Source organism: Barbus barbus, assembly GCF_936440315.1.
Source record: "Barbus barbus genome assembly, chromosome: 6".
NCBI classification, from domain to species: Eukaryota; Metazoa; Chordata; class Actinopteri; order Cypriniformes; family Cyprinidae; genus Barbus; species Barbus barbus.
The window spans coordinates 30,548,002-30,669,259 of record NC_136734.1 but is presented as its reverse complement, the minus strand read 5'-3'; the positions used below and the strand labels follow the sequence as shown (position 1 = coordinate 30,669,259).

At 38.6% G+C, this 121,258-nt stretch overlaps 4 protein-coding genes across 6 annotated transcripts; 3 read left to right on the top strand and 1 right to left on the bottom strand.

Annotated features, from left to right (window-relative positions):
* The first annotated feature begins 6,775 nt into the window (after nt 1–6,775).
* Nucleotides 6,776–76,399, top strand: emid1 (EMI domain containing 1). Of its 2 annotated transcripts, none has more exons than XM_079419600.1 (16): nt 6,776–7,463; nt 22,125–22,238; nt 22,608–22,711; nt 55,567–55,656; nt 56,115–56,176; nt 56,402–56,528; nt 59,927–59,971; nt 60,407–60,505; nt 65,268–65,360; nt 67,864–67,965; nt 69,201–69,253; nt 69,334–69,396; nt 69,481–69,525; nt 69,650–69,694; nt 72,952–73,036; nt 74,673–76,399. In XM_079419600.1, exons 1-16 carry the CDS (start codon nt 7,297–7,299, stop codon nt 74,807–74,809), a joined length of 1,431 nt encoding a protein of 476 aa, XP_079275726.1. In that variant the 5' UTR covers nt 6,776–7,296; the 3' UTR covers nt 74,810–76,399. The 2 variants fall into 2 exon arrangements, with proteins under 2 accessions (XP_079275726.1, XP_079275725.1); XM_079419599.1 differs by lacking the exon at nt 72,952–73,036 and adding an exon at nt 73,245–73,335 and having other exon boundaries at nt 6,837–7,463; nt 74,673–76,122.
* Nucleotides 75,149–79,674, bottom strand: rhbdd3 (rhomboid domain containing 3). Its single transcript, XM_079419601.1, has 5 exons — nt 78,609–79,674; nt 78,154–78,537; nt 77,735–77,864; nt 77,439–77,651; nt 75,149–77,356 (listed from the first exon to the last, which is right to left on the bottom strand). The coding sequence occupies exons 1-5, from the start codon at nt 78,769–78,771 to the stop codon at nt 77,188–77,190; spliced, it is 1,059 nt and encodes a 352-aa protein (XP_079275727.1). The 5' UTR covers nt 78,772–79,674; the 3' UTR covers nt 75,149–77,187.
* LOC306871559 (RNA-binding protein EWS-like) lies at nt 79,312–90,799 on the top strand. 2 transcript variants are annotated; one of them, XM_079419598.1, is made up of 16 exons: nt 79,312–79,348; nt 80,213–80,249; nt 80,358–80,409; nt 82,233–82,401; nt 84,010–84,193; nt 84,603–84,868; nt 84,968–85,103; nt 86,828–86,865; nt 87,295–87,324; nt 88,042–88,154; nt 88,272–88,401; nt 88,526–88,639; nt 88,724–88,850; nt 89,937–90,034; nt 90,152–90,368; nt 90,464–90,799. In XM_079419598.1, the coding sequence occupies exons 1-16, from the start codon at nt 79,333–79,335 to the stop codon at nt 90,498–90,500; spliced, it is 1,764 nt and encodes a 587-aa protein (XP_079275724.1). In that variant the 5' UTR covers nt 79,312–79,332; the 3' UTR covers nt 90,501–90,799. The 2 variants fall into 2 exon arrangements, with proteins under 2 accessions (XP_079275724.1, XP_079275723.1); XM_079419597.1 differs by having other exon boundaries at nt 87,292–87,324.
* Nucleotides 90,800–94,160: 3,361 nt separating this feature from the next.
* Nucleotides 94,161–120,757, top strand: gas2l1 (growth arrest-specific 2 like 1; the record flags this gene model as incomplete). The annotated part of the gene is made up of 5 exons (XM_079418028.1): nt 94,161–94,847; nt 107,726–107,833; nt 111,363–111,459; nt 112,132–112,441; nt 115,945–120,757. 5 exons carry the CDS (start codon nt 94,161–94,163, stop codon nt 117,968–117,970), a joined length of 3,228 nt encoding a protein of 1,075 aa, XP_079274154.1. The 3' UTR covers nt 117,971–120,757.
* Nucleotides 120,758–121,258: the final 501 nt, after the last annotated feature.

Below are 121,258 nucleotides of genomic sequence, written 5' to 3'. Positions count from 1 at the left end.
GAACTGCTGAAGACCTTATGACAAAGGTCAGTGTTTTCAAACTTTATTCTGTTTGGCATGAGTGACTGGTTCTTTATTGATCTGGCACTCGATGAGATCTCTGAAATTTGCTTCCTACCAAGGGTTTGATTTGATGGATGAATGAGCGGATTGATATTGCCTTTTTTATTGGGGAAGTCGTGGCCTAATGGTTAGAGAGTCGGACACATAATCCAAAGGTTGCGGGTTCGAGCCTCGGGCCGGCAGGGATCGTAGGTGGGGGGGAGTGAATGTCCAGCGCTCTCTCCACCCTCAATACCACGACTGAGGTGCCCTTGAGCAAGGCACCGAACCCCCAACTGCTCCCTGAGTGCCGCAGCATAAATGGCTGCCCACTGCTCCGGGTGTATGTTCACGGTGTGTGTGTGTTCACTGCTGTGTGTGTGTGCACGTTGGATGGGTTAAATGCAGAGCACGAATTCCGAGTATGGGTCACCATACTTGGCAGTATGTCACTTCACTTTTCACTTCACCTGTCACCTTTCACTTCCAGTGATTTTTCAGAATTAACTGACAGCATGACGAGACCAAATGTGCTGCAAACAGTGAGAAGAGAATCTGAATAAATTTCAGACATAATCAAGGTTTCAGCCACCTCTAATTGCAAGCAAGCTGTGTAGACGTGCAAAGGTTTGAAAGGCAAGCAAATATGTTGTTGTTCATAAGCTGTTAATGCCCTTTGTTGGAGGAAACCGCACAAAATTGTAGAAATTTAAAAATAGCTGACCTCAATGGGTTGGGATCAGTACAGTACAGTTTTTTTTTTTTTTTTGAAAGAAGCTATTAATGCTCACAAAGGCTGCATTTATTAGATTTAAAAAATACAAAACAGTAATACTGTGAAATATTATTACAATTTAAAACCGCTATTTCCTATTTTAATATATATTAAAATGTAGTTAATTCCAGTGATGCAAAGCTAAATTTAGCCATTACTCCAGCCTTCAGTGTGACATGATCATTCAGAAATCATTCTAATATACTGATTTAGTGCTCAAGGAACATTTCTTAATATAATCAGTGTTAAAAACAATGTTGAATAATGGCTTAATATTTTTGTGGAAAATGCTACTTTTTTAATTCTTTGATGAAAAGACAGTTCAAAAGAGCAACATTTAATAAAACCTGAATAAAGTTTTTAATTTCATTTTCAAAAAATAAACAAATACATTTAAAAATGTACTGACAGCAAGCATTTAAATGGTAGAGTATACATATCGAATGTGCTTAAACGTACGCCCAATGTTTGAACAACTTAACTCATTCATAGAAATTAATGGTGGATTTGTCAGTATTTTTAATGAATATATAACTCATTATACTTTTTATCTGACAATGTCGACCCAAACTGCATGTTAGTAAATGCACATTTTGAGAAAGTGGAAGGAGGTTTCACCAAAACTTGATGAATACTTCTCAACTTGTTAGTGAAAATGAAAGACCTGGAGGAATCACTGGAAATAATCAGTAAACCTCACACAGACTTCCTTCTGTGGCTCACTGCTCCATTCATTAAAGACTTCCTCAACACACTTAACTGCTTTAGACCTGCATGGAAGTAAAATTAAAGTGACACTCCTCTGATTTACATTTATTTAAGGGATTTAGGTTTTTTACTTCTGTGTTATATACTGTAATGTGCATCTCCTCATCTCCTTGCCTTTCAATTGTAAGAGACTCTCCAGTTGGGCAGAAGCTGAGCATAAAGGAAACACATTTTACGATCTGTAATGATAAACTGATGTTCTTATCCAGCCTTCCGGAGTCTTTATATGCTCCTGTAAAATTTAGTTCTGCAAGAGGAGCTAGAGACAGTCTAGACACAAGCTGGCCAGTCTGATCTGTTTGCTTACTGCAGTCAGATCTTTTCTCTACACACTGACCCTTCTATAAACCACTGTTCATTTAATACACGGCATAAACTTCTGTAGCACAATGAAATTAAGAGTGTCTGTCATTGCTCTATATCTGTCTTTTCATCAATGATAAGTTTTGATTATTTTCAGTCAGGAGATCTTTAAGCTCTGCAGTTTGTATGAGTCAAAGGATTGTGAGGCTGACCTTTTTACTGCCAAACACATCATATTAGGTGCTTAAAGAAAATCCGTCTGGGTAGTTAAAAAATATTGTATGTCTATGAACTTTTATTTTTCAGAATCAAGATTTTAAGATTAAAATACAGTGGAGCCAGAAGGTTTAAGCTCACTAGTCAAAGCTACACTTATATTGCATCTAATTTACAGTAATATGTTGTGTTTGCCATTGCAAATTATCGACCTGCATAACCATCTAAGTGAAAAATGAATGGATGAATTTCTTACTTTACAAATTTACTTGTTTGTTAGTTACACTTATGTACTTAATTTCTAGGTTTAAATTTTTGTGGTCTTACGAAGCTCATTTGGCTCCCACTCTATATAGAAAATGTATGATATATTATTCATTTTTATATACACTACTGAGCAAAAGTTTAATATAATTCAGATTTTTAAATTGTGTGTCTCTTATGCTCATCAACACTGCATTTATGTGTAAAACAGTTATTTGAAAAAATGTGCATATGACTAATGTGTGTGTGTGTGTGCGCGCATGTTTATGTGGTTTATAAGGACACAAATTTGTATAATGACATGGGTATGACAGAGGTATTACAATATGAAGGTGGTTTATGAGGACACTGCCTATGTCCCGTAATTCAAAAGGCTTAAAAAACATATTAAATGGTGTTTTTTTGAAAAAATGCACAAAGTCTCCTGTGAGGGCTAAGTTTAGGTGTAGGGCAATAGCACACACAGTTTGTTCAGCATAAAAACCATTACGCCTATGGAGAGTCCCCATAAACCACAAAAACCAACGTGTGTGTGTGTGTGTGTGTGTGTGTGTATACCACTAGGAGGCAGCACACTCCAAACTAGTGTCTTGTGGTACCATTGAGCCACAAGAAGAAGCAGAAGGCAACTACTTTCTTGTCTCTGTTTGTCTGAAGTCTGGACTCCTGCCAGCACAGCTCATGCACCTCATCTCACCTCAATCTCCTGATCCCTCTCCAGACCCTGATATATGTAATCTCTGAGGATAGATCTCTTTATTAAGTCTTCTGTCTATATGATTCCGCATGACATTTCTGACGCCCATGGGCCTTCAAAATCATGGGGGATGGTACTAGTGGGAGAAAGAGGGGTTGCTTTGTGTTCACTTAATTACAGTCCTAACATTTCTTTCTCTAGATTATGTTTCACCCAGGCATCCGTACCAGCTCCCATCTGAGGGTTCCCCCACACCCTTCACTCATGGTCCTGTTCAACGGTACATTCTCCAACAAAACCTCAAAGAAAAAAAGCATATCAGTCAGGTTGAGGGCGGACATATTCTAGCTTATGTGCCGTATATACGTATAGGATATAGGTATGAGAGCATAAATTTAAGAGGCTTGTCTTTTCATGCCTGATCTGCATATGTTTATGCTTCGGTTTGGCATATATCACATTTTTCATACATAACCTGTGGGTCACCAGAGGAATTCGACCCATTCTTATAGAACTTGATATATGTTTCCTGCTTCTGAAAGCTCAAAGTTTGCCCAAGAAAAAGCAACCGTCTGTGGAAAAAAAATGTATCTGTATCAAATAGAGCAGAAAGGAACTTTTCCACCTCTTTTTATTCTTCCTCTCCTCTTTTTTGTCTGAGTCTGGCTGATTCTTTGTTCTCCTTGATAAAAATAGATGAATTATGGCCAGGTGAGCCGATTCTTTATAATTAAGTGGGACAAAGTCTTTCCAACACAGCGTAGAGAAATTACAGGCAGCTTTGCCAACACTAAGTTTAGAAAGAAGTACCCTCTTCTCAACAAATCGTTGTTTCCAGAATGTTTAAAGTGCCAACAAGTGCTCAGTGTTTGCACCAGGAACTCCGTTAACAATAGAGATGACCACAAGGAATGCTCATAGGGGCACTTTTAAAAGTTTACACAATCAATTCAAAGCTATAAAGAGTGTATTTAACAACTCTGATGAAATGAAGCAGGAAACAGAGGATTTTTTAGCAGAGGAAACAATAAAGTGGCTTCATTTATAGAAATATTTCAGGTTCAGTACAAGTTAAGCTCAATTTTCAGCATTTGAAGCGTAATGAAAGGAAACACTACAGTATTGCGGTGAAGCACTTAGTGTAGAAGTGAATGGGACTCATTTTTAATGGATTTCAAAGCAGAAACGTTTTGTCTGCATAAACTACAAACCCTTTCTTACAATTGACCAAGTGAAACCTTTTCAGATAATCTGTTTATATAAAAGATCTGTCACTATTTCTATAACATTGCAGCTTCGATGTTGTTACTGTAAAGTTGGTAATTTTAGATATTACTTTGTTTTGGCAACAATGCTGTAAAATTAGATAAACCTTTCACATAAATAATTAGCAAATAATTTGTGTTTTTCACACTTTGTTTACATCTCATGGCTGTGCTTTTGTATTTTTTTTGTTATAAGTGTCTAACTATAACCCAAGTTGAAATTGCTGTAAAATTTTGTCAAGTCGAAAATAAGCCAAATTTGTTTGTATAGCACAAAGCAGCTTTGCAGAAAATCACAATGTTAATGATTGTAATATCTTAATATCTTCATTTTTTATAGTCACAGTTTAGCAGATTAGAGCTGGGCGATAATTTACATTTTACATTTTGTTTCCAACATTATTATGCCACAACAAGCTTTAATTTCTCAGTGGAGCGATGAAGACAGAAAATCAAGTAGCAAAACAAGAGAGTTTGTTAATTCAAAGACTCCTGCCACTACCGGCCTACCTTTTTATTTCTTTTGAAGCCCAGATTATTTTCAGCTGTCTTCCACAGCAGGGGTTTATATTAACCCTGAAATGCTTCAGTGCCTGGTTGGCGTGGCTGCTTTTTAAAATGCCACGGACGCACCAAACTTAAAGTGCTGAAATGTTGCACACCCCCTCATCGTAACTTTCCTACTTGCTTCTTTTTGACCAAATCTGGCAGCAGGAATAAAGCCTGTTTAATCAAACACAGGATATGATGCACTAATTTTACTTTCCATTGTCAGTACCTCACATTCAGTTAGTTCATTTTTGCCCTTTATTTTAGTCAAACTGTAGTCAAACATGTCAAACTATGACAAGTGGCATCCCCTCAACACCTGCAGATCTTGGCGGCCCGTGTGATTGATGCCCCTGCTCCGTGCTTTGCTTATTTCTCTGGCTGTCAGGGGGTAAGTCACCTCAACCTCAGATATAGATGAGTGGGCTGGAGTCCATCCTGCCTGCTGAGCCAGGTGTTTAGCTTGGACGTGGACCACAGTTTTGTGGTTTTCAGAAACCCTTTAGTTCCCCTTTTTCACTGGGCATAGGAGAGGTTAGAGTAAACCGTGTTCCCGAGGTTCTCGTTCTGTTTTGCTCTCTTCCCTTTCCCTGTTCTGGATGCTATCCAGACGTTAGACTGTGCTTTGTCTTCTGGAGGAGGTTTTCATGTTATGGCAGTCATATGACTCATTAAGCCATCTGAACTGTAAGCATATGAAGAGGCGAGACCGATGCTGAAAAGAATGCTTTAGCAGTTCTTTTGTGTATTTATCATTTATAATGGTTGTCAACCAAATAACTGAGAAGGAAATTTATTTATTTTTTTTTATAAAATGCATTGTCAAGATTAAGTGTGAAACACATTTGAAATGATCTTTAGTATGCATTATATAGTCTTAAAAATAAGAAAAAAAATTACTTTTAGCGGTACAAGAGCTTGTCACTGAGGCAGTACCCTTAACATGTACCTTATTTACAGTACACCTAAAAGATTCAAAGTAGTACCTTAAGAACTACTCTAAGGTACTAATATGCAACTTTTAGGGGTGGATAAGGGTCAAGTTGCCACTTTAACGCTTAGTGACAAGCTGTTGTGCAAATTACCTTTAGGGGTACATTTTTTGACATTGTGGATCCACAAGGAACCTTTAACATTGCAAAAAAAGGTTCTTTATAATGGAAAAAGTTTATTTTGATTAATAAAATATTTTCACTCAAAGAAAAAATTGTTCTATTGAACTGTTTACTAAAAGGTTCTATGGGGAACCCAAAATGGTTCTAAATATGACATTGCTGTGAAAACGTTTGGAAACTTTATTTTGTTGTTAATAAATAAATATAAATGGGAAATGTTTCTACCATTACTTCATTAGTGAATAGAAAAGGAAACACTGTCAACTTAAAATAAATGTTTTCCTGATTTTTTTTTCTTTCCTTTTTTTTTTAATAATTAGCTCTGGCATCAGTGCAGTAACAATGAAACAAATAGCCTATTCCTAAAGCATTAACGTTGTCTTAGATGTTTCACCTAATATTTCTTGGGAGATATAAAAACATGCAAATGAAACAAGTGATGAAAGAGAGTTTTTTACTTTTTTTATATTTTTTAAATATTGACAGCATGTGTCATGGAAGAACATACTGAGGAGATTATTTGATAGAGATCATGTTGACTTTTGGTTGTAAATTTGGGTATCTTGGATATTTTGAGCATATGTGAGACATTGCTCAAGTCGCCTCTGAACCTCAAGAGACAGGTGAGGTGAGATTGCTGGAGAAAAGACTCCAATTAAGTATTGCTTGGAGAAACAATTGTCATTTCTGTGAGTAGCGATGTGCTTATTAGCCTCTCTGGCTCTTTTTTTTTTTATTTATTTTTTTGTTTGTTTGTTTTAAATATGAGACCAGCATCTGTGCATAATTTAATGTGTAAACTGTTCTCTGGAAGAGCAGGGAAGGGGGAGTGCTGCATGTGTGAGAGGGCAGAGGGAGAGGGAACTGGGCTGGGTGAAAAAAAAAAACTGCACGGGCCGTGGGACTCAAGGCGACTATAAAACAGCTTTCTTGCCCATTGTGTTGATGTGGTCAAGAAATATACCGTAACGTACAGACATAGACAGAGAGGGAGATGGAGGAGTGAGGCGGGACCGGTTTGGGTGGCTGCTAGAAACGTTTGTCTTGCGGTTTGCTTGCAAACTTTGTGAGGAGATTTATTTGTGGCTGGGTCTGCCGATGACAAGCCTCTGAAACTTTAACTCTCGTGTTTGAGACGTAACAGTGCACATAAACAAAACTTTTATTATTTTAATACTCGTGAGAGAAACAGCAGTTCAGAAATTAGTTTTGCGACTCGTATATCTGTCCTCTAGTCACAGTTCGAACATAAACGGGACAGTATTAGGAGAGGTATTTTGCTGACTAGGGTCTCCGGCTGAAATGGGAGCGGGTGACGGGCGCTCGGTGTCTGCGGTTCACCGGAGCTCTTTCCTCCGGAGGACGCTGCTGCTGCTGATACTGTGGCTGACATGCGTTCAGGGGACGTGGGGACCCGGAGTTTACAAATACCAGACCGGGACAGCACTCCACAAAGATCAGTCGAAGAGGTAAGGTTTATGACAGAAGTAACCTGTTGGACAGAAGTTGTCAGTTGAAGTTTTACATTGTTTCGACTAATGTTTGCCATTTATGTACTTCAACTACTTTTTATCAATTGTTTGCAGTCAGTTAAAATTCTTTTTCAAACAAAAATATTTCATCAAGAGGCAACCCGTTCGTGAATAAAGATGACAAATATTTTCCCAGTTGGAAAATTCAGCTGTGTGAAAACCTAGTAGGTTCTAGTTGGTCTAAGCTGGTCAGTAACTAATGGGCAAGAAATTTAAGCTGGTTTCTATAGCCTAGCTAATTACCAGCTAGAAACCAGCATGTTCCAAAACAGATACATGTTTTAAGATGGATTTTCCAGAAGAGCACACAGCAGAATTGAATGACAGCTGGTAACTTGCTATATTAACTGTGGCATTTTGTAGATGAATAAAGACTGATATATTGTGAGAATAAACAATGAATCCGTTTTATTTTACTCTGTACTTTTATTTCCCTGCTCTCCACCTAATGCTCCTGTTGTGGGTCTGACTGTCTGTTTCCTCTTTCCTGAGACGGGGGAACACCCATCTCTCCTGTCTGTACCTTTGTCCATGGTTTATTCCAGTTAAAACACACGTAAAATATATTGGTATCACTGTCCAGACTTATTCAAACTCATCAGGACAGAGAGCTTTAGAATATTTGCATATTTATGCAGTCTTGCTTTCAGGTTTATATTTAGGCAAGCTTTTTTTGGTAATGCTAAATAAGACGTAATCAACAGTGTTTTCTTTTATCAGTATATCATCTTTTTCATTTCCCTCCTTGATTAGGCTTTTTTGAGACATAACAAGGCAAGAAATTAGGCAAAACATCATCCAACATGTGAGCCCTCCACTTCTGTCCAGACCTCATCACCTTGACTGACCTGTGACCACAGCTTATGGCCTTGATCTGACCCTCATATCTTCATGTAAATATTTACTCTGTTTGGGTAAATGGCTTAGAGTTGTTGTGGGGTGTTTCTGAAGTACGCAGGTGTTGAGTCGTCTTCGCTCTCTGTGCTGATGGTTTGATCTCTCACCCCCTCCTCCCGTCAATCACATACTGATGAAACAGACGGTGTTTACTAAACACATGCAGCTGCATCGTCTACATGCTGTGAGAGGGAAGTTTATTACACTGGTGTCTGATGATGCAGTGAAGAGAGGTCACAGACATCTTTGAGATGCCTTGGATAGACAGCACTGTTTACTGAGAGGTGCAATATAACTTTTGATATAAAGAACAAAGTCTGTGTTTATACTTTAGGCCGGTTGAAATACTCAAGATGCAGCTGCTTTGAGTTTACTTGTTTATATAGTAAATCATGTTCAGCCTTTCTTTTTTACATTTAAGCAGTGATTTATTCCTAACCTCATTTATAAAAATGACTTGTTTTTGTAACCTAGTCATTTAGGTTACCTGGCAAAACATATTTCATTGTGTGTTAGGGCTGATTGATCGTGTAAATAAATAAATATGATTATTTTGGTCATTACTAAGATCTTGATTATTTGTCTTTGGAAACATTCATTTATTAAATATAAAAAAAACTTATGGATTAAATTGAAAAAACTAATAAAAATGCATGTAAATATTGACAAATATAACAAATATATCTAGGGGTGAGAACCAGTAAGTGACATTTTTGGTGAAATGGAGATATATACATCAAATGAAAGCTCTTAATGAGCTCTTTCTACTAGCAAAAGTGCTGTCATCTATGAGTGTACAAATTTGTATTATAAACAATTGAATTCAGTACACAAAGTCAGATCAAACTATGGTGAAATTTTAGTTTTGGCTCTCCTGTAAAGTTAGTGAAATGTCACTTACGCCCTCCTGGTTCTCACCCCTCGATATGTAAAGTAGATTATAATAAATAATATCAAATATGTTATAGATAGTGCATGTATATATTTATATAGTAGTTTAGTGTGACTAAAATATTCATTTATCTTTTTAATAATGTTGTTTAAATGCTTTAGTTAATTTTAGACTAAAATTGAGAAACCTGACTAACAGACCTACATAATGTATTTGTAGCTTTTGTCCAGCATTTATACTCATTAATCAGACTACAACTGGTCTTAGTATTGTGCACTTGTTTTGAAAGATGCACAACATGCTTTTAATCCTTTAAATATTCAATTACACATTATGTTGTGAATAATTTATACTGTAGTTCAGCTACACAGAATCTCACTGTATGTCAGTTAGAACTGCATGGCAATGTACTGTATAGATACCTGCATAATTTAGTTTCCCACGCTAGAGCACAGAGAAACAGTTTATTCTTCTTTCTAAAGCATCACTGAGAGAGGCTGAACAGGCATATGAACTTCTGCCATAAATCACAATTAACCCCGATCCACATCCTAACCTTTAACCTAATCCATTTTGCACATAGCCAAGACAATGCTTGAAATGTAAATATTCTGAGAAAAGCCTCTTAATAATATCTGTCTAATTAGGGGCCGGGGAAGCCGAGCACAGTTGGGGGTTAAGTCAGCAGCTATTTCCTGTTCTGCTCAGCTTCACTGCCCTGGAGAGCAGCGCTCAGGGTGGGTAGTGTGAGACTTGGGCCCCAGAGGGACCTTTAACTGCTGACCCATCAGTACCAACCAACATACCTCCACCTCTACCTTATTCTGCCTCCACGAAAGCAGGGACTCTTTGATGCTTCCGTGGGTTAGACACATTTTGTTTGCTGTATGTGTTTTTCTCTTCTGCATTGTGAGTACACTGCAAATTGTAAAATAGGAGGAGGAAATATTTATGTATGGCTATAATTTTCATTACTTTCATTCATGTTTTAATGGACGCATTTAATTGAATTGTTCTGTGGATTCACAAAAATCTTCTTAAGAAAGAAGTTAAAAAATTTGTTAAGATAAATTATATCAAGTTTGTGTATGTCATTCTTGCAAAAAAAATCATTTTTTTTGTTTTGTCTTCAGAATAATATTGAGAAAAAATAAACTTCTTAAGAAATGTTTGTGAATTACAAAATACTCTTGATTTTATTCCAAAGTTAGAAAATGGGAAGAAAATGAAGTTAACAAGTTTATTCTTAAAATTGTTTCATGAATTTAGTCCCTGTTCTGGAAAATAAGGTCAGCACTCTCATTTGGTGTCAGATATAAATCAAGATTGCCATGTGGAGTGAAGAGCATGAAACTCAGATCAATCAATCAGGGAATCGGTTTCAAAGTGAGGATGGAGATACTTAGGGAAATATGCACTGGTCATCTTCATGATCTATGGGTGTTTATGTGTGTGCACTCACTCATCCATATCATCCGCTTCAGGGCTGTTTATCCTGTGAGGCCGGCCCTTAAATCAGACTCTGGAGAAGGACTGTCTCCCACCATGGCCTTTGACCTGTCCTTTGAACCGTTCTTGAGCAAATCGCAGGAACAGAAAAGGGGTCCCTGCTCATTTCTGCTTTGCTTTGTTGTTCTTTCTTTCTTTTTTCTCTTTTAGTAATTTTTGATGCTTTCTTTCACCAGCCCATTAATCTTATCCATCCCTCACTGTTTTGCCTAGCATTGGACGTCATGAACGCGGCCTAATTGGGTTATCTTTCCCCCCTAGTGCATCCCAGGAGGGCTTCATTACTGACCCGATGATGAAATGCACTCTTTCCTCCAATTCTGTCCAGCTGCCACAGCTTTCCATTGTCTTCTTGTTCAAACTTAATTTATTTGCCTCCAGAGTCAATAATCTTTGTAGTCTGTGCTACATTGCGGGAGTCAACATTTGCATCTCAGTGTTGTCTCACGCGTTGTGTGTTGAAAGCTAGCATTCATGCTTTAAATGAGGCGCACTGCTTTTCCTTTTGTCTAAAACGAGACAGTTTCATGATCTTTCTTCTGGTTTGTATGCATGTGTGCGTTGTTCTGCTTTTATTTAATGGCCTTGGCTTGCTTGCCGCTCACTGTGTGCTGAGTTGCGCTCAGTCCAGCTCTGTGTGATTCCTGCCATCCCTTTCTGATTTGAGTTATCTCCCTCTAACAGTCTGTGCTGTGCTCTGCGTGCATTGCAGAGTTATTTATTACGTTTCTGGTCCCATGTGTGTATGTGAGGAAGAGAGTCATTCTTTCGATTTGTTGGCCAAGTACATGTTGACGCCAGTGAAATGTAGCATTGCTGGGCTGTTGAAAGCTTTCACACCTTTTAACTTGCATTACCTACCGCATATCTGAGACACAATGAAGCTAGAAGCAGTATTGAAGTCAATGAAGCTTTTAGTGCAATGTGTTTTGAAAAGGCCAATAAATATGATGCTGTAATCGCTTGTGCTTCAATTGCCTTCATTTAGAAAGAAAAGTATGCAAGTACTCATTTAGCAGATGCTGATTTCGGAGTACACTCTTTACAGAGATTGTACAGGGGCTCAGTGGTGATTTCCAGTGCATAATCTTTTCAAGGGTTTAAGGGCCAGTTTTACTAAACAGGGCAATTCCAAAACAGCGCCGATGGGAGGGGAAATTTCTGTGGGTGATTTACTAACAATGCGACAATTAAGGAACACAGACGCAACATTTTATTTACATATCGACCAACACAATATACCAAACTCAGCACAAATTAGCATAGTCACAAATAAAGAAATAAAGACGCCACAGTAGGGCTGCATGATTAATCGAAAAAAACCACGATCTCGATTCATACATAAATGCGATCTCATTTCTAAATGACGGCAATTCACTTCCGTGTATTTCCCTGCATTCAGATCATGCTGCATTCACGCGTTATTGGTCACTCACACAATAACAAAACACTATTAATTCCAAGTAGGGATAACGAGACGGGGGTAGCTGCAGACTGGAGCAATGGGCGTGCTGAAATGAGGCGTTCCGAAAGGTGAATCAGTACAACAAAATCTACCCCTAACCCTACCCCCACACCCTGACAGACAGCTTTGTCGACCAATCATTAAGACCTTTCTCCACGCCCCTACCTTTTGGCACGCCCTAACCTTTCGCCACGCCCATTGCTCAAGCCTGCAGGTATCCCTACTTGCAGTTATCCCTACTTGGGGATAACTGCAGGCTTGAGCAAGGGGTAGATTTTGTTGTACTGATTCACCTTTCGGATCGCCTCATTTCAGCACGCCCATTGCTCCAGGCTGCAGCTACCCCCGTCTCATTAATTCACCAATCAATCATAAATCGCTATCACTTTTCTCCTCTCCCTCATTGGCCACGTTCCGCTGTCACTCACGTGACGTGTAAAAAGGCGGCAGACCTAAACGGAGTCGCGTTCGCAGAATGATCACCGTATGACATCAAAGTACCACGAGAGCGGTAAGAAAGCAATCGGATCCTATGCATTCAAATCGCTCTTGCGGTACTTTAATGTCATAGACTGTAGTTTAATATCATACGGTGATCATTCTGCGCAGCGCTCCTTCAACTGGGTGTCAGCATCAACGAGATTGAGGTCTCTGCAGAGCAAAAGTGGGCGTTTCTGAATTTCTGGGCGTTTTCAAACGGCTGGGTGTTTCTAAATCATGCAATCAAAATGATCCCCTGACCTAACCCCACCCGTAAACCTACCATTACTATGATGCCAGCCAATCAGGTAACATGGTCGAAAAACGCCCCGATCTGGTAACTCCCATTACTTTGCTGCAGAGACCTATACTTGGCATCAACGCTTGACGGAGGGCGTGTCTGAAGCTTGGGGCTGACCAGGGGTGCGTTTCCCAAAAGCATCGTTAGCCAACTATGGTCGCAAGTTCCGTCGTTATCAGCATAGTTCAACGATTTGGTGTTTCCCGAAACCATCGTTCCAACGAACGTTCGCAAACAGCATCGCAAACTTGTGTGGTTGGAACGACCACTCTCGAGCTGTGGTTAGAAGCATAGTTTCTAGTTTACATGAGATGTAGACTGAATAAATCCTTATCTTTAGCAAAATAAGCAAGCTGACATTCAGTACAACCTGTGTTATTTATTTAGAATACATACAAATGTAATTTACGTCTTTTAGTTTGTCAAGAGATTTAAAGCACCGTTTTTGAAGACTGCGCATGTGCGAACGTGCTCTACTATGTAAGAATGAGCCAAATATTGAGTCTGGTAATAAAGCAAAATAACTGAGAAAAATTAGAAATGGTCTTCAGATGCCATGTCTGTAACTTATATGACAAAATCTAGCGTTAATTCGATCTCAAACAGATTAATTAAAATAAGTTATTAGTCCACCATGTGCGAGACGTCATAAACCAACGTGGTTGAACGATACTTTGCGACATACGGTTTCGGGAAACAGTCGTGACTAGCTAGTTGATTTCTCCAACGATGCATCGTACTATGGTAGTTAAGCAGCGAGCTATATAGTTGTACGGGAAACGCACCCCTGAGCCGCTGAGAAACAGAGTTGCGACACGCTTTGATCTCGCGCCGCGCGGTCACGTGGTTCATGGAGCTCTCCGAGCTGTCCATAGGTTTGAATGGGATTAATCGGGTCAGACAACAACAGCGGGTGTACTTGCAGCATTTTCCGGCAAATATTAACACAAAATGTCCATTGATTAATTCGTTTAATACACTGATAGTAGCATTTTCTCTGTGGAGTTTAATGGAAATAATATTAATGGGTTTTTCTTGTTTAACTATGGAGTAAAAACATAGTACAATGCAACAAAGGATAAGGCGGTTACATTTCTTTGTTTGCAAAGTATAATGTAAACTGCTTAATAAAGATTGGAGACTTGAGGCATGACTTTGTGTGTTTGTGTTACACTTATTCCTGTGGATGTGTAGACCAATGAGGAAATAAATTATGCTTATTTAAAGAGTATAAGAAATCTCATTAGTATGTAAAATGTGTTATTGTATTAATATATATTTCTTCATCTATTATTCACATTTTAATACAATATTATGTTAAAATATAAGATACAGTATGCATACACAAGTGAATATCAATGAATGCTAGAAAAATGCTAGAAATGGTTTTAGCCATTTTCAAAAAACAAACAAAAAAAAAAAAAACATATTTTTCGCCACCATCTGACTAATTAATACTAGCACTTACCTATTCTATTCTATTTATTTATTTATATTTATTTAAAAAAAAAATCATGCTATGTGAACTGTGCTAGACTAACTGAGACTTGTCACAGCACTTGTATTTTGTTGCTCTTTCGTTGGTCTGTTTGCTTCTACATTGTAAGTCGCTTTGGATAAAAGCGTCTACTAAATGACTAAATGTAAATGAAAAAAATGTAAATTTAAGTTTTGCAAATACTTCAAAATAAAAAAGGCAACCAACTGTATTCATCAAAATATTTTATTATATAATATATCCACGTTATCTAACTGCAAATATAGCATATACTGACTATTATCTAAAAATAAACATGAACTATAACGCGTTTCATAAAATACAACTACTGGTCAGATTTCCGAGAGGTAAACTAATGAGTTATAATGGCAATAAAATGCTGTAATTTCCTCAACTTTCTGGCGACTGTGTTTGAGAAGCACTGAAATGAATGGGCTTCAATGCTGAAACTATCGGTTGTTTGGAACTATTGGCTGCTCCATGACACGCTTTACTTCCGCATTCCTAATTTCTTATGGAAGCCTATGGGAGTGTCGCAACTCTGTTTCTCAACGGCTCTGGTGCTGACCATGGTGCTGACGCGCCATCATAGTGATAACAGCCAATCACATACTTTTCTGGTGCTGCATGAACGGGATTGGCTAGCGTCTGTGCTAGGGTATTTGCATAAGGCGATCTGATTGGCTGACGCCTGCGTTGGCACTTGAAAAGTTGAAAAGTTTTCAACATCTTCCACGTGCAACGCCAGTGAAGCGACGCGAGGGACCCTCAATTCAGTTCGGCAACGCTTGACGTCACTCCATTCAAAGTAAACGAGAGGCGTTGACGCCGACGCCCCGTGTGAATGTGAATATTTTTATTTATTATTGTTAATGTTCTCTTATGTTCAACAACTTAAAGCTTTAAAATTATTAACTTTAAGGGGTCTAAAATAAAGAAAAGTGGAAAAGTAACAAGTTGCACTTTATTATACTGAATGTCCTGTGTTTTTTTTGGGGGGGGGGGGGGGGGTTTGTACTTGAGTGCAATAAATTTTGGTTGAAAAAATGAGAATCGTGTAAGAGAATCGTTATCTCAATTCCCATGGAGAAAAATCGTGATTCACATTTTAGCAAGAATCGTGCAGCCCTAAGCCACAGTATGTCGAAAAGAACCGGACGCCAAAAATGAAGGTTTGCTAGAAGTTTTGATAGACCTAGTATTGCGTCACTCCTAGTTGAGGGTTCCAAGTCGTCTTTTATTTCCTGAAGCAAATAAAAAAATATCATGGCTTGGCAAACAATATGTTCTGATAATGTGTTCTTCTGGCATTCAAAATAAATTAATAGGCTATGTGTGGAAAAAATCCCTTTTACCATGTGCTCTCTGTTCTCTGCGGTGCCTCCTCCTAGCAACAATAATTACAGCCATGTCAAGCACAAAATAGTTTAAGACATGCTTTTTTGGGGCATTAAATGGCGCAAATGCCAGTAATTTGACGAGTGCAAATGTTAGTAAAACTCGTTGCGTGATTCATTTGAATACTCTCCTCCCATAAATTTTGCTTCTGAAAGTGAAACTACTAAAAATGCATATTCAATAAGGTCAGGCGCAAAAATATCTGTGTCCACACCTTTCCAGCACTAATTCGTCACTGCGCGTCTTTAGTAAAACCTGACAGTACAATTTTAACGACAAAAGACGGTTAGCGCTGGTGCAAGCTGTTAGTAAAACTGTCCCTAAACCTACTGTTGTGTGTGTAAAGGATTAATTATAGTTTAGAAGACTGTTTTTTTGTTTGTTTCCATATCTTTGAGCATCCATCTGTCATTGGCCTACATTCAACAGAAGTTGAGCTATCAAATTTTGCAATGAAGTTTGTCAAGTTTACACCAAACACATTCTTATATATCTATCTAGGCCTATCTATCTATTTTTTTCAATTGTTTTATTTATTTATTTAAAAACTGCACTATATTAATGTGTTAGGTATTTTGAATGTTGGAAAACATACTGGAAATGTCATGATCAAACTGACCCAATAGCACAGTTGGTGGTTTTTTTCCACATTTGTTGAAGGACCATATCGCCAACTCAAATGATTTGTAACAAAAATGTTTTTTGATAGTTCTTTACATCTCACATTAATGAACTATTTTCAAGGCACAACGATAAATGGAACTGTTATCATAGAGAGAATTAGAGTGTGGGTTGATAACTGGGTTGCATAATGAGCCCTCATAAATGCTTTGTGATGGAGAGATGTTAGATTACAGGAATAATAGTCTGTAAGTACTGCTCCTCCTCTTTTAACCCTCTGTCTCTCCCTGCCCCGAGGTTTAAATCTGGATCAAAGCAGACTTTAGCTGCCTTTGCCTCTATCTCTCTGTTCAGAAAGCGGGCGAGGGGTCATTTCCCATTGAAAGGCTTTTGTGCTTTGTGTTCCCTATTAATCCTCTCATTAGTTCATATGGAGCTGGATTGTGTCCAGAATGTTTCCATAAAGATCCAGAGAATGCTATGCACTGTGTGCTTTTTTAAAGTAGAGAGGATATTTTGCATGATTTTTATGTCGTTTTGTGTTTTAGAGTAGAGGAGCTAATTGAAGTTACAGTTGAGGAAAGTACCAAATGAAGTCTGGATCAGATGAAGATCGATGAACGACTCGAACAAATCACCCTGTTCGCCAAACTGGCATTGTGATTGGGGGCAGTGTGGGAACTGTGTTCTGATGACTGTGCCACTCTAGATCTCTATCTGTCCATTGCTTGGACGTCTCCTCCTACTGTGAGTGAGTTTGGCTCATTTCTGAACTTATGTAGCAGATTTGCAGGCTAAAATGATGATGAACGGACAGAATCAGTGCGATGGGGTTCAGTGCAACTGAAATCACTGTGAAATATGGAAGCAATTATATATGATAGTTTTTGCTCAGGTGAATTTACATGATTTAAAGTATTGACAGCGGTGATGTGACTGTACAAATGCAGTTCACGACAAAATTACAATTCTGGTGTCATTTACTCATCATGTCATTACAAACCCATATGTTTTTAATTCTACTTTGAAAAACAAAAGATGATGTTTTTGTTGGATGGAGATTTCAAGCTTTGAAGAACATTATTTTAAGATAATAATAATAAAATACATATTTTATTTTATTGATTTGCATTTTATAAATATATTTTCATTCTACTGCATTTTATTTTATTGCATTTTATTGAATTACATTGCATTTTTCTCAACCCATCATTGCCCTCTGATTGTAAGGGTATGTTTTGGTTGACAAAGGATGTTGATGTAGGAACATGGCCTGCTTGGGTAAATTATGGAGTGATTTTTTATTTTTTTTTGTATAGTTTTTTTTATTTATGGTAGATTTTAGATGTGCATTTCTATGTTTCCTAGAGAAGGGCAAGGGTATGATTTGTGGTTTTGGGTTCAATAATAAGCAGATCACAGAAATGGCTCCATGATCTTCAGCTGTGGCCAGACGGGCCTCTGTGTTTGTGTGTCCAGGCTGTGTGTGTTTGTTGGCTGGGCCGGAGCAGTTGGGCAGGTAGTGACCGGATAAGCCTGTGGTCACTCCAGTTCTGTTCCAGACTCTGAGTCCCGGGTCCCTCATCACAAACAGGGCATGGAAACCACCTAAAATGAATAGGCTTTGGAAATTTCTGGAATATTTGAGGGCTGGTTCTGTGGGCCTCAGTTTTAGCAGGTTCTGGGAATGGGATGGGAAACAGCACATGTGAGAGCTGTAAATGCATGTGCATGAAGAAGATGCACCCCATGTTGTAGAAGTAGACCCCATGTTGCTTCTGGTTACAACTTCATTCCAATGATACATGATATATTTAATACATTTTTATATTATGCAAATGTATTAGTTTAATTGTATTTATTATATCCTATTATGGAAGAAAATAAATTTATGTAATTGTGTGCAACATATGTATGGTTTAGAATGATTTTACAATAGTTACGTTTGCTATTCTACAATAGCAAAGTTTTATGAAATAAACACATAGCAACAAAAATGAATAATTTATTGATAACAAATAACACTTCTTCCACCAAGCCAAGAAATGTAGTTCTTCATCTGTTTTGCAGAATGGTTACAGACTATTTTATTATGGCTTCAAACATGAACAAGGACTGGAAGTATTTGTTATATAATAATAATAAGAAGAAGAAGAAGAAGAAGAAGAAGAAAGATTTATATTTGTGCACAAACAATTTTAGTAATTATTTATATTTCTATTTTGAAAAAAAACTATATATTTTATGTAAAAAATAATCCTATTCAAGTATTATATAAAAAATGTAAGTTAATTTGTTTGGCTGTTATGGCATGCCATGTCGTGTGTGCTTGAAAACGCTTTCACAATTCCAGCAATCCCTAAAATTCTACATACACGCAATGCAACAGACAGGCAATCTACAGTAATCTAGGCAGATTGATGCTGATTATTGAGCATGTAACGGTCCTCTGGCCTGTTTTCCTGGTGTGTGATCCTAGCTGTGCATAAGCTGAGCCATTGATAATAGCCGCTGAAGTATAGTAGATATAACGATCTCCATATGTTGCACGTGCATTAACTCTCTTTGAATTCTGCTCCACATCTCTTTGACTTATGTTTGCTCAACTTGAGGCATAATGGTTCATACAAAAGTCTGTTTGAGGTGAACTGATCAATGGCTCTTTGTTTCAAGTCGCTCTGTGTAAAAATCATGAGGGAGCTCAGGGGGAAAGAGATCTGATTGGTGTTTCTCGTCAAACCCACGTTGATTCCTTTCTTTTGTGACTTCTGGCATGTGCCGAGAGTCTGGGCTTGGGCCGTGCAGCTTTGTTTTGGTTCTCTGTGTTACTTTCCCCTTCTCCTCTCCTCTGTCCTGCCTCTGGTCTGCTCCTCATCAGGGCTGGATTTGCCACTGGCTTCCCAATTAGAAAGTTCCACGTTATGTAGGGCACATTTAATGATTACCGTGGCAAACTTTCCAGATGACTTTTGTCTCCAAGGCTTGTTTCTCTTGTTTGCATTTTACGCTAAATAATGACTGCAACCATACCTTGAGTGAGTTTCTATGTTACAAAGCTCAGGATTTCAAATGTATACTGTATGTATGTACAGAGGTGGAAGGAAAATCGATACATTTTTATCATATGGCTATATTATATTGAGACATGGATTCCAAGTATAGATCTTTAATCAGGGTTTGAATTTTGGTTTGGTTTTTTTTTGGTTTTTGAATTTTAGTTTTTCTCATTACGCGTATAATAGATCAGAAATTTCTCAGATATAGATCAGAAATGTATAATTTTCTCATTCCGCTAGAAAATGGATCAAATCAATAATTTGAAATCTTTCTGTAAAATTGTATTTTGATGAATAGCTTGAGGGAATACAATTTTAATATTTATTAAAATAATTTTAAATATTTAAATATTTATTTAAAAATATCAATGTAAAAATCAAACTGCCTTGCATTAAGGCCCCGATATAATTCAAATGAAATTGAAGAACAAACTGATATGACGTCATTTTGAACAAAATCCGGCCGAAACAAAGTTTGTTTTGAGTTTGTTTCGGCAGTTCGAAACAACTCACCAAAGCGAACTTTCTGGGGGAGTTTGTTTTGGCTCCTAAACACCTTTAAACTACCATTGGTCCATGGCGATTACGGTGGGTGTATTCTGGAACTCCACCTTCTTTGACGTGAAAATTTTTGGGTTTGTTTCAAACCTTTGTTTTTATCAAATCATGACACCACATGAAATATAAAAAGGTGTAATAATTTGTCCAGTTTAATAAAATTAATGAACACTAATAAAATAAAGTAACAAACAGGTTTGTGTTATTGAGATGACTCCAATATTTTTTTCCACATCATGCATAAGTTTTCAGACGATGAGCCATTCACATTTAAAGATTGATTATGGAAATGGAATGGTTATATTGTATTGCAAACATGATACTTGAGTCTGAACCGCTGCTAATCATTATTCTTTTGTCTATAATATTCTGACCATTGGTACCCGTCTCGCACCTAGATACACCATCATTGCATCGTTGTTGTGTTTAGGGCACCCCTCCAGCAGTGCGGGGGTGTTGGAATGTTCGAAAACAGTATACCGTCACTCAGCCTTTTCTAACTTCTTTTTGTCCCCAAACGAAGAACGAAAACAAACTTCATTTGAAGTACATCAGGGCCTTTATTGTGTAGGCTATTGCACAATGAGAATAACCACACAGCACCATCTAGCTGTTACGGGGGGGAACGAGACGTGAGACGTGCGGATCCATTTGCAAGCTTTATTCAAAGGCGTGGTTACAAAACAAGCAAGGTTCATTCAGTGGAAAACAGGAACAACACAGGCAAGACAAAGAGTAATCCTAGGGCAAGCGTGGGTCGACGATCGGCGAACAATATCCAACAGGGCAAGGCAGAGAGATAATCCAGGTACACGAGCAATAGTCCAAGAGAGGTGCAAACAGAGTCCGAATGGCAAGGCAAAGGGCTAAATCCAGGAAACACAGGCAAGAGTCAAAACACTAGAAAACACACAAGGCAAGGCAAGACTATGATAACTGCGTGGGCTCCGTAGAGTCGCTATCGCTAGGAGAGTGATATACGCTATACAATACTTGGCAGAGAGGAAGTCCATGGTTTATGTAGGGTGTGTGATCAGTGCAGTCAGCTGTGTGTGTGGTCAGTGCAATGGATGATGGGAATTGTAGTCTGAGGTGGCGTGCAACAGTTAGTGTGGTGCAAGAGTCCATGTGGTGAGCGAGTGACCTCTGGTGGTGAGTTAACGGAAGTTCATAGACCAGATTCATGACACTAGCATACCAATTTAAAGATTTTGAAGGATTTATTTTCAAGGTTCACAATAATATATATCACAATTAATGTCAAAATCGTCTCTTTCTCGCACTCTATTTCTATGTAGCCCTTTATTACTTTTTTTAATCAGTCAAACAAAATAAATGGGCACCTGATTCAGGCTTTTGTCAGCAGTCACTTATGCTATGCCATAATTTTTTTTCGAGTGGCTTAAATGTTTCTGGGCTTTTTCAGCCGTGTGAAGTGAAGCCCTGATAAAAAAGCAGCACAAAAGAACCAGTCTTTCTCCTGGGGACTGTGCCTTTGCTCTGGTTTTTGGCTCGAGTTTCTAAAAGCTGTCTTAAATCTGGATGAGCAGCCCACATGCTCACATCGCAGGACATCGTCCCCCTCCGTGACTTGATCTGCTTGTAGTGCTGCGGAAAGAATAAAAATGGGCGGATGTGTATTGCTAGCGAAAGACCGCAAAGTAAACAGAGCTGACAATGCTCTCCTGCTGGGCGTACGGATCATTTAACCTGCGTAAACATCATAAAGAGTTTTCAAAGAAGATGGTTAGACTGTTAAAGGACCGAGTGTCCAACAAAATCATTGATCACTTTTACAGTATGTGGGAGTTGGATTCGATCATTTTATGGTGTTATTATTCTTATGTCATCAGAACCATCCAGAACAGGATGGAGGTCAATTGGATTGTTGTACTCTGATTCTCATATTTGTCTCTCTGTTAGGAACTGGTGTCCGCAGACAGTAACTAAGACGGTGACCTGTCAGGTGCAGAATGGCACCACTCTCCAGAGGGTCTATCAGACCTGCAGGTGGCCTCAGGGATGCAATGGAGGAAGGTGGGTTTATTATCAACACACACTCACTAGGTGTTTATATCATTTTAGGGACCTCACTTTACAGCCTGTGCTGTAAATGTAATGGCATTTTCCTGTTAAGTGGTCATGTGCTAATAGGACACAGTTCCAAAAACATACCTAAAATTATTAAATGTTGCATGTTTAAAGTTATAATCTCATAATTCCGTTTTGCAGTTCCTGACAGGATTTTGTAAACCCATTCATTTTTGCATAATATTCATGAAATGCTATAAGTATATGCTACCATTCAAAAGTCTTCAAAAAAATTCTCTATAATGGGTTTGTAGAGTAAAAATATGATAACAAACTTTGAAACAGATTTACATTTTATGTGTGTGTGTGTTACAGCTATCGCACTGTGGTCCGGCCATCCTATAAAGTCGTGTACCGCACCATCACCTCTCTAGAATGGAAATGTTGTCCTGGATACAGCGGACCTCAGTGTGAGGAAGGTAAGACTGACTGGTGATGTTAATTGCATCCCAAAACAGAATTAACTGTAGTCAAACTGCTCTTTTGAAAGAAAAAAAAAAAAAAAAAAAAGTTTTCAAAAGATTAGATTATAAAATCGACTATGAGATTATGAAACAATTTTTTTTTTTTTTTTTTTGGCTTTCTGGCCCAAAACAAATTTTAATTTGGGTGACAGCGTTTAACTTATACCGAATAAAACACATACCGAACTAATAAAAACACAGCAGTATTTGTGTAAATCTGACTAAATATTTTTAATATCTATAATTTTTTTAAACATGAAATGTTGCATAGGGACTGTGTATTTTTTAATAGGTTTATTAAAGGGGACCTAACACACACAGTTTCACCCAATCTCATGTTAATCTTGAGTACCTATAGAGTAGTACTGCATCCTTCATATCTCCAGAAAGTCTTTAGTTTTATCATTTTAATAAAGGAAAGATACAGCTTTACGATTCTCTCCGGAAAAAGCTGAGCTCCTGGAGGCGTGCCATGTGGGCGGAGCTAAAGAGTGACAAGCACTTGCGCCGATCGCCAACAAAACAGAGACATCTGATGCCGTTTCACTTACCGTCTGCAGTTCTGAAGTGAGATTTTTGGCACAGAAATACTCCATAGATATATGTCTAAATTGTTTTTTGAAACTTTGGTCCATGCTTAGCATGTTAATCCAACTCTTCAACAGTGTAAACAACTCTGAATGCATGAAACAGCATTGTATCCCCCCTTTAAAATAAATTGCCTGACAGAACGAAAAATTAATCTGACTTCCCAATGCTACTTGAGAGAGAATATATTTCCTCTTTTACTTGGCCATGAGCACGACACACTGTGACAAAAAGCATCTATGGTAGGATTTCATCATGCTACTCGTTGGAAAACATTGCTGGAAAAAGCTACGCTATTTTGGAGACTACTGAACTGCTGTCACATGGCTAAAAAAAAACACTTTGTAGCATCGCTACTCCTATTAGATATTCCCCAGCACACTCATAGTGCAGAACTAGACATGATCTTGGAATGGGAGATGATACACAAATGTTTGGGGTCTACGAGGTAGCCATATTTGTTATTTAATGTTTATACAGGCTCACATAAGGAGACCACTGCACAACTTATGTCCTGCCCTGGCCACAGTTCATGTCTCACTTACCTCTTCTCGTTCACTCCACTGTCTCTGTTTGTAAATCATGTCCCACTGTCAGGAGAGCAAATAGTGTAGAAGACAAAAGAAGAGAAACGTATGGATGGCTATTATGAGACAGCGAAAGCATGCATGTGTGTGAGCGAGTGTGTGATTAATGTGAACGCGTGTCTCAGCTGTGTTTGTGTGCTGTTTCTGACTGCTTTGCTCTGTGACTGTGTGTGTGTTTGGCTGCATTCTCTGAGTGTCAGCCAGAGCCTCATTGTGAGTCGTGCTGGGAGTAACTGTGAGGACCAGCCAGCAGCCTTAAGAGTTTCCTATCCTCTCCCAAATGAACCAGGTCTTGTGTGATCTGGCCAAAATTGGGCTTTCTAAGCTGTTGTTTGAACCAGCTGTACCCACTGACTCACTGGTAGTTTTTAAGCACTGCTAAATGATTTAATATGGCAGGCATTGCCAGGGTGGCAAGTCTTCATTTGACTGAACTTTAATTTACGTTTATAGACAGGTTTTGCTTTGTGTCTTGTAAATTGCTTTGAGGGATCTTAATGCTGTACTGTGTCTGTCATGTGGTTGTGTGTGCGTATGCTAAAATCTCAAGTAGTAAATGTATGCTAACTATACTTACTACTTCTTGTCTGTGAGGCAAGGTGGCGTTTCTTTAGCCTACAGCCAAAGCCTTTGTCCATCTGGAGCTCTTTTATTTCTCTGGGTAATATGTACACTCATCATTTTAATACATTTTCAGAAGTTTAGTTCACTCAAAAATGACTCTAGCATCATTTACTCACTCTCATGTTGCTCCACATATGTGTCCAATCTAAAGCCAATTTGGTTCCAATTCACAAGATTTCAGTCAGACTTTATTTTATGGTTTGGTTTGATTTAATTTCATTTGTTCATTTCATAACTTCAATTTGATTTTATTCAGATTCGTTTAGGTAAATTTTCCTGTTATTATACAGTATCTATTTTGCTTACATATAAAAAAACCTCTCAGCCATTTTTTATGTTGCTTAATTGAGATTACATCCTTGAAAGCAATGATGAATTGATGTTTATTCAGTGACTGCTCAGTGTCAGGATCTTGGACCTGTTTTTGTTGTGTTTTGCTCCCCATGTGTTCTGTGACCCAGTTTCTCCCTCATGTTGATTGTTAATTTGATCCCAGGTGTGTCTCCTTAGGTCTCTCGTTATCCTGTGTTTATAAGCCCCAGTCCTTTCAGTTAGTTTTGTCGGTCGTTGAATTGTCATCCCTGTCCGTGATGTGTTTCCTGTGCCTCCCATGCTCCTAGTTGGATTAAAGATTCTCGTGTTTGTGAATTCCTCGTCTCCTGGTCTCCGTGTCTTCGTGCTCCCGGGCAGAGTTGTAACAGAACGACCGACCTCATACCGAAGACGAGTTCACCGCTCAGGATGCTTGAGCTTGTGCCCGTCGTTTGCGGGGGTTCACGCCGCCGTTCGCGGCTCGCCCCTGCCCGTTCTGCGTGGGCTGTTGGGCTGCCTGTCGCGGCTTACCCAGGCCACCCGTTTTGGGGAGAACGGGTCGCCATTCGCCGCTCGCCCTTACCCACCGCCCAAAAGAAATTCGTCCCGCCTGAGACGGCGATGAATGTTCCGCCCGCGGCGAGGAGGATTCCGCCGCAAGGGGCGATGAACGTTGCGCCGTCCGCGCTGAAGAGGATCCCGCCGCCTATAACGGTTCACCCCGAACCACCGAGGAAGGAAAGACAGGTGCCGGTAGGGATTTTGATTGAGTTTGAGGGCATGTCAGTCCCTCCAGTGCCAGCTCCTCGCCAGTGCCATCCAGTGCCAGCTCCTCGCCAGTGCCATCCAGTGCCTGCTCCTCGTCTGTGCCCTCCTATCCCTGCACCTCGCAAGAGGGTCCCGTCCAGCCCTCCTGAGTTCCCGCTGGTTCCGCCCAGCCGTCCTGAAGTCCCGCTGGTTCCGCCCAGCCGTCCTGAAGTCCCGCTGGTTCCGCCCAGCCGTCCTGAAGTCCCGCTGGCTCCGCCCAGCCGTCCTGAAGTCCCGCTGGTTCCGCCCAGCCCTCCTGAGTTCCCGCTGGTTCCGTCCAGGCCTCCTGAGTTCCCGCTGGTCCCGCCCAGCTCTCCTGAGTTCCCGCTGGTCCCGCCCAGCTCTCCTGCGTCTCCACTGGTCCCGTCCAGCTCAGCTCTTCCCGAGCGCCCCCAAGTGTCCGCGCTTCCAGAGCGCCCTCCAGTGCCGGCTCCACGCACGTGCCCTCCAGTGCCGGCTCCACGCACGTGCCCTCCAGTGCCGGCTCCACGCACGTGCCCTCCAGTGCCTGCTCCTCGAAGATCCCCACCCTCCCACCCACTCCTGCCTCCTCCACCGCTGTCGTCTGGCAGCCCCCCCGCTCGCCCTCAGCCCTCTATCGGTACGGTGCGAGCCCCGTGGGTCTGCCATCCTCCAGCGTTGCCGGGGCTGGAGTATCCCTTACCTCCGCCTCCAGCCTCCGAGGCCCGGACTCTGCCTCGGTCCGTAGACCCAGTGGCTCCACCTCGGCTCCTAGCTCCCTCGCCTCCACCGTCACTCCTCGATCCACCAGCTCCACCGGGCTCCCTCGTCCCTCCGGCTCCGCCTTGGTCGGGCGTCGACCCGCCATCGCCTCTGGACTCCTCTCCTCTGGCTGCGCCTCGTCGCTCCGTCCCACCGGCTCCGTTGGGCTCCTTCCTCCCTCCAGCTCCACCTTGGTCCTCAGTCGCTCCGGCTCCGCCGCGGATCTCCGGGTTTCCGCCTCCACCTCGGTCACCAGAGCCCTCGGCTCCACCCTGTCCCCCCGGATCCTCGGCATCACCCTGGCTCGTTGGCTCTCCGTCTCCACCTCGGGCTCCTCCACCACCTGCTCCGCCGCCGTTGGTCGGCCCCCTGGAGTCGGCGGCCATCCCTCCTCCATGGCTCCTCCCTCCGTCGGCTCCACCGTGGGCCATCGTCACGGCTGTGGCCTGGGTCCAGCTGAGCGCCTCCTGCTCCGGGTCTCTCCTGTCTCTTCCCTGGCTCCTCCCTCCTTCGTCACCGCCTTGGTCTCTGTCTGCCGGCCCCCTCCCGGGTATCCGCCCTCCTCCTGAGCCGCCTCCCAAGTTCCCACCCGCCCCTCCCCTTTGGATGTTTCTATGGTGCGAGGACGCACCTTCCGGGAGGGGGGCGATATGTCAGGATCTTGGACCTGTTTTTGTTGTGTTTTGCTCCCCATGTGTTCTGTGACCCAGTTTCTCCCTCATGTTGATTGTTAATTTGATCCCAGGTGTGTCTCCTTAGGTCTCTCGTTATCCTGTGTTTATAAGCCCCAGTCCTTTCAGTTAGTTTTGTCGGTCGTTGAATTGTCATCCCTGTCCGTGATGTGTTTCCTGTGCCTCCCATGCTCCTAGTTGGATTAAAGATTCTCGTGTTTGTGAATTCCTCGTCTCCTGGTCTCCGTGTCTTCGTGCTCCCGGGCAGAGTTGTAACACTCAGATGCATTTTTTTGATGCAATGATTAATTTAAGGGATAGTTCACCCAAAATGAAAATTCTCTCATCATTTACTTACACACGTCTTTCCAAACCATAAGACTTTTGTTCATCTTCAAAACAAATGAAGATTGGTAACACTTTATTTAAAGCCTTTATGTATAATGCATTATAAAAGTAATTTTAATGCTTTAATTATGTCTTGTAATGCATCTTATAAAGCTAAATCATGAATAATTGTAACCACAGTTAATTAATCATAACACTTATCAATTCATTATTACACAATTAATTTGAATTCATTTGCATTTTAAATTCAGTTATATTTATTTACGGCAAGATATAGTGTATTACAATGCACATTATGAATAATTATGATGCATTATACCCTTTAATAACCCTTCATAATGCATTATACATACAGGCTTTAAGTAAAGTGTTACCAATATTTTTACCTGAGTTATTGTTTCCCCTCTATTTAAAGCTGATGAATAAATTCAAAATTTGGTAACACTTTATTTTAAGGTGTCCTTGTTACATATGTTACATGTATATGTATATGTTCCCTTACTATTATAATGACAATACATGTATGCATAATTACATGCAAGTAACCCTAAGCCAAATCCTAACCATATAGTAAGTAAATGTAGTTAATTAATATTACTCAGTACTTAAATGTATAATTACATTGTATCAAGGACACAAATCTTACACTTGTAACTCAATTGAAAGTCTTAAGAGTTTTTGGGTAAACTATTTCTGCTTTCAGATTGATTAAAAAAATAAAACACTGACCTTTTTGTAGTGCTATTTATCTCATAGATGCACTCTAGACACGTTGTGTGAACTGAGTTGATGTGGTTAGCAAATCGGTTTGATCCAAGAGGGCAAGTCCGAACTTGATTATTGCAGTAATAGTTCTTTATTTTTTAAGTGTTTACTTTTATCCGAAGATGAAACAGCACAGACAAACCCACACCCACACCGCCAACCAAAGTCTAAACGATTCTCTTTTCACACAATTACATACCCCAAAGGCAGCAGACATCCATGAAATGAGAAATAAAGTGGGTGAATTAAGTTAAAGCTATTCATCATAAGAGAGGGATGATGAAATTGAGAGAGGATACCGCCTTAAGTGGGACACTGTGAGGCCTGTCTTATCGGTACCATGTGAGACGAACTGATCACAGACACCCCTGAGTGGAACTGACAGCTCCGTTCTGCCTCTTTCCGTGTCTCTGACACCACAATTTATAGTGGGCTTCAGCACCCTCAAGACATGCTCATGTCACTGACTCAACACACTGTAGTGAGGAACAGAATCTAGAAAGCATGTTGTGTGCAATGCATGAACATTTATTAGTGTCTGGTATATCAGACCGTGGAGAATGAGCTTTATTCTCTTATATATATGGTGAGATGTACTGTCCAGACAGCCCCCATATCATCTTGTTTTATAACTCTGTCTGTCTGTCTCTGTCTCTGTTTGTGTTTACATTGGCTCCAGGTCAGTTTCACGCACACAGTATGGGTTGTAGTTTGAAATGTAAAGTGTAATGGCATCTCGTCGCAGTGAATCTGTGTTGTTGTAGGATCACTTAGTTGTGTTCTAATGTGTGGAATGAGGAAAGAGAAATATGCTGCTTTGGTCAAACAATATCTCTTACACATCATCTCCACTTTAAAGCAGAGCTATTCACGTAATCCAAACAGAACAACTCCTTAGTGCAACAAAAACTACTATCTGCAGATAGCAGTTCTGTGATACTGTATAATATTTCATTGGTGTGAAAGTCAAACATCAGCGTTATAGCATTCTTTTTTTATTATTATTTGTCATGAGAAACATTTATAGCTAGCAGAAAATTCTGACAAAATACAAACCAAAAAAAAAAAAAAGATTTGGTAGTGCTCTGTTTGATTTGCAGTTTCTTGATCTGCAGGGATATAAATTGAACAGGCCTGCTTTAAAGGGTTGATTGTGGATTAGAGATACCAAAGATTTATCTTGTTTTCATTCAGTTTTAGCCCAAACATTTCTTTGCTCTCATACGTAATCTCTTGTTCTTTGCTCATTAGTTCTCCCTCTCTCACCGGCGTCGTCTGAACTAGTAAAAACATTGAATCACTGATAAGACAAAAACATATTTGAAGTAAATGTCAAGCTTTTTCATAAAGATCAGTGTGGTGAGTGGGGCGGGGCCGAGAGCCGTGGGAACGGAGCGAGGCCGGTGGAGTTAATGATAATGAGCGACACCTGCGACACTCACCGGTCTCAAGTCCCACGGAGGAGCTCCGGAAGGATAAGAGGAGGAGTGACGACAGTGGAAGACGAGAGAGGACCAGGCCTGGATATTATTTTGTGTTTTGTGTGCGGCAGTCGTCCGTGAGGGGCTGCCGCTGTACTTTTACGTTTGTTTATTTTGATTATTAAATCCTTAAATGTTTGCCGGTTCCCGCCTCCTTCTTCCCGAATCTACGAACTTTGTTACAATCAGTGTCCCACCCTTGTTCACACACGCACACACTGTACACAGACCTTTAGAGCTGTATTAGTGGACCACTTCAAATGCCCAGTGTTGTAGTGCATCCTGTTCTGATATAGTTTTGCTGATATAGTAGTGCTCTGTGTAGGTATTTCAGATGAGGCAGTTATTCAGATCAAAGCGCTCACAGGATTCAGTCACAGACATCCAACAACTGTATCCAACTGACATCCAACTGTAAACCACTTGCTACATTTCTGCTACATTGTTCATGGTTTACCCCTGAAATGTTTTTCTTTCTTTTTAGTTTCTCATCTGACAGTCTCTTTGGATAAATGTTCTGTTAAATAACACTGAATTGTAATTGTAAGCAAGCCTTAATGGATATCAACTGTTATGTATGTCTCATCTGTAAAGAATTCATTGGAATTGCAAGCAAAAAAAACAACAACCCTTCCAAAGATTAAAATGCACTGAACAAATTACATCATGTATTATCCTGTAAAAATTAAATACTGTCTATCAAGGCTTCATGTCAACATATTGTTCAGCCATATCTGTTTTCAGTTCAGTTTATTATTTCAACAGAGTCCCACAGATTATGTTGTTGATAAATGTAATGACCTAACACTTGTTAAATCATTATTTCCCCCCTCAGAGTTTTTAGAAGAAGATTTCTCCACAGACCTTTAGTGTTTTATTTCAATAAATGATGAGGATTAATTCTGAGATGTTTATATTTGTACTCATTAACTCTTCACCCTACTCGTGTGTGTGTGTGTGTGTGTGTGTGCAAGTTGACTGACAGTCAGTGAGTGATTGAGAGGAAGTGTACAGCTTGTGTGTTTGTCGTGTGGGAGGATGTGTTGAATTAACACGCTTGTCTCAGAAGTGCGAAGGGCCCCGTATCAAACTCTGCCCCTCAGTTAAAGTGAGGCTGTGTGCTTTTGATGCACTAATTACCCGCTCAGTTCGCAGGCATGTGACGGGTGCTTTAAAGCCACAGAAACGTAATCTGTGTTTTCACAGCTCAGCTCGGCTTATTGGGGGGTTCCACACTAAGCTCTTGCGCTTCAAACATTAGTTAGTTACACACACTCACTATGGAGGCAGTCAGCAGGGAACGGTTTTTGGCTCTTTTTTTAAGAGCACTTTTCATTCTGTGATGATTTAAGTTGTCCTTAATGACTTGGGAAAGGGCCAAACCCTCAGGCAGAGCCTCCTGCCTGTCTTTGTGTTATCCAGTCAGCTTTGTGTGGCTTCGGTATGTTTATGCTCCTCAAGAGAGACACTGCATGTGTGTGAGCGTGTGTGAGAGATATGAGGTGTCAAGAAGTGCATTGTGCAGCTGTTGTGTCTGTGTGCATTTGTACTTTGTGAGCATCAACTAGCATTCTGAATGAACATGTTGAACACACACTATGAACGAACAATCTGAAAACGCAGTTTGAATGAACATTCTGAAGACACACTTTGAACAAACATTCTAAACACGTTATGAACAAACATTCCGAAGACACATTTTAACTTTGTACAAATAATAGTAAGATATACATTTTACGTTTTCAGCAACTTTCATACAGCTCAACAACCGAGATGCACCCTATTAACACACATTATGAACACTTTCTTAATACACATTGCAAATTGCCCATCAGTGGCCTATGAAGTCTTATTCTCTCTTTCACCCCACATCTTCCATCTGCTTTACTGTAAACAACTTTGTAGGGTTGTGTGAGCTGTTTGTTATTCTAAATTCTTGCTGCCTGTTCTGTATATTGTATATTCGTGATGTACTTTAATTATTCCCTTCTTTTCCTTTCTCTGCTCTGAGCTGTCCATTTCTTCCCAAGGCCCCAATCAATCTGCAGGACGATATAACCCACCTGTTGAAATTAGTGTGAAATCTATGTATACTCGTTCGTCTCTGTATAAACCAAGAAATTTCAGGTTTAACAGGCCCATCGCTCTACATTCCACCACACAAACTCAAACAGGAAGTGCTGCATTGCACGGGGCCCCACTGGAGGAAGTGAAGGTCTGGAGATGGAAAGAAACAAATGTATTGAATATAAGGAAGGAAAGTACATATTTATAGAGGAGAAATTCTATTTTTACAATTTCAAGCAGTTGTCTTAGATTACCAGCGCACTTCTTTTTCTAAGGATGTTGGAGATCAAGTTTCTATCTTAATTCATAGAGTTTTATGATGATTTTGGTCAGGGGCTGCAGAGTATTTTTTGAGAAAAACGAAGATTTGACAAAATCTGGGATGTAAAAGTTAGCATGCCAACTTGCAATATTAATTTATTTAATTGTTTAACAATATTTTTATGTGCAGTTTATTTCATTACACTTCTAGTTTTTAGCATTTAGAAATAAAAAGTAATGTGAAGATTAGTGGCCTTCTTTTTTCTCATTGCAACGGTCTTCTTTAACTCAATTACAGGATTTTAAAACTTTTTTTTTCTGTAAAACTGCTTTGAAACTATGTTGGTTGTGAAAGTGTTAGACAAATAATTTGTAATTGAATTAAGGTTTAGAAATGTAACAGCACTTTTTGGTAGAAGGTTGCTTTGGTACAAAGACATTGTAAAAACTAATAATTTAATTTAGCTGAAAACATCTTTATATGCTGTGTTCCAAATTGTTATGCAAGTATCATTAAGATTTTTGTTTTTCAAAGAAAATATTTCTTTATTTTATTTCTTATCTCTTTTCAGATAACTTGTATCAATCTCAGAAGAGGTTGTCTGAAGAGGTTGTTTAAGCAAGTCGTAGTTTTCATTCAATATGGGGAGGAAGAAAGATTTGTCTGAAGATGAGAAGCATGAAACAATAGTACAACGTCTTGTGAAAGGCATGAAACAACCAATGTGTAATATCATGCTTAATATCTTTCTTCACACTATATAGGAGGTCTTTTATTTTTTAAGGGGCCTCACTCGTTAGGGGATCATCATATATTGGGGGCCTTGGCATCATAAAAAACCATGTGCAACAATTCTCAGCCGTTTAATTTATTTTCTACCTGTTGTTTCTTGCCTTTCTTCAATTGTTAAATGTATCAAAACAGAGGTTTGCTGCTACACATACATCACATCTCGTTTGGGCTGTGTTTTGGCTTTATTGTTGTGTTTTTATATGGCACTGTAAAACTTAACTATCCATGTGCCACATGAAAAGGCACTGCAGTGTTTTTATATTAGAAAGAAGATTAGAAAATCTGAGAAAACACAGTTTCTTTGTCACCTCCCTTTCTAACTCCTGTGGTCGTCTGAGACTGACAGACAACCACAGAAGTCTTCATCTGCGGCGAGCGGTTATGATGTCATTCACATATTCAAATTATTTTGTGGTTGCCAAGAGCTCATTTAATCCTGACCCGCTGATTAAGCAAAGACATAAAAACCAGTGTTTCTTTGATGTCATTTGCAAACATTTGTAAGTGTGTGTTGGTGTGTACATACTGTATGCGTCGGGATCGTTGTGTGGTTTAAAGATGGTTGTGATTAGTGAGGCAGGTTTTGGATGAGCTTTACACAAACGCATGCTTATTAGAGCCACGCTCTGCAGCTGTGCTGTACAAACCTATAGGATAAATGGATTAAGAAGAACGCGGGTGACCGCAGGGGGTGTTGTGTTACAGTAAACTGCAGTGATTGCCAATTGTGCATCGAAGGGCTGTCAGATTGTATCTTTATTTTCTGCTTATAGATTATGTTTGAATTTACCCCATTCACACATAGTATATTAAAGAAAATTATATATATTTTCCTTTGAGAGCTCTGTCATGGATTGCTAATAAAGTAAATGTACACTCCTCACACATAGTATGCTGAGTGATATTATATGTGTTAATGAATACAGTGCATTATCAGAAGTAAGCTTTTGTGTCTTGCCACATGACATATAAATGCCTGAGTGAACAGATTTAAATGCACTTAGAAAAGCACTTTTTCAGAACCCGATCTGATTTTTTTTTTTTTTACTAGCAGGATAGTAAAACAGTATATGTGTCAGTACAGATGATAAAGTCAGGTGTATGTAACTGTGTTAATGTTAATCTGTTGTGTTGGGGTTTTAGCGACAGCATTATTGAATTAAGAGATGATGAAGGTCCTGGTGCTCACAGAGGGATGATGGAGATGCAGTATGCTGTGTGCATTAGAGTTTTTTGCCTGTGGTTTTGGCCAGGAGTGTGCAGTGCTGACTTCATCTTAACAGAACAAATCGGTGTCGGAAAAGAGATCAATCATGAAATACAGCAGGAAATTTAAAGTGAACTGATTTCATGCGTGTGCTTGCTGATCTTGTAGGTGACTAATTTAACATGTGCCTGCAGTTGTAGTATCTTCAAATAGAACTTGAGAAGGTGGATTAAGGGGTAGTTCACCATTTACTGTACTTGCCTTCATGCCATTCTAAACCTGCATAAGGCACACAGGATGTGTTCGGAAATCATTTTTAATATGCATAAACATAAAAATAATCTTTTGAATGACAATGCATATTTAAATAGCCATTTGTTAGTAGCTTGTCCCTAGTGAAAAATAAATATACTAAAATGTATTTGACATACATGTATTTAATGCTAAGTATACTACAAATACATTTACATATTATATACTTCATAAAAATACCCTGCAATTGGTATACTAAACTGGAATTTTCTAAATTGGAACAGCTAATTTTGTGCTTAATGTACTTTAATTGTGCAGAAGTGGTGCTGAAGTCCAACTAAAGATATACTGAAGTATATTTGATTGTGCTAAAGTGGAACTATTGCAAGTATACTTCAGGTACACTTTAAATATCTTGCATTTAAAGACTGATATTATTCAAAGATAATACAATCCTCATTAGCAGTGACATTAAAAGCATTTTTGGCTTTTTACTAGGGGTAGATAATTACTTTTTAGTTTGACAGTAGTTTAACTACTTTGAAGTAAAGTAGTTACTTGAAAAGCCCCAGTTTCAAATTAGCTTCCCTTTTTACACACACTCACTCGCTACTGCAGCTGCCTTTCTTTTTTGGAGACAGTGATGGTAGTAAATCACTTTAATAGACTCTATTGTGACATAATGTGTGTGGTGGGATCTGGACTCCCACCAGCCAATGAGAAGGCTCGCTGAGGGTTGCCTGAGATGCCACTGGATGGGACAGGAGAGTAGAGGCGGTGTCATTCAGCACTGGTAGGATGATGTCTGTGTCTGTTATTTGGGCTGGACGTGTTCCACGTCGTTTGTCTTAAAAACTCTCACACACACCTGAAGTAGAATTCAGTGTGAGTGTGTGCTGCAAAAGAGTCGAACTGTTTCGGGACCTTAATCAGTCTAGCTGGAGTCAGTGACATGCTGGTCTTGAACTCTTGTTGTATTTATAGAGCTGATGTTGAGGCTTTGAACAGCTCAGATTTTCCCATGCCAGAGTTTGAAGTATCAAGCTGGCCGGACAAAAGTATCCTTCATTTAATGGCAGTTTCTGTTCCTACTTATCCTTTTGGATAAACCACTAGATCAAATTTACTAGAGGCCAAGTTATAATGTTTAAAAACTGCATACACAAAAGGTCTTTTCAAACTGTTTTTATAAAGATGAGTTTGTTACATGCCGCAAGGTCCTGTAAATGCCGTATAAACTATCGGTTTTAGTTCCAGAGTGTGATAAAGGCTCCCCGTCTCTTTTTCTCTGCATCACGGTATCTTTTCCCTCTCTGTCATCATGGAGAAAGAGCATGATGAAGGATAAGCGAATGAAAGGCTGGGGAAATACAAAAATACACATTTCCTACGACTGCTGCCAGGTATCAGTGCCGCAATAAGTCAATCAGCTCTCTCACTTTCTCTTTTTCCCTAACACTCTAACTGATTGTCAAGGCTGACATTGTGTTCACTTTGGCAGAGGCTCCTGAAGGGTTTAGATTGCAGTTCCCTCTGAGTCTCTGGTGAAAAATGGTGATTGTAGTAGGGCACTTGGAGTGAAAGAAAGGCGGAGAGGGAGGAAGAACAATAAAGAAAGATGGCGCTTTCAGTTTGTTGTGAGGAAGGGGAGGTCAGTGTAGTCACGTCAGCGATCATGTTTTCTCAACATTACCCTCTATTACTTAGAAGGGTTTTTTCATAAAAAATAGATTTTTCCTTGCTGTTTTTAAAAATTAAAGTTTCACTATAAAAACATACTGTATGTTTTAGAACCCAAAACTCTAATGCAATAAGACCATGAAACGAAACTAAGCTGTAAAAACAGCTCATTGCGAAAACATTGAATCTCTGCTGTCAAACAGTCAAATACATTAACATATGACAACCTACATTTACATGTCTATTATTACATCAATGCTGTTGTTTCACTTGGCATGCAATCCGGTCCACGTGGAATTTGTGCCTGCAGAACTGTTATGTATTGTTATTTTTGATGTTTAATGTTATACAATTTTTTTCTGTGATGGCAAAGTGGAATTTTCAGTAATTATTACTCCAGTCTTCAATGTCTCATGATCCTTAAAAAATAATGTAGTTTTAATTCATATCGACTGCGACATGGTAGTCTTAAAGGCACGAAAAGCAGTCCGTTTATGGTCAGAAAGTGGGTAAAACTGAATTCAATTTTTTTTAAGGAAACCTCAAAAACATATAATATGAGTTTTTAATAATTTCGATGTTTAGAAACCTGAGTCTTTTGGGCTAAACAATGTGGCTGTCAGATTGCCACAAACTGCTATTTGTATCTACGACAGGTAGTCCAAACAGGCCCAAATTTAACTGAACATGGTCATAACAGCCACTTGCTCTTTTGGGCTACGCAAACTAGTTTTTATGTTTGGTGGAAGCTTCCAAAAAAAACTGAAATTTATTTTTTCTGGTGTATGTAGAGTGCATATATAGTTGCGATTTGTACGGTAGATATTTCTGTAAGAGGTTTGAGTGTTATGGGAACGCTATGCTGTTTGGGGCTGTTTCTCATTTTTTTACACTAGACCCAACACGTAAAAGGGTCAGTGGTGAACCTCTGAGTGTCTGAACGATAGGGCCTAGCCCACATGGCTTTTACACTATCATTAGAGCTGAGTAGATTAGTTTGGTTTGTGAAATGATTTTAGATTCTTGGAATTCTACACTTGTACATGCCAATGAATTTAGCCATGACTCCAGTCGTCTTCAAAAACCATTCTTATATGCTGATTTGGTGCTCAAGTATCAATTCTTAATATTATCAGTGTTGAAAACGATTGTTCTGCTTAATATTTTTGTGCAAACCATGATACATTTGTTATAAAGTACAAATTGATTTTTTTTTTTTTTGCTAGCAATGTAAAAGTCTATACGGTCAATTTTGATCAATTTATTTTGTCCTTGCTGAATAAAGTTTTTTTTTTTTAAAAACTTACTGACTTTAAACTTTTGAATGATAGTGTATATATAGGCATAATATTATTTCATGGTTTTCTCTGCACATTTGCATTTTTTTAATTTTTTTATTTACTTAATTTACATGTATTAATTTGACCAGACAAACTTAGACTGTACAATCTCATTTATTCATGATTTCATTCTCTTCTTTATATTTGATTGTGTCGTGTGTAGCATGTTTGTTCAAGTTTCCTGCACCGCCCTCCCTTTTCAAAATCCCAAATCTTTTCATGATCTCTTTCAGAGTTTGTTTTGTGAGGGTGACTGTAATCTCCCTCTCCCACTTCAATCTGCTGATCTCTTTCACATGGCACTAGTGCCAGCCTGTAGTCTCATCTCCCACACATTGGCACCACACCCGGCTCTTCTTTTAAACATGCTTTTCTTGCACAAAATGGTGCCCCTTTTATCTCTTTTTTTTTTTAGTTCCGCAGAGGGTTGCTTGTGTCATTCCACCATGGAGGGGAAAAATAGAGAGGGTTAGGTGCGTGACTCACTTGTGCAGAGAATTAAGTGCTAGTTAAGTGCAAAAAGGTCTGAAAAGTGTATTGTGAAATGTCCACTTGAGTGCTAGACCTTTTGAAGAGATTATTCCACCAGAAACAGACAGGTCGTCTGGTTCAGCTCTTTCTGGTGCTTTTATAGGCTAGTAGTCTATCAAACCACAACCACAAAGTCTGACACCCTCAATGAGTCACGTCAGATTTTCAGATAAAAGCTCCTTCACCCACATTGCTCAGACATCCAGTAGCTTCTGTATGAGCTGCATATATCAAGTCTTCCCTAATTATGATAACCCAACAACCCCGCACACAATATAAAATACATTTTCCTGCAGAGACAGCATGATTTCATTTTCCATTTGCCCAAACTGTCTCATTATCTGGCCACTGGGTGAAGTCATTTGTATTCATAAAGCTTAAAGGCATCCATAAGTTAGTTTGAAAGGCCTAACTGCCCTGTTTTCTTAAAAGCTTTATGAGTCGAGAGACTGGCTTCTAGGCAGCTGATAAAATGAAATTTGCTGAGTAGGACTGATATATTATTTTCCTCTGTGCAGTCATTTGGTATTATGATCTCATGCTTCTTAATTAATATTGCAGCTTTTAAGTTGATTCTTAGGCTTTGCAAAACTGTAACATTTTAGTTATTGTGAAATAAAACATTTTATCACAACATACCTACCAACACCCTTTCAAGTCCAAAATTAAAGGCTAAAAAATATCAAAATATATATATTTTAGTACCTCAGAAATTTGGAAAAGATACTACTTTTTTACAGAAGTCGTTAACCATGTTATATAATTATTGCATTTTATTAAACTTTGTGGTCAGTCTCTGGCATCCACACTGTCTTGCAGTTTTATAATAGTCTACCATGTTTTTTAAACCCTCCAGAGCATGCTTCTCAGTGACCTGACCCTCCAGTTTGACTCACACATGTATTTTGACTGGCTAGTGATAGAGAATCTGGGTGTGTTTTGATCCAGGACTCTCTCATAGTGCTGTTTGACATTCTTCTTCTCTTGCATTTGAATACCCCCTCATCGCTTCGCTCACAGGGTTTCTCTCATCCTAGTCAACCCGATCTTTCATCCACCCCTATATTAACACAAACACAAGGCCGTGTGGATGTTCTGCTGAAGTGGCTGCTTAAGATAAAGCTCAGATCTGTGGGAAGAGAGATGGTGGGAGTGTGGGAATCCATTTAAGTCTCTCTCACCCACCACTCACTGGTCTGGTCTGCTTCTTGTCAGTAAAATTGAGTGTTTGGAGAGTGTTTGTATGTGCTTATGTCGTAGTGGGGACAGCTGAGTGGTAATATTGAGTGTAATTATTTTCATTAGATGGAAACAGACAGACAGATGGGCAAACAGGAGAGACAAGGTGATGATATGCTGCTCTGTCAGGGCTGAATGGATGACGCTTCTTTTAGCAGGAATGTTGAAGGCCTGAAGGCCAGAAAGATTTAGTTCTGCTGGCTGAAACTGAACTCTCTGTTGCAGTAGCGCTATCACACGCTCCATAAACAGCCTTTGTGAGTGACACTTGAACTTCAGAGGAAGAGAAAAAGTGCCTTGAAGTTAGTATGTGTGTGTGTGTAGATATTTGACTGTCTTTGATGATGAAAAAAAAAATTTTCTTTGTATATTTAAAAGTTAGGGATTCATTTTGTAGGGATTTATTTAACTATTATGAAGTTACAAAACATGTTCTTTTGAAGTTTTGATTCATCAAATAATTCTGAAAAAATAGATCACAGTTTACACATAAATATTAAGCAGGGCAGCTGTTTTCAACATAATTTTAGAAATTATTAGAATAGAAATGATCATTTTTCCTAAGCATCAGATCAGTATATTAGAATGATTTCTGAAGGATCATGTGACACTGAACACAGGAGTAATGATGCAGAAAATTCAGCTTTGCCATAGCTAGGAAATAAATAAATAAATGAATAAATTGAACTGAAATAATGCATTTTATTTTTTACATATTAAAATTAAATACAATACTTTAAATTCTATTATTTCACAATAATTTTTGATATGTGTTTATAAACATTAAATGCAGCCTTGGTGAGCATAAGAGACTTATTTAAAAAAACATCTTAAATTTGAACAGAATTGTTCATACGAAGAAAGTAAATCATGTTCAAACATTTCACCCCATTGGACTTTCATTGTATGAACACAAAAAGCATCTAGACATTTTATTAAATATATTTTTTATGTTTTGCTGAAAAAAGATGCAGTTCATGCAGTTTTCTCTAGTAAAACAAGTAATATATAAATTATATTTATTTCATACTAAAAAAAAATCAAAACTATTAACATATTTACTGACATCGCTCAAGACTTACTGATGATAATTAAACTTTATTTGAAGTGCTACCTGTGCACAATGCTCATTTCTTAATATTAAGCCGTTTTTTAATGTCAATATAGATGAGGATTGTATGATCTTTGAATAATATCAGTATTTAAATGTGAGACTATTAAAGTGCACCTAAAGTATACTTGCAGTAGTTCCACTTTAGCGCAATCAAAAACATACTTCAGTGCAGTATATCTTTAGTTGGACTTCAACACCATTTCCACACAGTTAAAGTGCATTAAGTACAAAATTAGTTGTTCCAATTTAGCAGACTTTAAGTATTCTAAAAGTACAGTTGCAGGGTATTTTTATTAAACTCATATATGTTAATGTATTTGTAGTATACTTAGCATGAAATACATGTATTTTAACATTTAACATAGGATAACTACCCCTTAAAATAGTTATAGTGAAATTTATAAAAGTTGCTTTATGTGTAGTTTGGCCTTTTTATGTCAAATTTAATTGGAAACACAAAGAGACTGGCAGGAAAGGTGGGGGGACCGAATGAGGAAATGATGTCAACAAGCTTGCAGAACATATATTCAGTATGCCATGTGCATTTACAGAGAATTATGTCTGCATATGGATAAAAGTGTTTGCTAAATAAATAAACTGAACTAATGTGAGCTAGTGCGTTTCATGGAAACAGTTATATATCCACAGTTATGTGTCCACTATGTTGACTACTTGTGACCACTGATCTGAAGATCTGACATTGATCGTGTCTGTCCACCTGAGATGCAGAGTAAAAGGAGAGAAAGACAAAGATAAGGAGAAGAAGGTTACATGAGGTCAGATAAGAGATAATTACACCTGTCTAGATAACACTGAGAACAAGAGGCTGCATGTGTGTGTCCCGATCGCAGAAAGAGGGGGGAGAGATAAGAAGCCCTATCCCAGTGATAACAAGAGCTCCTCTCACACACATACAGAGTTCTTGGCACACAGCAGTTCATTCAGCTCCCAGCGCTTACAACCTCAGTATTGTCTTGTTCCTACTCATCTCTGAGTGTCTGTCTGTCATGCCAGTAGCCTGGAGAGATATGAAGCCGTATGACCTCAGGGATCATCTTATGTTTCGATTCCTGTTAAACTAATATGAAGAGAAACAGCTGGATTCTGATGGACCTCACAGATGGACCTCACTGCTCTTGTATAATGAGTCTTAAGGCCATTGCACACTGAGTCTGAAATTTTCGCATGCGTTTTTCCGTTTTTTCGTATTCCCCATCCTTTCCTATTAAAATGCATGCTACGGATGCGAAAACGCAAAAAATCGAACGTGATCTGAATTTTTTTTTGACAGACGAATGTTTCAGAAGGCGGTGTGCAAACGTGATTGACACAAGGTGAGGTCGTATTTATTTTTTAAGGTGCGAAAATTTTCGGTGTGAAAATTTAGCAAAACATCAGCAGTTTACAAGTGGACTGTTTTTTTCTGACTTCAGTTCAGCTATGATAATCGACTGTTTTATTATGTAAACTATGATTCACACTTTTCAGTCCTGAACGTCATCAAATCAAATTCATTCAGGACAAATAGATAAACGCTGCACTGGCAATTCTATTGCTTTTTGTATGTAAAATTGTTAGGATTCTGCCCTGACAGTCTTGTCTGTCTTGTCCCTGTTCAATGTTTCTTTGTTTGTTTTGTGTCTGAGCACATGGCTCTGTCTCTGTTTGTGTTTGCCACATGCTCCTCTTGTCCAACCTCCCTGTTTCCCATGGTCACACCCCCTTGTTTAGTCAATAGGTGCGTTCGACTTCATGCAGCACTTAGCAGACCGATCGGCGGCTGACTTGAAGCAGTGCATGCTGGTTAGAAATTTAGTCCGGCGCCGACCACACGTCACTGTCACGTGTGGCATCAAAGTACCGCGATAGCGTTTCGAGAGCAGCCGGCTGACTCAGCCGGCGCAATTTCTCCAGAGCGACTGCGGGATCGCTGATGACGACACAGCTGTTTCACGATTGGCCAAATTCACCACATGACAACAATGACATGTGTTTCTAACGTCTTCAAATCCAATACAGCTCACAAATCTGTTTTTAGAGCAGTAAAAGCTTTTTTACTGTAGTCGCAATGTTATATTGAGTCACGTTTATCATAAAACACTGATGACAGCATACATACCCCCACTTTATTAGTATTTAAATAGTTTACGTGGAACTTTATTCTTGAGCAGATGGCACTGTATTAAGCAGTATATAAAAAGTGTTTCTGTTGCTCATGAAAACGTTTCTGAAACGTCTGTGTATTTGACAAATATTGCATTTTATTCACTTCATCTTTGATAGAGTATGCAAACACCACGTGAGTGTCACTAACGGGAGCAGAAAGTGTCCAGCTTGACACATCCGTTTTCAACTCTGCCCCTGACTGCAAGCGGCTACTCTCGTTGATCGCCGTCTGTAGCCGTGCTTCAAGTCGAACGCACCTATTGTCTAGTCGTCGTTTACGTGATTGTGTCCACCTGATCCTCATGTGCTCTGCTCCTTTATATTGTACTCCTTTCCCTCATGTCTCTGCTGGTTCATTGCGTGAGTTTCTTGTGTGAAAGAGAATTTATTGTCAGTCTACTAGTCGTATTGAGTAGTGTTGTTTTTTTTACTCTCCTTATCTGTCTAGCTTTGCATTGGTTCTCTTGAGGTTTATCAAGATTCCTTTGCTTTTGTTATTTTGCTCTAGTCTAGTTCCTGTTTTTTAATTTTGTTCTAGTTTTCTTTAGCCTTTAGTTTGGCTTCTTTTCTTTATTTTGATTTCGTCTTAGCCAGTTTATATTCCAGTTATAGATTCCTGGAATTTGCTTTTTGGTTCTTTCTTTTGATTTATTTGCTCTCTGCAGTTTGAATTTGGTTTTTCCTTTTTAGTCATAGCATGTAGACATAGATGTTTTATTTTGTTGCTTGTTGTTTTGTCTTGTGGTCTTGTGTATTGTCTTGTTTAGTGTTTGTTCTTGTTCTGTGTCCTGATTCCCCCGGCTGCTGTTCTCAAGACCTGGCTATCTGACTGGACTGGTTTCACTACAGCTCAAAGTATCAAGCCCTGGTTACTCAAGCTGCTGCCTGATCTGCATTGATATCATTGACTGGTGTTGCTCTATCTCCTTTGCTCTCTAGCCAAGCTTGGTCCAGGTCGGACTTCGGTCATCCTCCTGTTTTCCAGCAGACTGCCCTTTTCTACTGTTTGGACTCTCACTTCAGCGCTGTTAATTTCAATCTTGTCAATAAATGTCACTCCCTTGATAATTCTGCATCTGGGTCTCTCTAGTATCTGCTGTGCCAAACCCCTGATAAAAATGACAGTTTTGTGTTAGATTATGATTTTTATGAGGGCTGATATTGTAAGAGATTTAAAGGCTTTTTTCAGTTTGTTAACATTGACCCTAAAATGTAATAGTGATAGTGAATAGTGTTAATAGTGAAGTTTATTATTACAACTATTTTTTTTTTTTTGTTAGTTTAGGATGTTAAGTCATTGTATTTAGATTTGTTTTTCATGTCAAAAGGTCCCCGAAGGGATTTATGGCTTACTTGTCTGTCTTTGCAGTATGTAGTATTTGTACTGTGCATATTTTCTATATGCTTAGAATACCCAGATGACTGCCCAATTGTGCAGTTAAGAAATTAGGGCACTCCACGGGAAATGCTACATCCTGCAATGCAACATGCATTACTGTCGATGTATGCATTTGGCAGATACTTTAAAAAAGCATCTAAATCATCTTGGATTGCGTTTTCATTATACATTTCATGTTTTAGCATGTTCCACTGGAACCTAGTGCTGCTAGTGGCATAGTTCCTATACAGGAACTAGAATGAAAAACATTTCTTGTTTATTTTTTTTAAAAGACTGGCATAATCTCAAGAATTAATTATGCAATTATAAATAAAGCACAGCCTAGGTTTTATTTCTGAGATGATTATTGGGTGAAAGTGACTAGATAAAACATACTCATGTGACACCACTGAAAATGTATTGCTGCATACTGCATATTATTTTACAAAATATAGGTTATTTAATTCTGAAAATTGTTATATAGGCCTAGGCTTTTCTTGAATGTTGCATTCTGTAGTTTTTGTTTCGCATGCTTCTATACTTTTTCTATACAGGTGTCTTTGCTCATCAAGCTCCTGCCAGGTGCTATTTTAGTGTTAGGCTCGAAGCTCTGAGTTCAAGCACACGGTTCAGATGAGGTGTCAGAATTCCTGTGCGCAAAGATCAAGCTCTGTAAGAATGCCTGTGTGTGAGTGTGTGCATATGTGTATGCCATTTCACGGGATGTGATTCTGAGAGTCTTTGTTTTGACATTTCACATTAACTAGCCATTAGGGATGTTAAAAAAATATTAACAGTTGAAGCTGGATGATTGTTGCTGGATGGTTAAGATTCTGTGCTGAAAACACACAGATCTCAGAATCACTTCCAAATAAGATGACAGGATAAGATCCAAACTGATCCTACATTTGGCAACATCAGCTTTTGGACATCATGGTTATGGTACATTTAGTCATTTAAAAACCATCTGAATTATCTAACTGACTAAAAGTATCTGTAGTTGCTAATTCCTCACAATTTAAGGTCATGATTAAAACATTTTCTGTCAAAACACATTAAACATAATTAGAAAATTAATAAAGACTTGACACTCAGCAAACAATTTCCATTGTGTAAAGTCCGAATTCAGACAAGCTTTCACTGTGACCTTTGATCTAAAGAAATTAGACGTTTCTAATCCAGAAAAATGCACAGAATGTACAGCATACAGAAATCCATTCAGGACAGGATTAGAAAAGCAGCTGCAGCTCTTTGTTTCAAGCCTTGTAATGTCTTGGCTTTGTGTGTAAGTGTTTTAATTGGGTTTTTACTGAGTTAAACACAAGGAAACAGTGAGGTATGATTGTTCATGTGACTTACTATGGGCAGCCGCAACCACAAAGGACACTGCAACTGCTCCTGTAATGGTCTATGGCCACCCTGAAGTTCACCGACCACTTACACTCTATTTAACTCTGACTTTGAAACTAATTATATACACACTGGCACGCACACATGCACAGATACACTAAATGATTTTGGCTGACTGGGTGAGTGGGGAACAAGTCTTCTCGTGCCCATAGTAGGAGTTAGCTTTGGCATTTAAAGCATTAGTGAAAGGTGTTTTTTAAGAAGTGATTTTTGACTGGGTATGTTTCCATTTTATGAAAAATATCAATAAGCGAGGTTTGTGGATGTCTGAGGAAAGAGGCAAAGCGAGAATGATTTGTCAGTTATTGTTACTCCTTCCTACTCTAGTAAAAAAAGTGGTATGTTTAAAATGCATTTATTTCAGTTCAAATCTATATCCATATCGCTGGAGACTTACTGATATAAAAAGGATAATTCAACTTTATTTGGAATACTATGCACATTTCTTAATATTAAGACTAAGATGTGTTTTAACGTTACTATTGATGAGGATTGTAAGAACTTCGAATAATATCGTTCTTTAAAAGCAAGATATTTAAAGTGTACTTAAAGTATACTTCCAATAATTCCACTTTAGCACAATCAAATATACTTCAGTATATCTTTAGTTGGACTTCAGCACCACTTCTGCACAATTAAAGTGCATTAAGCAAAATCTAGCAGACTTTACGTATAACAGTTTAGTTTAGTTTTTGATAAAGTACATAAATATATGTAAATGTAGTCAAATATATGTAAATAAGTAAAAATATGTACATTTGTAGTACACTTGGCATGAAATACATGTATTTCAAATACATTTTAGTATATTTATTTTTCACTAGGGTAGTAATCAAATAATGTAACATTTCCAAACTGCAAAAAAATATATATATCATAGTTGTCCAGTGAAACTGACTTCAACCTCATCTTGAGTGAATTGCTAAGCTTGCGTTTGCAGAAAGAGATCTTCAGAATAACTGACATCAAAGAAAATAAGTAAAATGTGTTCTAAAGCATTTTCAGAATTTTTATTAGATTATATAATCCCTAATTATCAATGCTTTCAAAACAATTTGTCCTTTTTAGTCTCAGCTGCCACCACAACAAAGAGCATCTTCTGTTTGCAAGACGGCTGACGTGTTGTCTGTGCAGTATCAGTTTTGGGGCTACACTCAGTGTATATGTCTGTTCTGTTCAAAGCTCTTTGTATTACTATTGCTGTTTAGTTGCATACACTTTTTTTAAAATATGAAAGACTGTGGTGTTTATACTATCTGGACACTATTATTATCCAGAGGGACTAATAACCGAAGGCTTTCCTAATCTTCCAGTCTTATTTTCTACAGGGATTGTGTTTTAAGAGTGTTTTCACTCTCAAGGTCAGTTATTTTATCTTTGCTTTAAAATCCCTTTTGACCTCTGGGAGACGACCCCAAAACTCTCCTCTCTGTCCCGTTTAGGCCTTTTGTAGCATAAACCTGTAGTAAAAGTCAGATTTTCCGAACACTTCCAGAGCAGATTGTCGAAATTCCATCACGTGCATCCAACTTTTTTGTAAAGGAAATTATCTGAAATTGTGAGACAGGTTTTGTAGAGGTTGATGCCAAAATGGGATCATATGCTGCTCCGTGGCCTAAAGCGAAGGTATTCTTTCAAAGAGTGAAATGAGGCAGAATAAGGCTCTTTCCACACAGTTTGATGAGTGAGAGTGCGTTCATAAGCACATTAATACAGGTGTATGGTCTACATTTAAGGCAGGAGATGCTGCAAGGAATATTGGAACGTGCGTTTAGTGCTGGCCAGGAGAACTGTAATGTTATAATGATATAGTTCCTGGAGTTGACGCAATAGTTATGGCGTTGTCGTGGTAACCCTGTTATTGTAGTGGACCTCAAAATGTTTTTGTTATTTTTGGGGGGTTAAAGGTAGGATGAGATTTGGCCATCTGTGCTGCGCTCATACGGCCTGCAGGTCTTGTTAAAAAATCATGCTGTACTTACAATGCAGCTAGTGGCCAAAAATATTTTGTGAATTTGGTCTGAACTCACCATGAGCAAACTCAATAAAACCTCTCCAGAAGGCACAACACAGGCAGTAGATTTAGTAAATCTTTTTTTGGTGAGGGAACAAACAGGATCCTTAGAAGATCTGAAATTTTAAATTGTCTGTTTTGGCTCAGAAGGATGTGGCACAGTTGGAATAGTACTTCTGACCTTGATCTTCACACAAAGCACAAAATCTCTTTCTTCTTCAATTATAACAATAATCCACTTGAGGTTATGTGTCACAATAATTTTACCACATTAATGGGAGTTTTTTGGCATGAGTCCCTTAGCTGTGTTTAAATCAGTATTACACACAACCGTGTGTGGCTTATTGCTTTTTATATAACTGATATGGTATCAATATATTGTGCATTCCAAAGGTTATTCCAGATATTAATATTAATACATGTCACTGTTGGTGCATTTTATCATATTGTCCTTGCTGCCTTTTATTTATATTGGTTATATTTGCTTATTTTGGATATTGGATATTGAAAAATTATTTATACATTTAGATTATCTATGCAGTCAAAGCTAAAGTTAAACTTTTTCAAACATGAGTAATTGAATAACACTATTAAAAGTAGTCTTTAGAAGTCTCAAAATGAACTGTACATTATAATGTTGTGATATTTTGTAGTGTTTACTTTTAATTTAGTTTCAACTTATAATATTATTCACTTATCTGTTTATTAGTCATAAAATAAAGGGAAAAAAAGGCCAGCTTCAGACAGAATTTTAATATCAGTTGAGCCCTAGAATAAACAATTATTCTGCCAAGTAATAGTTCATAAGCCTGTTCATAAAACTTCTCAAGTTCATAAAACTGTAAGCTGTTTTTGGTTGTCAAGCAACAAAGCAACTTAAATAAGATGATTATTTCTGGCACAATATGACAACTACAGCTCTTTCTTCTCATTTAATGTCTGTATTGGTGGTACATGCTACTTTTAGACCCTCATTTACTTTTTTAAGGCTCTGTCCTTGATGTCTGTGTTCATTTCTTGCACGCTGAGGAGCTGATTTTGTGAGGTCCAATATGTGGCAGGCGTTGTTTTCCTGTGCTTGTCTTGTGAATCTCTTGCGGTGGCGTGTCCGCTAAGCTGAGAGGTTTTTAATGACTGCACAGTGTTTGGAGTGGTTGGTGTGGGTAGCCGAGATGATCCCCTCCCTGCCTGTCTCCCTCGCAAACAACATTCTGTGGTTCAGACAGACCGTTTTTCCGATAGCGCCCACTGTTGTTGTTTTTTGGAGACAAATGGACGGAGAGGAGGTGTCGGCTACTGAATTGTGGAAGTGAACCAGTTTAAGGAAGCTGTGTGAGTCATGTAGGGCTCAAGTGAGATGGCATGGGCACATGTCTGGCATGAAGTCAGCTGAGGTCACGAGACAAAGACATGAAAGGGAATTGTGTTTTATGATGGGAGGAAGATCTATATGTTTTGTGTTTCAGCCTAATAAAGAAGGACAAGTGGGCCTGTCTTCTCTCTGTTCAACATCTGTTTTCTTAGTGTGGGAGGAAGTGTCAAAGAACCAAGAGGCGGTTCTGCGGTGTGGAACGTCTCATCTCAGGAGCTTACGGTACGGATGGTCTGTGGCCTACATGGTTACACATGCTCCCGGGGCTTATTTTAGATCTTCCACAGACACCACATGCCTGTAGAAAAGTGTTTCCATCTTGTACTCTTTAAAATGTGTTTTCACACAGAGGCCAGAGGATATCAAAGCAGATGCAGGGCAGCCTCCTCTTTTAGAATCCCTTTTGAGAGAAGAGGCTTAAGTGGTTTCAAAACCTGACACTGTTATTCAGGAAACCGCTTTTTAGACACCATTTATTAGTGGTGTTTGCTAAAACAAGCAGACAAGGATTTTTTTGAATCATTGTGACATCCCAGAGTAATTTAGCAATCGTCTAGAAAACACCCGATATATGAATCAATTAGCATTTCAGTGGATTTTAATTGTGTGAATTTGTATTTCTGTATACTGTTTGTTGCCACAATTTAACTGCAGTTCAAACCACTTTTTCTAATTATAGAAAATAATTAAAACTACATAAAATTTCGTTTTTATTACAGTTACTGTGGTTTACATTGGAGATACTGCAAGAGAGCTCATTATTTTTAGTATGGAAAACTAAGAGAAACAAAATCAGAATAGGGTCATGCACTAAGAAGAAAACAAAGCCTTTTGTTTTCTAAGTTTACAGTCTTCACTGCGTCATCGAGTCACAGTTGTTAGTTCATTTAAAATGAAGTCCACTTTGTTTAAAATGGGTGCCGGAGAGATTTGCTGTTGCTACAGGATTAGTGTGAAACAATTTTAAGGTTTACATTTTCATAGAAACATTCCCAGCAACACAGCAGGAATTAAATGAAATTGCTAAATCGAAACCATTCACAAACACTCTTTTATTTAACCTTAGTGTATAAACACCCTAGATGCAGTATAAGCTACTGCATCTAGGGTGGACTAGGGCAAATATATCACAAAGAGTGAGAAAAGGGAGATATTAGAGTAATTTTCTTATGCAAGATTAAGGGCTGTTTGCAAATCTGGATGCTTATGACAGGCACACATTTAGAGGAGGGGTGATTAACTGATGCAGTATGAGTGACAGTTGTCACACAGAAGACTGTGAAACACTCATGTCTGCAAGCTTTGTAGTACTTGATTGTGAAGATGGGCTCCAATCCCGGTCTGATCTTCAAGTCTCATTGCATTATGGGTAATCTGTGCAGCCAGCTACAGCTATGGTGGCATATTAGGGTCCAAAAAGTTGCAGGAGTCAAAATCTAGGTGTCTTTAAACCTGAAAATATTGATTGATTGATTGATTGATTGATCTTTTTTTTTTATTAATAAAAAAATAAATGCTATGACATAAAATGAAATATTTAATAATAATCCACTATTTCAATAACAGCCATAGCAACTCTTGTTATATTGATTATGGTTCCATATTATATTACATTTTCAATTCAAATTGTTATTCTGGTATTAAAAAAAATGCAAAATTTAAGTATTTTCACTAATGCTTCCAGGTTTCTGGATCCCATTGTACACAAACAACAAAAGTTATTGCTTACTGTCTTTCTATAGTTTTGTCTTGCAGCAATGGCATTAGGTGTAGTCAGACTAAGGTGTTGAGTGCGATTCAATATGAAATGTGTGGGTGTGTGTGAAGCCAGACTAAAGTGTGTGTTTGTGCGATGTTGACTGATGAGGTGAGATGTATGTAGGAGGTGAGTTCGCCCCCTCTCCTTTATTTCCCTCCGTCACTCCCTCTCTCCGTCTGTTCTAGCTTGGCTTTGGTCTGTTCCAAGACCTCCAAGGCTACATCAAAGTTGTCATTGTATGTTTTTGGGTCAGGTGTGTGCTTCTCTTTCTCTATGTTTGTTTTAAAGAGAGAGTTCACCCAAAAATGAAAATTCTGTCATCATTTACTCACCTCATGTTATTCCAAACCTATATTACATTCTTTCTTTCCTCTGTGGAACACAAAAGAAATAGTTTTTTTGTCTATACAGTGAATCGAGTCAATGGGGTCTATTGTTGTGTTGGACCCTCATGAAGATGTGTTAATGTCCATACTGCTGAAGGTTGAATATGAATATCAGCGGTCAGTTTCGACCTTGAGCTATGGACCTTATTTTGAATAGCTCAGAAACAATGTTGTCTGTGTGGAACAGAAAGAGAGAGACATGAGGTGCTTACCCCACTCTGTCTTAAAACACAGAGACTGCTTTCTCAGCACAAGCAACTCCCTGTAGACTCTACATTCTGTTGGGCGGATCTTATGAAAAGAGAGCGAGCATGACTTAAATTTCTCCGTCCCACACACACCTCCTCACACAGACATACACACCCACCTCACCTGCTTTCATCACTACCACCTGGTTTCTAATGAGCTTGTGGTGCTGAGGGCAGCAGTCTTCGCCGACAGAGATGGATGAAGACTTATTTTTTCATTTTTTGTCCTGTTCGTCTACAGATGTGTGTTCTTTTCTCCTCTCTACTATACTCAGATTTTAATCAGGTTAAATAAAGCCTCTATTTAGTTTGAAGCCAGTTGGACTGTAAACCCATAATAGTGCTCTAAATCCTTCAGATGTTTAGTCAATACAGGAAAGTGTTGTCTTCTGAACAGACTGGATTTAGATGTGGTCTTGTTTTAGATCACCTAATGGATCTAGACTCTCAAGGCTGACTGTAGTTCAGTATTAGGGGTACTAGTGAAGAGGAATAACATAATCATCACTTACCATAATCATCTGTTTCTTACTGAATTTACCTTGCAATGCAGACAGTGGCACTTGACTCTTTTAAATACGAGACCGTAACCACCCAGAGGGAAATTTAAATATTATAAAATAAAATAAAAAATGACTTGTTTATAAATTTAAAATGTATAATTAAAAATAATTTTAAACATACTTGTTAATGTATTATTTAATATTCATTTAAAAGTTTCTTTAAAAACTGAATAATATAATTTTACAAGAACTCCAACACTTTTATTTGCAAAATGGTAAATTCTTGTTTTTGAGCACATTTTAGAACATTTTAATAGATTCTCCCCCATTCTTATCGACCTCTAATTTTCCTGTTATTTTAGTAGTTAATAAATCACTGCTCTAGAGGATGAGCTTTCTGTGCCGTCCTGTGACCGCGTTCCTTGGTTTATTTTTGTTTTGAGAGGGGAATTAAGGGATGACCTTGGGCCATTAATAATTTCAGGGCTAAACAAGGAACAATTTTCCTGTGAGTTATAGTGGCCCACTGCATACCCATAATTCTCCAGGCACACTTCTGTATTTCCTCAGCTGCTTGTATAAAAGATCAGTAATGTCATTGTCCTAATGCCCTTGACCTGAAGAGATTACACAAAGGTGAAAACTGTATGAGATTAGTGCAACAGTAACAGTAATTTTGTTTAATGTGCAATGGACTGTTGGTCAAAATAAGTGCACCCACACTTAACTAAACACATTCTTTAGTCACACACACACTGCATCAACTCAGGCCTCAGACACACACTCTCACACACACACACACACACACACACACACAAACTGTAGTCGCTTCCTTCCACAAACTTCTCTAATTGTATATAAGCTGATAAACAGGAAAACTTCTCAGGATAAATACTCCCACACTTCATGCTGTTCCTGAAAGCAAAAAGAGACTCCTCTGTCTTTTTTCAGTGCTTTCCTCTATGTGATATTTTAGTCAAATGAACTTGCCGATAACCCTGTCCAGCTTTTTCCCAAGCATCTTAACAGGAAGTGACCTCGCAATGGTGTTAAGAGCACTCAACCCTTGACACACACGCACATTCACATGTGCGTTTTCTGACCCCTCAGAGCTGAGAGGGTTAGATTTTATCACATGCTCTGATGTCACCATCCGCTCTGCTCCTTAAAGACTCAGAAGGAACATGGATATTAAAAACCAATCGACCGCTGCTTCCACCAGTATACATCCACACACACCCAGGGGTGAGAGGTCAATCTCACATACATTTGCAGGTTGATGTGACTCTTGGCACTCGTAAGGGGAAGTATATTAATAGTCCAAGAAGGGATATTACAAATCTGGGGGTGGTTGAGCTCTCAGCCTGGTATTCTTAAATTCTTTCATCATCTGCTCATGCCTGTGTCTTTTATGATTCAAGCACAAAAGAAGATATTTTGTGTAATATCTGGCTGTTCTTTCCCATAAAACAAAAATAAACAGCAAGTAATGATGGTCACACTTTATATTAAGGTCTAATTATCGCTATTAACACACCATTAACTACAACATTTGCCTCAATAAGCTCCTAATTTGCTGCTTATTAATAGTTAGTGAGGTAGTTGTTAAGTTTAGGTATTGGGTAGGATTAGGGATGTAGAATATGCTCATGTAGAATAAATACTTTATAAGTACTAATATAAAGCCAATATGTAAATAATAGGCATGCTAATTAGTAAAAATTGGTCCCTATACTAAAGTTTTACCAAAAAACAACATCAGTAATTCAAAACTGCTTTTTTGTTCTTTGGACAAATGTTTGACAGCCCCTGGTCCCTAACTGCGTTGGTAGTATAGAAAAAAGCAGTATGAACTCCCTTTGTCTTTTGTTTTTTGGGGTGAACTATCCATCTAGTGCTATTGCTGGGAAATGGAAAGCTGTTTGCATTTGTGTGTGGTTAGCTTCACTTTTTTTAGTGCTTTTGGAAAACGGCTTCATAGAGGTGGAAAGGTCTATATTTTAAAATCACAGGGACATTTGGAACAAAACACAACCATCGGTAAGAGCAATGCACTATGGGAAATTTCCTTTCTGTCTCCTCCACACACACAAAAAGTAAATCAAAAGAGGTTCCTGAAGGGAACATTTATCCCAGGTTTCATGGTTTAACTGCAAAACTCTTACCATTCCCTTTTCTCCGCTGGTGAGGTTTGTTGAACACAAAACATTTTGTCTTTCTCTTTGAATTGCGTTTTGAAATTTTTCTTTTTCTATTGCGGTATATTTCTTACATCTTGACTTATTCATATGATCCTTTTACATTTTCACTCAAAAACGAAATTCCAAGACTATTATTCCTTACTAAGTCTGAGAACCAGACAGGTGCCACTTCATTGGTTCTGGTCCTGTTACTGCTGTGGTTTATCTACATCAGAGCGGCTAAGCAGATTTCCTGTCCCTAACCAGTAATGAAGCTCTGAACTGGGTCAGTTGTTTATGTTTGGAGCACCTGAGCTAGCCACAGACTACTTAATATAAGAGACATTTGCTGAAGTAATCTGAAACAGGTCAGTCCAGGGAGTATTAAAACTTCTCACTACCTTGGAAAAAAGAGACAGAAGAAGAGAAAGAGAGAGAGGAGTTGGGGGAAAGTGAATTGAGGTCCATTTGAACAGCACAAGGAAACCATTGTCTTTAAATGTGAGCCTATACCTTCTCTTGTCTGCCAAAAGTTACCTCTTCCTCGTCAAGATCACTCTGAAGATAGAAGAAAAAATGTCATAAAATGATTTAATGTAAGCCAAAATTAAACATATAATACCCAAAGGTGCGTTTCTCTTGTGAAAAGCATATCCAGGTTTCTCCCTCCAGATTTGTATCCTGTTCAGCCCACCCTTGTTTACCCTTCCCCTCATGCCAGGGCTCTGTGGGCTTACCTGTCAGGGAGGCCCCTCTGTACCTTTCCTGTCTCTGCAGATATGAAGCAGCATTATTAGTGCTTTTCAGAGCGTAACTATCCCAATACAGAACAAAAGGCAGGAGTCAAATTATATACTGCTGTATATAATTTGATATTATATATATATATATATATTATATACTATAATATTTGCATTTGCATTGAATTAGCAAATTAGATAAATAGGTAGTTGTGTCTTAGTTATGTATAGTTATGAATAGATAGTTGTGTCTGCAAAACAAACAAAAAAAATGTTAAGTTCTCTTTTCTACCCATTTTTCGCACAATCCTAGCAAAGTAACCACAGGTGTTGTTCATCAAATTAACTGTGGACATGTTACACTAATGTTAACCAGAACATGTTCAAATATGTTTTTGTTTTAATTTTGGACAGTATGTGTATTGATTAACTGTAAAACCAAACAACTTTATATAAATGTTTTACTTGAAATATGTATTTCTGTCATGATAACTCTCGGAGGGATTGGCATGATAATGTACATGACAATGTAATGTATTTGGTCTTGGCGAAATAGATCTGCTACGCTGGTGCTGCTGCTGCCGTGGCAGAGCAAGTACCGAGACTTGCTACTGCCAATACATCCACAACATGCTGCTGGAGCATGTAAGAAATACTGCTGCTGCAAATATAGCATACATGAATCACCTCGTAGCAGATCTATACAGGTGGAGCTGGGGAAGGTGGAGGGTTTCTGAAGCATGCTGCGAAACTGCTACAACAAGCACTAGTCATATATTTAAAATGTTGAGCAGAGAGCTCATTCGCTACCGATACAGGAGAGAACCGGTCAACTGTGCTATGTGATGATGTTATTAGGTCAGATTGAGTTAGACCTATCAGACTGCGCCATCTAGAGTTTTATGCCAGAACTCTCTATATATAGATTTATATATAGTTTTTATAGTAAAATTTAGGGGCTGTATAGAATTTTTTACATCTTAAACTTATGTTTACCAAGGCTGCATTTTTTAAAAGTAATTTATTTCTTATTATTTCAACATTTATTACTATTTTCAGTGTTGAAAATATTTCACGAATGAAAATATGAAATATTTTTGAGGTAACTGTGATTGCCCCCCCCCCCCCCAGAATTGTTCGATGAATAGAAAGTTCAAAAGAACAGCATTTACTTGATTTGTTTTCCAATTTAACCCCCAAAATTTGAACAGTGATACTCATACATTTTTCAGATTTCCATTCATACATTAATCTCTGTATGTAGGATCATCAAGTAACCTGGTTGCCCAGGAGGCTATAAGAAAACAGGCTACACTTCTGAAACCTGCTTCTAAGACCGGAGAACATATCTCAAGTAAGAGCCAAACCTCTAATCTCTAGTATCAACTCAAAATAAGTTCCACTTAAGTGATGAAAAAGCCCTATAAAGACAAAAGCATCCATAAAACAGCGTTGAAGGAAAATTGTCCATCTGGAACTGTTATAAATTGTACCCAAGGCCCTTTGGTGCAAGACTTAATGATGTAACCAGCTTGTAACAGTAAACAGCCCACTTGTGTTGGCCATTTTGAGCTTGCATGCGCATTTCTTGGTTCTTTTAAACAGCACCTTTTCAGACTGATCCCTGAATAGTTTTTCAGCATGAACATTTCATTTATTCTTCATCAGAGTGCTAAGACATCCATACCACAGAAAACTTTGTAAACAACAGCACTATATTTAAAAAGAACTCACTTTGGAAAGAACACTGTGAAAGCTGTTATTTATCTAATTGATTATGACTTGTTTTTGTCCCCCACCTATCTCTCTCAGTTTGTTTGAACTGCAGTCGTATCACTGCCCTCACAGATCGTGTGAGCTCTCTGGAGGCCAAGGTAAAGCCACATCTTTCACTTTAAGCTTCTTTCACGGGGGAATTCAGTAAGAATGAATTGCATCCATTGATAGCTTTGTTTATTTGTACCTCAGTGTTTTATGATGCTCTGTCCTCATCACTCTAGTACTCCTTTATCACTCAAACAATCCTCGTTTAACACAGTTTAATCAATTACCCTTTGTGCCTTCTCTGTCTCTCTCCTTCCTGTTGCTCTTTCTCCCAGGTTCAGCTTCTTACCGCTCCTGCCTCCACCTCTCATCGAAAGACGCAGTTAAAAAATGAACCTGACTCCTCCTTGCTGATGGGGCCGCCACCTGCCAAAGGTTCTCCTGGGGTTCAGGGTCCCGCAGGTATCTTTATCAATTTGTGTTACAGAATAAAGAGCACTTTTAGTAGTGGTGTTTGTCCTGTACCATTAATTTAAATGGACTGAAGATTGATGTTCATTGGACAAAAGGCCACTGTTATTGTTGTTCAGTGCCAAAGTCAAGGGGTTCAAAGTCATGCAATTGGCCACAGCTAAAATCACATCATTTTGTGGTTTATTCATAATAGCAGTTTAGCACCGGATCCATACGGAGAAAACTTTATTAGCCAATAAGCATGTGGAGATAATCCCATTCCCTATAACAATAATGATAATCCCAGAACTCACCCACATTTTCATTTATCTCCCACTACAGTTGTTGGGGATTTCACTGCGGAGTGATTAGAGTAGATTTAAGTTGTGTGTGTGTTGGACGATGTGAGCACTGACGGTTGTGGGTGTTTTTTGGGTGATTGCCATGGTGCATGTGGCTTTGAATTGTACCAATTCATTGTCAGTTGCCATAGAGATGTAGAACTGAGACATTAAAGAGGCTTGTGGGGATTTGAAGGGGCTAATTGTATAGTCAAATCTGTAGGACTGCACTTGACACTGTGTCACAGATGTCATTTCCACCAGCCAAATTGTAACCGCAGACTTTTCAAGCAGCCTTTGTTCTGGAAATATTTCCCCATTCAGTTTCTCTAAGTATTTAAAAAAAATTGAAATGGACTCCCAAGTAGGATGAGCGCCCTTCTAAAATATAAATAATCTATACTTCAAAGTCACATTATCCTTCAGAAATCAGTTTAATATGTTGATTTCTTTTTATCATCAATGTTGAAAGTTGTGCTGCTTAATATTTTTATGGAAATCATGTAAATAAAAAACTGATTCTTTGGTGAATAGAAAAATCAAAAGAACAGTATTTATTTGAAATCTTTTGTAACATCATAAAAGTCTTTATTTATATATTTTTAATATACGTATATATTGTATTTGAAGACCAATTTACCAGGTGAAAATGTATGATATTATTTAATATTGCTTTTATATTGATATTGTACTGAATCTAATGCAAATTATTCCAATGTTGACTTTGTGTTTTTACTACCCACACTCATAAAAGACCTGAAGTGAAAGACTTTCAATTCAATAATATTAGAATAGAAAACAAATAACAGCAAAAATGTGTTGTACCTCATGGAAGTGAGCTGTCACTGCTGTGCTCTTTTATTGTTGTTCTAGTTTCCACGTTAACCCTTCTCTGATTGGTAGATCTCTCTTTAGGATCATGCAGAGTATGGTTTCCTATTTGAAGCTTCTTATTTCGCCGTCTGAAGGCATCAAAGCACAGTTTGTAAAAATGATGAATCATGTGCATAAGTTTGTGTGTGTCAGCACTATATGCATCCTTCATGCAGCAAGACATTAATCCTTTTTAATGGTTAATACCAACTCCTTAATTCCCCTTACCCACTCCACAGCTATCCCTCGCTGTCAGTGCTTATTCCTATCATCACTTGAAGTGTGGAAGAGATTAAAAGGCAGGTCCAGAGATTTCCAGAGTCCTTCCTGTGCTGACTTGGCAGAACTGTTCAACAAATCAGGGCAATTCAGTTCCTTCCACACAGAACACTGAATAGATCTGCTGCTCAGAGGTTCTCCACCTCAGTGCAAAGTCAATCCTCTTTCCATTCGAAATAACACATCCATGGAGGGTTGTGGTGGAAGGATGAGGCACAAATTACCCTTGAGGGGATTATTTCCATGTGCTGGTTACACAGATGGAGAACGTGAGAGCGAATCTGGTGCTTTCAAAGATGAGCATTTGTGTGGAGCTCTTAAACTGTGTGTGATTCTATGCAGGGCTCACTATAATGCACAATTATTAATTTAGTCTGATTGAGATAGAAAAAGTGGATGCAAATTAGACATCATATTTACTGACATATCGCTCAAGACTGAAATAAAAATTTAAATGAAACTTTACATGGAGTACTGCTTGTGCACAATGCACATTTTCTAATATTAAGCTTCAAATGTGTTTAAATAATGTCACTATTGATGAAGATTGTATGAAATTTATAATATCATTCTTTAAATGAAAAATATAAGTGTACATGAAATGTACTTGCAGTAGTTCCACTTTAGCGCAATCAAATATACTTCAGTATATCTTTAGTTGGACTTCAGCACTACTTCCGCACTATTAAAGTGCATTAAGCACAAAATGAGTTGTTCTAATTTAGCAGACTTTAAGTATACCAGTTTAGTATAACAAAAGTACAATTGCAGGGTATTTTTATTAGGTACATGTATTTGTAGTATACTTAGCATGAAATAAATGTATTTCAAACACTTTGTATATTTTTTTTCACTGGGGTATACTATATACAATAAAAACAACTATAAGATGTGTGGTCTTTGCTATATTTTATTTAATCTCATTCAGTTTATACTGCAAACTCACAATTTAAAAAATATAAATAAATATATAGACACAAAAAATGTAATTTCTTTTACAGTGGCGCTGTAGACTCAGCAGCAGTGCAGTGCCAGAACAGTGTTTTAGACTACCAGTTTTCAGTGAAAATGAAGGTACAGCAGTCACTGCCTGCTTTCCCACTGATTTGTTCCTGGCTCTTTGCTCGTCCAGCTTGTTTTCAAGTGAACAGACATTGGCAAGCAGGATGCTTGGTGCAGGGCGTTAGTTTGATCAAGACATTAGCTGTGCATGAAGCCGTACCACAAAAACTCTTCTGCGGCTCAGTCGGGAGTCCAGGGAAGCTGAATGTTAATCTGTGTTGGACTTTTTCCATGTCGAGTAAGGCTTGTCTATCATGAGATATCCCAAGTGAGAAAGGCAAGAAGACAGTTAAAATTACAGTCTCCTTTTTCTCCTTGCCTGGTTGCTGATATAGATCTAAACTGCAAAGCCTTTGTGGCCCTCTGCGGGTAATCCTCAAAGGGGGCCATTTTTTGTAACACAACAGGGTTGTTGAATTTGTGTTACTCATTCAACATGTTCCTGCAACATAAACTGTGTGGATGTGTGTATGGCCAGATGCTTGGTGGAGAGAAACATGAGGAGATTTTATTTTATCATAAAGTCTTTCAGGGGGAGAATCACATGAGTGACTGTGTAAATATATCGATGTATCAGTTCATAAATTATTTCTTCAGGGAACCCTGTCTCTGCAGTGATGTCACAGTTGATGATCTCACATGATGAGCTCAGTGTTATTTAGACTGTGTCTGCCAACAGGCACTTCACTGATCCACTGATTTTTATCAGGTTGTGGGACGGTTCCAATGGCAGGCCTGGAAGATACTTTATGGAAGATTGACTTTTTTACAGACTAGAGTAGAGCGTGCTTTAAGATCTGCAGAATCCTTATACTTCCTGTGTAACGGTAAATTTGCGTGTGTTTGTCCCAGGTCCACAGGGCGAGAAAGGCCAGGACGGCTTACCCGGTAAAGACGGTGAGTTTTTTCATGTCTTTTCACTGTTCAGTTCAATCTAAAATACACAAAGACACACTTCTGCACACTCACATTAGAAGTCTGGTGCCCAACCGTGGTTCATTTATACCTTTCTAAAAGCAGCAGGTTTCCCATGATCACTGCATGCATAAAACAAGAAATGATGGAGACTCACCCAAAGAAGAAAATTCACCATTTAATCACTCTAAACTAATTTCAAAGCTTGAATGACTTTCAAGTTTTGCTGCCAAAATATATACTGCCAAAATATCTCTTTAATCAGTTAAAATATTTTCAAAATCTTATTTTATGTTCTGCAGAATTATGGTTTGAAACAAAATGAGGGTGAATAAATCATGACAAAACTTACATTCTCACTCTGAGAGGGGAAAAAGCAGAGCACTAATTTGTACATTATGTCTTCTATCTCTGTAGGTAAACTAGGGTCTCGAGGCCTGCCAGGACCCAAAGGTGATGCGGGCAACAGAGGTCCATCTGGGGCTCCAGGGTCTAAAGGAACAGCTGGTCCTCCAGGTACTTTCAACAAATCAAGCCCACCACACTATCACAAGATTCTGAGCTCTAAATCACTCTGTGACTCAAGACAAACATCGTGGCAGACTAGCTGTGTCCTCTTAACACATCTCATGTTGCTGTCTAAATGTGTAGAGCACTTAAAGGGGTAATTCACCCAAAAATGAAAAATTGCTGAAAATTCACTCACCCTCAGGCCCTCCAAGCTGTAGCTGAGTGTTTACTCACTAAATATTTGGAGCAATTTAGCAATGCATCACTTGCTCACCAATGGATCCTCTACAGCGAATGGGTGCCGTCAGAACGAGTGCCGTCAAACTGCTGATGAAACTGCTGCTTTTTCACTGGATGAAGTGTTATTATCAATTACTGGCTGGTATTTTGGCTAGAAGTGATGGTTTAAAGTTAAAATGCCTTGATTTTATTTATTTATTTATTACAAACATGCAGCTTTTCACTTCACAAGACATTAATTGATGGACTGGAGTCACATGGATTACTTGTGGATTATAGTGATATTTTCATCAACTGTTTAGACTCTCATTCTGACGGCACCCATTCACTGCAGAGGATGTAAGTGATGTAATACTAAATTTCTCCCAATCTGTTTCGATGAAGAAACAAACTCATCTACATCTTGGATGGCCTGAGGGTGGGTACATTTTCTGCATATTTTAACTTTTGGGTGAACTATTAATTTTTGCTTTCATCTTTGTCCCAAAATTTGTCTTCATACATCAGTTTATATAATTATATCCACTAACAACAGAGCAGAGTTTTTTTGTGGAGTGCTGACCTGTGACTTGTAAGAATGTGGTTTTTCATAATGCTGACTTTTCTGACGTAAGAGACAGTATATGGAGACGCTTCCGAGTCAGCATTGAACTCCAAGCCCTCTTGCCAAAATATCTGTGCTTGGACCATGCTTTAAAAAATCCTTTTTTGTTCACAGCATGTACTGCTGTGCTGGGGTTTGCCTAAAACACACACACATCGATTAACATACGTATCACTTACCCCAAGGCTCAAAGATAGTATAGAATTTAGTTATAATATTTGAAACATGGCCACAGGTATGAAAGGTCTTTTACCAGAGCCATGACTGGCTGACAGGGGCTTCAAATGACCTTAGGTCTTTACCCAGGCTCTTCAGCCATATGAATCCAATCTAAATTGAACATGAAATATGTATACAATACTTGCTTCTTATTTCTTCCATATGTTTGCCATTGTATTGTTTTTCTTGGATTTGCCTTTTTCTTTACGCCTTCATGTCATGCACTATGAACTGTATCTGATTGCTGTATTCTCTCAAGATAAGTATGTTTACATAAAGCAAAGTAGATCTATAGGAAAACGACGTCATGGTATACGGGTAGCTGACATGACACTCTTAGGGATAGTTGACATGTCCTGCAGTGTGACAAGCTGTACTTCATCTAAAGCATTTTGATATTTCTTCTATAATTATTTTATATGCAGTTTTATAACTTTATATTAACCGAGGGATTTATTTGTACTTTTAAAAATTTATTTATCACACTACAGGACTATTAAAATGAGCTAGTTAAGCTAAAAAGTGATTCTAAATACAGGTGCATCTCAATAAATTAGAATGTCGGGGGAAAAGTTCATTTATTTCAGTAATTCAACTCAAATTGTGAAACTCGTGTGTTAAATAAATTCAATGCACATAGACGGAAATAGTTTAAGTCTTTGTTTTTTTTTAATTATGATGATTTAGGCTCACATTTAACAAAAACCCACCAATTCAATTAGAATTCGAATACTTCATAAGATCAATAAAAAAAAACATTTTTAGTGAATTGTTGGCCTTCTTGAAAGTATGTTCATTTACTGTATATGTACTCAATACTTGGTAGGGGCTCCTTTTGCTTTAATTACTGCATCAATTCGGCGTGGCATGGAGTTGATCAGTCTGTGGCACTGCTGAGGTGGTATAGAAGCCCAGGTTGCTTTGATAGCGGCCTTCAGGTCATCTGCATTGTTGGGTCTGGTGTCTCTCATCTTCCTCTTGACAATACCCCATAGATTCTCTGTGGGGTTCAGGTTAGGCGAATTTGCTGGCCAATCAAGCACAGTAACACCATGGTCATTGAACCAGCTTTTGGTACCTTTGGCAGTGTGGGCAGGTGCCAAGTCCTGCTGGAAAATGGAATCAGCATCTCAATAAAGCTTGTCAGCAGAAGGAAGCATGAAGTGCTCTAAAATTTCCTGGTAGATGGCTGCGTTGACTGTGGACTTCAGAAAACACAGTGGACCAACACCAGCAGATGACATGGCAGCCCAAATCATCACTGACTGTGGAAACTTCACACTGGACTTCAAGCAACATGGATTCTGTGCCTCTCCACTCTTCCTCCAGACTCTGGGACCTTGATTTCCAAATGAAATGCAAAATTTACTTTCATCTGAAAAGAGGACTTTGGACCACTGAGCAACAGTCCAGTTCTTTTTCTCCACAGCCCAGGTAAGACGCTTCTGACATTGTCTTTGGTTCAGAAGTGGCTTGGTAGCCCTTTTCCTGAAGACGTCTGAGCGTGGTGACTCTTGATGCACTGACTCCAGCTTCAATCCACTCCTTGTGAAGCTCTCCCAAGTGTTTGGATCAGCTTTACTTGACAGTATTCTCATCCCTGTTGCTTGTGCACCTTTTCTTACCCAAATTCTTCCTTACAGTCAACTTTGCATTTAATATGCTTTGATACAGCACTCTGTAAACAGCCACACCTTTCAGTAATGACCCTCTGTGACTTACCCTCTTTGTGGAGGGTGTCAATGTTCGTCTTCTGGATAATTTCCAAGTCAGCAGTCTTCTCCATTATTGTGGTTTCAAAGAACAAGAGATACCCGGAATTTATACTGTAGGGATGGTCAATAATTGAAACTCAAATGTAAATATTCTAATATTTTGAGATACTGATTTTTGACTTTCATAAGCTGTAAGCTCTAATCATCAAAATTAAAAAAAAAATTTTTTTTGAAATGTTTTACTTTACATGTAATGAATCTAAAATATATGAAAGTTTCACTTTTTGAAATAAGTTACAGAAAAAATGAACTTTCCCACGACATTCTAATTTATTGAGATGCACCTGTATGAAATAATATAAATCAAATAAATGACATATAAATTGTACATTCATATAAATTTAACAAAATCTTGAGGAAATGGGAGCAATATTGCAGTGCAGTGCTGGTATGAGAAAGATAATTACTGAATACTATATTCACAGACATTCATTCAATGGTATTTACATGAAAGAGCAACAAGCATTTTAATCATGATAAATTATTATTATTATTGTTTTATGCATAAACATGACAATGCTATAGTACTTATTTGTAAGTGAAAGATGGTATGGGCAAATTCGGTAATCAGATTCTTGTGTGTCTGAGTCAGCGGAATACCGGTCCATGCACTTCCTGTTAAATGGAAACAGGACATCCTCTTTACAATGATGCTCTTACAGACACACAATGAACTGCTATTCACTCATTTAGCATTCCATAAAGCAGCAGAGTCCACATGACTTGTGCTGTGACACTTCTCTAAGAATGAATTTTGTCCACTGGCAAGGCTGTTTATTTACACATGCTGTCGGCATTGTTTCAATGACCAATTCTCTGCAGGTATTATACCAATCAAGTAACAGGGATAATAATAAGTCCAATTTACATAGAAAGGAGGTATGTCTCATGAAACAGCCCTATTTCAGTACATTTAGCACCTGTTTAAGCTGGATTGTGGGTGGTTAGTGAATGATAAGAAACAGATTTTTACACTGCAAGAATGACACAATTGTTTAGTGAATTTGGCCCTCGGAAAATGAAAACTTGTAGCTCATATTAAAGGAATTTTATCCTACATCTCATATAACCTCTTTTCCAAATAACTTTCGTAAACATTTTGTCAACCACCTAAAGGAGAGACTGATGAGAAATTGGGTGATAAGTACCAAGGGATGTCAGAAGAGTGGAAAAGAAAAGAAGGGACAGGAACAGAGAAAAACAAAGACAGGCAGATGAAACTCTTGTTCTGTTTGTTTTGCAATCACACTTCCACACCAGCCGTGACGTAGCTATTCTTTCCTACATTTTGTTCCCGCTTAATCAAAACTAACAGGCAACAAGGAACCAGCAGGAGGGATCTTATGTAGATGCACACACACACACACACACACACACACACACTCACTCACACATCCAGACAGAGAGTCACTGGCCAGCTTTTAATTTATTACACACCAGAGTCGCTAATATGCTCCGGCATTTAGCAGTGTTTATTTGAGTTTTCCCAGCTCTCTGTTAGTGCCCAGCACATGGCCATTATGAACCCCCTCCTGTTAATTACAGCCCACACACACAGTAACACACAAACACACACCACTCTCCTGCCCCTCTTATTAACCTGTTTCTTAGAACAGCCATGTATAGAAACCAAATACCTCATTCTACCTCAATCTGCGCTCTCTTTTACTTCCTCTCCTTCTCTTTAGGATGTTAAACATCCCGTAACTTCCTTGGAGTCCTGTTATCATATACTGTAGCTGCTCAACATAGTGTGCAAAAAAACACTCTATACGTTCTCCTGTTTCCTGTTAGCTTTCTGTTGAACTGGACAAGAGTGCCTTATAATTGACTACTCAGGGGAAAGACAGCTTGAAAGGTAGAACTTTGTGGGGGGGTTTTTTTAGTTGAGATTTCTCATACTTTTTTTTTTTTTTTGCTTTCTCCTCAGGTCCTCAGGGACCACCGGGCCTCCCAGGAGAGAGGGGCCTCCCTGGGCCACCCGGGCCCCCCGGACCACCAGCCCCTGTACCTGAACAAGATGGTATGATTACTAATCATTTAAGGGGATTAAATTATAACGTACAATCATCCAGTCATTATCATAAAATAAAACCCAGAGCCCAGGGTGAGTAGGGGCTTATTTTGCAAGAATGACTGACTGATTTTATACACTTATTAGACCATCATTCAAAAGTTTGGGGTATTTTATTAATTTTTAAAGAAATTAATACTTTAATGCGGCAAGAATGTATTAAAATGATAAGAAGTGACAGCAAAAGCATTTATAGTATTACAAGATGTAGTTCTCTTCATCAAAGAGTCCTGAAAAAATGTAGCATCTCAACTGATTTCTACATTGATTTTTGACCAAATAAATGCAGCTGTGGTGAGCATAAGAAACTTCTTAAACCCATGAAAAATTCATTCCGACCCCACAAGTTTGAGCAGTATACAAACGTTCGAGTTTGGTAAGATTTTTTAATTTTTTCATCCTTGTCACAGACTTTGTTTATTGTTTGTGTTCTACTCTTCTTGTATTGTTCTATAATCATCTGCATCTTCCTTGGATTATATGTGATAATCCTATTTTTCGTGACTGCTTATCAAATAACAAAATAAATGGACATGAAACTGCTTTAAATTGAAATTATTTTGTTATGTAAGAAGAAACAGACCACGGTGCATCTGATAGAAGAAACGTTAGGAAATCATTTCCCTGCAAAGGCAGTCAGTTATGCAGTTTTGTGGTCATTATACAACAATATTTGACCACAGAATGCCACAATTGACCAATCAGAATCAAGTATTCTGGAGAGCTGTTACATTTGCCCGCTTTGCTGTTTTTGGACCCTGTTCTCACTCGCTGTCTCTCTCTCTGTCTGGCTTCAGGAACTATGTATGCTGCACTCTCCCATGTGGTTCTTCAGATTTTTCACACCTTTAGAATCGAGTTGTGAGGGAAATTGCTGTAGTGCAGAACCAGATGGATGCATGTAGACACACACACACACACGCTGTAGTCAGTTGCTTTCAATATGGAACAGGTTCAGCTGTGAGTGCAGGCCAGTTCTGCAAGTCAAAACCTAATTAATAGCCAGTCATGGGATGGTCAGTTCAAATTCATCTACGTTTTTCACTGATACTTCCTGATGTGCAATGGGAAGCTTCAAATGAGTCCCAAATGAATGTGAATAGAAAAAGAGGAATGGATTAAGGAATTAGTCTAATTTAGGGGCATCTTTTTTCCTTTCCCGCCGTTGATTAAAATGGCAGGTTTCAGGAGGTAATGCAGGCTAGACTCAATAGTCACATGCTGGGAAATAGGCCTGTCTGTCTGCTGCTGATGTCACTCAACCATTTCCAGATGTGCACGGCCAAAACAGCACGGTAGAGCAGGAGAAGTGTGTGTATGTGTGCTGTCTTGAGACTTACACTCAGTTCAACTATAAGCACGAGGGACTGTTTTAGAATAGAAGCAATAATATTTTAGTGTGCGTGTCGTCACTCTCGAAGAGGACTGGCCTGTGTAGAGGACTGACTCTTCACCTCAGCTCAGTTTTATATCTGCTCTCTGTTGAAGGGGACACAGGCCAGACCTCATAAAGTTTGAGAATTTTAAATGTAGGGGCCTTAGAACTTTATAACTCATTTAAGGCTGTTATTCCCATGATTCTAGCTTCAAAGTAATCAGGACAATTAAAGTGTCTGCAAGGGGCTTCCATAGACAAACACTGTCTTTATTGGAGTTTCCTGTCTGGGTCTGAGCTCAGGGATGCCCTGAAGCCACAGAGACTACAGCAGCAAACTCACCTGCTGGGAGGAGACAGATGGACAGACAGAGAGAGAGATGGGAATCTGCCAATGTAATTTCAAAGGCTGAATCAGTACTTAGCCTTTCCTCTGTGAGAACATTGCCAGCAGTTACAAAACCAATCAGAGAAGACGAGCAGTTACTTTATTGACATGATTGTGATACAGTACATACAGTATTTCCAAAGCACCAATGCACATGACAAAAGCAGTGACAAAAAATGAGAGAAAATGTATTAATAAAAAAATAAGGTGCCAGTAAAATATATAAACAAATAGGAATTCAGTAATAAAAAAGCGACAAGCATTTTTTGGCACGTTTCTATAATGTTTTTATTGGTTGATAAAAGATATTGGTTGATTATAAATGTATAAAATACTTGCTTTGATTTTCAGGGTTTCGGGCAGAGGGGTAACAAAGGGGAAAATAACAGACCACACAAGAGAAAGGGACAAAGAAAACCATTAGGCCGTGATACAAAAGAAAACCGCTGGCTTGTATTTTTATGTCATTTTTTGTGATTCAATTCACTTTTTGTGACAGAAAATAAAAAGCCAGCCCATCAAAATGCCACAACCACTATTATAATTTATGATGCACTAATATTTTACAACCTGCTACACGATATCACTGTTCATTCCTGTCTAAACAGCGCCGTCTACAGGCACAGGCAAGTAGCCATAATGACACTCTGCTTCAGATCCTGGACATCAATTTTTCTTTTTTGTCACAGGCCTGAAAAAAGATATGTCTGAAAAAAGTATGCTTCATAACAACTTCCCCGACCTCCGAGTGACCCCTTCACACGGACCACCAGGTCCACCTGGACCCACCGGTCAGTTAATCAGAATTATTTTCTTCTTGTTTGTTTGTTAGCTTTTTACTGTACTTTTCACTATTGGACATTTATAGCATGGATTATTACTAAATTTAAATTAAGCTTTTGAAAGCCTGATTTGAAAACAAAGAATAAAAATCTGATGACTTTATGCCACATACTCACTGAATATTATATGAAGGTAATTTTATTGATAAAAATATTTACTAAAAATTCAGTTGAATTTATATTAAATTGGCATAGTATGTACTGCACCTTAGTGAATCTGCCTTAAGTTCATTGTGCAGTTTTGCAAACTCATTGTTACATCATTTTTGCAATATTTCAGCCATTATTTCTTGTGCATCTTGGCATATGCTACTTTTCCACACACTGCAAATGGGATGTTGAAACAACACACAGCAAAAATGCACTAAACTCAAAGTTGCCTCATTATTTGTGGCCTGTCTTAAATTACTTTGCAGTAAGATTAATTACAATTAATTTTACACTAGATAAAATATAACTCTGTGTTGGATGTGAAATATTGAATTTGTGTGTGATGAGATTTCAGTGTTTTATTCTGTCTCTGGACACAAACCCAGTCTCCTCTTTCGTCTTTGAAGTGATTTTTTTTCTTTAGAACTGCCATTTCTTTAAATCAGAAATGCATCTAAAAGCTTTAGCACAAGCAACAATCTTTAACATGAATAACACGATTTGCATGGCATCTCAGTAGGTATTAAAGCAATGAGCCATTCTCAAATATGTAACTAAATTTCAGCTTTTGCAGCCCAATATCAGGCTTTTATTTTTATCAAAGATATTTTAAAGTCTCAAAGCCCTTAATTGTTAAATAATGCTTGCTGGGTGATACATTTCACATAGAAGTTCCTGCATAATTTCAGACCATTATATATCCATAATATCAATAACTTCTTTATTGAGTTACTCTTAATTACCAGCTGTTTTATGTTCAAAGATGTTTTCTCATAGCAGCATCCATCAGGTATATTTAAACCCAAATGTGACATTTGAATTGTAAGAACTTGTTTCAGCAGGTTAACAAATGAAAGTAAGCCTGAAAGTTTGATTTGGTCCAAATGGACAGTTTTAATCATCATTCTGTCATTTGAGTATCACGGTGGACATCATAATGTTTTCCATATGTTGTTTCGAGCTGCATCGTGAAACAGTCGGTGCAATGCCATAACGTCGGATCATGAAGAGTTTATTCAGATGTGTTTTTGCAGGTCCTCCAGGACCGATAGGACTCAGTGGACCACCAGGCCCTATGGGACAAACTGTAAGTTAAAGGCTATTCCTTATGTGAGCGTGTGAATATGAGTGTGTACTAGTCACATCTCCCTTTTCTCATGTATTCAGGGAAAGCCTGGAGCTCCTGGTTTGCAAGGCCCTGTAGGACCAAAGGGTGACCGAGGCGAAAGAGTGAGTGCACAAGCATAAACCTACCCAGAGTGCAACACTGCCTGAACATACTGTGCAGTTCTCTCCCTTAATTTACCTCCACAGGGACCTCTTGGATATCCAGGAGAAAGAGGGTTCAAAGGAGAGCCGGTAAGATGCCCACCTCCTACATCATCCGAAAAAGCATAAGGACAGCTCTAGACCATATGACTCCTGAAGCCGTACAGTAGCTTTGTATAAGAAATAGATAATTACTGACACTTCTTCTTCCTAGGGAGCGCAAGGACCTAAAGGACAGCCAGGGGAGAAAGGTCCTCCGGTAAGACAAGCCCTATCAGGAGTCCTGTTAGTTGCACACTCACTCCCTGTACAGGAGAGAAATGATCAGTCCCTGAGCGCACGAGTGCAGGGAAAATGTCATTCACTGTTTAAATGCATTGATTTTAATGCAGCAACAATCTCTTTCCTTATACCTGCTTATCGTTGTTCTAGAGCGAATTGAACGTAAGAGATTTTGACATTTGCCATGATGTTTTTATCGTTCTTGGTTTTAGGTTTTCATTGCTCATCCTGACATCCATCTGTGTTTTAACATCAACAACCACGTTATATCCGTCAGTGGAGTTTTCATCGTGATAAATGGGTGCAGACTGATTTTCTTATTTTCAATTTGTGAAAAATGTAAGCCAAATTAAAGAACGAATGAAAACTCCACTGAAAGGATTTGCTTCACAAACGCTGTTCATTGCTTACTTACAGTACTCACTGTTAGCACATTATACGTCTTGGTTTTGTGTGCACTGGTATTGTTTCCATATGTTTTTAAACAAGAGTTTGCCCTTTATGGCTGATCTGAGACCAGTTTTTGGCTTCTCACTGTCTAAAGGGGGGTCCTGAACTAGTCTCATGTTAGCATACAAGGGCATAATCTATTCAGAATGTGCAGTGATGTTGTTAATGTTGTTGATTTTGTTTGGTTGGTGGTTGGGGCTGTCTCTGAGTGTTTCCCCTGTCCTCTAAAGCTGATTCATTTTCGTTACTGTCTCCATGGCTGCCTTTCACAGCCACCAGTCTCTTAGCTACCAACTCTGGCATATACCCAACACACAGGGAAGTTAAATCTTTGCTTTATCGTGCTGTTTCGACAAAAAAGAAACATTGTACTATTGATATAACCTTTGTGTGAACACTATTGTAAATTGATTAATATGGGTTGTCCAGCAACCAAACCGCTGGGTCAAAACCGCAGGGGAAATAAATAAGAACAAACATCTTTGCAAGACACTGAGCGGTGTGTGTTGTGTATATGCTACATTTTAGCATTTGCAGGGATTTGGTGTGTGGATGGACGTGTGGATGGATACAGCTATCCCTCCGTGTCCCACAGTGCATTGCTGCATGATCCTATCTCATTGTGCTGCTTGTGATCTTCCTTTTGCCTCCTCAACTTACATCTAACCATTCGATTTTGAGTTTGTAGCACTGAGCGATTACTAGTCAAACAAATGTTCTGTTTAATTGCATTACATTATCATACTCGATCTATTGTGAAAGGCTTGAAAAGGCTCTTTAGTTCATAGCAAATTGATGTATGGTTTTCCGCATGGCCTGCGGAACCCAGAAGATTTGTGTTATTAATCATAAGACAGATCATTTCATTAAATCCTATAGGTGTAGCTTCTCTGCTGCATGTAGACTCCTTAGAGATGTATATATAACATGTATAAAGACCATACAATTATTTGAAGATTAATCTCTTCACATTTATCAACGTGAGGCCAGTCGCTCATATAATACTGTGGAGAAAGATTCTGGACCGTAGCCATACTTACATCCCTTAAAGAATATGGTATTTTTGGGAAGAAATTATATTATATATTGTTTGCTGTTTTATTTGGCTAGATGAACTACCTCCTGCTCTCACAGGCACTAACTTTTACATAAGCCTAACATACATAACTCTTTCCTGAGTTCATCAATAATGCTGTTTTTCTAACGTGTGCTTGAGCTTGGGACTGTTGTGTAGAATTTATGTTATGTGACCAGTTTCTTTACACTGTTCAAGAAATGCCTACCAAAGCCACATAACCAAGTATTTCAGCAGATTTTTTTTGTAAGGTTTTCCGTTAGATTTGTTTTTGCTCTCCACATCTACTGATTTTGTAGGACTTTGTAGGGCTGGGTAAAAATATAGATTTTCCTATTAATATTTTAGTAATGTAGGCCTACATAAGATGGAAGGTTCTTTCTGTCAGTCTTTCCTGCAACACTCCGTGACAAAAGCAGTCAGAGTATTTTACCACTGAAGCACGATTAAAGAACAAATGCGCTGATTACTTTTAGTGAATCAAAAATGTACCGCATATCTCACAAAATTATTTTTTAATGAATCGCAAACATACAACTCGATCAGTGTATGTGACTCCTATGAGCCAGTTCTTTATAATAAATCAAAAACGTGCATGGTGATCAATTTATCCCTATTCCTGAAAGGAGTGACTCATTTGAGCTGGTTCTTTTCATAAATAGTTAAAAAACACACGTTACTAATTTGAATTATGAGAGAGAATTTCTTGAATGCAGATTGAGTGAAATATCAGACCGAGAGTTTGAGAATCAGATTTGAAATGAACCGGGAAATCTTTATTGATACCCAACTAAAATTGCATGAACTTGAAATCCCTGTTGAAATAAACAAACAGAATGTACTGGTTAGGTATGTTTTGCAGCATGGCAGCTGGTTTAAGATGGTCCTTAATTGGTCATGAGCAGGTTTAAGCTGGTCCTGAGCTGGTTTAAGCAGGTTATGAGCTGGTCCTGAGCAGGAGCTAGTTGCTAGTTAGGACCAGTTTAGGACCAGCACATGACCAGCTTAAACCAGCTCAGGACCAGCTTAAACCTGCTCATGAGCTGCCATGCTGCAAAACATACCTAACCAGCATATGCTGTTTTTTCAACAGGGATGGTCAGAATTCAACAGACATATTCCATATGAATATGTATCATATGGAAATGATTAACTGGCTCTGATTGGACACCAGTATTTGATAGACGTCTTCAATTTGAGCTAATTATGGTGGCTTTGGTGTAAGAGCATCTTTTACCTTGAGATGAGCAGACTAAAGACTAAAGAAGTGCATACATAGTCAGCTAAGTACAAGTATTTCCCAGATGACTCTTACATCTCTTTAGTTTGAAGGAAGCTGCTCACCTCTTGGTCTTTCAGTAACATAGTTTGAGTGTACTGGGAATGTTAAGTGCATGTTTAAATCTAAAATGATTGAACATTTGGTCTTGATTTGCTCTAAGGAGCCTTTGGCCTGGCCTCAGAAAAAACAATGCATGTCAAGACTTACGGCATGGCCACAGAAGAAAAGTATGAGAACAGACAAGCAGATCTAAATCTGATGTGTAGTTAACTGGAGTTATGTAGTGAATGGAGCTGAGAACTTAACCTGCTAACTACGGTAATGGATTGAGATTCATGTAATTGATTAACAGAATGACTATGCATCTTGGCGAGCGCTTTTGTTTGGCTTGTGCCCAATACCTTGACGGCTGTATCTATCTCCACAGGGGGATGGGATACACCAAATCCGCGAGGCCCTGAAGATCTTAGCTGAGAGGGTTTTAATCCTCGAGACTATGATCGGTATACATGGTGAGTAGGAGGCCAGAAGTAGATTTTGATCCATTTTAAAGGCCTTAGGACCAGGGGTCAGAGATTTCAGTGCATCTGTTACCCGACAACATCTTTGGAAAGCCAGTAAAGAGCAAAGTGTGGTGGAGGACAGGGGCCAAGTACTCAGCCTGCCATCCACAAGCCCAACCCCCCACCATGCTTGTCAAAAACTTTTGATCTTTGATAGGACTTTAATTTGAAGAAGTTCCAAGACTTGCAGGCTGACTTAGAGCTGCTGGCTCGCAGGGTGCAGCTGCTGGAGGCGATCATCTGGCCAGGTAATGCCCACCTCCCCTTGTCTAGCGAGTCAATCTACTGCCATCTCCTGGCCAGTTAGAAGATCAGCACACGGGAAGGATTATATGAATAAAAAAGACTCCAACCAGGGCCAGACTCCGGCAGTGTTTCCCAGTTACTACCTCTCATAAAGTTGATATGCAACCACTAGGTATTTAGTAGATGCTTTCCCATCCATAGTGACTTACAGTAGGCTACATTTACTATGGAGATAAAGCTGCTGCAACAACCTGGTTTCGGTGCCTCTCTCAAGCATGCAGTGTGATGATGGGAACCGCAGTAAATCACCCCAGTAGTTCATGAATCACCTCTTCTGAAGTTTGAACCGACATCCATTGAATTACGAGTAAAGGTTTTACCCACTTCTTCCTGTGATTGGAGACCCATCATTACCCACCAAAACGCAGCCATACCACAGGGTTCCAGACTCAAAAATCACTAGGTTGAAATTGGCTACTAAAAGACAGCACTTAGGAGCCAAATTCTTATGTCAAATTTCAGAATTGCTTGATAAAGACATTTGCTCAAACGTTGCTCAAATTATGTTTGTGCCATATATTCATGCATTCTGTATGAATATTTATTCCTGTTCGGAGAAAAATAAAATATATGTTGATTGCCGTACAAAGTTTCCCTTACAGTTGATCTAGCCTTACGAATGGACGGCACTGTACTAAAGAATAACCAATAATAATATATTGTTATTTTACAAAGTAATGTGTCCCATACAGTTGATTGACCTACTGTAATATATGTAATAAAAATCTGTATTAACAATAAATATATTATATTATATTAACAATAAATATTTAGTTTAGTTATCAAGGTTTTCTTTGCAGTTGATTCAGCCTCACAGATGGACCTTACTGTGCTAAACAATAATTGGTACTACTTTCAAAAATATATAAAAAAAAATTTTTTTGAATATTATTTATTAATTAAAAAATAATCATAAAAATCCAAACCGCTAAAAAGATCATTTGTGTTCAGATTCTAATGTGTTCAGTCATTTGTTCCTGTTTTGGGCATCCATGCTCACATCAACGTAACTCTTTATGCAACTTTTCATACAGATCTTTTCATGACTATCACTAATACGGTAGTTCCTACATTTTTTATTTATTTTTTGCAACAATTTTAGTCAGTCTGGGGCCCTGTTACCACCCTTCTTCATCTCAGTATGGTATAATGTGATCTCCGTAATATCTCCATATGCCACTTCTCTTAGAATGAACTAAATGAATGGACTAGCCACTTACAAAGTATTTAGAGTAACAGATTAGCACTTAGCAGCCTTAACTCTCTCTTCCTTCAACAGAACCAGATCTAGGGTCAGGAGATGGCCTCTTTGGCACGCCGTCTCCAGATGTCTACCGGATTAAGAGGGCAAGAATGTCATCTTTCCGAGTCAATTCTCCCTTAATCACTGCTGAGACCAAGGTTCAAGGAAAGTAGTCTGCATATTCCAAAGAGCGAAGCCATCGTTTCCATCTCAATTTCATTATCAATAAATCAGCTGAACTGGCAACAACTACACAAGTCTCCTGAGACACACACACACACACATACTACAGATCCAACCACTTTGGAATATTCCAGTTAGTCAAGAAGAGGGAGACACCTCAGGGAAGACCAACTGGTGCTGTATAAATTAACCACCTCTAATGGGACTCGCAGGTTCCTAGCACCTCTCCTCTGGCAAATTATTGTGGTTTGCCATTATGTTGTGTCACTCTTATGACATAACCAAATGAACAAAATTAGTCTCAAAAACAATTTGTCAATTCGTTGTTTCAAATGAAAAAGGAAGCATGTTTTATAATATGATATACAGAAACAGTATTGGTGCTTATATAATTGTTTAACAAAATTGTGGGCAAAGAAGGGTACAAAATGTGATGGAGATGAAGAACGTTTTTTAGGAGAGCATCAAACCATATTATTAGTCTTTTCAGCTGCTGTTAGGAGCTCATAATAACTTCAGCAAATGTACTGTATGACAAAATGCACATAATTCTGCTATTCAGCCAAACCCCACACTTTCCCCAATGATAAAAACTGATTTCATTTTCCGTTCCTTGGATTAAATGCACTATGTAGATAGAGAATCACCTTGTTTTTTTTTAAGAGAAAGGACAACTGAAGGACATAAACGTATAAACTTTAATAGACAGTTCTGTGGTAATAGGCTTTGGGCTCGGGTTTCTTCTCACTTTTCAAACAGACTAAAGCTGTAACTAGATTTGAATTACTGAAAACAAATTGTTTTTTTTTTTAATCTTTTGTTAAAACATGCCTTTGAGCATGATTTTAAGTGGTTCTGTATACAATTTTAGAATTCTCCTCTTGTTCAGGACAACAATTACTAAGTAACCCTAAATAAATAAAATAAATGTGCAATTGTGTGAGCTAGAGGAGACAGAACCATAAACCACACAAAATCCAAATGGAGCACAAGGGGAAGCGGGAAAACTACTCATAGAATTCTGTTTTTATGTTTCATGCATGTCTTTCCATCACAGTTACACGCACATGACCGGTTTCCTTCCTCAATACCTTTCCATGTCTTTGTATTCCTATATAAATATTGTTGCATTAATTATTTATAGATGACTATTAGCAATTGATGTTTTCTCTACTCTGTATTCCAATTCATGTAACGTCGCCTGTATTTTTCCATTTCTAGCCTCTTGTGTGAATTTGTCTTGCCAGTGTGCAGTCTTACCAATTGGTGTTAAAACGAAATAAACATTGTTGTGTGTTTCTATAAGACAATCCATGTTTTTATCAATACTCATACTACCTGAATGTTTAATTTGTGATATTTTAATGAAGATTCTGTAGCCAAGAAAGCTTAAATACTGACATGCACATGACTCTCCTGGCCTGACATCTGCTAATGTGGATTTAATGATAGTTTCTTGGAACGTCCATGTGTTATCCACTGGGACAGTTTGGTTGCTGTTCAGAATGTTTTTCCATTCTTTAAACTTTCATCATAAAAGCTGCCAACACCATAAAATAAATATATTAATTTTCCACACCACCCATAATCCACTGGATTTTTTGATGCACATCCACACGTCATGAAGTAGTAAATACACAGTAACAGTTCACCATGAAGATTGTTACCTTGCTTAAATTAATAGTTCACCAAAAAAATGAATGAAAAAATTAAAGTGTACTTAAGCTATACAAGATAAAGATAAATTTCTTCTTTGGAACAGGTTTGGAGAAATTTAGCGTTACGTCAGTAGCTCAGTAATAGAGTGAATGGGTGCCGTCAGAATGAGAGTTCAAACAGCTATTAAAACATCACAATAATCCATATGACCCCAGTCCATCATATATCATCTTGTGAAGCGAAAAGCAAATCCATCAAGACCTTTTCATTTCAAATGAATCCTCTATCCATAGTATTTCTTTCTCCATTGACAAGTTGTTGAAAAGTTGTCTTTTCTGAATCAGAAGAGAAATATCCACAGATCTGGCAGCGTTTACAAGCGAAAACAGTCGTTATAGATTATGAACACATAATTTGGCCACAACTTTTCCCTTCACGAGATGTTAATTGTTGGACTGGAGACACATGGATGTCATGTGATGTTTTTATCAGCTGTTTGGACTCTCATTCTGATGGCACCCAAGGGATGTAATACTAAATTTCTCCAAATCTGTTCCAATGAAGAAACAAACTAATCTACATTTTGGATGGCCTGAGAGTAAGTGAATTTTCAGCAAATTTTCATTTTTAGTTGAACTACTGCTTAAGTGATGGAATGATACTAGGGCAATCCTATAATACAGCTTCAATTTGAAGCAGTATCCCTGAGCTATGACGCTGCTGCTGATGATGACTTCTTTCCTTTTGAGATGACCACAGCCTCCTCCCCAATCTGATCATCAATAAGCAGAGAGATTGCTCCGTCCAGCTGCCCTGTAGCGGCCAGAGCCACAACAGCTTTCTCTGTGGGGAAGCCCATGTTCTCTAGCTGTTGCAACCTGAAAGTGCAGGAGTTTAGATAGATGCACAGCATTCAAGAGATCACTGTTGAAGAAACACTCTTGAACAGTATGCACTAACCGTATAGAGGACACCGAGGACTTGGGTACTTCCACTTTGTCCGCAACACCTTCGGGTGCGTCGTGGAGTGATGCTAGTATCCCTGCTCTCAGCATCTCCTCCTCTAGCAGCTGTGAATCGGTTGCCATCAAAGGCTCCTGGTGCCACTCAGACACAGAATGCTGCCATGCTGAATGATCTTCCAACTGGGATCTACTGGTTTGTGGCTCTGGTCTATTACAGAACAATAATAAAGTTAATTCTAGTTACATGATGTTATTAAAAAAAGGAATTATTAGCATAAAGTTCACAGTAACCTTATTGAGGTGTTGTGGTAAACAGGCAAGTGTGGATGAGAGGTAACAGGGATGTAGGCCCATTTTGGCAAGCAGGCACAAGCACCAAGTTTCTCTATCTGCTCCAGTATTTCAATAAACTCTTTATTGTCTGTATAATATATTAAGGCCATTAATTTTATAAAGAGATTAATTTATACCGCAAAATGAATAGTGTAAAGCAGTGGAAATAATCTAGCTCTAAAAACTCTAACTCTGCTAAAAAAAATAATTGTGTAATATATATTTGAATTCAAGGGACCCACAAATGAAAAATCTGTCAACTCATGTACTTACAAACCTGTATGACTGAAATATATCACAAATAGCCTATATGTGGGGCCTTAATATTGTGTTGGACATTGGGAGTCTTGGGAGTAAAAAAAGTTGAGAAAGGATACAGTTGAGTCCCAGGCAAATGGCATAAAAGTGCAGCAGGCCAGGAGCACTGGGAAGCAGGAAGAGGTCGAGGATCAAGAGGAGCCAAGGCAAGGACCAGACAGGAACAAAGCGCAAGACTCTCCTCTGCTTCACCTGCCGACACTGAGCTGTGAGCAGGGCAAGGTGGGTGGCTGAGTAACTACTGACCCTGCTGGCTTCATCCCCGGTAACAAAGAGAAAGAGGGCATAAATAGGAGGAAGGAGCACAGTGGAGATAAAGGAGAGGGCTAGGAAGACAAAAGTGCCCCATCTTCTCTCCTGACAGGGCCCGAGCCACAGCAGCACAGTGATGTTGTAGAGAAATGAGGTTAACTCCTCATTACTGAAGGCGTAGAAGATGAAATCTGCAACACACAAGGAACATCAAGAACTGAATGTTTAGAATCATAGTCCTATACATTCGTGCATAGCTTACCATAAAATCCAGGAAAATCCCCGCCTGGTCCTAAACTTAGACTGGCGTGAATACCACAGAGCCAAGTCGACAGAATTAATAGGACTATCAAAAATGTTCCACTACAATAACCTGGACGGTTTGATCCAAACCACATCCATGCCGAAAAGAGATGATCAAGCATTGTAAAATGAAAAACGCATCACCTGACAGTTGCTATCATTACAAGTATATATCTAGATAGGCAGGAATATCATAGTGTATGTGTTCATGTTTCCAGTTTACGACGCTGGCATATTGAGGTCTGTTTTAACAGATACTTCATCTAACGATGAGAGCGCTTAACACAATGTGCACAAATATCCAATTTAAATAAATAAATAAATAAACAAGTAGGCTAAGACCAAGCTACACCAATAATCAATGTCATTCGCAAACCCTTTTATTTTGACAGCGAATAACTTCCTCTTACGGGCAAGCGCATTGGGGAGTATCCGAATATGTTTAGTAAAACGTAATTTTAATACGCATATTTATGTATTTGTTCAACTATATCTAACTGTTTTAAAAAGATTAGTAATTGATTGACTCAATTGTATAGATAATCAGGCAAATAACATGTTAATAATTACAAACAGAGATTTACATCTGCCCCCCTCTACGCTTGGTGTGTTGGTACGTTCCATATTGACTTCACGCATGCGCACTTGTCGCGTTCACATCGCGTACGTTCTCCAACGGAAAGATGGCGTCAGTCTCGAGTGAGTTTTTCTTTTTTCGTTTATGTCGTGTTAATTTTTTAGGATTTTAGTACTTTGCAAATGCTAGAATTTGTCACAGTTGAGGTAATCGTTAGATAATGTTAAGAATTTGGGAGTTTTTGCATAACCGACATTTCCCGAGCACGCGGCCTATGATTTGTGTTTTTAGGTCAAGGTGGTTGTTTGAAGCTAACGGATCGTTAGCTCGGCCTAACCGGTTTTAAAATTAGTTTATAGTATACTAAGCATATATTATGCACACCATCAAAATAATTTACTGTAATGCGTTTTCTTGTTCTTTAAGAGCCTAAATCCAGCTCTCGTTTAATTTGAAGTAAACAGTGGCTAGCAGGCGTGGTTTAAAACAGCGGGATAAAGGCGCAGTCACGTCGACGAACGCAATGTTTAGTGTTGGTATTGCACTCTTGATTTATTTAGTGTTGCAAAATAAACTAGCACCCGAGATTTGTTTTTTTTTGCAGGTCTTGTTTTTGATGTTTTTTCATCGTCAGTTTTAGAGCTGAAATAACGCGAAATCGTAAACGTTCAAATGCATGGTTTTCTTAAATTCATCGCGTTTACTTAACTAAAATGTTTCTTGTGAATGATTTGGTGCTTTTAAACAACTAAGCTTGTCTTGTTGATATAAGCTTTGTTCCAATTGAATAGCTGGAATTCAACAGGGGCTGCACTTCATTGTCTGTGTTGAAGTGTTTGCTCAGGTCATAAATGTTTATCCCATCGTTTTGGGACTATAATAAAACGCTAGATGTGCAGTCAGTATGCATCTTGTTTTCTTGGTTATGCAGCTCTAACTGTGTTTGCAGGACTTCTAACATTTTGTAATCATTTACTTCCCTGTAGATTATAGCAGCTACAACCAGGCTGGTGCACAGCAGTCGTAAGTCCACCTCCATTAACATGCTGTATACCTTTAACACAATGCTTACTTTTCATTATTAAAAATAAAAAATTATAACAAAAAATACATAATGCACATTTTACACAGGTATGGCTCATACACCACCCCACCTACTCAGGGCTATGGACAGACTGCACAGGTAAACTCCTCAAATTCCCACACAAATGCTGTGTACTTGTTTGATAATTCATAGTTTTCACATGATGTCACTTCCTTACAGAAACTACCACCTGGAGGGCAAAACAAAGCTTTCCTCCACTGATTGCCAGCTATTTTTTTGAGGTTTACATTAAGTAGCAAGAAACTAATATCAAAAGGCCTTATTCAGTATGCAGATTAACCCACAATATAGATGAAATGCGCGAAGTTACACATTAAATGTTTTTCCATAGAAAACCATTATGAAGAAAACACTTGGCGCATTGCTTTCGTTTTCCGGGTCTCATTTGCTTGCCTATAGAGCTTGGCAAACTACGTCACGCTGCGTCAGATTCCGCCATGTTTTATGTAACGCTCAGGAGCACACAATGTAAACGCATGCAAATCACCACAGAAAAAAGCCGACCGTTTACTATTAATATTTTTTGAAAACCATCTTACATACTCTTAGAATAAAACGGACTAATAAGTAAATCTCTTTAAATAAAAAATGGCTCTGTGGTTTGTCTGAGAGGCTGCATATATTCATTATTCAGTCTCCTTCACTACAGTGGTACTGATACAGGCTAACTGCTAAAACACTTTGATTAGAGCAGCAAAACCATGCCTATTTTTTAAAGGGGAGAATACATAGCTAGATCCTAAACAGTGGATCGTTTAGCATTGTTATATATCACAATATTGCCCAGTAAATCTGCTCAGTGTAAAGAATTAAGCCATTATAGAGGTAACAGAACTTACTGTAAGCTGCTTTGAAACTGTATATTGTGGATGCTGTGCAAATAATGAACCAAGTTGAAGATTCCTTACTATTAGAGATGCAGAACAATGATAAACGATCAAATAAATTAATGAATGAAACTTAATCCTTACAAACAAGTGTCCTGGGATCAAAGAGCTGCCACAGATAATATTTCCATATGATTTTCTTTTATTTGTAGTGTGAGGGCGAACAGTTTAATGCAAATCAATTATTAAGCTATATCTTATTTGAGTTGTTACCGAGTTTCAGTTTAACTTTCATCCGAGTTCCGTAGTGAATGTAGACATTATAGCCTATTATTTTGTTTGTGATTCAACTTAAGATCGCGTTGAATGATTAACGCTTACTGTATCAACAGCGTTAATCAAAAGCGGTATTTCATGCAGACACTGATAAGGGCTAACTTATGGCATCTATTAATGTCTGCAGGAATTACCTCTGCTTTTTCAGCTTTCTAAGGCTGAAAAAAAAGCACGTTTTTCACACTGGCTATGCAAAGGGCTATGGCAAATGATGTAAAGTGAGCCCTAACCACTCCAACGCAATCTTAAGTAGAATAATAGAAACATTAAATAATATCCAGTCTCTGCGGTAGCTCCCGTTACCTAAATTCCCAGAATGCATTGCCGCTGTGACGACACATTCCCAGACTCTATATAAAGTAAAGAGAGCTGTGTACTGAATTTGATCTTTTAATATCACTGTTTTAATTAATTAAGGCCCTTTAAATGTTTTTCACATGAAACGTTTTATAATGTCCCACTGTTGTTAGTAACTGAAATATTGCAGTGGGTGCTTTGCATTTTGTTCACATAGCTTTGTTTTATTCTTTTGAGAGGTGATCTAAATATTAGTAGATTGGAAACATGGAAAATTTACATGCTTGTGCTGCAGTTCAATGGATGTTTTGCCCTCCAGGTCTTCAAGCCAGTCATGTGACTGAAAACTATGAATTGAGCAATCCTGGTTGTTGCATCTGATGTTTTGTGTAAAAGAGAATCCAGTGGCATGTGATTCAACTTTTTTATTTTTTACAACAGGCTTATTCTCAGCAAGATTATGGCTCGTATGCTCAACCCGCCGCAGCACCCGAGTCCACCTACAGTCAGGCAGCGCCCTCTGCTGGAGCGTATGCGCAGCAGTATGGATCCTCATATGGACAAGCAGCAACAACTGCTGTAGCTGCTGCAGCAGCAGCAGCAGCGCCAGGTGTGTAGGCAAAGCTTATTCACTATTACGCCAGATAAATTTGCCTGTTAGTCATAGTGACTGGAGCATGACTGCGCAGATTTGAAATGTCCCAGAGTTCTCCCAGAAAGTTTACTCGCCCTCAGGCCCTTCAAGATGCAGATGAGTTTTTCTTAATCTGAACCGATTTTGAGAAATTAATCCTCTGCACTGAATGGGTGCCGTCAGAATGCGAGTTCAAACAGCTGATGAAAACAATCCGTAAGTAATCCATTCGACTCTAGTCCATCAATTTATGTTGTGTGCCCAAAGCGTAGATCCGTATTCAGAAAGGCAAGGAAAACAAATAATGCATTCTACGGAGCCACTAAAGAGACATGGTTAGCCGCGTACTAGCGGCTGTCTTTTACATTACAGTACATAAGTTCACTTACCACACACACAGAGTAAGGAGAGATGACTGAGGACTATGTTTGTAAACGTTTCGTTTATTTTACATTATTTCTGAATGAAATGATAAAATGTCTTATACATTAATTGATTTGCACACTGATGCAACTTATCTGTGTCATAAAGTGCTCAAAAAAATAGGTAAAGATGGTAAAAGAATAGAACTGCCATGTAGGTACAAGTATACATAGTACAGTAGTAAGTGAGTGTCAATTTAGAGAAAAAATTAAAATAAATCAAAGCTTCATATTATGCGGCCCCTCACTTAATGTGGAAAACTTGATGTGGCCCTCGAGTCAAAAAAGTTTGCCCACCCCTGCTTCCGTAGCACCCTTTTTTTTTTTCAAACACGGAATTGGGATGCGGCAGCTTCCAGGAGAGGGGCTGGGGGGAAGGACATCGTGATGTCTGTCAGCTATCGGTGATGGATGATGGCATTGTCTATTGGCCCAACCCTAATACGAGTAATCCCAAATAATGCATCCTCCAGTGAAAAAGTCCAGCCCCTGTTGTCCTCATGCATAAAAGAAAACACCAACATATGTTTACAACTATTTTGGACTGCTTCATCTGTGCATATTCTCTCCTGATTCAGAGAGGATGATTTATTTTTTATTTTTTTCCTTCTCCACTGGTGCATGCCATATTATGACTAGAGGACCTGTATTTTAGCTGGAAGCAGTGGTTTGAAGTTAATGTCTCGATGGATTTTTACAAACATGCAACTTTTCACTTCACAAGAATATTATTTGATGGATTGGTGTCACGTGGATTGTGAGCTGTTTGAACACCCATTCTGATGGCATCTATTCAGTGCAGAGGATCCACATTTAAAAAAAAAAAATTATAAATTCTCTTAATTCCTTTTAAAGCTCAATTTTCTATACTTTAAGTGTGATTTTCTGTTTGGCTTTTTTAGAAATGCAGAGACCAACAAGCTTTGTGAGGAGACACTTAGCGAGCAATGCATAATGTCGTAGTATATTGATTTTTTTGCAAGAACATTAAAAATTTTAAATGTTTGGTGCTTTCCATGCCTTTTAGTTGTTAGGCTTGGAAATTCCTGCTTTATAAATTGCTCCATTTTAGTTCTCTTGTACATATGGTCGTACTGTTTATTCAGGTGCACATAGAACATGATTCTCATAGCTAATGTTAAATCATCATTCTCCCTCTCAGCTGCATATGGAACAGCACAGCCAGGAGCTTATAATCAGCCTGCGCAGAGTTACGGGGCCAGCAGCTACACCAGCTCCACTGCGGCCCCTGCCGCCCAGGCCTCCTATGGCTCCCAGCCCGGATACTCCACCCAGCCGGCCTATTCTGGCTACAGCCAGCAGCCTGCTGCCTCCGCTCCTCAGAGGTAACTGGACCGTCTCCTAGAGCATCACATCAACAGGATGCTGTTATGGAGCCTCCCACAGTATTTCCATATGCTGTTCGTTCTTCATACTGCCTGAATGTGAACGCCACTTTAAATATACAGTTCCCATGCAAATACCCTGTTTCTTTCTGTAGAGAATGTGTAAGATCAGAGAGGCTGTTTATGCCAATATGCTGATATTTCTTATGTAACATTTCTTAATATTATCAATGTTGAAAACAGCTGTGCATATTTTTTTGTAGGAACAGATTTGCATGAATAGAAAGTTCAAAAGGACAGCATTGTGTAAATCTTAACTGTTTGTTTTGATCTATTTAATGTGTTCTTTTAAACGGTATGTAAATTGTGAACACATCTTTCAAATATTTTTCATTCTTTTGTATTGTAGCTATAGTGCAAGTGGCCAGCCGGCCTACAACCAAGGTGCCTATTCCCAGCCTGGAGCTTATTCTCAGCCTCAGGGTGGGTATCAGGCTCAGCAGCCAGGCTATGGGCAACAGCAGCAGAGCAGCTATGGGCAGGCACAGCCACCTCAGCAGCACCAGCAAGGCCCACCTGCTGCCTACCCCCCTCAGGGGAACAGTTCTTATGGGCAACCTCAGTACGGCCAGCAGAGTGCATCACAAAACGATTACAGCCAGCAAAGCGCTTATAGTAAGGGTGCTTTCACCATTTTACAGTGTTGTTGTTCATTTTCTAGTCAGTTTCTTGTCAAGTTAAGGCCATATGCTTAGTGCATGATCTCTCCTGTAGGCAGTTACAGTCAGAGTGGCGTGAGCGGAGGCTACCCAGGGTCGCAGCAGCGGGGTGGATACCCAGGAGATTCCGGCAGAGATGGTTATGATCGAGGTCCTCGTGGGCGTGGGGGTATGGGCCGCGGAGGCATGGGGTAAGTTCAGACTTTAACGTAACTAACTGTTCATTGCTCTCCCGCTTGCTCCTTTCACTGAGCGGAATCACTCCCCACATGCAGGGTTTGTATGTACATGTCTAAGAAGAGTGGAGTTTCTTGTGTAGTTCATCCAACTATTTTATTTGTAGAGGTTTCTATGATACTCCCAAGTGTATTGTTGCAGGGATGTTTTATTTTGATCTTGCATATGGCAAACCTTATTTTTACTATTACGGTTTTGAAGGGGCACTTAATGCTTATTCTAAGACAGAGGAAGTCATTTATTTGTACAGCTTGCTGGTCTTTGCCTTTTGTTTACCCACGTTTATTTCAAGCGTGGCAGCGTATCAAATAATTGTTTTTGTTTGGTGTTGAGGTATTTAATTAAACCTAATTCTTTTGTTGCAGTAAGCTGCCTACTAAATTAACAACATTTTGGTTCTTTCAAAAGCTGTATGAGGATCTGTACTGCTGTTGAGTTTGAATGGGGAAATGGAAAAATTAGCAAACACACATCAAGTTTTGGAAAAATGGGTAGTTTACGGTGTAATTTTATCGCAGCAGACAGTGGCACACGATCATGGGTGTTTAATTTTTCTTTATTTATTGGGTTTTAAATTCTGAATGGAACTTTGTCTTTTGAAAGTATGCAGAAAGTAATCTGGTTTCAAAATGGTGATGAATCTAAGCAGAAGGGTTGGTTCAGCATTGGAAAAAAATCTTTTAAATTAAATGGTTGGAGTAACCTTGAAAAGAGTCCTTGAATGTTTAATGCACACCCATACAATGAAATACTTTGGTAACCAGAGGTAAGAATTTTCTTTTATGCATAAACCGTTCTTCAAACACTTCTGAGTAGGTGATTTGTTAACCCATAAAACTAGTGAGTATTCCCCTGACTTCAAACAAAACAGGAAAATCAAGTTATTTCTGGTGCAACTGAACTTGTTTCAAGGGACGGTGAGCATGCTATTAAACATTTCTGATATTTCAATTTTATACATTATCATGTACTTAAATATTTTTGCATTTGTGAACTGTTTTCTCATTTCAAAGGTCTTGTTTTAACATTCTTTGTCACATTTATGCGCTGCAGGTATCAGAGATCGATGTAAGAACAGCAGTACTTATTCTTTAAGTACCTTTTTCCATTTCAAAGGCGACAGCTCAAAGAACCATGGGGAATTTTCTTGATATAGTTTTTTAGCTAATGTTTGGATCATTCTTTAACCAGCATATTTGTAGTTTTCTTTTTATATACTTATCACCCTTTGTAAATTTGTCGTTTGTACTATATATTTTTGCGTGTACTTGTTCAGTGCTGATGTTTTATTGGTTTATTTTGATTGAAATGTTAAAGGGATTTTTCCAACTAACAGGATTGCTTTATTTAAAATTTGCCTCAACATTTACTATATTGGTTGCAGCCCTAAGCATGAGGCATCAAGCTAACTTGACAATTCATCTCATTTTAAAAAAGGTTTACAAAAATGCAATGTATTTCTGGTCCTGTGTGGATGTCTTTTTACCTTACATGCAACCAAACTGTTAAATACCATATAACTTGTTATAGAAGTCATGAAGCAGCCCAATTAGTTACTAAAATACACTGTACATTTATCACATGGGGCAAGGTTAGAGGGAGATATTGTGTTCATTTCCTACTCAAGTCCTATGGTTGGAGACTAAAAGGAATATCGCCTTCATATCTTCATGTTTAGCATCGCTGGAGACAGAGGGGGCTTCAATAAGCCTGGTGGTAAGTTCCTAAAGCGTATTCCATTGGCTAGTCCACTCGAGTTAATGTAGAGGCCTATGTGTCATGCCTATGTGTTCTTAAGAGATTCATTTGGTGTGCCACTTTTCTTTTTTTTTTAACCAAAAGAGCAAAAAGAGTGTCCTAATGGTTTATATTTGGATTTCTTCAAAAGTTGAGACGTGTCCTTTGACAGAAGCGTCTTTTTTTTATTTTATTTTTTTATTCTGCATTTTATTTGTAATTTTTTTTTCCATTTCATTCTGAGAAACTTTTGTGGTCAAGGGTAATCCTGAAAATGGTCATATCTTCTCAATGCATTTAATACTGCTCACAGGTTTTTGGTCTTGGCAGGTTTGTTTTTAAGATGTGATGTTGTTGTCTAATAGTGTTTCTTGTCTGTCTTTTCTTTGATCCATGGTAACCAAGAAGGCATGAGAGGTGGAATGGATCGTGACATGGGTATGTGCTGTAAATGATCCCCCTCTCTTTTAATATGTAAATTACAGAAGTTATTTTCAAACTTTTTTTTTTTTTTAAATCAAGGATGCAGTAATATGTACTAAAGTGACCATAAAGACTTGTTTGAATTTTTATTCAAATAAGCTTGCAAAAATTATGAATGCAGTTTCCACAAAAATCTTAAGCAGCAACAATTGATATCAACATTGATGTTTCTTGAGCACCAAATTGGCATATTAAAATGATTTCTGAAGGATCATGTAACACTGAAGACTGCACTAATGGCTGCTGAAAATTTGGCTTTGGCATCACAAGTAGTTATTTTTAAAAGATGTTGAAATCGAAAACTGGTCGGTGCCCAATAGCCTTGTGGGCAGTGTGCTGACCTATAGCTCCTCTGTGCTGCGGGTGCCCCGAGTTCGAATCCCTTTTTTCTCTCGAATACCTTTCCTGATCCCGCCCACTCTCTCTCCCACTTTGCTTCCTGTCAGAATAAAGGCAAAAACGCCAAAAGTAGTAGAAAACTGGTGTTTTGAATTGTAACTTCAGGTGTTGCAGGTTTCATTTTACTATATTTGATCAAATAAATGCATCCTTGAGTAGCATAAGAAGCTTCTTTGAAAAAATTATTTTTGTTTCATTTTTGAACAATGTAAGTTAAATAATGTATTAAACACATCTTGGTTATAAGTGTTAAATTTGATTTCACAAACACAGGGCATTCAGGAGAGCAGGACTCTGAGAACAGCACCATCTACATCACCGGCCTCACTGAGAACGCCACTCTACCAGAGATGGCCGACTTCTTCAAACACCCTGGAGCGATACGGGTGAGGACCTACATGACTAGATTCATTCTGAATAACAACGTCAGCCTTTTATCATCAAAATTCAGCTATTGTAGTGGCATTTTTCATAGCCATCCTGACATTTTTGTTTCTCCATAGATAAATCGGCGTTTAAACCAACCAGCCATAAACATCTACACAGATAAAGACACTGGCAAACCAAAGGGAGATGCCACGCTGTCCTATGAGGAACCTGCCTTTGCCAAAGCTGCTGTTGAACACTTTGATGGTTGGTTTCTCAGATTATTTTCATCTGCTGTTAATTGCTTGACATTTATTCTGCCCGTTCGACTTGAGATCTCTCTTCACTTTTAAACATGTTCTCAAACATTAACCTGCTGCTCATACCTCAGGTAAGGAGTTCCAGGGCCGGAGGATAAAGGTCGCTATGGCTCGCCGGAAGCCCATGATGGGGGGTATGAGAGGTGGAATGCCGATGAGAGGTGGACCTGGGATGGACCGTGGAGGTATGATAAATCCTTAAGCCAGCAGGACTCCTTCAGGTGGTGGGTGTTTCTGTATTGTAACAGTGGATTTTTGTATGCCAACAGGTATGGGAAGAGGAGGGGAGAGAGGTGGTTTCCCCCCGCGTGGAGGCCCTCGAGGTGGAATGGGTTGGAACGGGCCTCCAGGAGGCAATGTGCAGAAGAGAGCTGGAGACTGGGAATGTCCCAACCCGTGAGTGAAACAAACTGTTTTGAAGCAACCGAACTATGATGCATCTGTTTTGCAATACACGAGGCCCGGGGCCTGTACCATGATGGTAGATGAACAAATTCAGAGTTATAGGATAAGTTTTGAGTTGACAAATCCAAACCACTCCAATCTGGCTTTGTCGGTACCATGAAGCTGATCATCAACTTTCTCTGTCAACTCAGGCTTAATCCTGAGTTAATGGAGCGCGTGCACATGAATGTGACATCAGCGGCGAACAGCCAATCACACCACAGCGCAAGTGTGATTTACTTCTCGCAAGAGCCAGCGAGATTCAGAACTATTTTGTTAAAGGTTAAGAGATTAAAGAATATGAGGAATTTAAACGCATTTCCACTGAAGTACTTGTCCATGAAAGAGGACAAATAAAGGAAATTATCTTGCTCTATAAGTGCAGTCACAAGTTAAACTTGTGAAGTTAGTTTATATAGTTGATAATATATAGTGATAGAGACTCAAACATGTAAGGTCACATTTTAAAGCATTATCTATTGATTCTACCACTTATTTATATTACATATGATCTGTATATATTAATATTTATTTAAAATGAATGCTTTATAATAATTGTTAAACTAAAGGTGCTTGTGTGTAATGGAGTAATAATAATATAAATCTTATAATAATTATATAAATCATACGTAAATTGTAATTATCAGTGAAGCCAGACAATTTTGTTGTATCTTTTTTACGGTACTTCATAGTGACCTTTAATTTGTAGAAAGAGAAACTGGGGGAGTGACTTTTTTTGTCATACATGTGTCACTTTGCTCACATCTGATTGGTCCAATTTCAGTTTGCAATCTCTAACTCAGAACATAACCTGCCCCAGAGCAGGTTAGCCGTGGAGTGTAAGTTACTATGGCAATGAACGCAGCTAAAAGCCAAGCCACTTTCATGGTATCTAAAACCCAGGATTGGTGCAAACTAAACTGAAACTTACCTGGCTAGCCAGCTAATCCGGCTTCATGGTACAGGCCCCTGCTGAATAAGCATAAAAACAGTGTTGACGCCTATGTTTCTGGCTATCTATCACTTATCTCATTACAGTGGGTGTGGAAATCAGAACTTCTCCTGGAGGACAGAGTGCAACCAATGTAAAGCTCCAAAACCTGAAGGCCTAGGAGCTCCTCCCTTCCCTCCAGCAGGTACACACAGATTGAGTCTTCCCTCGTCGGCTGATCTCTAAATGTGTCCTCAAAGTGATTGAGATTTATGTTGATGTGTATCAGAAGAAACATGATTTGTTTTAACTGTATATTCAGGCGGTGATCGTGGCAGGGGTGGAATGAGGGGCGGCAGGGGAATGGATCGTGGTGGTCCGGGGGGCATGCGTGGAGGCTGGGGAGGAGATCGCGGCGGCTTCAGAGGAGGCCGTGGAGGAATGGACAGGGGCGGATTCAGAGGAGGTAGCAGGGGTGGTCCTCCCATGGACAGAGGGGGCAGGAGAGGCATGGGACCCCCAGGCAAGATGGATATGAGGTGAGCGTCATTTACTGCGAGTACAAGACAAATGCAAAGTGCTTTAGTCTGGGTGGTGCTTCATGTACTTACATTTTCTTTTATTTGTTTAACAGGGATCACCGTCAGGAGCGCAGAGACAGGCCCTACTGAGATCATGCATCAAGCAAATGGAAATTTACATAGAGGAAATTTTTAAAAGTCCTTTTTATTTATGATTCCATATTTATACATGGCTATCTTTTCTTTTTTTGCTTTTTAATTTCAGTACCACTTCATGGTTTTAGTTAAACCTTTAGGTTGCTTTTTTGTATGCAACAATGCCCTTTTTCTTTTTAAAGATACTCAGTTGCCCTGTAGTTATCATTTTTTGGGGATGTCCGTCTTACATGTCTCTCTATGTAACTATGTACTTTGAACTGTTTTTAAAAAAATAAACTTTTCCACCTCCAGTCGTTTAACTTTGTTTTCTTTGATAGTTTTTTTTTTTTCATACTGTGGTTTTTGCTTACTAAAGTTCGCAGCAATTATTACATCATACATGCCATCTATTGTGTCTGTGTTAGCTAACAGTTTATAGCCTCATGTTGATTCATGCTTTAAGCTCTTAAAGCTCTTCCAAAAGCACTACTTTTATTAATAGGTGCAGTTCAGACTTTAACCATTAGGTGTCTCATTTGTTCTATTTGTAGTTTCAATCACTGCCATGTGCATGATAGAGCAGATTTATCTGCTGAGCACCAAGTAAAATGATGCCAGCTGTTATCAGAGCACGACTTAGCCTCCATTAGAGCCTCTTGATGAACAATGTTGGTGTATCTGAATCTAAAAAACGATAAGTAATTAGTGTTTGTTTTCCTTGTTTCAAGAATTCAGTATAATCAAATGTGGTGCAACATTTTTCAGATGTATGAGCAGTTACTGTAGGGTCACTTAAGTCAGATTTTGGAGGGGGAAATTTAGTGCTGTTCAATCACTAGTTGTGCAGATTGTTTCTATTAAACGAACACAGCAATGTTTTTGCTCTGTTTCACTGTTCTATAACAGCATGAGTTGAAACTCTGGTCTCCTGTAAAATTCGAGACCGTTATCAACTATTAACTTCATGTGTTCACCATGAGCCTATGTTGAATCGTTGCTCGTTAATTGAAGTGTTGGCAGGAGCTGACAGCATGATGCTTGTACCAGCTTTGGAGCCTTTTTGCAAACCCCATCTTAAGTTCTTCTCTAATTACACTCAGAAATTGAATTAAGCAAAGGTAATTCTCAGTCATAAAATATTTCAAAGAGTAGAATGGTGTAGTGTTTCATTTCAGTTTCACTGACTGATGTTTCTTTAATGGACATCTTGGAGCCAAATGCTCACTTGCTGGAGAGCTGTGGAATGAACTGGTTCACAGAAAAGCTGATTCATCCAGTCCTCAGAGAATGATCTCATTCCTTCTCTCGCTGTGTGTCCTCCCCTCTGTCTAGCTCTCTTAAAGAAACAACCGATGCTTTTCAAATCAAAACAAGGGCCTCCCTTTGGCTGCACAGCTGCTGTTAGAATCACACGCTGCAGTAGTCCAGGCCAAGCTATTGAAGTGCACACTGCCAGAACAGGAAGTAAAACAAAAGAAAATTAAAACTATTCTCTCAGATCCCATGTTAGGGTATCATGCAGACAAGCAAGTGTGAATAAAAGCTCAACGATGCACAAAAGCAATCATGATGTCTTATAGTTGGTCTGCTGTTATGTTTAGAAGAGAGTGGGTGTGATTTAAATCTACAGTTGGTTTGTTTGGTGACGTACGGCAAAAACATCCAAGCAAAAGTGACTCTTAAAATAGGATGACACTAGGGAGGGAAGCTGGACACTTGAGTTTTCCTCATAAGGATAATTTCTGATCTACTAGCATTAACTAGTAAGACATAATCGTAAGGACTGTATTAAACCATGATGTTTAGATACTCCTATTTCAAGTTCCTTTCCTTTAAAATCATTTTGTCTTCTCATCCACAGCAGTGTGGCTTTGGCCTATGATTGTTAAGAGTTGAGTTTCTGAAGATAGACTTTCAGTTGTCTTACAGCCATTAAACTTAGTGTTTAAAGGAGATGAATGAGCGCTGATTAACATCATGATGATGTCCTCATGTCTGCTTATTCAGAATGGCCCCTTTCATTTGCTGATGACCAAGACCATTGGCAGACCAGTGCGAATGAGCCTGGACTAAAGGTTTGGAGCCCAAAGCCTGTTGGATAACCACATTAATTTAATTTGACAGACTTGATTAAAGTTTGGCAATGAGAGTTTTTGGGAATGTGGATCAAACAAAGATGGACATTACTGAGCAAAGGAGCAAATAAAGTGGCAAACATTTTTGTAAAAAGTAAGTTGTCTCACTGATTGATGATCAAAGAGAGATTATCTTTAAAGTTCTACAGTGGTCGTTACACAGCAAGATTTTATTTTAGCATTTTTTTTTTTTTTAAATTTTAGTTTATATATGACACCCAAACACACAAATATTTATTTCACGGCTCTCAAAAACACTACATTCTGAATCTGATTAGTTAAAATATCGACGTTTTACCGCACATGGCAACATACCGGCGCTACTTGCACGTCTCAAAAATTACTCCGCGGTTTCGGTTTTTAGTTAAATTCGTTAGTTTGTGCAGCAAACAACGGTCGGAGCAACAACGAAAAAGGTAGTAAAAGCTAAGAGCCTGGTGGCTAAATATGTTTCCTAACAAGTCACCAAATGGCTTTGAATTGCAGCTAGAAATATATCGAATAATAATATTGTACGTTGATGGACTATTTTTAGCGGAAGCTTTTAAGTAAACAACGTGTATAGCAATAATAACTAAATAAATCAACATTTAATTTCATTGCATTTATTTATTTGGTAACGTTAAATTGTTGTATTAATAAGCGGGATAGTGTAGTCAATCGGTCATCATGGTGTTGGCCTTGCCGGAGTTTATTATCACATGAAGATGGTATGTTTAATTACATCATCACATAGTTAATTTGAGTTTTGATTGATTTAAACAGACAGGCAGCGCGTGCAAAAATATTAAGTTGAATGCAAATTGATGATATAAGCAAAAGCAACATCCTCGTTTCTATTTTCGCTCAACTGCACAACGGTAACTGTATTTGAATAAAATTGATCGGTACCAACCGAATGTCAGATGCAAATCTGATCGGTTTAGCCGTTGGTAGCTAACTTGCTTGGGCAACTGAAATAAAGGGGATGCTCGGGGATAAAGTTGCCGTTGATCCTCTAATGAGATGTAACTCAATGAATGTATAAGCCACTGCAGCTCGACGTGTTGGGCAGGAGGAGGCGCACAGGACGGTCGCATCATTTCCAACCGACGAAGATTATTATTAAAGTGTCCCAGTAGAACGGGGCTGCCTTCCTGCCTCAATCGGCCATGCGTCCTCCGAGTGAACGAATGAGTGAACGAGGCGTTGCGGAGCGCTGTTAGCCAATGTGGATGCTCCTCGTGCACAACGATAATAGTATGTCCTCGAGCTGTCATGTACTGATAATCGTCCTGTTTCTGTTTCGCTCCGGGCTTCCATAGGGGGGATGAGTAATCGTTATGTGGTCATTGAAGGAGGCGGGTATCTCACAGACATCCGGAATCTATCGCGGAATCCCACAGCTGTACCGCGGCGCTGCGAGTCAAAGCGGCTCGCTTTAGGAGCTTCTACCGCGCGCGTCGTTATGACATTCCCAACGCTGTTTATGGAGGATCGCCGTATGAGACAGTCGTGCGTCATTTCGTGCCTTGATTGATACGCGTTTTCCCGTAATATGGCCGATCAGAGCAACATTCAATCCGCCGCCTCCAAAAGCATCAGGCCGTTCAAATCCAGCGAGGAATACCTGTATGCCATGAAGGAGGATCTGGCTGAATGGCTGAACACGCTGTACGATCTGGACATCACGGCGGACATTTTTATGGAGGGTCTGGAGACCGGCTGCGCGCTCTGCCGGCATGCAAACAACGTGAACCGCGCCGCCCACGAATTCAAGACCAAGTATCCAGATGCGGCGCTTTCACTGCGGATACCCAGCAAGGACGTGGTCTTCCAGTCGAGGAACGTCACACCGGGATCGTTTTTGGCCAGAGACAACGTGTCCAACTTCATCGGCTGGTGCAGGCAGGAGCTCTGGATCAAAGATGTGCTCATGTTCGAGACCAACGACCTGGTGGAGAGGTGCAACGAGAAGAACTTAGTGCTGTGCCTGCTGGAGGTAGCTCGCCGGGGGGCCAAATTTGGCATGCTGGCCCCCATGTTGATTCAACTCGAGGAGGAGATCGAGGAGGAGATACGGGACCAGGAAAACCTGACGGAGGCTCTGGGGGAGTCGCAGAGCCCGCCGAGCAGGACGTACAGCCGCAAGGAGAGCATCGGCGAGCCCGACCCAGAGCTGCTGGCCCGCTGGCAGCAGCAGCAGAAGAGAGTCCTGCTGGATATGCGCAACCTGGACGAGCTGGTGAGTTTGACAGGTGTAGCGTCTCGGGCAGGCTCGTAATAATAGCAACTGGTGGGTTATTAATAATCTGGTTAGATGGTATTCAGAGCTTGAGAAAGTTCTGGTATCAGTGGTTAGTTGTGTTAAACTGTGTTTATATGGACCAGAAATGACACATAGGTTAACAAAGGTTACCTCGTTCAGTGCTTCTGCTAACTTTTACCTTCAATAGTTCTACATCTCAAAATTTCAGCCTTGGAAGAAAAACCCAGTGCATAATAATAATAATAATAACTATTAACCATGTGTCAAATCTCCCATAACTAATGAAGAAAATTAGCTTTAAACCATATAAATTCATTTATTGCAGTGAATGCCAGATTGATAAAAAATAAATAAATAATAACCATGTGTCACAGCTCTCATAACTAATGAAGAAAATTAGTTTGAAACCATCTAAATTCATTAATTGAGTCTAAATGAATTTATTAAAGTAAATGCCAGGTTTGTAAATATTTATAATTTGTAATTATGATTTGTTTCGGCCCATATTGAGTAAAAACTAATTTTGTGAGAAAATGTAAACAGGAGGATTCATCCAAACATACCTCTGACCCTGCTGATTGGATCGCTTTTGTTTGTTCAGTTTAGTAACATGTTTCGTCCCTGTGATTCAGTGATTGACATTATCTGGTCTTGTGAGTGGATCTTTGTTTGTACGTGTGTGCTGGATGAAAGGTCAGAAAGTCTGTGATTTGTATTGGTGTGTGACATCTGAGTCTGCACATTTTCTTTTACCCTGGTCATGAGGAATGCTGACCTTCCAGATCTCGCCTATGTGGGTTCTTGAGGGTGAAAGGTTGTTCTTAAGGACCAGAGATATTGGATTCTGGTCTGTGTTGGTAAGTTAGTCAGATAGTTGAATGTTTAAATGCAAAGTGACTGATGAACACATCATTCTGATTTGATTTAGCTTCTTTGCCACAGCTGCAAATATTGCTGTTTCAGAAAGATACTTCTTGCACTGTGCTATTGCTAGTCCTGTTAGTCTGATCTCACCCAATTATTCTGACATCAAGATATTTATGGAACAACAGGAGAAAATGTGCAATCTCCCACAAGCACTGGTGCACAGGGACTTAATTTGATTGCGTCCCAGTTACTGTGTGCCACTGGACAGCTGTGGTTAGTCTCTCTCTTCACTCCATTTATGCTCTGATCAGCAATGTAAATTTCACTACTTAAATCCACCAAACTGTCAACATCATCCCAAAGATCAATATTTAAAGAATTAAGTTGTCATCTAGTGTTGGTCCATCATAAACAGTAGTGAGACCTTGTGAGCGTGTACGCACGTTTTCCCTGAGCGTGAACTGCTAGCATCAGCATGAGTTGAGGCAGGGTGAAGAAACAGTGAACGTCAGGTGCTGTTACATCAGGAACTCATTCCTTACAGGTTGTTAGCATTTTTAACTGAATGTAAGCTTAATGTTAAAGTATACAGTCAGTGATTTATCTGGCACAGTAGACACTTTGATTTGTCCCCTTTTACGGTTGACCTTGTCTGGATCATCTAACACAGCTGCTCATCTTATCTCACATGTTGCTGAACAGAGCAGCTGGCTTTGTCCTGCAGAGACAGGGTGGATTCAGTGACAGGCTGCAAGTCCAAACATCAGATCACCCTGAAGCTCCAGCTCTCTCATCTTGTCTGCTTTAATATATTGGTATATTGACAGGCAAGTTCGGACAGATCTTTGTTTTGATTCATTTAGCATGTTGCCATATTTGAGAGATATGTCATGCAGCCACTTATGACTGGTTTGTGGGTAAATTATACTTCCACACAAATACATTCAGACTTCCTCTCTCTCTATATATAAAGCTTGGTTGTTTCATTGTTTTAGGCAATTTGATAATACGGAAGTTCTGTGTAATTGTCATTTCTTTTCTTTTTTTCTTTTCATCATGACACTTGCTTTTGTGCTCTCTTGATTTAGTGTAATAAACCACTGTAAAAGAAGTCATATAAACATTAAAAGTGGGTATGCCCAATATATCTGATGTTGTAATTGATTTGTAACTTTTATTTGTATTAGTCCATATTGGATATATATCAGGCAATATCTGATATTTAATTCTGTATTCTCCTTTTTGACATCATGTAACACTTACTTATAGTTAATATTAAATAACACATTTAAATGAAATTGTTAGCATGTTCATCTTTCATGCATTCATTTTTGAGTGAACTATCCCTTTAATAATATTATATAACTGAATCTGTTTGACTACATTAGATTACACCAGCAAAAGTCATTTTAATGGTCAGATAAGATCAAATGATCTCCAACACATTTGCAGCTCACATTAAGTCTATCATTCTTGCTTTGATTATGATTAAGTTATTTGTTCACTGTTTTTGTGAGTGCTGTCCATATGAATGTGTGGTGTAATCCAGTCTACTCCTTTTTATGTTTTGGACTTAGTTTGAGGATTTTAGCACGGTCACTTGGTTAATTTAGACTTAGTATTCATACACACAAACATCAAAGTCACTGTCCAAATGAAAGATTCATGATCGTAAAGTAAAACGATGACCATGAGGATTATTCTACTTTGATCTTGTATTTCTTAAAGCGATTTCCATGGAAACAGGATAGAAGACTTTTGCGGATGTGCTCGGATTTAGTATTGGTAATCCTATTCATCCCAGTGGAATATGAAAGGTAGTTTTGCCTGATCCTCACCGTCCATTAGTTCCTCACACATCCTCCTTCCCAAGAGGGTTTAATATTCTGAAATAACATTCATGCTGCATGAAGAAAAGCAGAAGTGTCTCAGAGATATGAGTGTATTTGAATTACACAGCTATAGTTCCTCTTGATTTTCTTAGTTACAGAGACACTGATACAAATACTCCTCTGCACCTTTCCCTCTAATGCCTTACTCATCTCTGGTGGGTTTGCCTGGAATTTTCCACTGTTGGACAGCGAGGGGAGAAACGGCCTAGTACAGCCTAGTCCTGCTAAAATGTCTAGTCACAAAAATGTATCCGTATAGTCACTCTAATACTGTAGAACCCAACTCAAAGTTGAGAGAGAGACTGCTTTCTCATCCCATTTGTCATATGTTTTGGTAACTTCTGTCGTTGACGCAGTGCATTACATCACTCATCATTGAGTTGCACATACCCTTGGCTACTCAGAATGCTTTAAATAGAAGTGTAATATAACATACACTTCCGTACGTTGTTAAAACTGGAGCCATTACTCCAGTGTTCAGTGTCACATGATCCTTCAGAAATGATTCAGTTGAATCAAAATATTGCTGTTGTTTGAATCAAAGAATTTAGAAGACAGGAGAACTTAACAAGAACTATTCATTTATTTTTTTGCACATGCTCTCATAAACAGACAGACATCATCTTGTCAGAAATACCCAATGAAATGACATCAAGGCACATGACCAGAAGGATGCCCTACGATTTCTAAGACATCAGTGTCATTATACTGTATCTAACAGGCTGTCTTTTCTCTCTTTTTCCCCCTCTCTCTCTCCCCACACCCTGAGGCCTTGACATTCTGCTTCATGGTTTTGTCAATAATGCACAGCCCCGTTATTCACTCTCTTTTTTGTTTCTCAGACATGCACATGCATGTGTGCAGTACACACACTCACACACAGTCTCTGTCCAGAGCTAAGGAAAAAAGGACAGAGAGAACACACTGCTTGATGGTGCAGTGCAGTATGGCTGCCCTTCTCCTGACAATATAGCTCAAATCATGTGCTTTGTTGAGTGTGCTGTTGTACCAGTAAGCAACCATTCAGAACATCTTAGCAAACTAGCAATACCCTGCTATTGCAAGCACTACTATGATGTTCTGGAGAAAATGACTGAATGAAAAATGATCATCATCTTCAAACTGCTTGCAGGGTTTTGACCACACATATGCTGTCCTGCGCTCATTGTGCTCATGGGTCGAAATTGAGAGATTTATTGAGGTATCTGCAATCCCCTAAAGGCTGAAGGGAACATGAGGACAGGGAAAGAGGGAGGGAGATGTAGCCGTGAAGTAGAGGTGAATCGAAGGACAATGATAGAGGGAGAGAGGCTGATATCACAGAGAGGTGGGGTCGAGGGAAAACAGAAAGCTTTGCAGCCAAAGAAATGGAGGAAAAAAACAGGAAAAATGCAGTTGAGTAGAGAGAGTAAATGAAAGATGTGTGGGGGTGAGAGAGAAGAAATAAGAGCAGAGAGAGAAACAGAATAGAGGTGAGCTGAGGACAGAATAACGAGAACAAGATGGATGGAGAATAAAGAGAGCAGCAGAAAGAGTGAGGGCAGCTGGGGTGATGTGTTGCTCAGTGAACCTCATTGCAAGGACATTATCATTGTGCATTTTCAAATGAGCTTAATTTGAAAACTGCTTTCAGATTTATTTTACAGTGTTGAAACTACACTTTTAAATTAAATCTGAAAAACTTTTTTTTTTTTTTGCGGTTCAGTTGTTTTACTGGAACATTTCCATTTTGTACGTATACACTACCGTTTTTGTTTTACTTGTATAAAATAAAATAAAAAAACAGTTATATTGTGAAATACAACAGCTTAAAAAAAACTATTTTAATATATAATTTACAAAAGTTATTTATTTCTGTGATGGCAAAGGTAAATTTTGATCAGCTATTATTATCTCCAGTCTTCAATTTTACATGATTCTCCAGAAATCATTCCAATGTGCTGATTTAGTGTGCTTTTTATTTATTTATTTTTTTTTTTACTTTTGTCAATGTTGAAAACAGCTATGCTGTTTAATTAATATTCTTATAGACTTTTTTTTTCTTAGGATGAATAGAAAGTGTGAACAAAAACAGTATTTACTTAATATGCATCCTTGCTAAATAAAGCTATATTAGTCTCCGTTTGAGTAATTATATTTAGCAAACTATAATAAATATAGCAACTGGCAGAAAAGGAAAGATGCAATCTGTATTTAAACACGAATCATAGTCATTGCAAACCAGATTGCACAAAAAGTACATTTGTAAGAGAATGAAGAGTCCTCTGCAGTCATTGCGGTTTCATCTCTGATATCAGTATTAGTAATCTAACTGGCATCATACAGTAGACTGCTGCTTTTATGTTTTCATTTACTTGCATTAATGGTGTTAATGTAATTTATGAAAATCTAAGGTCATTGAATTATTTCGAAAAAATGAGCTCTAGCAAAATAAAGCCTGCTCAAGCCTTCTTGCTTTGCACCATCAAACCTTCACTCTGCGTCTTAGTTTGAGTTTGCAATAATAACTCTGGCTTATGCTTTACTGCATGTATTCAAAAAAGAGCAGGCGACAGTTTGCCAGAAGTGGCTGTACTGTACAGACTGCTACACCCACCTCTAATGGATTTTACACCAGAGAGATAGACAGAGAGGGAGAGAGACAGGAAAAGTAGGTCATGCAGTTTGTGCTGGGTCAGAATCACACAAGCTGAGGCTTCACTTTGAGAGAATGTCTCTCACTCTCTCTCTCTCTCTGCCTCTTGAGTATTTCCCATATGAACTCATCTGTAGTCTTTTCTCTTTTTATGGTCATGCTGATTTATGCATTCAATTCTGGCTGCCATAAGTCATGTATCTTTCCGTGGTGGCCTGCAGTACTCCTCTGTTAGCAGAACTAATGGATTGGGCCGTATATGTCATACAGCACCTGTCTATGTTCAGCTTTTGTTTGTGTGCACGCATGTGTATATACATTCATGTGTACCTGAGCGTGTGGAGATGAATGTGTGTGCAGTGTGCGCCCGTGTCTGCTCCGTGTGGAAGCTGAGTGGTTTCTTAACTCTGTTGGTGGCTGATGGAATCACAGCATGGATGCCTTTCTTATTACAGTATGTTTTTGAATCACCTGCAAATACAGTAATATGAGCTATTGCTGTATTTTGAACATGCACAATGGTAATGCATACATTCTTTGTATATATTTTATTTTAAGATATATATAGAAAAACTAAATATTAAATGTCATAATAATAAGATAAGAATAGCAATAAACAACAGAATAGACAATAGAAATTGGTTTTTTGAGTGGAGTGAGCTGAATGAATGGCAAGCACTGAAGCAAGTAATCTGTTTAACCTTTAATCTATATTTAATGTGTGAAATGCCTGTCAAAGTGAAAGAAATGCTTAAAACGTGTGAATTAATCCAAAAATGAAGCAAGTTATTTACAGTGGTTTCATTTTTTTGTTTTTTGTTTCAGTGTTGCCTAGAATTACATTTAGTTTCTTTGTCTTTTTCCATATTTACAAAGATTAGATTAAATTAGAAGATTTTGATTAAAATGTTAAGCAAAAATCTCAATTGTCCGTTTGGTGTCATTGCCACTGATTTCCCACTGCAGTTGACATTAGAGTTAAATATTTAAATACATGAACAACCTCTGTATGTTTTTGTCCCTCGTGGCCTGATATAGTTTTTCCGTGACCAAATTTTATTATGGCTGAGATATGAACTCTGATTACATAGTCTGTGCAGTAGATTGCGGGAAAACAGAGAGAGGTTGACTGTGTCAAAAGTTATATACTGTAGCTGGAAAGATTTTATGCCAGGTACAACTTATGTCATGTGAATTTTTATATGTACCAGAAGGTCACCTGATGTTATAGCTCATTTTATCTCACTATACTTATAGCTTCGGTTTTGTCATAATAAGGCCTCAAACAAAAGGACAAGCATGTGATAGTCTTATGCTGAGGCTTGTGAGGAGAGCTTTCATTCTTTAGTTCTTTAGACAAGACACATTTTGCTTTCCCCTTGAACACAAGCCACAACAAGCCTTTATAGTGCACTGGAGAGACTAACCTTCAGATTTCACCAGTCTGAGTTTACAAAATGGTTTACTTGACTAAAAGGAAACAATCATGTCATGGTAACTTAGTTTTTTTCATTTATCTCAAGTTTATCTTAATGTGTGTGTGTGTGTGTGTGTGTGTGTGTGGAAATTTCATTGGTGTTTGATTTTTGATGGTAGAAGGACTGTCCTTTTAATTAAGGATGACAAATCAGCTAAGAGATGACAGATCTGTGAGAATGCATGAGCGCATTCTCCATGTTTTCCCCCTGTCTGTAAAAGTATGCTGGCAAAGCACAGTACTCCTCTGTGATACCATCACTCGATCACAGATCTCTGCTTGCTGACACTGTAAATGCCACAAATGTCCTTGTTAAAAAAACAGTCAGTAACAAAAGAAGGTATTTTAAAATAGGTCTCATTATTTCCTCTTTATGCATATAATGTAAATCAGCGGGGTTCAATTGGACCCCACTGAATTCCATTTTATAATTTTTATTTTTGAGTAAACTAATGAAGTCTCTTCTTTTGGTTGTCTAGAATATGTTAGACCTGTAAATGACCCGGATTATCTGTATTTTATAATGTGATAAAGCTCAATTCAGCTTAATTCACCCCCATTGGAGATGCAAAAAAATTTTTTTCTGTGCCAGACACCCACTGAAGCGCTGAAGCAGCGTGTTAAATTCAGGGCATGATCATATTTAGGTTGGAACCCACCCAGTCTTTATCTCCTAGTGGTGGAATCAGATATAAACTTCTTAGCAGACAGATTTCTCAATGTTGCACAACTGAAACAACAAACTGTTTTCTGTGAGGTGTTTTTTTTTTCAGACTTTACTCAAACAGTACCATACTGTTTAAATATTGTTATTATTCAGTACAGTTTTACTGTTGAATGTGCTATGAAACATTTTGAGAAACACCTGCCCTCAACACACAGATGTTACTACAATTCATTGGTGTCAGCCATCACTGTTTCATGAAAAAGATAATTCAGTCAGGCTGCTTTTGTAAGTGTGAATACAAGTCTACCGCTATTTTTCACCGTTTTAGAGTGTCTGTTTACACGGAACTCTTCTGAGACGCTCAGTCACGCAATTACTGAGAAACAAATCGGCTATTCCAAAACAATCCACACCCACGGCCGTTCTATATCTAACCCGGAAGGGTCCTTCACTTTTTACCCATCTGGCCTTCTGTGTGTCACCTCTGTCAAAGCGTGTGTCTGTGTGTGTCAGTGTGTGTGTGTCTGTCTGTGTGTGTCTGTCTGTCTGTGTGTGTGTGTATCAGGTAGCCTGCAGTTATCAGAGACCCAGATACAGCTCACTATCTCTCAGATGCTCCATTTCCCCGTGTGCATCTCCAGGCTGACCTCTCCCGGCACTGTATCTTTGATGCTGGCTCTCACAGTCCCATAGTGCTGCTGTGTTGGTGGTAAAGGAAGCAGGGTGATAAACCGTTTTCCCTCCAGACATACGCTCAGGCAAAAAAGCAGCACAGAGATAACAGCACTCGGGAACCAAAAACACAACATAGATGAGGTCTGAAAGCACATACAGAGTTCATGTGCATTTTCTTAAAAACAACACCCTTTTTTGTAGTGTTGTGTTCAGTCAGAATTTGTGTATTTTTAGGGTTATCAATAAGCGGTTGTGAATCCTAAGCGTGTTTATGAGTGTGAATTCAGTTATAGAATGCGGTTGTCACTCCTGTAAATAATCGTACTGTGTGTGAACGTAAATTTTCGCAGTTTAAAACTTGTTGTTTTTCATTATACGATATCAACATTGGATTGAAACATAATTGAAAACATTAATTCAGTAATATAAATAATAATAAAAAAAAAAATCCTTTTTACTTTTAATGGCAGTCATGCAGAAAAACTTTTTCTACATTAGGATGGTGAATCTTTCAGTTGACTGTAGATCAATTCAATTCATGATTTGCTGATTCAAAACCATTTTAAAAACTCTTTAGAATTTCTTAAGTACACAAGTTGTCATTTGATGTATAGTAACTTTGTTTGTATTTAATTTGAAGTACTATGTACACTGGTGACTGTCCGTTGATTGAATTTTTAGCACTTTAAATTGCATATAAAACCAAATGCAAAAATAAAAATGCACAGTTTAAAATTAATATTGCACAGCACCGTCATTTCTAAAATCATTGTGAAACATATTAGATTAGATTAGATTAGATTCAACTTTATTGTCATTTATGCAGAGTACAAGTACAGAGCTAATGAAATGCAGTTAGCATCTAACCAGAAGTGCAAGAATATAGTGTTTTATATACATATAAGTGCAGAGTAAGTGAAGATATGATTTACAGAATATACAGTGGAATTGCTATATACAGTATTGAGCAGAGTATATACAGAATATAAAATAGGAATGCAATGTAGGGATTGTATGTACATTATGAACAGAGCAATGTAGATTATATAGATTACAGATTATATATACACATTATGAACAGCAGGAACGTGAGAACAGTGGTAATAAATAAATACAGCTGGATGAGTGTGCAAAGTATTGATAGAACAATGTATTCTATGCAAAATAGCAGTAGTGCAATATTTTATAGAAATAGTTTACTGTGCTTGTACAGTAACAACTTTAAACAGTTTATAGTGTAATGACTTGAACGATGTGCAGTCTGTGCAAAATATGAGTAGTGCAAATGCATGTGTTTAAAGTACTGTGACCAGTGCAGTAATAAGCAGGTGCAGGTTAGATTGGTGGTGTGGCGTTCAGAAGTGTCACAGCCTCGGGGAAGAAGCTCTTCCTGAGCCTGATATAATATAATTCCTGATATAATATAATTATATCCTTCCATAAAATTCCATACAAAAACTGAATCAATGTATAAGGTAATAAAAAAAAAAAACTCAGCTAATTAACAATGTTAATTTAATTTGCCGCGGAAGTTAATATGTCAACTTCGTCAGCCCTGTTCATTATCATATTTATTTCCTCTTCTGCCGTCTCACTCCTCCTCCATAAGGGTGTTCATCTCTTTCTGTCTGCCAGTATGTTTTCCCATGAGATGCCTGCATCCGTAACAGAGAGAGCTCTGATAACTGCAGTCATATGATCGTTGTCTCGTATCGCTGTTTCCAGAGCAGTGCAGAACCAGCATTTTCCCATTCCCAGAGTTGAGTCTATCACAGATACATCTCATCGTCTGCTCTGTTTGCATACAGTATATGCTGCTGACAGTAGACATTGCTGGGGAGACAGATATTTTAATAACGTCTCCATGTCTTACATTTGGTAAGGGTGGTTCCTCTGTTAAAATCAACAAAGAAATGCTGTGAGAACGTTACAGGGAGTCTCTGGTTCTGCTAGACTGAATGGCAAAGCTCTGTGTAAACTTGATTCTCCTTCGGTCTAATGGAAGGAGACTTTAAACTGTGCATCTAGCATGAAGGCTCCATACTTCTCTAGCATTTAATTGTTTTCCCTGATGTCCATTTATAATGTTTGAAGTCCATTTATAATTTTACAGTGTTTCTTGTAATTCTCAGTGAATGACTTTCAACAACTATTTAAAAATGTATAGCTGTTGCTAAAAGAAACACTCAACATAGTGGTAACCCCAGAAAGGTACAACATGAGTTTGCTGGAATACTGCTTGTGTGAAATTTTACTGTAATGGTCTGTTTTTGCTGCTGTAGATTTAAGAATATTTTATGTGAGCGGGCTCTGTTACGATTGGCTAACCTCTTCACATTTAAAATGAATAAGAACATTTTTATGCAGTGTTGATGACTGAAAGCAGTTTGGTTTTGTCACCTCATTTGTTTCTGGTATAGATGTGATGTAATGGAAAGAACCCATAAAAGCTATGAGAGGGGACCTAACAGTTTTGTATTACCACAGAAATCTTTACGGTGGTCACTGCTCATAGACTTTCCAGAACAGATGTCTAGACAAAGAGAGCGAAGCACGAGAGAGGCAAAATACAGCAAGAGAGCACTTCTTGCTTCAGAGAGAACAGCAGGGAGTCTGTATTACGGCTCGTTCTGGTTCTGTGGTAACTGTCAGACACATGCTGCCTAAATAGACATGACGATGGCTTTAATTATAGAATATTCCTGCTTTAACCTTCTAATCTTCCAAAAAGGCCAATAATGTGGAAAATTTAAGTTATTCATGGCAATTCTAGAGCCTCCAAATTCAACTACAGTCAATTAAGTCTCACTGACTGTGTGTGTGGCAGTAGATCTTCTCCATCATGCCAGCAGAAGTCTGCTGTCTCTCATCTGTGGAAACTCAACTGAATTGTCTGTGTAGGAAATAAGAAAGAGTTTCCCATGTGTTTGCACAAGGAGTCCATGGAACAGCACAGAGGCTCAAAGTGTACTTTCCCACACTTGTAACACTGTAGAAAACCTGGTAAAGAAAATATACTGCATACTATATAAATGTGCACAACATAATATAAATAAAAAAATTATGTTGCATTGAAAAAAAGCATGTTCTGCAAAACATATTTTAATTAATACCTTTGTTTTTTCATTTATTAATTAAACCTTTTCTTTATATTTTGGCCTGAAATACAACACTGACAAGAATCTTTATTAGATCTGCACACATACATATTGGAATTTAATTTGTGATATTTGTTACTTTTTTTGCTGAATAAGTGTCTATGTCTTATTTATCCTTTCAGAAATGGCTAAGGAGTGTTGGAGACAACGTTTTGTCTTGCCGTTCAAGTTTCAACTCTTAACATTGCTGCTCTCTTGTCTGATCTTGATTGATCTTCTGGACTTTTGCCCTGTTTGTTGTCATGGTGCCACACTCAAAGACCAGAAACAGAACAGAACATCAGAGTGAACTAGAGAGAATGAGAGTCTGCACAATCCATGATTACCCCACCCAGTACAGCCCGACCGCTCTAAATCAGAACATGTGCATGCCTCCATACTGTTACGTCTCTCTCTTTCACATCAGTAATTATGTTTTGTGTGTATGTGGCATGTGCCTTTGAGTTAATCGTTGGGCAAGTCCCAGATCTCATCAGGATATGACGCAACTTTAGGGAATGGCTTTGTTTCACTATTTGAGCTTTAGAGAGCGTGAGAGATAGATGAAGAAAGAGAGAATATTTGTTTTCACCAGGGAGTGATTCAATGAAGGTGTGACAGGAATTGGAAAGGTCGGGCTCTTTCGCTGAGTCAATCACCTCAGGAGCTCAGGAGTCAATAACAGACCATCCCATGATGCATCACATATAAGTCACATTCTATCCGTTCACATGCTTACACACGCTCCAAGCGTCCTTCACTCTCTGATGCACAGAGTTGAAGCGAGTTAAGGGATGTGACTCAGTGTTTCTCACAGGAAACTGCTTCTGTTCAGGTGCTGCTGGACATTCAGTGGAACGTTTGTCTCTGAGTGTTACTAAATGTCTTTTATAGTCAGTGAGCCAGTAGACAACTGAATGCTAAAGAATGACTACATGTTTGTGACTATATCTCCGCTCACCTCCTATGTGGAAGAGATATGTAGATAAATATAATACAAAAATATTTATTGATTCATTTAAATTTTTATATATTTATCGTTCGCATTTTGAAGCGAAGTTCAGAAGCAAAGTTAAATGGGAATACAGCATTCCATATAAGTTCCCGACTAATATGTTTTGGTGAATAGTGACCCAACTATTGTATTTATATTTATTTATTTTTTTGTTCATGAACCATGGTACCATGCCCAAAAATCCTTAAGTAATACTATGCTAATTTTTTGTTGGTGCAATCAAACATAAAGCTATATTCTCTATAAAAATACATGGAAAGTAAAATGTTTCTTTAAATATATTTTTCTTATAATAGGTAATAGATAGATAATAGATAACTTTTAAAGTAGTCATGATTCATACAGACCTGTATTTACCATTTGCAAGCTTCATACAATGAAAGGTTTGTGATGAAAGGTTTGTTTGTTTCAATATTGCAAATGTTTAACCATGATTGTCTACACACTGTATGCTATTTTTTAAATGAGATTTTATATTGTGTTTTGTAGGTTCGGGAGATTCTGGGCCAGTGCTCCTGTCCGTCACAGTTCCCCATGACCAAAGTCTCAGAAGGGAAGTACAAAGTCGGAGACTCCAGCGCGCTCATCTTTATCAGGGTACATCTTTAATTGACATTCACCTGTCTATTCTGTCAAAACATTGAGGCACTACCTTTTTCTTTCTCTCTTGATTATTTAAAGCTGAATTTTGTCTTTTTTTCTTTAAAATGGATTGAAAAACTTCTGAGCTGACGTGTGTATGAAATCAGTTAAATGTAGGTAGGCTCAACCAATGCCAATCAGTTTGAAAACAATGATTATTTTTGCTATTTCATTTGGTGACGCAAAGGGCACAGAAAGATACACCGCACTTTCTTTCATTACAAAGTTTTGGTACAAATGCTGGTGTCACACCCACAGACATCAAGCCATCGATTCTGTTATTTACTTTTTGAATCTGCGCTGCTGTATCATTGGAATCTTTAACATTCCCAGAATAGAGGCCAAACTATAATAATTATAGCTCCATAATAAGTCATCCCGAGGTTTGAATGGTGTTTACACAGTTGCCAGGCTGACCTATTCAAGACTTAGCCTGTTATCCAACTTCATCTAAAAGCACCCACACCCATTCATACTGCAGACAGAAATGGAGACTTATGTCATTTCCTGTTCTCTACCAAGCTCTCTGGATGCCGTGTGTGTGTGTGTTGGTGTATGCGTATTGACATGCACTTCATGCATGCATCTGTGTCTCTTTAATATGCTATTGGGTCTACAGATTTTCACTCTCAGCTAGAGGAAATTTTAGATGGAATTTTATCTTCCTCCAGTGCAGCAGGGCTGAATCAATTAATCTCGATTTAGCGTCATTCTCCTCCTCATGGATGCTGTAACTGCAACCCTATATCTACTCTCTTTCTCTCTGTTTTCATCTGTCTTGATCTGCTCAGTTTTTGTGCTGTGTGTGTGTGTACCTTTTTTTTTTTGCAAGATATGTGTATGCAACTTAGCTGGTGCTGTTAGATTTAAACCCTTTTATTTACTGAGACTATAATTATACATAGACACATCATCCTTCTCCAGCACAAATTAATGCTAGCAGCACAGCGTGAGGTGAAGCAGAGGCCGTTCACATGCCCGGCTCAGCTCTCCTGTGTTGACATCAGTGAGGAAGACAGAAGGTGAAAAGCAAAGAAAAATGTCATCTGTCATCTTCTGGATGGTCACCTTGGTTAGAAGCTCTGTGCTCAATTTGATGTTGGTAAACTGAAAGAAAACCTCTCGAAATTGCTGAAATCCCTGGCAATGAAGACCTTGGTACAAAAGAACATTCTCTTTGTTTACTGTTTATTATAATTATGGTTTCAGCATGTTTCCTCCAGTTGCCATAGTGATGAATCCCAAGTGCTTTTTAAAGGGCAGATGAGTTAAGCTGCCAAAGAGTGCAGCACTCCCATTGTACAATAAAAGTAAATTGTTACATTAAGGCCTAGTGTAAAAAAAAAATCTACCTGCAGTTACATTTACCTACAACAGATGATGATGTCAAAGTCACGGTGTAAACGTTTGAGTAAATATTCTGAAATATTATTATAATTTTTAAATAAATGTTTTCCTATGATGGCAATGTTAAAATTTCAGCAGCCTTTACAAAACACAATAACCAATAATAATAATAAAAAATAGCTGTATGAGTTATTATTATAATATTATAGTTTTTATTTTCATATATTGAACAAAGAGGTCCAGTCCACTGCAATACATTCTGCAATCACACTGGCCAATCTGTTAAAGATTCTTGACTCTGGAGGCCCCTGCATTCTGTCTCGATATATATATTTAAAAAATCCTGTGTGAACAGCTCCTTACTGAGTTTGTGCTGCCTTCTTTTAGTAAATGTGGTTTGGCGAGGTGTGTTGTATTTGCAGCTGGGTGTAGACTGACTGCTGTCTTGCGAAACATTGTGTTTAGGTGATACTTCAAGCTTGAATTTAACCATTCCTCATTGCTGAATTCAAATATGCTTCATTATTAAATGTTGATTTTTATTGCAGTGTTGTCAGAATTAATTGTACTATATTAGCATGTTAAATTAACAGGCCAAAAGAATGCATAATTATGACAGAAACCATAAATGTTAGTTTTTTCTCTTAGTATTATAATTATGATTAATAATGTGGGTTAATAGAATGTAAATTATTTTGTGTAGGTCCACTACCTGCCATCTTTATGTAGGAAAGGCTTCCAAAACAAGCGGAGAACTGTGTAGAAGAATTACAGCCCTAGATTTAGTTGTATGTGCATTTCAGTCTTTGTATAAATGAGAGCTTGTGTAAGTTTGTGCAGGTGGGCATTGTGCCAGTCAACAGATGTGCTCTCTTTTCATGGCAACAGCACACAGACACTCATCATATGATTATTCCTTACCATGTGCTCGGCAGATGGAGTTTAGCAATGCTAAAACTCTAAAGAGCTTTGTTGCAACAGGTTCGACGTACACAATCGACAACAGTGAAAATGTGAAAGAGAGTGTTTTCCTGACTGAGCGTTTTTTTGGGTGCTTGTTTTTCTGATAAAGGAATCAATAGTCTCTTATCCTGCATTTCTCTCTGTTCATCAGAGAGCTAAAGAAACAGGGCTTGGAGTAAAAGGAGGGCAATCTCCTTAATTACCCTCTCTCTGAATACCAGCTGAGAGGGGTTGAATGAGGGAGAGTGTGTCGGTGCGTGATGTCTTTTTGTTCTCTCTCCAGCTCTGTCATTGCGTGTTGTCATGATAATGAAGGCGGATGGAGACAGCAGTGGGGTGGATGGAGGAAGTGTTGGTGGGCAGCTCTGTTGTATAGCGTTATATGAAACGAGGGCTTGAGCTTATAATAATCAGCTGACTGTCATGTTGTTCCACCTGCATTATTAGTGTTTTTTGAAGATAAGCATCACTGTTATTATTATTGCCCATACTGAAGGTTAGGGATTTAAACAAACTGACCCTACTGTGCTAAGGGCATGAAAAATAACTCCTACTTTACCGTTTGTTGTGGAGAGGTATGATATGTATTTTGCTAGGTGATCAGACTTATCATTTTTAATGAATATTCATTTTTGATTTTCTAAAATTCTTTTCTTAGCTTTTATGTTTAAAAGCTTTATAACACAATTTGGATATTTGTTACTGACCATTTATGTCAGCTATATTGAGTGTGTTATTTTGGATGGTCATGTTAATCCCACTTCTGACAAAAGATGCTTTGGGAAGTCGTGGCCTAATGGTTAGAGAGTCAGACTTGTAACCCAAAGGTTGCGGGTTCGAGTCTCGGGCCGGCAGGGATTGTAGGTGGGGGGAGTGAATGTACAGCGCTCTCTCCACCCTCAATACCACGACTGAGGTGCCCTTGAGCAAGGCACCGAACCCCCAACTGCTCCCTGGGCGCTGCAACATAAATGGCTGCCCACTGCTCCGGGTGTGTGTTCACTGCTGTGTGTGTGTTCACTGCTGTGTGTGTGCACGTTGGATGGGTTAAATGCAGAGCACGAATTCCGAGTATGGGTCACCATACTTGGCCGTATGTCACTTTCACTTTTCACTTCACTTAATGTGTGTGTGTGTGTGTGTGAAAGGTGTTAACATCTCTCTCTTTGTTTAGGTGTTGCGGACTCATGTGATGGTGCGCGTTGGTGGAGGTTGGGACACACTTGAGCATTACCTCGACAAACACGATCCCTGTCGCTGCGCTGCGTTCGGTGAGATCACCACTTGTATCACTTCCTGTCTCTGAGCTGGGAGACTGGAAATTTTCAACAATACTACTTGTGTTACTCACGTCTGATTGTTTACTTTCTTACAGTATCATACCATGTTCTACAAGTTTTGCTTTCTAGTGTTTTGTGTTTAATGAGGGTTAGTCCCTTCATTATTCAACACTAATAGTGTTACTCTATCTGTTTTTGGACTTTTACAACAGATTAGAAAATTCATATATTGTCATGCTCTTATGTAATCCATATATTGCCTTACAAATTACCGAAAAAAATATACAAACACCTTTGCTGACCAAGGCTGAATTTATTTAATCGAAAATACAGTAAAACAGTACTATTGTGAAATATTATCAAAATTTTAAATTACTGTTTTCTACTTGAAAATATATTTTAAAATGTCTTTTATTCCCTTGATGGCAAAGGTGAATTGCCAACAGCCATTACTGCTGCCGTGTAATGTATCATTAAGATTAAAAAGTTTTAATGAAATAAAACAATCTTACTGACCCTTTTGAACAGTAGTGTACAAGACACATAAGAAGGCTTTTTTTCACTTTTTTTTCCATTTACATGTGTATTAGGTTTAAAAACAGCTATGTTGTTGAAGTTCATAATTTTTCTTGTGAATATTATAAGTTTCTTTGACCTCAACAGCTCACCGGTATCAGCAAGCTAAAGCGAGTGGCCAGGGTCCTCACAGTAAGAGCTCCAGCGCTCACTCCTCCCGCTCCACAAGCCCAGGACCTCACTGGCGCAATGAGGGCATAGCACCCTACAAAACTTCCGACAGGCGCTCTTTGGACCCTGTGTTGGGCACCACGGTGCATTCCTCTCCATCACGGCCTGGCAGGTCACACCATGCAGCTGTACCTGTGGAGATGGAGACTAACACAGGGCGGCCCACGACATTGCTGCCTCGGCCACCACGAGAAAGATCAGAACCACGCCACTTTAATCCTCTCAGGTCAGTGCAGGTGTGTTTGGGTGTTAACAGTGTGTGTGTGTGTGTGTGTGTGTGTGTGTGTGTGTCTGTGTCTGTGTCTGTGTCTGTGTCTGTCTGTACATGTTTACAGCTCCTGGGAAAGTACCTAAAATAGAAAAGTACCCAAAATCACACTGGAATCAAAGACACCTAGAAAATTAATGTGAATGTCAGCTCTTATTTATTTATCTTACTTATTCTTATTTAAGAAAATTTGCTGGGGATATAAGAAGTGTAAACATGACTGATCTTGTAAACACTACCGAAAAAAAATTAATCCATTTTGCAAATATACATTTTAAGAAGGGACTTTGAAAGAAAGTATATATTTCATAATGTATTATGTTTATTAATAATATAAAAGTTTTTTTTCCCTAAGACATGAAAAGCTGATACCTTCTCCAGACAGAAAGAAATATGAATATTAATAAAAAGAAAGAAACAAATAAAGAAAAACATAATTCACAGAATCAATATATGCGTGCATGGATATGGAAAGGGTGCAATCCTTATATGGGAAGAACTGAAGCTTGAAGCGTTATGACTGGGACACATGCATGGTTGTGTGTTTGTACAGTTGTTTTGTCTGTGTAGATCCCTCAGGGTGTCGCCATTATTTGCTCACACTGACCTAGTTAACTCAAGACAAATTATAGCATTCTGTTGGTGCACTGTACCTTCACAATGAGCTGCATCTTAAGGCAACCGTGCACATGCACACAAACAAATACACACACACAAACACACAGATTATTGCAAGCAGATTTGAACTAATCCCAGGTGACATTGTCCTGACATCTATCCTCTTCTTGTCCAGTTTGTGACTCCCCCTTGTGTTAGAAAATAATCATTACAATTTTATAAGGAAACAATCACAGTGTTCTCTTTGCCTAACTATGCAAGTGATAACTTGTTTTGGATAAATTTATTTTTTCCAGAGCAAATGGACAATTATACATATTTTTATGTATTTATTATTATTATTTGTTATTTTTAACAACCACCTGACAATTAATGTTTAAACATGACTATAAAAACTCCATGTTATGCATTACTGCACAATTAGAGTAGTGAACAAATAACTCCTAAACATCCTGAAGTTTCAAAAGGTGCTTCGTTATTTCAATCAGATGGCATACTTGTATGTCAGTGTTGTGCAGCCAGGACATTGTATAACTAGACCATGAACAGCTTGCTGGTTTATCTTGGCTGTGTGCCTCAATTTCCTTAGGCTGACTAATGATACGGGCCAAGCGTCAGAGCAGCACACTTTAACACTTGCACTCCCAGAGCTGCAGGTGAGGCAGACTGGATTACTGAAGATTAGTGTAATCTCAAACCCCAGGTCTGTCACTGCAGAAACTGCTCAGAACATTGTTTATGCATCTTATATTACAGAAACGGACTGTCAGGGTGTGCGTATTTCACTTTCTTGTCTATAAGAGTGCGCATTTGAATAAAATCAAATGAGGGCAGAATAGGGAAGCACTTTTACTGTTCTTAAATGTATTTTAGGATCTGGAAGTTCTAAATTTAAGAAATGATTTTAAAACAGCAATTTTATTCATATGCACACTCTGTAGTGTTTTGTCTCAGTGTACACGAGCTGGTCTTTAAGGTTAAAGGAAAGAGTGATATCAGCTTTATTCTGAACTTAATAGTAGTTCAAGAGTGTAGTGGAAAGAAAGTGTCTGTGTGCACGTGATTGATAATGCTAGAGGATGAGTAATCTCTCTCTCTCCATTCCAATTTGATATCTTTCTTTAATCCCAAAAAATGTCTCTTGAGGATACAGCCGTGCATACAGTTCCCTGCATGCTTGGTACAGATTCTTCATGTTATCAAAAGTAAAAAGTAACTGTAAAATGGAAATCATGGAAATTCTGTGGATTAGATACCCAAGACAGATTATTTTTTTTTTCAAATCTAAATTGCATTAAATTGATCAATTGTTTTGTTTTTTTATGTTCTCTTCATGAAAGATTCTCAAAACATGTGTTACTGTTTTCAAAAAAATATTGATCAACACAACTATTTCCAACATTGATAATATGAAATGTTGTTTGGGTACCAAACCGAATTCTCATTATGATTTCTGAAGGATCATGTGACATTGAAGACCTCTGTAAAAATAGCAGTGCCATCAAAGGAATAAATTGCATTTTAAAATATATTGTAATTATGATCCACACTCACGAGAACAGTCTTCTTTTTCCGTTTATTTCAACAATCATCACCAATAGGGAAAGACACAAACGTTTTGGCTACCAAGCCTTCCTCAGTGTGTAAAGCAATTACATCCCTCCACCCACTTTTCAAATCACCAATTGTGTCGACGTCATCAGTCATTAATCAATGTTGAATCACCACAATCATTAAAACATTTTCCTTTTAACTTCTAAACAATTTTCACAACATAAAACATCATATTCACTATTACATCACACTACACATTCGTTACTATAAGAATGATCTAAGATTATTCATTTATCACTATTATACAAGCCTACAGTTTAAATAAACAATCAGCAATATATACTCCACCAATGAACTTTAAATAGTATTTTTATTTTTATTAAAACGGAACTGTAGTACTGAACATGAATTCGAGGAACAGGTAAAATCCACAAAGTTGGTTAAATAACGTATTGGATAAGGTGAACAGATTGAATAGACATGATCTTTTGAAAATAAATAAACCCAATAAAAAACAAAGACATTTTTCAGTAAATTGTTCATTGACATACAATGAGCACAGTAATACAATAAATCGATAATTTATAAATATTGATAACGAACGGATTAACGAACATGAATCCAGTATACGACGACAAGATATAACCATTTCAGTAGCAAGACATTTTGATGAAATGGGACACGACATCAAGCAATTGGAATGTATAGGAATAGAAGAGGTTTTTGGGTCACGTCGAGGAGGTAATATAAATAAAGAACTATTGAAATGGGAAGCATTTTGGATTCATAAACTTAAATCACTTACACCAAATGGCATGAATGAAGAACTAGAACTTTCTGTTTTTCTTTAATGTACTAGAATTGGTCGAATTCATCTTTAAGATGTTATATAATAAATCTGGAGTATTTACAGTGTGAAAACCATAATTGCTTATGACGATGTATTTCTGATGTTTCTAATTATTGAATTTTCCACTGTTATACTATTTAAAGTTAATTGGTGGAGTATATATTGTTGATTATTTAAATAAATAAAAAAGATCAAGTAACGGAGGAGCGCGGTGCAAACGACGTTGTTGAACTGATTTTAAAATATATTAAAATAGTAAACAGATATCTGAACTGGTATTTTATTTTTTACTTTATTTTTGATCAAATAAATTCAGCCTTGATGAGCATAAGAGACCATTTCTGTTTGTATGAGACCTTGTATGAGACCTAATTCTCAAATTAGGTCTCATACATCCCAATATCTATCTTAATCTTTCTCTCTTTCCTCTTACACACAGGAATAAGGAATCTCTTCTTCCGACTCGCAGGCTATCAGGAGATAGCGACTCTTCCACAGCCTCGTCTAAAGGTGGAGGAGGAAGCACAGGAGGAGGACGCTTCTCTCTGAGTACACGGCATGCTCATGGAGACGAAGTGGTTCTGCTGGTGAACCGTAAGGAAGGGAAACACGTTATTGAGCGTCCTGGAGCAGGAGCACATATTCCAGCCCTGAGAACCCCTCAGACAAGTGCCCGCAGTGCTTCCAGAGAGCGCCCTGCACCACAGTCCACCTCAATCCTGAAACCTAGTCCACCACAGGGCCCGGCAGAGGTACATCGAACACCCCGCCCAGAAAGAGGCAGGTCACTGGGTCCCGAAGGTCCAAGGAAGCTGCAGGCTCCACGCTCTCTCAGCCAGGGCAAGACTCCTAGAGCCCGATTGGCTGATGTCAGCCCTGGATCATCACCTCGCCGCAGAGACCCTCAGTCTCTTTCAGTAGATCGGAGAGAGGAACTGAGACCCAAGCACATGCCCGCAGCATCCTCAAAAACAAGTGGAAGTTTGGCCAGGAGACAAGCATCTTCCTCGGCCTCTAACTCACCTGTGAAAACCTGTGCCAGTGGAAGTCCTGCGAAAAAGGGGATGGTAATGCCACGACCCCCTGCACCTCGGTCACCTTCCACTGGGAGTCGAAAGTTGCTTCCCCTTGTCACACAGCCAGGGCGGCGCTCTCCACATTCTTCTCCACGATCGAGTCATCACCACCCACCACGCTCCCCTCGATCAGCACACAATGCACGATCCGCAGGGAGAGACCAAAAAGGTTGGGCAAATCCCTACAACCAGCAGCAGGAGACTCAGGAAGATAGTGGTATTTTAAGTTTACACCTGCTGCCAAGTCTGGACCCTCAAAGGGAGCAAAACCTATATCACAGCTTTGAGGCTGAGTTCCTGGCCAACACACAACAAACCAAGGCTGTGCAGGGTAAAGCGTCCACTGGAAGGGAAATGAGGTCGCTACAACTCCCTGTCTCCCAACAAGGTTTAACAGTGCTCCCAAACTCTTCGGGTGACACTAATGTTACAGACTCGGCTTACTCCTCTTCTAACTCTTCAACATCTTCTCTTATTGTCGGAGGTAAGATAGGACTCCTACCTGATTTGCGAGAGTCTAAACGGACTAATCCTCGCACATGTGCACTCGAAGACCCTCCCGCTCTTCTCCATAGCCAGATTCGTGGAGGCCTCGCCAATGTAGGGCTCCTGGAGGGAGAGCGATGGGGTGGCAAAGGAGGAGGTCTTCGTAAGCTCCCCGCCATTTCCAGCTCCACAGAGGAAGGAGAGGCCTCAAATCCAGGCCTGTCAAGGTCAGTGTGTCTCCCCAGAGACATCAGTGGGAGCCTCCCTTTGACAGAGGTGCCAATGGAGAGCCAGCAGGACCTGGTGGAATGGGCTGAGGTGGAGGGAGATGTACCACAAAGTACTGAATATCACCCAGACCTGCCATATGACAATGCTGACCTGCCACTTCCTGAGTCGTTTCCCTCCCCTCCGCCACCTCTAGATGACTGTTCTTATCAGGACACTTCCAGTGAGAGCTCCTCCATGTGCTTGAGTCTGAGTGAACCTCCATCCGAAGGTTCCTGCACTCCTCCTCTTCCGCTGGCCAACAGGGATACAGAAGATGCAGTCGTCCTCCGTGCCAAGAAAGGTCAAAAGAAGGCAGAGAGGGTGCCCTCCATCTACAAGCTCAAACTGCGGCCGCGGATAAGACCCCGCACTGACAACAGACCCGAAAACAGCCCGTCGCGCATCCCTACACCTCTACGATACAGGAATCATTGTCAGCAGTCTCCTGCCAATTCGTCTCCCCTCCAGACCCCACCACAGTCTCCACGTTTAAACAATCACCAACCCTCACACAAAGCTCTGCATCAGGCCTTTGCTGACCTCATCCAACCCCAGCAGCGTTCCCCAGCTATGGGCTCTAGAGAGTGTGCCTATTCTTCAGAGTCCAGCCTAGACAATGAGGCCTGGATGTAGTGAATGATGATGATAATGTACACAGGCAACTGACCTTCGCTCAGCATATACAGCTTTAAAGTCAGATTAGAGCAAAAAAAGAGCACATTTGTAAGACTAAGAGACAATGCACATCTGACTGTTGTGTACAACATGTAGCATGATGCGGGAATCCTTACTGTCATTTCACTGGAGACATAGATGTGTCCTAAAGTGGCTAAGAACATACAACACCATTCTTGACATCTTGGACCAACATAGCCTGTTCTGAAGCTATTCTGAGAGCTACTGTACATGCACCATCTGAGCTATGTTTTATTTTGTTCAAGTAATTTTTCCTTTTAGATTTGTTCTGTTTTAGAAAGGAAATGACTGCATTTCCCTTTAGGGATCTGTAGTTTTTAATGCCCTCATGACCTGTTTTTGAATTCATTACCTGAGGACAAATTTTAACTGGTAAAGTTTTCATTTGGTGGAAAGAAGTGTAAAAATCTTATTTTAATCAGGGAATTTTAATATACCGAGTATACTGTATACTGGAGAGTAAGATGGTGGAATAATTTTGGTGTAATTTTATGACAGATTTAAGACAAACGCCTAAATTACGTTTTGACCATACTTCCATGTAGAATCCAAATGATCCAAATTGGAAATACAATTAAGTGGCTGCACTGTTGTTTTAGCCTAGGCTAAATAGGATGGCATATCAACTTGTTGAATCGGTTCTCTCATAAACATTTACGAGAGGACATAATTCACACTTTTCTGTGCAACCATCACCTTGGCAGACAAACAAACCTTGCATTTGTTTATGTTCTGTAAAAACTAATAGGGTTAATGTATATGTTTATATGTAATATATGTTCATTTGCTTAAATGTGTGGTAGTGTAATGTAAATATAATTATTATTAATTGACTTTAATATTAATGTACAAAATGTATGCTGTTTATTTCAATATGGTAATTCTGCCTTAGCTATGCAATGTTGCTATTGAATGTTGCCTTGACAAATTTTCTTGCCTTAAAGTAAGGATGAGAAGCTGTGTTTGTGAAGTAGAGATGAAGAGATGGTGTGTGTGTGTGTATCTGGGTGGTTAAGACTGAGTGTGTGAGGTAGAGAATGTTTGTTATACTGGATGGATCATGTGTTAACTGTGAGACAATCGCACATGTTTAAAGTCACAGTAATAACAAGATCCTGCTTTATCAGCGTTATCCTGTTTAAAGTAAATTGCTTGATTTATCTGCAAGTGAGAAAAGAAGGACATTTAATTAAAGATAGTGCCATATTAAACATCAATAGGATGTTTTCAAAATATGGAAATCACTACAAACTATGTATAGAAATGGTAATTATTCAGGAAATCAGGCCCTTTTATTGTGAAAAGCCATATTGAGTCCAAAACTGCTTATGAAGTAGTGATATTTTCCATTGTCATCATCGGCAGACATAACATTTCTTTTAAAGATTTATGGCGCCACCAAGTGTTTCATTTTTTTTTTTTTTTTTTTTTAAAAGCTGATTGTTACTGGTGATGTTTTGTTTGACTTGAAAGTATAATATGAAAGTGTGACTTGAGTGGGAGATTATGGATCGCGTTTTTTAAAAACCATCAAACACATCTAATCTTGAATTGGTTCCGGTAGACACCATTGCATAAAATAGGAGAAAACATTGACTCCACTTAAATTAATTACACTACACACATATTGGTTTGGCATTGGATTGTTTATTTATATTAAATCAGTAAGTTATTAAGCCTTGTTGATTGGTTGTGGGTGAACTGTTTTATCATAAAGGGACAATGTTGTATGTGAACGGATTAATTGTTTACTTTTGGTATGTTCTCTTTGGGGGGCTTTATACAGTATTGCTGTGTATTTATGAGCTCAAGTGTTTTATTGAGAGGTGTTCCGATGTTTGTTGTTTTAGTAAATCAAGGACTGCATTTGCCTCAAGGACTGCAACCATACAATATTACTGTTAGCTTGGCCATTGGCACTCCACAACACCTCTTGTATAAAAGCTGCAATACAATGCATCACTGCATATTGCTTTTAGGTTCATTGCCATTTAAATGTCTGTTGTGACACTTTAGGACAATGTTAAATTTCTCAAATAGGTATAAATAAGGACAGTAGAGCTTTCTGCAGTCTTTCAAATTATATTAATGGTTGCTGTGCCTAATTCACACTTTAGTCAAACACATATTTATACACACTACACATTCAGTAATCTTTACAGTATCTAATTATTAACTGCCATACATTTGTACCGTTAACTCATTTTGAGTTGTATTTATGTTCTGCTTTCCAAAAAAAAAAAATTACAGAAAGATTTTTCTTTCCTGTGATGACATTCGTTATGAGTTTCTAATCACATTTAGGCATTTTGAAAAAATAATTTATTGCATGGATGGGTTCTGTTTTACTTTATTCATTATTGACATCAATACTACAAGAGTGTAGATTCACGTGTTTTATTTACTTGAGCGAACCCGTCTGATTTGCATTATGCAAATATGATGTTCAGATGTGATCTACAAAATGCATGTTGAATCTATGTCATGCTCTGGTTTCAGTAAATGAAAAGGCTGTTGGATGATATGAAATCTGAATGTGTATTGATTTAATTTTAATTTCTGCAGTTTGTTTGGCTGATTGTTTTTCTTTAATGTTGACAATGAAATGTAAGGTCTTGACATTGTGGAATTTGTCTGTGTTGAATAGCAATATTGCAAGACCAACATTCCACTGTTCCTTGAAAACCAATTGCTGTTAATTTAATTCTTGTAATAAAAATGTTTTGGATGAAATGCTTTGTATTGTGGAATGTGAATTGTGTTGTGGAATGAATAGAAACATATGATGGCTACAATGACCTATTATAATAGTATTTTAATAATATATCTAAAATAATTGAGGGAAGATTCAAAATTTAGTAGAAGAGCCAATGACAAAAATAGGCAACATGTAGCATTTGACTCTACAGTGACACCTAGTGGGCATTTTCAAGTATTGGTCTGAAACAGCGTCGACAAAGAAACAATTGAGCGAATTGTAATGTATGTTGTGTCAATGAAGTCGCCAGGTGATACGGGGGAGTGGTTAGTGAGCTCGATTGCAGTGATGTCTCCGTGGGTTCGAATCCCGGGGGAAGCAGTCACATTTACAAAATTATAATAGACAATTAAAATGTGTGTTTTTATTGTTCTCTTCTTGTAAAGTTTTGAAACATCGGTCTGACATCTGAATGAACACTTTGTGAATAAGTGTTACTTTGGTAATGACAAATAGACAATAAAATA

Bases quoted from the DNA above. Each gene is read 5' to 3' on its own strand.
- emid1 (XM_079419599.1), top strand. From the start codon at position 7,297: ATGGGAGCGGGTGACGGGCGCTCGGTGTCTGCGGTTCACCGGAGCTCT. The intron at 56,177-56,401 runs GTAAAGCCACAT...TCTTTCTCCCAG, and splicing joins TGAGCTCTCTGGAGGCCAAG to GTTCAGCTTCTTACCGCTCC. The intron at 56,529-59,926 runs GTATCTTTATCA...TGTTTGTCCCAG, and splicing joins TGGGGTTCAGGGTCCCGCAG to GTCCACAGGGCGAGAAAGGC.
- rhbdd3 (XM_079419601.1), bottom strand. From the start codon at position 78,771: ATGCTTGATCATCTCTTTTCGGCATGGATGTGGTTTGGATCAAACCGT. The intron at 77,652-77,734 runs GTTACTGTGAAC...GTTCTGTAATAG, and splicing joins TACCACAACACCTCAATAAG to ACCAGAGCCACAAACCAGTA. The intron at 77,357-77,438 runs GTTAGTGCATAC...CTGCACTTTCAG, and splicing joins TCCTCGGTGTCCTCTATACG to GTTGCAACAGCTAGAGAACA.
- LOC306871559 (XM_079419597.1), top strand. The intron at 80,250-80,357 runs GTAAGTCCACCT...CATTTTACACAG, and splicing joins CAGGCTGGTGCACAGCAGTC to GTATGGCTCATACACCACCC. The intron at 88,402-88,525 runs GTTGGTTTCTCA...CTCATACCTCAG, and splicing joins TGCTGTTGAACACTTTGATG to GTAAGGAGTTCCAGGGCCGG.